General features: G+C 43.2%; 3 long non-coding RNA genes and 1 pseudogene across 6 annotated transcripts; 1 reads left to right on the top strand and 3 right to left on the bottom strand.

Moving 5' to 3' along the window:
• Window positions 1-23,690: 23,690 nt before the first annotated feature.
• On the bottom strand, window positions 23,691-44,658 carry LOC307208114. Of its 2 annotated transcripts, none has more exons than XR_013834991.1 (4): window positions 44,400-44,488; window positions 33,289-33,338; window positions 27,448-27,530; window positions 23,691-23,928 (listed from the first exon to the last, which is right to left on the bottom strand). It is a non-coding gene; the product is annotated as an uncharacterized lncRNA (long non-coding RNA). The 2 variants fall into 2 exon arrangements; XR_013834990.1 differs by lacking the exon at window positions 23,691-23,928 and adding an exon at window positions 44,522-44,658 and having other exon boundaries at window positions 27,233-27,530; window positions 44,400-44,491.
• Window positions 44,233-100,813, top strand: LOC307208110. Of its 2 annotated transcripts, none has more exons than XR_013834985.1 (3): window positions 44,233-44,506; window positions 98,208-98,285; window positions 99,755-100,813. It is a non-coding gene; the product is annotated as an uncharacterized lncRNA (long non-coding RNA). The 2 variants fall into 2 exon arrangements; XR_013834986.1 differs by lacking the exon at window positions 44,233-44,506 and adding an exon at window positions 44,701-44,824.
• LOC307208118 lies at window positions 74,448-88,165 on the bottom strand. The gene is made up of 4 exons (XR_013834994.1): window positions 88,027-88,165; window positions 83,374-83,461; window positions 80,116-80,289; window positions 74,448-74,614 (listed from the first exon to the last, which is right to left on the bottom strand). It is a non-coding gene; the product is annotated as an uncharacterized lncRNA (long non-coding RNA).
• A 15,530-nt stretch (window positions 100,814-116,343) lies between the features above and the next one.
• Window positions 116,344-116,719, bottom strand: LOC307207754 (large ribosomal subunit protein eL43 pseudogene; annotated as a pseudogene). The gene has a single exon. The product of its transcript is annotated as a large ribosomal subunit protein eL43 pseudogene (transcript).
• Window positions 116,720-144,179: the final 27,460 nt, after the last annotated feature.

Here is a 144,179-nt window from a genome sequence, read left to right as displayed (position 1 = left end):
CCTTCCACCTTCACATAAGAAGAAATTCATTGTAATTAAAATAAAAATGAAAGCTTTCCAGTATCTTTTCCACAGAGAGTTTATCAAGGCAATAGTCGACCTAGTTGAAGCCTGGCAATTTGTACCCAATAATATATTTATGCAAATATGTCTATTATTTCCCCAAGCAGGAAGAGGCATGCCTTTTTATTGCATTTCTCCCTCCTCTCTTCTTTTCATAATAAAAATGCATAGGTAATGAATAATCTCTGGATTTGGAGACGAGTGTTTAGCAGTTAAGGTGGTTTAAAGGTTAAGGGTGGTTTGAGCTGGGAATTAAGGCAGTCACTATTTTGCTCTTTTGAGATCTGTTTGGAAGAATGATAGGTTTCCTCCTGGAGATGCATAGAAACATATATGTTTCTACAATATATTACCTCTCCTCACCTGTATTACTCCTCCCCACCCTCTGCACAACAGGGGTAGGGCAGCTGTGCACCCAGCAGGGGGAAAGGTGCAGTCAAGTATCAATGGCCTTGAGCAGTCCAATAAGTCATGCAGGCTTCATGCAGTGTAGCCAATGAGGAGGCAAAAATTGTCTTGTTTAGAGAGCCAGGTGCAACTGATCTGCAAGGAGCCCCATTTGCAGCAGAACAATCAGGAGCTCAATTTGAGCTCCCAGTTATTCCTAAGTAGCCTTGTCCTTACCCTCCTGAAGTCATTTGTGATATCAGGTGCGGGGAGAAATGGCCTGATGGGCCAGATTGACCCATGAGCTAGAGGTTTCCAGCCCCTGATTTAGAACTAAGTAGAAATTTGTTGCCTGCATCCTGCATCAGCCTTTGGTTGTGTGACTTCCTGCCCCATACCTTGCACTGTTGGGTTGATAGAGTGGAAATCCCTTGCTATCGAGACTCTGGAAACAGTGATGTTAATATAGTGAAGAGGCGTGGAACTTTTCCATCCTGAGAGATACATTCCCTACATTCAGGGGCTATATACTAAGTCGGGAAAAAACAGGAATCCAAGGAAACAGAATAATCACAGGAAATGTCAGACTCCAACCCACATAGAACTAAGTCCGGTGCCACCTATTGCAGCCACTATGGCTACCACACTTAACTTACCACACTCAAGCACTGCCTGTTGCAAAAAAAGAGGACAAAAGAGGACACACGGTTGCATACTATAGCTGTGTGCATACACTAAGGTATTAACGGTTGATGAACAATGTCAAGGTCTCTGTTCTCCCTTCTTAAAATTTTGTACTTTAAAACCAGTCTTGAACTGGGCAGATCTTCACACTGAAGGCTCCTTCAGACAGAAGCCCTACAGACAGACAGTTTACCAAAGACTGCCATCTATTTGTAGTGCTAAGACACACAACCATCTTATGTTAAGGTGTAGAATGGCACTATCCAGACTCAATGAGAGGTAGGTCTCTGCCTGCTTTCATAGTCTTGCCCAAGTCACGAGCTAGACCCGCCCCACAAACATCTACATGTTTCAGTCTCACTTAATGAGGGCTTGAAACTCACATTTATTCCAACTCTCTTGTTTTCCATCCCCACTCCCTGGTAAATCACCTGGTCCCATGGAGACTGGTCTATCCAAGCAAATGGGGCACTGTCCCACCAACCTCATTCTTCCCTCAGTTAGCCTCTATTTCCAAATGTCTGTTTCTTACTTAAAAGTTGAAGGTTTGGTTTTGGCCATTAGTTGTCTCTGGCTGTCATTAGCTTTGACTCCATCTTCTGTTTGTCTGCCTGCCTTCTGTCCTACTAGTTCTAATGGGCCATCACTGACTAGGGTAAGGATTAACAAGGGGGTGTTTTTAATGTGTTTATGTATACAGCATTATTCTTTTGGAGAGGAAAACTCTTTGCTGGTCAGCAATATCCTTCTAGGCTACTGCCATCCCTTTTTATTGTTCTTCATTTTTCAACCTAACATGGATTATGTAGCCCTCCAAACAGTAGAGGACCGCCCTCTGTAAAATAGGGCACATGTGCCCTAATAAGGCCACAATGAAATGCATGTTCTGCCATAACAATCAGGGAGTGAAGTGACTTTTGTTGTAAGAATAGGAATTTTGTAAGCAAATAAAAGAATATCCACATGTGAAATATTAAAGGTGATGACCTCCAACACTCTTCATTCCAGTAAGTCCCACCAAAGCAGTGCTGATAAACACATAATTCTCTATTTAATCTCACTGAAGTGGGCCTAACTGGGAATAATTTTTTAGTCGGCCTTGGGAGATCTGCAAGCAAACGCTTCATCCAGATGGAGCAGTTTTATCAGTAGGAATGCAGGAGATGGGATAATTTGACATCCTGCCTAACTTTTATCTGTTCTCCCCTCTTCAGGCCCTAATGGATCATTTCCTGCCAGGGAGGCTGCCAAGAGCACAGAAATATTTTAGTTATCTGAATGAACCTCATGGCAGTTGATCAGAGACTTCTCCATTGATTTGTGGCTACCAAGGACCCATCTTGCTCCATTTCATTCCATGTGGCAATAAAACTGAAATAGATTCAGAGTATCAAAACCCAGAGCAGTTGCCTAACAATACAAGGATTTCTGTCGCAGGAGATTAATTGTAATGAGATTCTTGCATGATAAAGCAAGGTCCTCTTAAAACCACTAAAAGTGGGGGAGGCTCACAAATCTATGCTGGGAAATAGATAAAAAGGTGTACAGAAACTTTTCCTGAAACTTTTTATATACCCAGAATCCACTTTATCCATTGTCAAAAGCCCTTGTCAGGTGTTGAAACCTCATGTGACAAGGAGGAGTGAGGAACACTCTGTTGGTCCCGCTCAGGGCCAACCCTACCACTAGGCAGAGTTGAGGCAGCAGCAACATCCTGGAAGTCAGATCTGTATGTGCCACATTCCCTACCATACATTCCCTTAACCTAGCCTGTTGCCCTCAGGTACAGTGGAATACATTGTTCTGTCACCAGTAACTTTCTTCTTCTTCTTGATTGCGTGTGTATTTTAAAGATGCAAATATATCAACCTTGTGCAAATTACACATTTTAAATGTTGGCATCTCTGAATTATCTCAGTCTTCAGGACAAAAAACATGAGTGACATGGAAAAAAGGCAGAACTTCCAAATGGGAAGAGAAGAACAAGGGAAAGAAGAAAAAGATATACCAGGGTTCAAATTCCGCATTTTACACATTGGCGTTTTGGACTCACCTCAAGTCCAAATGGAGTGAATGGACCATAAAATGGCAAATAGACTGGTTCTCGAAACAGTTTTCTTAATGGTACTCCATTACTGAAGGAAGAATAATAATAAAACCATGCTCTAACCAACTGAGCTAACCAGGAAGGCTATCTGCAAGACCACTTGTTTCCTGACTCCTTGTTATAGTTTTGTCTCCAAGAGCTAAGGCACATGTTCAGGGAAGTTTTTAATATGTAACATTGTACTGTTTTTAACACTTTTTAAAAATATGTAACACTGTACTGTTTTTAACACTTGATTGGGAGCCGCCCAGAGTGGCTGGGGAAACTCAGCCAGATGGGCGGGGTATAAATAATAAATTATTATTATTATTATTATTATTATTATTATTATTATTATGTTATAGTCAGTCACAACATGTGTTACCCATATCTTCCCTGTACATGGCCCACAAAAGCTATCTGTGGACAAACGCCAGCTCCCTCGGCCTAAAAATGGAGATGAGCACACCATAGTCGAATTTTACAAGACATAACCATCCAGGAGTCCTTTACCTTTACTTTTATTTTTTGCTTCCATTTTAATGAGGGAACAGAAATATGTGAAAAGCAATGTTGTCCAATGATATTTGATAATGTTTCATACCAGGCCCATTGGTATGGATCAAATTCAATGCAACATACAAGCAAGGGAAAACATTAAATTTAGGGAAGCTTTTAATGTTTGACGAACTATTGTATTTTAAGATATTGCTGGAAGCTGCCCAGAGTTTTAATGCCCATGTTTTAATGTACTTTTAATATGTTTTAATGTAAAAGGTTCAAGAAAGATCCTTCTTCTGGGGGCCTTCCTTGGGTTTGCCTGTGTGTAGTTCAGATTCGGAAGTCTGATTGCATTTCCTGCCATTTGGGTGCAGAGTGCTCTGTGTCAGAGCTGGCCACACCTCCTTGCAGGCATGCCTTAAACCAGGGGTAGGCAAGGTTACCTCGCCTGGGCCGGTTCAGTCCTGTGGAGGTCCTTCCATGGGCCAGATCACTCATGCATGCGCAGCCACAATTTCCAGCGTCAGCGTCTGCGCAGACGCGATTTTCGGCCCCGTGGAAGCGAGTCCCCATGACGCGCTACTCCGGTTTAGTGCAGCACTTGGGGACTCGCCAAGTGGGCAGCTCAGTTCAGGGTTGGCTCGTGGGCTGGTTAAACGACCCCCATGGGCTGCTTGGAAGCTGGGGAAACCCAGCCAGATGGGCGAGTTACAAAGAATAAATCATACAATGTTTTTAAACAAATAAAAAAACCCCGAGTTTAATCCATGGTAACATTAACACTGTATACAGCAATGGGTTCCTTAAATATCTTTGTGTATTTATTTAAAATATTTTTACTTTTGCTCTCCTTTCCTTTCATTCTGAAAAGATCAAGGCAGTTTTAAAAATAAGAAAATCAAGCCATAATTTAGCAATTTAAAATATTAGTTGGAAAAGCAGCAGCAAGAAAAGCCACTTACCTCAAAAAGCTACGAGAAAGATCCTTCTTGTGAGGGCCTTCCTGGTGTTAGCCCGTGTGTAGTTCAGATTCAGGAGTTTGATTGCATTTCCTGCCATTTGGGTGCAGAGTGCTCTGTCTCAGAGCTGGCCAGACCTCCTTGCAGGCATGCCTTAAATATCATGGTGCTCCAACCATTTGGGCCATCTGACCAAGCAAGGCAACTGTCCAACTGCAGCACCCCCAATTCCTTTGTCAGCAATGGTAGGCTCTGGTCCTCTGGTTCTCTACTGAGTGTATCTGGGAACAATTCTCTTCTGCCTTCTGATAGGCTACACCTGAAAAGAGCCACTTCTGATATTGTGAAAGCTGAGCCCTCTTGAGGTGGTGGGAGGACCCACGCAGCAGGATAAAGCCCACAATAAACACCTAGAGGATCCTCTCCTGAGAGGGCTACAGTAGGAAGGGATGGAGTTCCTTCAGTGGAAGGCCTAAAAACGGAGATGAGCACCCCATAGTTGAATTTTATTAGACTTAACAATCCAGGAGTCCTTTACCTTTAACTATAGTTCTTTGCTTCCATTTTAATGAGGGAACAGAAATATGTGAAAAGGAATGTTGTCCAATGTGATTTGATAATGTTTCACACCAGGACCATTGGTATGGATCAAATTCAGTGGAACATACAAGCAAGGGATAACATTAAATTTAGGGAAGCTTTTAATGTTTGACAAACTATTGTATTTTAAGATTTTGTTGGAAGCCGCCCAGAGTTTTAATGCCCATGTTTTAATGTACTTTTAATATGTTTTAATGTAAAAGGTTCAAGATAGATCCTTCTTCTGGGGGCCTTCCTGGTGTCAGCCTGTGTGTAGTTCAGATTCGGAAGTTTGATTGCATTTCCTGCCGTTTGGGTGCAGAGTGCTCTGTGTCAGAGCTGGCCACACCTCCTTGCAGGCATGCCTTAAACCAGGGGTTGGCAAGGTTACCTCGCCTGGGCCGGTTCAGTCCTGTGGAGGTCCTTCCATGGGCCAGATCACTCATGCATGCGCAGCCACAATTGCCAGCGTCAGCGTCTGCGCAGACGCGATTTTCGGCCCCGTGGAAGCGAGTCCCCATGACGCGCTACTCCGGTTTAGTGCAGCACTTGGGGACTCGCCAAGTGGGCAGCTCAGTTCAGGGTTGGCTCGTGGGCTGGTTAAACGACCCCCATGGGCTGCTTGGAAGCTGGGGAAACCCAGCCAGATGGGCGAGGTACAAAGAATAAATCATACAATGTTTTTAAACAAATAAAAAAACCCCTAGTTTAATCCATGGTAACATTAACACTGTATACAGCAATGGGTTCCTTGCATATCTTTGTGTATTTATTTAAAATATTTTTACTTTTGCTCTCCTTTCCTTTCATTCTGAAAAGATCAAGGCATTTAACAAAAAAATAAGAAAATCAAGTCGCCATTTAGCAATTTAAAATATTTGTTGGAAAAGCAGCAGCAGGAAAAGAAACTCACCTCGTACCTCCCCTAGCAGAGAAGCTACTATGACAGCAAGGATCACTTGTAAACAAAAATGGAGATGAGCACCCCATAGTTGTATTTTATTAGGCTTAACCATCCAGGAGTCCTTTACCTTTACCTATAGTTCTTTACTTCCATTTTAATGAGGGAACAGAAATATGTGAAAAGGAATGTTGTCCAATGTGATTTGATAATGTCTCACACCAGGACCATTGGTATGGATCAAATTCAGTGGAACATGCAAGCAAGGGATAACATTAAATTTAGGGAAGCTTTTAATGTTTGACAAACTATTGTATTTTAAGATTTTGTTGGAAGCTGCCCAGAGTTTTAATGCCCATGTTTTAATGTACTTTTAATATGTTTTAATGTAAAAGGTTCAAGAAAGATCCTTCTTCGGGGGGCCTTCCTTGGGTTTGCCTGTGTGTAGTTCAGATTCAGGAGTTGGATTGCATTCCTGCTATTTGGGTGCAGAGTGCTCTGTGTCAGAGCTGGCCACACCTCCTTGCAGGCATGCCTTAAACCAGGGGTTGGCAAGGTTTACCTCGCCTGGGCTGGTTCAGTCCTGTGGAGGTCCTTCCATGGGCCAGATCACACACGCGCTCATGCATGTGCACCCACAATTTCCGGTGTCAGTGTCTGTGCAGACGCAATTTTTGGCACCGTGGAAGCGAGTCCCCATGCCGTGCTGCATTGGTTTTGTGCAGCACGTGGGGACTCGCAAAGCTGGCAGCTCAGTTCAGGGGCAGCTCGTGGGCCGGTTAAACGACCCCCATGGGCTGCTTGGAAGCTGCCCAGAGTGGCTGGGGAAACCCAGCCAGATGGGTAGGGTACAAAGAATAAATCATACAATGTTTTTAAACAAATAAAAAACCCCTAGTTTAACCCATGGTAACATTAACACTGGATGCAGCAATGGGTTCCTTACATATCCTTATGTATTTATTTAAAATATTTGTACTTTTCCTCTCCTTTCCTTTCCTTCTGAAAAGCTCAAGGCAGTTAACAAAAAATAAGAAAATCAAGCCATAATTTAGCAATTTAAAATATTTGTTGGAAAAGCAGCAGCAGGAAAAGAAACTTACCTGCTACTCTTCTAGCAGAGAAGCTACTATGACAGTAAGGACCCCTTGTAAACAAAATGACACAAGAAATATCCTTCTTCTGGGGCCTTCCTGGTGTTAGCCTGTGTGTAGTTCAGATTCAGAAGTTTGATTGCATTTCCTGCCCTTTGGGTGCAGAGTGCTCTGTGTCAGAGCTGGCCAGACCTCCTTGCAGGCATGCCTTAAATACCATGGTGCTCCAACCATTTGGGCCATCTGACCAAGTGGGCAACTGTCCAACTGCAGCACCCCCAGTTCCTTTGTCAGAAATGGTAGGCTTATGGGAAGGAAATGGATGGAGTATGAAGAGCCTATTTCACTTGTTGCTGCTTTTGAGCAGGGCATGTGGAACCATGCCTTTTCTTTGCAAGATCACATCTACAATGTGGATTTCAAGCAGTTTTTCCAGTGCAACTTAAGGATGCGCTTCTCTCATGATATCACATGCCAACCCATCTGGAACTCATTCTCCTTTACTGCACACTGTTTATGGTTGTTTGCTCCTTCAATGCCTTATCTGCAAAGTTGTGGCTATTGCTATGGTGAAGACAAAACCTCCAAACGGGGTCAATCTGTTTGGAGGAAAATTCCTTCCCAGCTCTGAAAATGGCAACCATTATTGGACCACAACAAAGCCAATGAATGCAGTACCCTAGAAGGAAAATGTTAGCATACATAAACACACAGAATCATTAAATGGGTCGGGGGGGGGAATAAGGAGGGTTTTTCTGCAACCAGCTGTGGAGCCTGGGGTCAGATGAAGACAACCTTTATCGGGTCTAAAGGCCTGTCAACTTGGCCTGTTCACATTGGCCACGATTCAAGTAAAAAGATGGTGGGAAACTTGGCACTCCCCTGTGACTGGTCTAGGACAGGGGTCAGCAAACTTACTGCGCCTCGGGCCAGTGCCTCCAGTGCTGATTGTGCGGCAGGCCAGAGGGCGGGGGAGTACTTGCCCATATGCGTGCGCACATGCTATTTCCGGTGCACTTCCGGGTCAGAGGAGCATTGGAAATAGCTTGTGTAAATGTGCACGGGCCTCTGACCTGGATATGCACCGGAAATAACACTTGCGCATGGTCACAAGCTATTTCCAGTGCTCCTCTGACCCAGAAGTGGGCAGTCACACAGCGCAGCACCGGTAAGAGTGGTTGGCGGCAGCGGGGAGCGGGGACTGGATAAATGAGTCCCTTGGGCCTTATCCAGCCCGTGGGCCTTAGTTTGGGGACCCCTGGTCTAGGAGTTCCTTAACTGCTGACTGCCTAACCCAGGTGTTGCTCCTAGGGGGTAGGCATTTGAAGTAAAGGGTCACAACAGTCGCCCACCAGGTGACCGAGTAAGCAGCCATTTTGGCCTCTGCAGGGTGGATGGTGCTGGGGGAGGGGAGAGATTAAGAATCTATGACAAACAAAACTCTTTTTAATAGGAGAAAATTTGAGAAGCTGAATGCTGAGGTAGAACTGTGTTACCTTTGGAAGGAAATGCTGCAATCGTGCATCACCAATCAAGCTACAGGTTCATTGAGCAAAAAATCAGCCCCTAGATAAAAACTGATAGAGAGCATGGACCTTATTTCCCCCCCCCCCCCTGTTTGAAGCACAGCTTTGAAACTACAGCAGAGAAGATTTTCATAAACCATATTAATAATCTATCATTTGCAAGCATCCAAATGAATTCAGATATTTGAATCCACTCCATCAGAATGATAAACATATCAGGGCAGGAGAAGTCATTTGTTTCTTGCTCAGATGAGCTGGTGGTTATTGGAAAGGTGACAATTTGGATCACTGAAGATGACAGTGTTGCTCAAACCATTTTCTCTCCCCACTGCCCCCACCCCTGAGGAAATGGCTCAATTATTTGGATGTGGCATTAAAGAGCAAATATTTGAAGGCAGACAGAATTAAATACATTGGAAGCACACTTCTAATCTAAAACTTGAATGTGCAAAATTTATAGATGGGTGGATCAGTCTGTTTTTGATCCATGCCAGTTTTGCATGTGCTCATTCATAAGCCAACTCTGTCTTGTTTCTGTTAGGGATGTACACTTGATTCAGACAAATCTTGAACTGAAGTGGGGTGCTTTGGATAGGTTCAGGGCTCGTATAAACCAAAGTTGGATTTTTCAAAAGCACCCCAAACTGAAGCAGGGACATCCAAAGTGAGAGATATTGGGGAAAAAACCCCAATGTAGACAGTCAGTGCTTTTCTTCTAGCAAAAAAGGTGCCAGTACACACCATGAAGTTGTTACAGTAAGTGCCACATTTTAAACCGGCGCTTTCCTTCTAGAAAAAAAGGTGTGAGTACTGGATGCCCTTGAGTACCCACAGAAAAAAAGCTTTAAGGGTCAATACCACCATCTTGAATTGTGCTCAGAAATGTACTGGGAGCCAATGTAGATTCTTTAAAACTAGTGTTATATGGTCTCGGCGACCACTCCCAGTCACCAGTCTAGCTGCCACATTCTGGATTAGTTGTCGTTTCTGAGTCACCTTCCAGCCCCACGTGGAGTGCATTGCAGTAGTCCAAGTGGGAGATAACCAGTGCATGTACCACTCTGGCGAGACAGTGCACAAGCAAGTAGGGTTTCAGCTGTATGGCGTACCAGATGGAAGTTGGTAAACTGCTGCCCTGGACACAGAAGTGACCTGCACCTCCATGGACAAAATGACCCCCCAAATTACTGTGCACCAGGTCCTTTATGGGCACAGTCACCCCATTCATGACCAGGGAATCCCCCACACCTGCCTGCCCACCCCCCAGAAACAGTATTTCTGTCTTGTTGGGATTCAGTCTCAATCCATTAGCCATCATCCACCCATACAAGTAATGTATCACATTGTTCTCATCTCTTTCTAGTTCTACTTGTGGTTGTTTGTAAAATGCTGGATGTTCAAGATGTTCTGCCTCTGGCGTAAGTCCACGTACCCACTCCTGTGAATTCAGCTTTGCATTTAATTTCTGTGACTTTTGGTGCCAATTGAGCAGAGTGCAAGCTGAACAGTGCACCCCCTCCGATTCACCATATCTCCCTAGCTTTTGCACCTATCATCCTGAAATTTAACAGTTGACCCTCCTAAAGGCACCTCTACAACATATGCCATTTTCATACTAAAATAACAGAATAGGGAAGATTAAGTGAATCATTTGCAATCACTCGAAAACTGTTTGTCCTTGCAGTAAACCACTGTAGCCATCCTTCTGAAATTTGGCAGGATCGATAATCTCAGATGGGGCTACCATGCCTACGAGTTTCAGCCATTTCTGCCAAAAAATAAACAAAAATATAGACTGTTGCTTTGTATTATGACAACAACAACAAATTTTAAACCTGTTTGTACTTTTGCAGGTTTTATCCTCTGAGGAGGGGCTACTATGTCATAAAATTTCATCTACTTATGTCAAAAGGAGGGAAAAAAACGCTTTAGCCTTCTTAAAAATAGAAAGCCCACAAGAAGTGGGGGAAGCATAAAGTTTCATCTTTATGAATCAGGATTAAGTTCCAAAATTATTTGGTTACCCTCCAAAATGCTTCAGATCCCGTTGGGCTGTTTTCCAAAGGGCCAAATCTGGGTCCAAAAATACCTTGCAGTCAGAACACACAATAGCAATATGAATTTATTTTCCTGCTTCCTTTTTAAAATTATGTTAAAACAGAAATGTACCGTACATATTTTATCTTAAAATACATTTTATGTTTCTTAACGTAAAATACACATTTATATATTCTTTGTTATCAATTTTGAGCCAAGATTAGTAGGAGAAATTTTAGAGAAGTGTGAAAACTGAAGGATTTATTTGTTACAATATGTGTATCAGTCCAGTAAGTGCAGTTGAGTTTGCTTCACTTAAAAATGTAGATTGTGCAAAAGTCTAGGTCTGTTTGGACCTGTGTGGAGAAGAGACATCCCCCTTAACTTGTAACAATGTATTTATTTTTGGAGAAAGGAAATTGTATACAAATGTTGCTTTCTTACAATGGAAGGAGTGTTCCAGGATGTGGAATACACAGGCATACATTATATTCTAAAATATCAATTTAAACATTTTCCATGTGCCATGGCTCTCAGGTCCGAGTTTTATCTGTCCTCAGTGGGTTTATATATCAATGGTTTTATTACCGGGGGAGTGGGAGAGGGATCCATTGTGCATGATTTCTTCCCAACAAAATTTCACATTCACAAGAAGAGGCTCTCATACTTTAGCCTCTGTAGGGGGACTTGAAATGGAAAAACTGGCGAATATATGACAAGCAAATCTCTTTTTAATCTCAGAAAATTTGACAAGCTGAATGCAGAGGTAACTGTGTTACTGATGGAAGGAAATGCAACGTTCATGTGTCACCTATCTAGCCGGCAGGTTCACTGCATAAAATACTGGCCCCTAGGTAGAAACTGAAAGAGAGCATGGCCCTTATTTATTTCCTTTTTGATGTACAGCTCTGAGACTAAGCCAGGCAAGATGCTCATAAGGCATATTAATAATCTATCATTTGCTGACATTTGAATGAACTCGGATATTTAATTCAATACGAGTGCAGCTGGAAAAGGATGCTTACTGAATCTATACAGATTGTACTTTAAAGGCAGAGAAGCTGATGACAAGAGATTCCAGGTTGAGGCACTCTGGCATAGTCGCCAACAAGAGTTGATCTGTAAGTAACACTCACCAGAGGGATTGGCATTCCCTTGTTGTGTTTCCCACACCCCAGTTGTATCATTTAGGAATCTGAGGTCTGGGAGCAAAAATGCAGTCCTTCAGGCGTATCTGTCTGTCCCCCATAACATTCCTGTGTCCTTCATATATGCTCTATATATCCCTTGAGTATTTTTGCCTGCCTGGAATATATCATTGGACTCTTGACAACATCTCTTGCTGGTCTTGATTGGGGGGAGGCAGGTGGAAGAGTGTGTGAGTGTGTATGTAAAAACTAGTCTACTGTACAAAAGTAAAATCCACATTCATTGCTCTGCCCAGTACTGGCATCTTTTTATTTTATTCATAAAAAAACTTATATTCTGCTTGATTATTTTCTTAAAAAAACCCTCAAAGAGGTTTACAAAGAGATTAAAACAATAAAATTATCAGCAAAATTATCCAACCCCCCCAACAACTCTGTAAAATATTCAAAACATGAAATAAATAGTTAATTAAAGACAGATAAAAAATGCACCAGCATTCTATGCATATTAGGGAGGCTTGCCTGAACAAGAATGTTTAGAGCAGTTGCCGAACAGTGTACAATGAAGGTGCCTGCCTGGTGTCGTCAATAAGCAGGGAGTTCCAAAGTATAGGTGCTGCTACAATAAACCATCTAATTGATCATGATTAAAGGAGGAGGAGGAGTTTGGATTTGATATCCCTCTTTATCCCTACCCGAAGGAGTAGGTGGCTAACATTCTCCTTTCCCTTCCTCCCCCGCAACAAACACTCTGTGAGGTGAGTGAGGCTGAGAGACTTCAGAGAAGTGTGACTGGCCCAAGGTCACCCAGCAGTTGCAGGTGGAGGAACAGAGACGCGAACCCTGTTGAGTTTACCACTCTTAACCACTACACCACACTGGTTTGTTCGTTCATTCTTTCTTTTTATCTTTCTGCTCACAAAGAATCAAGAGTTATGGTATGATTGTGTGGTATGAGATCAGAATTTGGTAATGATTCCTATGTTTAATAGGGGAGAGGGAATCCCATTTGTTCTGTGACTTTTCATGGCATCTTTCTGCTTTGACTAAGGTTCGTATATCTTGTCTGTACTGTAATTCAAAATGTCTGCTGGGGAATTATAAGGTGAACTGGGTTACCTAGTAGACTGAGACCTTTCTTATTGACCTGTCGGTTTGTATCCATCAGCCTGAATGGTTATGTACATTGGGCAAATAGCGAAAGGCACAATCCATTAAGTGGTGAAACACGCCCCCCCCCTTCATTTCACTGGGTTTTGTGCAGGAGTCTCACACAAGACTCATTTCAAATAATAAGAGGTTGTACAGCTGCAGTGCTTAGTGAACTGTGCCCTTGGTGATAAAGCAGATTGCTTGTTTCCCCCAAGGTCTGATTTTATAAGAGGGAAGCCCATTGAATGTAAACCAACCCCTTGGAAATAATGGAAGTTAACGGCTAAGTTTAGTTTGCTGCTAAGTAGCTGGTGGTTAGTAACTGAGGAGTTGATGAAAGTAAGGTGAAGTTCAGCCCTGTGCAGGTATACTCAGAAGCCCGTTATTCTGTGTTTGCTCAGCTAAGTTGCAAGCATATAAGATTTCCATACTTTATAAAATGTGGTGCTAACAGTGGTAATAGAGCTGATCAGCATTGTATATTAGACAACCTTAATGAGTGTGGGGCAACCTTTGGGGGTGAATTTGCCTGGTGGCGTATGACCCACAAAGCAGCAAAATGGAGCAGATTTCCAATCATACCTTGGTTCCCATGGGGCCTCATGGGGGGGGGGGAGAAGCATTTATAAGGTTCCCCCCTCAAGAGTTCAGGGCCTTATAAAGAGCCGATTGTGCCACATTTGGAACTGGGGTGAGGGAAGAACACAGAGATGAGTGGAGGGGGACTCCCTGGCCCTCACTGCACTCGCAGTGGCCCTCCTCCCAACCCACCTGTGGTCCTGGCATCCTATTATCTGAATGGGGTGTTTGCTCCTGACCTCCTAGGGAGATGCTGGCCTGGGACCTTGTATTTCCCCGTTTCCTCTCCCTTGAGTTTGCGATCTGGTGATGGAGCTGGGGTGAGATAGCCTGGCCAATGTGTGTGGCTTGTAGGCCTGTTTTCCGGACTCTGGATCATAGCCTGCCTTGACCAATTGAATGCAGGCTTAGGTGCAGACCATCCCCCAGATGCCCTCCTGTGGGTATCACTTGAGTCCACTTCCAGGGGTTAAACTGAGGTCTGCCTAGTCTTCCTCACCCAGTTTGTTGCCAGATCTTGATTTGTACAGCTCATCATCTTGTGTGTACACTTGTTAAAGATACCTGTGAATAACCAGGTGAGTGTCCAAATCAGCTCTTTGTATACACAGGAACACAGATGGATATAATGTGTTAACACTGCTAGTGATTATAAGTACGGATAGGATTCAAAATGGATATATGTATATTGGATTCTAAGAGATGGCCTCTCTTGCTCTCCAGGTCTCGGTAGCTTTCCTACCGAAATAACCCCACCTCCCAAATGAGTTATTGTTCCCTACAGACAGGGAGTCCCTTTCTTGCTTTGCCCAATCTCTCTCTTTACTGGTGATGATATAGCTTCCATTTATCTCAGCAACCAGACTGTGTCATAGCAAATGTAAAGGCAGTATTATATCCAGCAGGTGACATTCTGATATTGTCTGCTTCTGAAGAACCCTGAACGATTTGAATGTTATCATGATATACAGAACCCCAAGGAGGAACATTGTCTGCTGTGGTATAATGCATTTAAAATAGATGTTTTATAGAGCGAGTTGAATTATTCATTTCAAATAAATTATTGGGCAGATTTAGACCTTCCCATTCTGTTTGTGAATTGCTCATGAATTAGTCTCAAACCTCCTGGTGTATCTGCAGTGTTGATTGGTACTTAAGAAAATTAGATTTCACTTCTGGGTCTGTTAGGAGAATGGTTGATGCTTTGTTACCTGTGGGCATTTTAAGCACACTGACATGGAATGATTTCATTTCTTACTCTCCCCCCCCCCTCCCTCCACATTGGATGAGTGAAACACTAGAGTAAGAATGATGACAACAAAAAGAAGCATAACATGCTCTGGGTAAGACACCCCCTTCCCTCTTCAAATGATCATGGAACTGCCTGGAGTTCATTATGAGCTTATCAGGGGTTCCCCAAAAAAGATTAGTACTGGCAGACAAGACTCCCTGACGGACAACTTGTTTACCATTGAGGGCCACTCTGATCTGCTTGCACAAAGCACACAGAGAAGTAAGGTTATATCCGGTCTTTCTTGAACATTTCTTCTGACTTGTTCTGTGGAGAAAGCTATGCAACAATGAACTGTCATCTTGAGTGCATCTTGATTTGTTTGCAAGGCATTTATACATCTTCTTGTTAGTCATTTGTTCTTCTGACGTGGATCTGATTCTTCTTTTCTTTTTGAGGTGGATTGGCTGGAACCCTTTAATCCACTTCAACTGCACAAACCTGAAGTCCCAGTCTGCACTTGAATCCCTCCTGCAAAATCAGAAGGTCCAGTGACACTGTTCCCACACAATGTGCAATTCCAGGGATATTTGCCCCTAGAAATCAGAGACTACTGTACATTGATGCCAACAGCACAAAGAGCTACAATTTTATCCCTCTACCGAGTGAACTCTAGAAATTGTGGCTCTCAGGGGAATACTGATCTCCTTACAACTCACAGCACCCTTAACAAACTACAACCCCAGAATTCTTTAGGGGAAGCTGTATCTTTTTAAAGTGGTATCATAGTGCTTTAATCACAGGGTGTGCGTGTGGCCTTAGTGTAAGCATTTTTGTACATGTTCTTTGGCTGGAGAAGTGCATTCCAAAATTTGGAGAAGTGTGTGTTTTTTGGGGTGGGGAGGAATGGGCTCTGTTTCAGTTTGCATGTTGTTTTGGAAATTGCAAATGACACAAGTTCACACTGAAATGCTAATCGGATCAAATTTGTCCCCCATCCATGGACATGAGAGTTTTCCCAGACACTCAGAAATGTTCTGTGCCTTCAAGTTCCCTTTGTTTTCAGTGTGAATTGAGATCACACAACCTCTTCCAGTCTTTGCCTTCTAAATCTGCAAATTGCCAGCTTTAATATCACTTTTGACCTTTTTAATATTCTGTGTTTAGACAGTTCCCTCCCCCCTTGCTGCAGTGTTTTACAAACGAGGAAGCTACAGCAGAATCCAAGATGCCTACTCTCTGTGTGTCTGTGTCAGGGGGTGGATTTTAATATAGTTTAGCTTTTTTTTGGGGGGGGGGGTTGTAATTGTTGCAGCAGTACAAGTGTAATCTCTGCTAATTATACCATCTTCATATTGTTAGTGAATCTGTTTCTTACCCAGATTCTGTTGCTGCTGACTTCAAAGCAAGTGTGCAAAGCACACTTCAAAGCAACTGAGCAAAGCTGCCTTACACTGAATCAGATCATTAATCCATTTAGGTTAGTATTGTCTATTCTGACTGGCAGAAGCTCTCCAACATTTCAGGCAGGAAATCTATGTGGTGATGCTAGGGATTGAACCTGGGATCTTCTGTGCAAGACAGATGCTCTACCACTGAGGCACAGTCCTCCCTGCCCACCTCACTTACCATGTTGATTTTTTTTTATTTTTTTTTATTCATGCATTTTACATATCATAGTAAATCAGTTATACAATTGTCACCATTTATCTTGCAGTTTTTGACTTCAACACACATCCCTCTGTGGGGTCTTGTTAAGCTGCATCTCCTTAATTACCACACCTCATAGCTTATTTTCACTGCTGCTCATATATATAACCCCACTTGGAAATTTATCTGATTGTTATATTTCTTTAAATATTTGCCAAAGTATTCCCACTCTTCTTTTCTATCCAACTCATCCTGATTTCTTATCTTTGCAGTCAACACTGCTAACTCCGCGTATTCCATTAGCTTATTTTGCCAGTCTATTTTTGCGGGACTATTTTTGTCCTTCCACCTTTGGGGATAAATTATTCCGGAAGCTGTTATTGCGTAGAGGAAAAGACTAGGTACTTTCTTGGGTAATTCCCCCTCAACTATACTCAATAAGAACATCGCTGGTTTCTTGGTAAATGAGACCCTTAACATCTTTTTTTAGTTCTGAGTATATCATCTCCCAGTACTCTTTGGCTTCCTTACAGTCCCACCATGTATATAAATGTCACTTCAATCTCTTCACTTTTAAAACAAAATTGTTTTCTTTTTCGTTGGGTTTTTTTTTTACATTTTTTTACAAGTTTACTAGGGGTGAGGTACCATCTATATATCATCTTTTGTAGGTTCACGTTTAGGGTATAGCATGCAGAGAAGTTTATCATTGTTTTCCACAATTTTTCCCAAGAGGCCCTATCTATGTTGTGTTCTAGGTCAATTGCCCATTTGTCGTTTCTTCCTTAGTCTCCCACTCTAATAAGATTTTATAATTTTTTGAAACCAGTTTTTCTTCGTTGCTCAATAAGACTTTTCCGAGTTCTGAGCTTTCCTCAGAGAATCCTCTTTCTTTGTCTTTCCTAAATGTCTAATTTAATTGGAAATACTGGAACCAGGTTTTGATCGAGTTTTGTATGTCTTCTCTCTCTTTAAGTTTGGTTTTCCTTCTTTGAATTCTATAATATATTTATAGGTGCCCCAATCTCCTTTCATGTTGGTCTTCTTTTACTGATAGCACTTCTCAAACAAGCTCTGCATGGGCCTGGATGGGCTTCTGCTGACAAGGCAGGGGTAGAAAACTATGGTCATCTACTAGCTGTGGACTTCATCTACTTTCATCCCTGACCATTACCCATGCTGGCTTGAGCTGATGGAGGCCACATCTGTAGAGCCACAGCTCATTCCTGTGGAAAGAGGTGTATCAGAGCTAGGCTGTAAGCATCTGTCAAGTTGGAAATAGAAGGCAAAAGTCAAGTTTGGGGTGAAGCCAGAAGATCAAGCCAGCCCAAGCAATGAAGAAGCCTTTCTATACCTCCTGCTTAGTAAGGGCCAGTCTGTTTGAGTGGGAGAAGCTAGAAATTTTTAATGCTTAGGAAGTTGCTGTAAGCTGCAGTCCTCCTGGTGGTTCGAAGCACAGGGTCAACCCCTGAATACTCATTCTAAGACACAGAGCATTGAGACATACTGTACACCCTCCAGATGCCCTTTCAATTTGCTAACCTTCCTTCCATAGGTATTCCACCCATCATAATGAGTTAAATTTTGTATTAATAGAACATATTCTCTTCAGTTACTTATACAAACTGCATACATCCTATATTCAACAGATGCCTTTCAAATTTGCATTGATAATGCTCACTTCATCTTCTGCAGGGGATAAATATGTCTTTCCTGTTTCCAGTGGGTCAGAACCCTACTGTTGCTGTATTATGGGATGAACATATTCATTTGCCACATCTGACGTCAGCTGGTAGCTGTTCACATATCTCTAACCATGGTATTTATCTGGATTAAGACCTACTTCCATTTAAAAGTCACAGATTTCTGTATAATTCAATAATGACACATTTCCCCCCAGCCCAATGGAAAATCTATGTGACAAAAACTTTTTAAGATTATAATGCTGCCAGATTAATCTATTCATTCAATAATTCCTCTCTGCTATATTGCTAGAAGAGTTACTTGAGGATTTATGGCTTTGGAAGAAGGGTTTAATATTTATCTGAGGGGCTGAATTGGATGGGGTGGTGGAAACAAGGAATAAAGCTGAATTAACTTGTAGACAGGTGCCTTGATCACACTAAGGAGATCTGCAAAAGTTACCAGGATTATGAATGTGTATTACTTTTTGGATAAGGAATCGGAAGCATAAATCTGATATGCATCAAATGTGCAACAGCATGTGTATTCTGGCTACAATCCTGTGCACACTTTCTTAGAAGTAACACCACTGAAATCAATAGGACTTTGGTAAACATGCACTAGATTAGGCTGCCAAGTGTGGATGCTCACTATCTAGTTAGAATGTTTAGTTGCTGCCTTTCATTTTTTAAAGGTATTATTATTTTTGCAAATATAACAGAAAAAAGAAAGAGAGCTGATAATAAAAATACTCAATCAATCCCAACTTTAACCTATAAATGAATTAGGCATTCCATATGTCCAAATAGATATGCAAATGAGATTGATGATTATAAGATATACATTTAAACACAGAAAAGGCAGTGAGATCTTCAGACTACTGAGTAGTAGATGCTGGCTCTATCTTTCACCCTTTCAGTGCAAGTCTCTTTCCAAATAATGGACTCACAGGATCCACTTTTGTTGTCCATCTGTTAGTCCCCACACCACTGAATTATAACTTTAAAATGTGTGAATATCACAGTTATCAAGGATTTTTCCAAAACAGAAAGAAGACACCATGAGCATGCCCATATCATGTGCCTTTCGGTTCTAAAAGTCACACACACACACGGCAACTAACAAAAATCATAGCTAAAAAGAAAGAAAGAACAGAAATCAGAGAAAGTAGCACAAATTATTGTAGAGAGAATTCATTTGGGCTTCTTTTTCTTCTTCTAGTACTTAAGATAGCTTAGTCAGTAGACCCACAATCTCAGCGTTGTATGTTTGAGCCCCACTTTGGGCAAAAGATTCCTCCACTGCAAAGAGTTGGACTAGATGACCCTCATGGTCACTTCCAACTCTACGATTCTCCTCCTTCTCCACTTCTTTTCCTCTAATGAACTCAAGGAAGCATGAATGTTTCTCCCGCTCCTAACTGTCTCTTCACAACAACCCTTTGGGAGAGGTTAAGCTAAAAGATAGTGACTGGCCCAAAGTCACAAAGTGAAGTTCATGGTTGAGTGAAGCTTTGAACCCTGTTTTACCAGGTCCTCACCCAACACTGTAACCACTACAACCACATCAGCTTTCATGGGCATGATGGAATCAGATAGCTTTCACCAAACACTGAAACACCAGAGAATCCTCATAAGGCAAGATGTCCCTTAATTCTTCTCCCACTCTCATAAACTTGGGCCATAAACTTGGGCCATCCATAAATGATGGAAGATTCAGGACAGACAAAAGAAAGTCTTTCTTCAAACAGCACATGGTCAAGCTGTGGAGTTCACTTTCACAAGGTAGTGATGGTCGCTAACTTGAATGGCTATAAAAGAGTGTTAGAAAAGTTCGTGGAGCATAAGGCAAGCAATAGCTGCTAGCCATGATGTCTATGTCCTGTCTCCACTGTCAGAGGCAATATGCCTCTTAATGCCAGTTGTTGTGAATCACAAGAGGGAAGAGTGCTGTTGCACTCAGAACATTTTTGAGGGCTTCCCACAGGCATCTGGTTAGCCACTGTGAGAAGAGGATGCTGGACTAGAGGGGCTGTTGACTGATAGTGCAAGGCTCCTCTTTTGTTCTTCCTTTTGGTGGCCTTAAGTCTACTAGACCATTGGAGAAATAAGGAAACTATTATGACATTTGCTCTTTGGCCATGTGCTCTGCAATGCTGGGTAGTGTTCATATGACATTCTGCCTCTCTTTCTCTTTTCTCTCTGCCCCCTCTCTCTCCTTGACATATCGTATCCCTTACATCAATCATATATATTGGTGTCAGATCCCTTTGGTTTTTCTTGGATAGCTTCAGGCTGATTTGGTATTCATTTTTCGTAGGATTCCTTTTGATTCTCTCTCCCTCCTCCTCCCCACCACCCTTCTCTCTGACTTTAATTAAGCTCTTGAGCTTTGTGGATTTGGACAATCTTTATTAAAAATAATAAATGGGCACTTTTTTTGGAGGCCCTCCAATTCCACTTGAAGTCTCCCATAGGTTCAGAAAGGAAGCAATTGCATCTGATCAGAATAAAAATGAGTTCTAGAAGGTGCATTTGAGATCAAATATTTCAACCTGCCCTTAACATGCAAAAAGATAATTGAAAAGTATTTGGTTTTTTAAAAAAATTCTCAAAATTATTTGGACAATTAGTTATACAACTTGCATTCACAGTTAACAGTGATTTTCAGAACACTACAAGTGTCGTGTAGTACCTAGAGTTTTAACACACACACACACACACACACACACACACACGAAGAGAATATTGACATTTTTGTTTAGCCAGTTCTCATGCATATTTCTGCAGAAGCAAGCCCCATTGAATCTGAAGGAACTTAGTCCCAAGAAAGGATTACATTTGGCTTTGTTCCAGTTGCTCAAAGTTCAAATGTCCTACCGGAGGACTGAAACCAGGTCAGGGTTGTCCCAAGAATTATGTCCCCCTCAAGATGCTGATCTACAGAGGTGACCATCCTAAGATTGCGACTGGGCTTGCTTCTTCTGCCAATGGTGCTGAGGGCATCCAGTGCAGCTGGCTTAAATGCATCACTGTCCAGCCAGGCATGAAAGTGAACAGTGGCCAGCCAACCAGCAAGGCACGAACCAGCCATAAGGGCCTCTGAATGGCCCATTTAAACTTCAGGTCTTGGCAGGCAGTCATACCCAGACCCGCCAGCCAAGTAAATTACCAGCTAGCCAGCTAGCAACATAAGTTCTGACCGCCCAGGGAGGATGGCTAGAAGCAAGGGGGGTTGCAACCATCACCCATCTGGGAAAGGGTGAGTGGCCATTGGTGCACTCCAGCTCCAGTCAGCCCCATTCAACATGGCCAATGGTCAGGGCTGAAGGGAATAGGATTCCAACATCATCTGGAGTGCCACAGGGACAGGGCCTCCATCCCTGGTTTTCATTTTGAATTGAAACAAAGCCAGATGATGTAATCCTGTGCACATTTATTTCTGATTGCCTTTAGAATTAGGGAGATTTTTTTGAAGGCACCAGACTGCATTGAGCCAAAGACTTCACTGAAAATCTGGGTTTTGAGCAAGGATTGGAAGAGAGACTAAGAAAGAGCATGTGGTAGATCCCCACCCCCTCCATAACCTAGAGAACAATTCTGAATGTGTGTGTGTTTGAATGTATAGTGGTACCTCGGTTTAAGAACAGCCCTGTTTACGAATAGTTTGGTTTACGAACTCTGCAAAACTGGAAGTAGTGTCCCAGTTTGCGAACTTTACTTCGGTCTAAGAATGGAACCCGAACGGTGGAAGGGCACCGGTGGTGGGAGGCCTCATTAGGGAAAGCATGCCTCGGTTTAAGAACGGTTTTGATTTAAGAACGGACTTCCAGAACGGATTAAGTTCATAAACTGAGGTACCACTGTATGCATTATTCTTTTAGGATAAAAATAGGCAATGAACCAAAAAAAAATTTAGAGCTTGGAAGCTTTGACATTAGTATCTGGATCACATTTTGCTTGTCCATGAAAAGTGGCTGGGGATTTTGAAGTGTTGCACCCAGGTCAGTGCTCTCCTGAAAATACTGAAATCTTGACCCTTTGTTCTTATTAAATGGCTTTTAAAATAGCATTTGTGGAGTGTAGAGAGCACTCCAAGAATCTTGAGTCATTAATGCATAGTGCAATGCAGCCATGAGTGTTCCCTGAGAACTGATTCATTGCTGCCGAACAAAGGCCTACATCAGAAGGGTCTTCCCCCTTTGTGACACCAATCTCCCTTCAGATGAAAAAGGACCTACAGTGGTACCTCGGGTTACAGACGCTTCAGGTTACAGACTCCACTAACCCAGAAATAGTACTTCAGGTTAAGAACTTTGCTTCACGATGAGAACAGAAATCGTGTGGCGGCGGTACGGCAGCAGCGGCAGCGGAAGGCCCCATTAGCTAAAATGCTACCTCAGGTTAAGAACGGACCTCCAGAACGAATTAAGTTCTTAACCCGAGGTACCACTGTACATGTCTATATACAGTGATGCACAGGTGTTTATTTTGGCACATGAACCCTATATGTCACCCCATAAATTGGCTAATTAGCAAAATAATCTATAGTCTTATGCTCGAACATGGAATTCTGATTATGAGTAGGTGGCAAAGCGGGGAATGCTCACCAACCTGCCCCAACACCCTATTTGCATTGCCCCTATTTTCCACTGCTGGCCTTTCTACATATAATGAGAAGGTCTGAAGGGGAATTGTAAGCATGTTCTGCAGAATGTACTAAAAATCCTTCCCTGATCCCTGGAATGATTGTAAGTGCATTGAGGTCATATCTACACCATACATTTAAAGCACCATTATACCATTTTAACAGCCATGGGGAATCCTAGGAACTGTCCAGGGTTTTCCCTTGACGTGTTATAATGGTATGGCGTGAACATATTATGTGGGTGTGGCCTTAGTTGAACATGTTCACAAACCTGCTCTAGACATTGCCACTCAACATGTGAAGGGTGAGAACATTAGGAGCAGGGCTTTCAAGCACATCTTGCCACTCTTGTCATACAATGTCCACCATCCCTGGCCATCTTTGCTGGGACTGATAGGAGCTGCAACATCTGGAAAGCCAAAGGGTCCCCATACTTGGTCTAAAGTGTCAATGGCTCTCCAGGGTTTCAGACAGGGAACTGCTCCTAACCCTATGTTGAGATGCCAGGGTTTGAGCATGCTGCCTTCTGTATGTAAAGCAAGTGCTGTACCACTAAACTATACTTCTTACACAATTTGGGATCCATATGACCTGACACATGAATCATTCCATGCACGTTGTGTCATAAAATGAATGTGTTTTTTTATATTAAAAAAATGGTTAGAAGAACGTAATTGTTGATACCCCTATCTTCCCCTGCCTCCTCGCCTCAGCATCTGGCATATCTCGTTTGGATGCATAATAAATGCCAGAGAGTCAAGATTTATCTTGGATTTCCTTGGGAGTTTTGTTGCCGCAGACATAATTTATGGAGAAACGGTGCTTTTTCCCTATGCTTTATTCTGCTGTCACTCACACCACATGCATCTTAGCCCATGGTGCAATTGGAAAGAGAAAGCTCCATTGCTCAGGTTTCTTTCTTCCTGCTGTCCCTTCACTATCCATGTGATACCAGATCAATATCTTCTTTCTGCTCGAAACTGCTTTGTAAACTGGGGCAAGGTCCCAACCACAGAGAGTCCTATCAATAAAGGCCAAGACAAGAGTGACGTACTCGAAATTTGGCTCAGTTATGAAACCCAGTCCCTTTAATTTAGTGTCAAAAACTGCAGGTAGCCATGGCAATCTATTACACAAAACCCAAATATTTATCTTTTTCTTTACTTGCTGTATTTATATGTTACCCAGTAAATTAATGGCAGTTAAAATACCCATAATATCACAAAATCTTTATTTGCAACACAGAAGTAGGAGAGGTATTGATAATTCAAGCATATACAGATCATTATTAGTGAATAAAAAGCAGTCAAATCAAATACGTACTTGTTAAAATTGCAAGGTTTTTTGAGAGACTGGGGGATATATATTTTTTAAGTCATTAACTGGCACTAAAAAGACCACAATGATGACACCAGGCAAGCCTTTCTGAAGAGGTATTCCAAAGCTGGGGTGCCAATGCTTCTGCTCAGAAGAACCTCTCCCAAGTAGCCAGCTATCACCAAGGTGAAAGCATTAGTAGCCTAGGGTCTGGTCTGAGGCACAGGACATGGCTTGCTGAAAAAAGGCAGGCCTCTTTATGTATGCGACAACAGCAGCAAGAATACTCATCGCGAAGTATTGGAAGACACAAGATTTACCCACCCGGGAAGAATGGCAGATGAAAGTGATGGACTATATGGAACTGGCGGAAATGACTGGCAGAATCCGAGACCAAGGTGAAGAGTCAGTGGAAGAAGATTGGAAAAAAATTAAAGTTTATTTACAGAAACATTGCAAAATTAAGGAATGTTAGAAGGTTGTTGGAAGGAAGTAATGTGGTTTTAGCAGAAATGATATAAAGGATTAGGTTAAAATTGATTTTTTAATTGGTGAAAGACGATAATTACAGTATATTAAGATAAATTATTAGGATAAAAACAAAGCTGGAAAGGATTTGCTGAAACATCTAATTGAACTAGAATACAAAAAAGGGAGGTGTGAGGAGATCAAGGAAATAAGCAAAGGAAAGAAAGTTATGTAAAGGTTTGATCTGTTTGTTTGTTTTTTGTCAATTGTTTGTATTTTTTCTGTCTTTTTATATTTTTCTTTTTTGTCTTTTTACTTTTTATCTTTGTAATCTTTAAAATTTGAATAAATACTATTTTTTTAAAAAAATGAAAATAGGCAGGCCTGGATCTGGTCAGTACCAGGATGTGGGCATAATGCATTCTGGATGTGGGCATAATGCAGAATTCTCCATTTTTATTTACATATTTTGTACTGCATGTATCCTTCAGTTCCTCCATGCCTTTTCTCTCTCTTTCATTCCTTGCATTGTGGATGCACAGAAGAGATGAAATTCCACAATTATTGTTTTCTTCCTCTTTTTATCATCATAATGGAAGAACCAAACTAGGTGTGATGGCAATTTCCTAGAATACCCTAAGATTTGTATTTTTAATGGTCTGCAAGTAGCAAATAAGGGGAAACCCTGCTCAGACTAAGAGTCAAGAAGAATGGAGAGGAGGACTATTTCTCTCCCTATCACATTCTTGAGAAAGATCTCTCCTGAGCTACTATTTGCAATAAAAACAGCCAATGCGGCCTTTCAAATTACAGCTTTAGAGAAGGGATTTTTGTAAGGATTTTGTTAGGATTCCCTACTTGCAACTCATGGTATCAAGACTGAACAGACTTACCAACAGCTGTGATTTTCATTTAAAACATGCATATAAAAACTGCTGGTATCATATTGTTGTTATGCAAATCTATAGTGTGCTGTGTATAGTATATACCCTACACAAATTTATTAGGAATACTGTGTACGGTTCTAGTTGTCTTGCCTCAAAAAGGATATTGTGGAGCTGGGAAAGGTTCAGGAAAGGGCAATCAAAATGATCAACAGGATGAAACAACCCTCCTACAAGGAAAGGTTACAGCGTTTATGACTTTTTAGTTTAGAAAAAAGTAATAGACAATGGGATAGAAATTTAAATTGTGCATGGAATGGAGAAAGTGGCTAGAGAATGCAATGTTGACCGTTCTCCTTGATCTGTCAAAGACTTTTGACATCATTGATCATGGTGCTCTTCTGGAGCAACTCAGGGAGTTGGGAGTTGGCAGTACTTGACTTCTACCTGCAGTGTCACTACCAGAAAGTAGCACTAGGAGACCGCTGATCAGCTCTGTGGCTTTGGGCTCCCCGAGAGTCTGTTCTGTCTCCTGTGCTATTTAATTTCTATATGAAACCACTGAGAGATGTCATCCAGAGATCTGGAGTATCATCATAGTGCCATAATTGCATATAATGCCAATCCTGGCCTGGCTGCACTGGCGGCAAATTAGTTTCTGTGCCCAATTCAAAGTGTTGGTTTTGACCTATAAATTGGTAAAAGGCTCAGGACTGAAATACCTCAAGGACTGCTGCTCCCTGTATGAAGTGGCCTGGACCCTGCATAATAATTTATGTTAAATTTGTAACTTGTGCAAATTGCCAAAATAATTGCACTAATTGCATTAAACAGCAGACAGTGAGATGAATAACAGTCTTTGTCAGAAGCCTAACAGGAATAGAAACACTGTTGATTGGCCAGGGCAGAGGAGAGTTGTAGTAAAGCAGCTGTACAGATTTTAAGGGGTGCCAATTTCAATAAAATTTACAAAATTACTTTGTATGTGAGCTGGGGTGCCAATATTGGGGGCAGGCAAGCTCCACCCCACATAATCTCAATATATGGAACATGCACACCATTTGAATGGCAATGCCCATCAACTTGGGAGTAGAGCAAATATTCAAATATTTTATTGGGGGGCCTGAAGGGACCTTAGCTCCTATTTATGTGAGTCAGATCTGCTTGACACATGTTCTCTCTCCCAACTGTGCCATTTTGGTAAAGAAGGCTAGATAGTGTACTTTCACTCTGCTTCTTCAAAGGGAGATGAAGTTTTTGTTGTCTGAATCAGGGTCTAAATGCCATAATGCAGTCAAAATTGTGATTAATATGACTTCAGGGGGGAAGCCATTCTGCAAGACCATAATTACAAAATGACAGATATTGTACAAGTGTCCTAAAGATGCATGCATCCCAAGAATATTTATGATAAATAATTACAGGAAAATTCTTTCATTAAAAAATAAACTGGATTAATTAGCAGACAATCATAATTTTTCTCAAATTACTTCTGCACACACTTCATTCATTTTACTTGTAATGGTTTGACATTCAGTTAAAAATTTAAGGGTTGGTCCTCGGGGCTGAGGAAGGGAGAAATCTGACTAAGTTCTCCAGATTCCTGGCCATGGAAAAAGCAGTATCTGGCTATGATGAAGGCCCAGTTCCTTCTAATGCTTAGATAAGGAATGGAAAGATCTGCAGGGGGGGGGGGGGAGAGAGAATTTGCCAGGAAATGGTTATCTTTGATATGCAGGCTCTTAGAACAATGAAGCCCTGTTTCTTCTTATACTCTCATTCTGAGACAACCTGTTAATATGCAGGAGCTGTCGTCCAGACTGAGAGTTATAGCTCTCTTATATTCACAGCCCATATAAGTGTATCCTCACCAGCTGGTTCTGCCAACTTTCCCCAAGATGTCACGCCTCCTGAATGAGTCCAGGGCTGGTTCTAAGGCCAGTTGAGTGGGTACCTGGAAAAGAAATAGGGTGAGAACTGGAAGATCAGTAGAGCCAAACTGGCCAGGAGATGGTGTCAAACACTGGTAGGAATGGTTCTTAATTCCTTGCAACATTTATATTTTACCTTTTGGCCAAAGCACTTGAGTCAGCAATGGCTTAGAATCTGAGAGACACTTTTGGGAAGGGAAAAGCCAAATGGAAAGGCCTCATCTTTGCCTCTGATGCAGCCAAGTGAACTGACCACTGATGAAGTTCTGTGAGGGGGAAAAGCTGGAAGGGCAGTTGATCACAGCCAAGCTAATAAAAAAAGCCTTGGCATTTGACCTAGAATCACTGAATTCTAAACCTGAAATATACTTCAGAGGTCCTCTAGCTCTCTATTTGATGCAAGGCCCCATCTAACCACTGCTTAAATTCTGAGGTTCTTTAGAGGCTGCATATCTAGAACATAGGAAGAGCCATGCTGGATCATGTAATCCAGCATCTTTTTCTCACAGTGGCAAACCAGATGCCTATAAGTAGCCTACACAAAGGACCTGGATGCAACAACATCTTTTCCTCCTGTGGTTTCCAGCAGATGGTATTTGCAGCTAGCACTTGTTGATAGCCTTTCTCCATTAATTTGTCTTATCTTCTGTTAAAGCCATCCACGTTAGTGGCTATCACAACTACTTGGTGGAGCAAACTGCACAGTTTAATTATGCACTGTGTGAAGAAGTACTTTCTTTTGTAAATCTCCCATTAGTCAACTGCACTGGATATCTACAAGATCTAACGTTCATAGAGGGAGATTCCCCCCCACCCCCAGCTATATTTCTGCAGACCATGCATAATTTTATACACCCTTATTAGGTCTCTAAAGATAGTTATGGCCTGTTTAATCCTCCTTTCCATTGCAAGCAATTTCATTCTTGTTGTCCTGTTCAGGCCTTGTGCAGATACAGTAAGTTTCAGAAACAAGAAGGAAAGGGCACCTTTTCCAATTCACCTGTGGCCTTCTCCTGCTATGCTATAGACTTCTAAAGGGTTTCTAGCTTCAAACACTAGATTTTTATAGCTGTATAGTGAGGGATGGCAGAGGATTCTAAGATGGAGTGACAGACTTCTGCTTGTGGGATTGACTTTGCTTTCTTACTAGAATCTAGAGATCTACCAAACATAGCTAGGTGCAAAAGGCATAGAGGGAGAGAAAATTCTGAGCCCAGGAATTTCTTTTGTGTACCAGAACGGAATGTTGACCTGAGAATGGGAAGATCCAATGAAACTCATTGACTCAACAAGGTCAGATGTTCTCTCTCAGCCTGAACTACCAGATGGTTTCAAAGAAAGAAAGAAACATTGGGGGGGGGCAGGGGGGCATGCTGTTTTTATTGTAATGATTGGCATGGTTTAAATAGGTTTAACATATGTATATAGTTTAATTCTATGAATGTTTAATTGTTTTTAAATGATTGCTCTTTCTATGCTTTCATCAGTTGTTGGGGTTTTTTTTTTGCTTTGAGTCCCTTCAGGGGAAAAGGCAGGACACACACACACACACACGAAAAAATAATCCCAGGTCAACCCAGGCATTCTTCATTTTTGCAATAGTATAGGGAAACAGAAGAAGTGGAATAATTTTGTTGCTGCTAGGGTTGGAAGGATCTACCAATTTCAGTTCTCTTACATTCTCATTTTATCAGTTTTAAGTTCAGTACTCCATATTTTGCAAACATTTGTGATAAAAAAAACTTTATGAAAATTCAGCAGCATTTTACTGTGATTTTTTCCTAATATAATTTTATATGCTGTTTTGACTAATACATAAAACGGTTTTGCAAGCCATTTCCCCTAGTATAGTGCATCTTTGTATGTTATTTTCATTAATATATCCATGGTTATGCATGCCTTCCCTTAATACATGCATTTTTGTAAACATTGTTTGGTTGGAGAAATGCATTGCAGTATTCAGATAAGTGTGAATTTCAAAAAATAGCTGTCTTTCTGTTAGCATACCATTTAGGAAAGTGTGAAATTGATAGATCTGGCTTTCAATGCATACTGAATTGAATTTCTCCTCCACCCACAGCTGCTGCTATTGTTAAACATCCTTGCCAATCAACTGCAAACTATCCAATAGATCCAGATGTAACTTCTTCTTACCCCTGTTCTAAGGCACAGAAAAGCAGAAAGCTGACCCTTCCTTTACTTTTAACATATTTCCATATAGTGCTGAGAAGTGGTTAACCTCATGGCATATATCTCCCATCCAGGATACTCACTGGAAGCTGTTAAAATAAGGATGGGGGAATTCTGTTCAGTCTGACAGCTGCATTCCCCTGTGGCAACATTCTGGGGCTACATGCTGATAGTGGATGAACCAAGTGGCAAAAGTAAAAAAAGAAATGGAAGCCTTATAAGGCTTAGAACCCCAATACCTCAAGGACCATTTCTTTTCACAAGATGTCACCTGGTTCCTGTAATAATCCTCTGAGGCCTTTCTTCATATGCCTCCTCCATGTGCCTCCTCCAGGAGGGTGGCACTTTTCAGAGGTGGTCCCCCATCGGTGGAATGCTCTTTCCAGGGTGGTGTTGCAGTTGCTGTCTTTATTTTTAGGTGCAATACAAATATTTCATCTTTACCCAGGCTTTTAGCCCTTAATTTGAAAGGTGGCATTGGGGCCTCTTTTCGGGGTGGTGGGATTTGTAAGCCTTGCCTTTTTACCTGCATACCGTTTTTAGGTTTGCAGGCAATGGGTCCTCCATCCCCTCAGGAGCCAGAGCAAACTCAGCGGATGCCTGCACCTGAGGATCCAGCACAGGTGAGGACCCTTCAGGCTCATGCCCCAGCCCTGGCTCAGCTGGTTCTGGAGGCGGGGAATCCTGTGCAGGCTGGGATCCCTCAGGTTCAGCATCCAAGTCCGAATCCCAGGCCATCACACTGAATCACTTGAGTTTGCTCTTACAAGGAATGATTGCTGATGCAACAACAACAATTTTATTATTTATACCCCACCCATCTGGCTAGGTTTCCCCAACCACTCTGGGCAGCTTACAGAATATATAAAACATAATAAAGCATCAAACATTAAAAACAGAGCACTGTAGCCATGTGAGAGGGGCCTCATAGCTGATTGGGGATTTGAAGCCAGGTCTCTCTCTCTCCGATCCTCTGTCCGCTTCACCACACCATTTCTCCACTGGGTCCAACAGCTCCAGGCACGGAAAGTCCCTTTGCCTGAGGGTTTGAGCCTGATCCCAGGTAACACCTCCAAGAACTTAAGGCTGTCACTGTAACCTCGCTCCAAGCAGAGTTTCCACAGCTTGATCTTGTGCTCCTTCCACACCAGGGCCTCCAGCTTATCCAGATGCAAACCTAAAGGAAACTGACCCAGAGTGCTTTGGAGGAGAGGGATCACATCCACACCACTTTTCCTTGCAGAAGAAGATTCCCTTGGCCACTCATAGGCAGGGTCCAGCTCATCTGAGGTGAAATCTAAGGGATGATAAGCAGCCCTGCGTGAAGGTTTCTTGCACTGGTGTGTGGACAAAGGCGGAGCTGTGGAGCAGGCTGGAGGGGGCACTGTGGGGCAGGTCTTCTCTGGTGGTAGAGAGGCCTCTGACTCGACTGGATAAACTGGCGAATCCATCCGTAGTCTTTTATAAACAGGTTGTTCTTCTTCAGATGCTGGGCGTTTCTGACAAAGGTCTTCTTCTGTGGATCTCACCACAACTTCCAGGAGCGGTTTTTCCATGGTCCTTATCTGGGCCTCAGCTCATAGCATTCTCTCACCCCCCTCCCCAAGCTTGCAAGGCTGGGCCTAATGTGCCTTGCCTAAGGCTATCATGTTTTCTTATGGCAGAGGAGAAATCTGGACTCCTGACTTCTCTGCTTCACATACAGCTTTCTTAGCCATGGATGCTATTTAAAAGATGCTTAATAACTTATCACAAGTAAACTCCTGTCTAAATTAATCCAGATTCCCATCAATTCCAGAAGAGTTTTGATGCCAGATGTGTTTGATGTGCTTTGTATTCAGCTGCATAGAAATACTTTTTTTTTTACATGTCTTCAAAATTTAATGTTAAGCAAGAAGAAGAAACAACAAACAAACAAAACAACAACAGCAACCCAGCAACCCAGCAACAACCCATCACCCTTGGCGTCTGTTGCAGATGGTCACTAACTTGCCAGTGCACTCAGTGAAGCATGCATTTCCAATCCGCTGAAACTCCACTTCCCTTTGTGCTCAGGAGACTTCTAGTGTAACGAGGAGTGACAGTATGCTTGGGTACGCGAGCAAGCACATGATATGCAGAGCATATGTTGGGTCTCACCTTCATCTCATAGCAAAGAGAATCAAAGTGGGTGGAGGAAAGAAATGATGCCTTAAGGGACGTTCCTTCTGGTATAAGCACTGTTTGTAATAGCTCTCAGACAGTTCTAAATTGTAATCTAGATTGTGATACAATCTCTAAAGTTGCAATCTTACACTGACAGCAATCCTCAGAGAAAGAGTGTAGTCACCTTGGGATGTTAAAGGGATGGCTGTACAGAAATTCCCTGGGAAGTTATGCCGGCCTTACCAAAAACTCCAAAGTCTCTACTTGAAACTCCTGAGATATTTCTAAGGCTGGCCCAAGGCCAAATGGCAAATCCCTGTGAGGAACAAGTTTAGTGTAGGGTTATCAGACGTCCTCGGTTCCCGGGCACAGTCACCCGATTTGCAAATCTGTCCCCGGACAAATTCCGTCCCTGGGATGTCCCCAGATTTGCAAATCTGTCCCCAGGAAATGTGACAGCGGCAGTGGCAGCAGCCTAGAGCCAGCCTGGTAGCAGAGGTGGCTCTGGCTGGCTTCAGGAGCTGCACGCTGCCATGGCACCTGCCATTTTTCCTCTCCAGAAGTCCCCATACACAGAAGTCTTGTGCACAACACATCATATGGGGACTTCCGGAGAGGAAAAATGACAGGTGCCATGGCACCGAGCAGCTCCTGAAGCCAGGCAGAGCCAACTGTGCTACTAGGCAGACTCCAGGCTGCTGACTGCCGCCACCACAGCCGAAGGGGAACCGGAGGTGTCTGGCAGTACAGATCTCCTGCCCCCTGCCCCCTTTGTTTTGACTGATCGGGGGAGGCTTGGGAGTCGCGGGTGGGCAGCCATTGCCCAGTTTTTTAAAAACTCTGCGCATAAATGTTTCACATGGTACAAAAGAAGGGCTTTGCACCTTTATACAATATGCATGTGTGCTTGGGCCCAGGGTCTTTTGCCTCACCATCCCCGCTACTGACTCGCTGTTGCTACTCAGCTTCAAAAAAAAAAGAAAAAAAAAAGTGTCCATTGATTCATTGAAAAAAATTTGGTAACTATAGTTTAGTGACCTACTGCTATTTGCTCAGATATGGAATATCAGAATCTTAACCTATTTCACAACTCCAAAGCACAGTCTTCATGTATTTTTTCCTGCCATATATGATAGGGCACATTTAAAGACACTCATGGGCACATCTTTTGTTGAATGGGTATGGATGTTGTAAACCTTACAGCAAAAAGAAAAGAAATCATGCAATGCTGGTCATATGCAGAGCAGTATTGCCAGTATTACAAATAAAGATAAGATGTTTGTATTATTTGTTCCAGCTATTGAGGGGATAGTTGAATAGGTAGCCCATCTACGAATGAGAGTTAAATTTGATTCAGTTAGCATTTAAAGGTGAACCTACCAAATTCACACTTTTGAAAACAATATGCAAATAGAAACACAGCTGTCCTTCAGAATGTCTACTTACTGGAATGTTGTAATGCAGTTCTCCGGTAAAACAAGTGTGTGATAATGCATCTATTAGGGGAAAATAAAATCAACATATTAATGAAAATAACATACATTGAATGCATTGCCTTGGGAAAAATTGCATGCAAAAATTCATTTGATAGCCAAAAGTGCATACAAAAATGTGTTTGTTATGGTAAATTTGCATTGAAATGCTGATGAATTATTACGCCATTCTCCAAAAGCATAGCAAAGTGACTGAGGGACAAAAGGAATTGGGGAGAAAGAACACACTGGTCTTTCTGCTCACAAGTCAGAACCATAGGACCATTTGATCTAGCATGTCTCCTAGCTGTAGTTCTGCCTATAAAAAAAGGAACAGGCTGAATTTCATTTGGTTGAGTGCCAGCATGAAAGTGGGGAGGAAGGAGAGAAAATAGCTGGATAACAGGTGGTTGCTTACCTTGTCTTAAAGTATCAAGTTGTGTTACACACACACACACACACACACACACAGCATATATACTTTTTGTATTACTTGTTTGTACTGTGATAATGTTTATTAGTAGTGCTGTAGTGTCGAAGGTCAGGTGTTCTGTTTCATTCTTACCTGGCTCTGGGTGATAATTAGCTAACTAATAAAGACTTAAAGAAGGTAAAAGTAAATGTAACCCTGACCGTTAGGTCCAGTCGTGGACGACTCTGGGGTTGTGTGCTTATCTCGCTCCATAGGCCGAGGGAGCCTGCATTTGTCTGCAGACAGCTTCTGGGTCATGTTGCCAGCATGACTAAGCCGCTTCTGGCGAACCAGAGCAGCGCACGGAAATGCCGTTTATCTTCCAGCCGGAGCGGTACCTATTTATCTACTTGCACTTTGACGTGCTTTCGAACTGCTAGGTTGGCAGGAGCAGGGACTGAGCAACGGAAGCTCACCCCGTTGCAGGGATTCAAACTGCTGACCTTCCGATTGGCAAACCCTAGGCTCAGTGGTTTAGACCACAGCGTCACCTGCATCCTTAATAAATACTTTACTTTTGATGAATTATCATGTGGTTTAAAAAAAGAAATTGCCATAGAACTGAATTTAAGGTTGGGAAAATGAGAAATTGAGGGAACAAAAATTGATAGGTATTTCCATCACAGCCCTTGTCACATGCCCCCTGAGACCAGTATTACAGGCAGTTAACTGATTTCACCTTACCCTAATTCCAGATCCAACCTAGGAAATTTGTGACAGAGAATTCAATAATAATTTGAGAAAGAGTCAGGCAATGACTTGAGTTGCTGCTACAGAGATCATCAAAGGCTTTGTTTTGCCTGCCAGATGTTTGGTGGTCTGGGAGTTTATAGCACGTCAGTAGCTCAACACATGGCCCAGTTTCATCACCTTGCAGCAGAACAGGCAACATTTCCACTTATGTGGCTTCAATCAAAGCGGGATTTCTCTTTTGGCAAAATCCAATGACAAACTAGCTTTGTGGAGACCCATTCCACTCTCTTGAGAAATGTCAAAATGCCTTTGACATGCTTTGAAATTCAGATGTTTAGCCTGAGGAAGGTCCCACCAATTCATTCCAAATGTTGCTTTTAGGTGAGATTTCAGAGGCAGCTCTAACAAAGATCTCAGGTCTTCTAATGAACGACAAGAGTATTAAGTTGGGAGTTTGGCAAGTTTGCTCAAGTCAGGCCCAGATGCAAACAGTGACGTATTTCAACAGCCCTTGGAAGAACTACATCTTTCATGGTCCTCTGTGATGCAGCATGCTGTCATGGTGATGAGGAAAGGGGCAGAGAGAGAGCAAAGGTGGGGGGGAACCATTTGCCTTTCCTTTCTTTGCTCCTCCTTCACCTCCTATTACTACCCCTACTTGGAGACAAAGCTATCATAGGTGTGTGTGCTCTGAAGTCTGAGGACCTCTGAGGGTAGAGAACTGGTAATGGTGATAGGTAGGGACATTTTTCAGAGCCTCTGGATTGGCTCAAAAAGGAGGAAAAAGTAGTCTGTAAATTTCTGAGTTAATCAAAGGTAAGCTGTGCTGCTTTATAAGTTACGAAGAAATCAGTATCACTCAGCAGCCATTTCACCCTTTCCGCCCTGTTCGAGTGTGTTCCATTCGTAAGCAGGGGTTTTATAAATCGGTCTCTTGGTTCTATATATATAGCGGGCATTGCAATAAATAGTGGTATAGGTCCTCTACACATGTTTGCCCACACAGACAGAGTCTCTCCTTGTACTGTACTTTGCTGTACCGACCATCCACTGCCACCAAGGTCATCGATTGTAATTGTAATTCTGTAAAAGCGATTCTTAGTACGGCAAGTGGGAGCTTTGTTAGATAACTAGCTTGCCTGTGCTCCATTTTGATAAGTGGGAACCATGGTGAACTTTTGGTAGAGACAATCATGGTTAAATCCCTTTATGCATCGGACTGGAAGAGACAATCTCTTAAGTGCCTCTTATCCATCTTCATGACCACCTGAAGATCTTGTAATTGATACTGGGTGAAGAGGCGTTGGATGCCATCCTTCCAACATTTGGTCTGTTCCCATTCTGTGTGGGACATATAGAAGGGAATCTCTCCTCCGAGAGAGACTGAAGTCTTTTCACATAGTTTAGACATAGATAGTCAGTTCTAGCCCGTCTTGTTGTCACGTCTGCTTCCAAGCAGAGAAGAGCAGCTGGGGTCCCACTAGGGAGCGAGAGCACTTTCCTGAGGAATTTGTTCTAAGGCTTTGTTAGCATTTGGATCCATGCCCCATATTGCTACTCCATAGAGGATCTGGGAAATAATTCATACTGTAGGTGTTGCACCTGCACATTCCAACAGCAGTCTGCACATGGCACCAACCTCACACTCAAGAGGGGCCAGTACCCCAGTAACAGAGCACCTACACTCTGCTCCAACCAAAGAGTTTTTTCCAGTGAGTCTGGGTCTTGCTCCAAGGCCAGCTGGAGAAGGCCTTGCAGCAGGGAGCAGTTCCTTCAGCCTTCACTGCAGCAGATCTCCCATTAAGGGTCTCTTGTTAAGTCCTGCTGATTTCATAGCATCATCTCAGCCGTATTGCTCTGAGGAGTAAGTGGTAGGACTGCATAGCTCGAGAAATGACAGAAAGACTGGAAGACAGACTGACTGACTCTCACACCTGCATGCAGCTATATAAGGAGAGCTCAGATAGCCTGGAACCTTCTGGTCAACAATGATTACTAATAAGAAAGGACTGCTGAGTCACTACAGGATGCTGAGTCACTACAGTGGTACCTCAGGTTAAGTACTTAATTGGTTCCGCAAGTCCATACTTAACCTGAAGCGTATTTAACCTGAAGCGGACTTTCCCATTGAAAGTAATGGAAAGTGGATTGATCCGTTCCAGACGATGAAAAACGCCCCCTAAAACATCAATTTAACGTGAATTTTACTGTCTAATTGAACCATAAAATGAAGGCAATAATCAATGTACTGTACTATAAAATAAATAAGACAGTATTTTAGATGAAAAAAATTAACATTTTTTTTTCTTTCGTGCACTGATGATAGTCAGTTTGGATGGGGTGGGGGGCTTTTATCCATCTCTGCAGCCACACAATCAACCAGTAGCTGAACTGGGTTCCACACAGTCACAAAAACAAGTCACAAAAATGAAGTCACAAGCCACAGTCACAAAAGCAAAGTCACAAGTCAGTCCCATAAAATGAAGAACAGGTCACAGTCAAAAAACCAAAAAAGCCACACAAAACCAAAATGCAAAAAAAAAAATAAAAAATAGCAAAAACAAAACCTCCAAAAATAATTTCTGTGTTGCGTGGGTGCTCAGGACTCAACAGCTGGCAGACTCAACAGGAAGCCTCTGATTAGCAGCGAAACACTCAACAGGAACCAGACGGTGAAAAGCGACCCTTAAAACAACAATTTTACATGAATTTTTACTATCTAACAAAGCCATTGATCCATAAAATGAAATCAATAAAACAGTACAAAATGAAAATGTGATTTTTTTTCTTACCTGTGCTGATGATAGTCACTGTTTGGATGGGTGGCTCAGGATCCTCTTCCACAATAACAATCGGTGATTTCTCTCCTGCCATTCCTTCCCTTGCCTTTTTTACACCACTGCCACCTGGTTCAGACTCACTGGATCTTTTCCTTAAAGGTAAAGGTAAAGGTACCCCTGCCCGTACGGGCCAGTCTTGACAGACTCTGGGGTTGTGCGCCCATCTCACTTAAGAGGCCAGGGGCCAGCGCTGTCCGGAGACACTTCCGGGTCACGTGGCCAGCGTGACAAAGCTGCATCTGGCGAGCCAGAGCCACACACGGAAACGCCGTTTACCTTCCCGCTATAAAGCGGTACCTATTTATCTACTTGCACTTAAGGGTGCTTTCGAACTGCTAGGTTGGCAGGCGCTGGGACCGAGCAGCGGGAGCACACCCCGCCGCAGGGATTCGAACCGCCAACCTTTCAATCGGCAAGTCCTAGGCGCTGAGGCTTTAACCCACAGCGCCACCTGGATCTTTTCCTTACCAAATGTTTTTTGATTGAGACTTGCTTTTGTCATTGTTTTAAGATTTGTCTAAAGTGAGAGATTACGTTATCATTGTAGGTATTAGCAGCATAACTTAGAGCAGCTTTATCAGGGTGATATTTTTCAGCAATAGCTTGCACTTCAGCCCATTTTGCAAGCAGTTCTTTGATTGTTGCTGTAGGTGCAGTTTCTCCCCCCCCCCCCAAATATTTTTATTAGTTTTTTTCACAAACATAAATAAAACTTAATCTTTTACAATCATCATTTTATGTCATCTATTTACACTGTGTAAGTTCACGCCCGGACTTCCTTCCTTCCCTGCTTCAGTTTTCTTAGTTTATATGTTCTATTGCCTTCTATACACATCACAGGATTTATGTTAACCCTGCTACAGTTTTTAGACTTCTACAGTTAATTCTTATATATGCAACAAATTTACCCCACTCTTCAAATTTTGTCCCTTTTCGGTCTTGAGTTTTATGTCATTTTATGTCATTTTAGCTAATTCTGTATATTCAAAGAGTTTGGTCTGCCACTCCAACACTGTTGGGGTCTCATGTAATTTCCACTTTTGAGCCACAAGGATCCTAGCTGCAGCCGTAGCGTATTGAAATAGTTTACGATCCTCCTTTTTCACCTCCTCCCCTATTATCCCTAAAAGAAAAGCCTCCGGGTTTTTTTAGGAAATGTATACTTAAAAAGTTTCTTCAGTTCATTGTATATTAGATCCCAAAACTTGTATATTAGATCCCACACGCCCACCACATGTGGTAGCGATCCCCATCCTTTAGTTTACATTTCCAACAGGCTTTGTTACTCAATTTATACATTTTTGCCAATTTAACCGGGGTGATATACCACCGGTACATCATTTTTAGTAAATTTTCTCTTAAGGTGGAGCACACTGTAAACTTCATACCTTCGTTCCATAATGTTACCCATTTATTGTATTCAATATTGTAACCGAAGTCGACCACCCACTTTATCATGACTTCTTTTGTTAACTCATCTGTCGCCTCGTCCGAAACCTACGGAGGCTAGGGCCTAAAGCGCCCCCCCGAGCGGTAACCCCTTGGGGAGCGCCCCAGGGATGTGCATCTCGGGGGCTCCCCCTGTTGGTGCTTAACCCTTCCCGGTTAGACCGGATAGTCTGTTAGGGCCAATGCCTGAAAGCCAATACCGCTCTTACCTGTAATCAATAAAGTTGTGGCCATTTTCGCCCATTAACCTAAATTATGGTGTCTGGTGTCGTTATTTTACTTATTCTGTGGGAGGGGGCGGGTATAGCCACGCAAAAACTTTACACTGATGAACGCAAACTCTTCCAACAACTCATCCTTCAAGCCTGGAGGGTGACCTGGAGCATTATCCACAAGAAGCAGGCACTGCATTGGAAATTTTTTGTCCTGGGGGTCTTTTTTCACACTTGGCCCAAACACTTCATGAACCCAGTCAATGAAAAATTGCCTAGTTACCCAAGCTTTGCTGTTTGCCCTCCACATCACATGCAATTTGCTTTTTATGACATTGTTCTTCTTAAATATCCTGGGGTTCTCAGAATGGTAGACTAGCAAAGGCTTCAACTTAAAATCTCCACTTGCATCTGCACAAAATAAAAGGGCTAGCGTGTCTTTCATGGGCTTGTGTCCTGGCAATGCTTTCTCCTCTTTTGTGATATAGGTCCTTTTTGGCATTTTTTTTTCCAAAAGAGGCCTTGTCAGAATTCAGGCTCGGTCAGAGGTATGTGCCTATCTCTCCAGGCACCGGCTGAATTCTTTCGACCTCCCTCCGGCGACTCCCGGCAGGAAAAACACACGAGGTCCGTTCCGGCGATTTTCCTCAGGCTGTGAGAAAAACACACCAACTGCTCTCCTCCTCCCTGCTCTCCAGCATACCCCCAGGGAGGGGAATCAGACTCAGACAGAAATGTATCTACATTGTTTTTATTCCTGTCTTTCACTTCAGTACAGAGAAAACATGTCTGCTCTCTTCAACAAACAGAGAGAGACTCCAAACTCCACCCATGTACATCCTGTACAAGTCATATGACACACAGACTGAGCTAACATCCGGTGCTCAATACAGAATGGACTGCCCCTTTGTTTCCATGGCAACAGTCACATACATCCTGTCTGGCTTTGCAGCCACAAGCAGCTGACTGAGCTGCTGGCGCCTTTGCTTGCTGCAGCATTGCTGCTTTAGAATAACATACTCCCCCTAAAGCATCAATGCGTGCTGTGAGCAAAGCGTCATCCAGAGAAGAAAACAAACAGTTGTTATATGTATAACACTCCCCTGTTGTTTCAGTTCCACCCTTGGAACTACCCGCCACTGGTTTTACCAATGTACCTCTCTGGTTGTGTGACTTCCAAGGAATGAGTGCTTCTGCATTACCTTGGTTAGCAACTCTCTGTTGTGCCTTTGTCTCTGACTCAGACACAGCTTCAATTTGACCTTGGTCATTTACAACAGCAACACATGCAATAGCTTGGTTAGCAAACTCCTTTGAATACCTCTTGGGTGGTACACCCTTCGTTGCTCTCTCAGACCTACGTAAGAGGTGCTGCTCTTCTCTGCTTTCTGGTTCAGCCTCTGAACTCTCTGAAGAACCAGTACTAAGCTTAATCAGTGGTTCATCCTCCTCTTCTGAGGGTCTAGTCATTACGTGAGATTTCCTCTCAATGACTGTGACAACTGAGCTGTCTGAGCTATCGCTGTCATCATCAGTACTACTGAACTCAATAAGATCAAACTCATCATCATCATCATCAGAATCATCATCATCACCTGTGGGAAATGTGTGAACAATCACTCGCTCCTGTTCAGGAGCACTCTCTAGAAATTTTGTGAGAATCACTTTACCAGATTCAGACAAAATTACTCTGTAGAGACCCTTTTCATAACCCACAAAAATGCCTCTGGCATTCTTTACTCCACCTGGAGCTTCTGTCCTCACATGAGACCCAAAAACCTTGAAATGGGCAACAGAAGGTTTTCTGTGGAACAGTTTCTCAAAAGGAGAACATCCCAAGTCTTTTGAAACCTTTCTCAACCACGTGTAACAATATGACATTAGCGACTCAGCCCAGTACTCATGTGGCAGATGTGAACTAAGCAATTGCGCATGCATTCCCTTTTGCAATTCTTAGTTCACTCTAACACAGCCACATCTGTTCCAAGCTTCTTCGGAACTAGCAATTTTGTGTCTTATCCCTTTCTTCTTCAGGAACCTCTGGAAATCCTGTAAAAGAAAAATTGGCTTCTCATCTGTGCAAAGACAATCTATGTCAGCATCATGCATATTTTTAACCTTGTCACAAAACTCTTTAAACCTTTCTAAGGCTTCTTTCGGTCTCTCCAAAAGATAAATCCAGACAAAACCTGTGAAAGAATCAACACATATTAGGTAATACTTTGCATTGCCTCTAGATGGTGCTAAAGGACCAATCACATCAGCATACACCCGCTGAAAAGCCTTGTGGACCCTCGAGGTGACCTGCTTGGCGTTCTTCTTGGCTACACCTGCAAAAGAAATCATGTTAGAATCACAAGAATTACATTCCATGTAATCACTTTGATCAAAAGTCAACACATACAGTCCATCTTTCTCTTTGGCAGAAAGATACAACTCTCCATCTTTGTAGATCTCGCAGTGTTGATCATCATAGGACAGTTTTAGTCCCTTCTTGGCAATCTGCGAAACGCTGAGCAGATTGTACTTCAACTCTGGAACCAAATAAACATTGTTTATAGTCAAGTTCAGACTTTTAAGATACACAGTCCCAATTCCGGTGGCTTCCAGCTCTTGACCGTTGGCTTGTTGTACAACGAAGCTTTGCTTCTTAAACAACGAAAACAAATCCCTGCGATGGGTCATGTGAACCGTCGCTCCCGTGTCTAAAACGAAGGAATTCCCCACTTGTGGTGTGGCTTTTAGGGACATCAAAGCCTTTGCAGGCTTCGCCTGTGACTTGGCATGACTTCTGCCTGACGCCTCAGACTTCGTGGAGCTTCCCTTGGCTCCTTTGTTCTGACGTGGCTTCCTGCAGTTCCGCTGAAGATGCCCAGTCTGTCCACAATTGTGGCATCGGACAACGTTCAAAGCTACGGCGTCTCCTCCAGTAGCTACAGCAGTGGGGGTGTCTGAACTCCGTTCTTCCCTCCCCCTGTCCTTGACTTCCAGGGCGGCAAGTCTGTCATGTTCGTTCAGAACCACGGCAAAGACCCTCTCCGAAGTCAAATCTTGCGCTGGGAGAGACCCCAGCTGACTGGCAACCGTTTTGTAAGTCCGATTCAGGCTGTTGATCACCATGAAGCAAAACACTTCCTCCTGCAGACGGAAATTGCGTTCCACCATCTGCTGACGCAGAAATTTCATTTCCGTCAGGTGCGCTTGAACATCTCCATCAGGCGCAAGCCTCAGGTTGGTCAGCTTTTCAAAATACAGCAACGCTGAAGAACCTGCATCTCTCTGATGTGTCCTTCTCAGCGTGTCCCAAACATCTTTCGCGTGCTCTAAATCTTGTATATGAATAAGCTGAGAATCTGACACACACAGAATTATTGCCGTTCTGGCCTTCATATCCTGTGACTCCCAAACAGGCGTTGGTGCTGCAGGGATGGGGTTCTCAATCACCCTAAACAGTCTCTGATTCTGCAGCAAGGCCTTCATCTTAATAGACCAAGATGCATAATTGTCACTGGTCAAAAGGGGTGGAGAAGGCAAAACTCCCTTCTTGGCATCCATTTTGAGTCCTTGCATTGACTCTCAAACACAAGCCTCTAAAATCCAATAGCTGGCTTGTTTACACTCTGTGCACCTGGCAGCAATAACACTGGCCGCTTGGAAAGTCCCCTTTCACAGTTCCTTTGTAAGGGCCTAGTCAAAACACGAGCCTCTCTGGGCATAGCCTGACTTCCAGCCCTTATCTTGAAACTGGCCTGCGTTGCTAAGCAACCACATTCCTTTCCTTGGACAGGAAAAACCACAGGAATGTTTGGAATGCAGACTCTTCTCTCTCGGAGCTGTTTTTCCCAAACGTTGCTCCCATGAAGCAGAGAATTAACCCATCTGCATTCACACTCTTAAGCCCGAAAATCTCATACCTGGGCTCCATAGCTTGGCTTTCAGCTTCCTCTGGTCAGCTTCTGGCTGCAGAGAATCAGCCTCCATCTCAGGCTTCCATGGAGAGGGGTGAAAATAGCAGCTCTGCCCCTATTTCTGCAGACTTCCATGGATCGAAGAAACCAGCAGCTCTGCTACCAATGTCAGAATTCAGGCTCGGTCAGAGGTATGTGCCTATCTCTCCAGGCACCGGCTGAATTCTTTCGACCTCCCTCCGGCGACTCCCGGCAGGAAAAACACACGAGGTCCGTTCCGGCGATTTTCCTCAGGCTGTGAGAAAAACACACCAACTGCTCTCCTCCTCCCTGCTCTCCAGCATACCCCCAGGGAGGGGAATCAGACTCAGACAGAAATGTATCTACATTGTTTTTATTCCTGTCTTTCACTTCAGTACAGAGAAAACATGTCTGCTCTCTTCAACAAACAGAGAGAGACTCCAAACTCCACCCATGTACATCCTGTACAAGTCATATGACACACAGACTGAGCTAACATCCGGTGCTCAATACAGAATGGACTGCCCCTTTGTTTCCATGGCAACAGTCACATACATCCTGTCTGGCTTTGCAGCCACAAGCAGCTGACTGAGCTGCTGGCGCCTTTGCTTGCTGCAGCATTGCTGCTTTAGAATAACAGGCCTGTCTCATCACAATTGAAAACTTGCTGGGGAACAAAGCCCTGCGACTCAACATAATCTTTAAATTCCAAAACAAATTGGTCAGCCTCTAATTTGCTGGCACTGGCAGCTTCACCATGTCTCACAACACTGTGGATGCCAGTTCTCTTCTTAAATTTGTCAAACCACCCATGGCTTGCCTTGAAACTCTCAATCTCAGCACTTGGTCCAGGGGCATTTGCATTGAGGTCAGCATGCAACTGTAAAGCTTTTTCACAAATTATGCTTTCAGAAATGCGGTCACCAGCCTCCTGTTTTCCAGTTATCCATATTAAAAGCATTTTTTCCATTTCTTCCATTGTCTATGTTCGCTGCTTGAGTGTTTTAACACCCTTTGCAATGCTGGCCCCCTTAATAGCATCCTTACGATGGTACCAACTGTAGATTTGGGCATCCCAAACTGTGTTACCAGATCACTTATATGGACCCCATTTTCATGTTTAGAAATAATTTCCTTCTTTACCTTAACACTTATCACAGTTCTCTTGCCTTTGCTGCTTTGCTTCATGCCAGCAGTCCCAGGAAGCTGAACTGAGTTCCACAGATCCCCAAAACAATGGCAGAAGGCAGAGTCCCCCAGAAGTCCCCCAAACGAAGGCACAAAACAGAGACAAAGGCACAGGGCACAGGATAAACAAATCCCAAAATTTTCCACTCCCCCCCCCACCACAGGGTAGGTGGGCTTACCTGGCTAGGGGCAACCCATCTTGCTACAGCTACAGCTAGGGGTGGGGCAAAGGGCTGATAAAGGGCTTAAAGAATCCCAAAATTTTCCACTCCCCCCCCCCACAACAGGATAGGTGGGCTTACCTGGCTAGGGGCAACCCATCTTGCTACAGCTAGGGGTGGGGCAAAGGGCTTTTCGGCAGAGGCTCCTTTTGTTTCTCAACGGCTTCATTGCTCTTTATCTTTGCTAGGTAAGTGATCCTTACCTAACTTTGGGGCTGGGATCCTGTGGATGTCTTGGGGTTGTTGCAGAGGCCTTCTGCAGCTGGAGCCCAGTCACAGAGCCTTTGCAGGCTTGCGAATGTTGGGGCTTAGCCCTCCGGCCTCTGCAGGCCCTGTGGATGTCGGGTTTGGCTTTCGGGATCCTCGGAAGTCGGGCTTTGTCTGCCGGCATCAGGGGAGGCCTCGGCCTCCTTGGATTTCCGGCCTTGTCTCCTGGCACTGGCAGAGACCTCGGGGAGCTCTCACAACTTACTTCTGGGTTAAAAACATTCGCAACCCGAAAAAACGTAAGTTGAAGCGTTCATAACCTGAGGTACCACTGTACAATACATTTTGCATCTAGGAAACACTCTAGGCCATTTTTAGGCCGTGGCAGATCTCACTCCCATCTCTCAGTTAAGAAACTCAGTAGATGGTGATTAAATCTAAGAAACACAAGACTTTGGGGGACATTTTCTTGATTTTCATTCTCTCAGTTATGAAATCCATAAATACAAAGATACATTATTCACAATAAAGTTTTTTTTTTAAAGTTACAGAAACAACCTGAAAACATTTCCTCCACATCTCTATCCAGATGGTCTCAATGACACTGTTTCAAGAACCATGCAATGAATTTGGTGCTGCCTTCCCAAATAATTCAAAATGAAGCCCTAAAACAAGAGTTTCAAGATAATATACACTGCTTGTGATTCTTGTGAGCCGTGGTGCTCATCTACTCTATGTTCCCTGTGTTTGCCCATTCTCTTTGTGCTGCTTTTGATTTATTGAGATTCTCTTCTGGTGGCACATATCACAGGCAGAGAAGTTCAGAAGTCACCTATGAATCTCCACAGCTTAAGGGGAAGCTTCCATTAGATTCAGTGTTCTTTATCTGAGGCAGGCCCCAAACACAAGTCATCTTAGAAAAAAGACTAAGCATGCTAATACCCTGGAAAAATACTTTTGTCAATAATGGCAAGTTCTTGATCAGTGCTTTTTACCCCTCCAAGAAACTTGTTTTTCAGCCTATATGTACAAATACAGAAGAAGATTTATTTTATATGTGACAATAGCAAGGAAGCAAACAAGTCTGAAATTAAAAGCAGAGACAACAAAAACAAGGCTATTTTTTTATATATGGTTACAAGCAGTTACCTTGGAAAGGCTAAATTACTTTCTCTCTGTATAGTTTGCTAGCTGGTTTAATTACTAATGAGAGCTAGTGGCTACTTATTACTGAACAGGCTGCCCTTCTTGAGTGTAGGATGAATAGAAACAGATGGATGTTGATTTCAGGGTTTTTCCAGTTTGTCAATTTTCCAGTCTTACATTTAGTTTTACACATTTCAAAATCAATTTGCAGTTTTTAAAAATCCTCAAGAACATTCATCAGCATTTCAGTGCACATTTCTTCATACATACATATGCGATTTTACCTAAGATACACATTTTTGCAAACAAATTATCTTCTACATACAGCATGTTATTTTCACTAATATATTCATTTTTATCCACATCTTGGCCTGATTTACTGTATGCATTTTTGCACACACTATATGGCTGGAGAACTGCTTTTCAAATTTGGGAAAAGTATGAATTTTGAAGGATGGCTTTCGTTTGGTTTATGTATTGTTCCAGAAAGTGTGAAGCTCACTTGTAAATGCAAACTGAATTGAATTTCTGCCTTATCCTCAGGAGAGTTTGGCAATCTGAGTGCCAACATAAAAGGAGATATAAGTAATGAAGGTTACCAAAACTTTTATTTTTTAAAAATCTGAGACTTAGTCTTAGGGTTTTATAATACTTATCTGAAATACAGCGAGAGCCTGGGCCTGGATGGGTGGGATGTAAGCCTGGAAATCAATGTAGCTTGACTATGATATAAGCCAAGCTATTTCCTGATTTTTAAAGAAATCACTCAGCTTCAACCAAGACAATTCAATTTGAGCCAAGATGAGATCCTCCCATCACTGGAAACAAAACATTTTTTTTCCCCAAGCTGACAAAGAAGCAGCTTTAATGGGAGGCAAGGTCTAAAGTTGCTCTTTAGGAGGGCAAGGTTGTTGCTCTCAGGGTGATGGTGTTGCTTTAAAGACAAGTACAGAATGCCTAGCCCAGTTGAATTCAATATAATTTACTCTTGGGTAAAGGTAAAGGGTAAAGGGACCCCTGACCATTAGGTGCAGTCGTGACCGACTCTGGGGTTGCACGCTCATCGCGCTCTATAGGCCGAGGGAGCCGGCATTTGTCCGCAGACAGCTTCCTGGTCATGTGGCCAGCATGACTAAGCCGCTTCTGGCGAACCAGAGCAGCACACGGAAGCGCCGTTTACCTTCCCGCCGGAGCGGTACCTATTTATCTACTTGCACTTTGATGTGCTTTCGAACTGCTAGGTTGGCAGGAGCAGGGACTGAGCAACGGGAACTCAACCCATTGCGGGGATTCGAACTGCCGACCTTCTGATCAGCAAGTCCTAGGCTCTGTGGTTTAACCCACAGCGCCACCCGCGTCCCTTACTCTTGGGTAGATGTGTATAAATGTGCTTCCATGTGGCAGTTCATGGACTCAGTGCTGTTGCTGCCTGTAGTTTTGCACAGGGTCCACAAAACAACAGCCTCAACAAAATGCCATTCTATATCTTTTCCCATTTCACCCAGGATTGACCGCTTTCACAAAAAAACCCAACACATAAAAGAACACCACCGCCAAAAGCTAGTGTAAATCACAAACAGCCTAGGCATAGCTGTCAACCGTCCCTTATTTGGCGGGAAAGTCCTTTATCCCAGCGCTGTGTCCCGCTGCTGTCCCTTATTGATGACGTCCCTTAAATTTCCCGGGTTTCAAAGGAAGCAGCTCCTCTCCCTCCCTCCCTGCCGGCCAGGGAGGAGGGAGGCTCCAATTGTGTTGCTTGGCTGCGTTGCTCACCCAATAAGGAGTCTAAGAACGACTGGGGGGTGGAGCTTGCATGCCTTGTGCCAATCAAATCGGCCACGTTGCCTGGGGACTCGCCTTTGCTCAGTGCTTCCCAGCGGAGAGGTGACGGTGTTTTTCCTTGCTGCATCCCCTTTGCTGGGTTGCTGCTCTTTGAGAACCGCTGCTTGAAGCTTTGTCTGGCTGCTGGCTGGGTTTTCTGCCTTTGGCTCGGAGGGGCTCAGAAGTTGAACATACCTGTGTTCGGAAAATCCCTTATTTTGGCTGCTGATCCCTTATTTTCGAGGCTGCTGGTCCCTTATTTTTAAATCTGAAGGTTGACAGCTATGAGCCTAGGAAGAATGCCAAATGCCAAAAAGTGAGGGCTGAAGGCATTAAGACCCTAGGCCTGAGATCCCCCACATCCGACCTAAGGCTTCTTAGCTTACATGTTATAGGATAATATTGTAAGCCTTTGGGACTTTCCACTGGCCTTTAGCCAATCGGCAGTGTGGCAAGGTTGGGGGTATTTATTTGGCAGTGCGACAATTCTATCCTAATGTTAAGGTGGCTAGATTTTTGTGGGAAGGGTTTTCCTTTGGTTTCTGCATACCTGTTGCATTTTCTCCTTCTTCGCAAAATCTTCCTGTTCAAAAATCCATTAGGGAAAGATCTGAGGTAGCTAGGAAGAAGACTGCGAGGCAAATAGCTTTGGGGTGCATGGCAATGCCATTTGACGTCCCACCTATTAAAAATTTGCATTTGTCACCAATAGGGGTAGTTCCTAGAAAGGCCCCAGGGGAGTTTTGTTTAATTCATAATCTATCTTATCCGAGGGGTAGTTTGGTCAGTGATGCTATTCCTGGAGAGCTTTGCTCTGTCAAATATGCGTCTTTTGACCAAGCGGTCAAGCTTGTTCATAAATTTGGCCTGGTGCCCTTTTAGCAAAATGTGATGTGGGGTCGGCCTTCCCATTAATCCTATGGATTTTCGGTGGTTGGGCTTTCAATTTGGGGAAAAATTTTATGTTGATAAGGCTATGCCTATGGGGTGTTCAGTTGCTTGTGCCACTTTTGAGGCTTTTAGTTTCTTTATCGATTGGGCCTTGCGTTTTAGGACAGGCCTGACAGGGGCACTCATTTGGATGATTTTTTAATGGCCGGACCTGCAAATGACCTTTCCTGTTTTAACCTTTTGGAAGCCTTGGTGGCCCTTATAGAGGAGTTGGGGGTTCTGCTCGCGGCCGAAAAAACTTAGGGCCCGGCTACAAAGTTAACATATTTGGGTATAGAACTAGATACAGTGGCTCTAACATCTAGGTTGCCCCAAGAAAAATTGTATGCTTTTAAATTAGTCAGTTAATTCCTTTCAAAAAAGTAACTTTGAGGCAAATTCAGTCCTTGCTGGGATACTTAAACTTTGCTTGCTGGGTGGTCTCTCCAGGACGTCCTTTCTGTGGTTGACTGGCAAGGCTTTCCTCAGGTTTAAAATTTCCTCATCCTCGTGTGCATCTTTCAAAAGGGGTGAAGTTGGATCTGGAAATTTGGTGGTTGTTTTTGGACAAATTTAATGGTGTTTCTCTTTGGCAGAACACACTAAATCTGCATGCAGACTTTCAGGTGCATTCCGATGTGGCTAGATCCCTGGGCTTTGGGCTGTATTTCAGAGGTCATTGGTGTGCACAGCCATGGCCGAAGGAGTGGCTTGGCAGGTCCATCACGAGGGACCTCATCTTTCTTGAGTTTTTCCCAATTGTAGTGGCCGTGCATATTTTGACGGAGGAGTTTAGAGACCACAGCGTTTGTTTTTGGACAGATAACCAGGCTGTCGTGAACATCCTGGCCCGTCAGTCTTCTCATTCCTCCCCGGTCTCTGGAATCCTTCGATCCTTTGTCCTCCAATGTTTGAAGTTTAACATTACCTTTTCAGCAAAGTTCATTCCTGGTATTACTAATGACATTGCTGATGCATTGTCCCGTTTTCAGGTAGATCGTTTCAGGGAGTTGGCTCCAGAGGCACAGCTGTTGCCAGAATTTTTTCCGGATCACCTCTGGAATCTTGGAAAAGTTTAGTGGTTAAGGGAGTATTCTCTTCTGTTTCCTCTTCCCCTTTTAGATTCTATAGAAAGGCTTGGACATATTTTACAACCTTTCGCTTTAAGTCATTGGCTATAGGCTGTGAACGCTCCTCCTCCATTGACCACGTCTTACAGTATTTAGCAAATCTATATCAGCTGGGACGTACGCCAAAGACGATTAAAATCTATGCAGCTGCTATTTCATTTTTTAGTAAAGTCTTACTTGCTTTAGACCCCTGTGCAGACTTTCTTGTGCGTAAAGCTTTGGAAGGTTGGCACAGAATGCAACCTATTAGGAAGTGCGGCAGAAGGCTAATTATGATATCCTGTGCAGGATTCATGCCAAATTGAGGTTGTTGGTCAAAGTATGAGGCTCGCTTGTTTGCAGCTGCATACTCCATAGCATTCTTCGGTGCTTTGAGGGTGGGCAAAGTTGTTTGTGAAGTGGCCGTGGGAGGGCATACTAGGGGTCTGCTACTGAGTGACATATCGGTGTTGGACACTGACCTGCAGCTTAATATTTCTAGGTCAAAAACAAAGTTAGGGCAGGGTGCCTTGTTAAGGCTGCCAGTGACTCTTCAGGCTGCTCCCTGCCCAGTGAGGGATGTTAGGAGGTTTTTGAGATTGAGATCCCCTGGTGTTGGTCTGCTCCTCATTCATCAAGATGTTCCACATTAACTAGGCAGCAATTTACACGTGTTTTGAGGAATGCCATTGCGGCCTGTGGGTTACCTGCAACAGAGTTTGCTGCCCATTCATTTAGAATAGGGGCAGCCACAACAGCTGTTCATTGGGGACTGTCTGTGCATAGAATAAAGAATTTGGGGAGGTGGAAATCAGAAGCTTATAGAGGACACATCAGGGAACATTGTTAGTTTTTTTTTGTTTGACCCCCTTTTCGTTTACTTTCTTTATTCTTAGGTACCTTGGGTTTAAAGGTTTGGAGTATTGGTCACAGCATCGTCCACTGGGGCAGTTTGCGGGCCATTGAATCAGGACTGGGTTGCCAGCTGGGTTTGCTAGAGAATGTCAGCCTTACCTAGGTCTCTAGACGCGGGATGCGATGGGACGCATCACCGTATTTTTCACTCTATAAGATGCACTTTTCTCCTCCTAAAAAGTAAGGGGAAGTGTGGAGCGAATGCAGGCAGGAGGCTCTGCTCAGCGCTCCCTTTAAAGAGCTGCACACACGCTCCGTGTGCTCTTTAAAGGGATTGTGGCTCTTGGGGGAGCCTTCATCCCGCTGCCTGTGAGAGGCTGCACGCGGCTATCCCATAAGCTAGGACAGCAAGAGGGATCACTGCGCAGCAATCCTGCTTGCTATCCTGGCTTCTGGCTTAGCCGTGCACAGCCTCTTCCGGGCAGGGGGAGCCTTCATTCCGCTGCCCGGGAGAGGCTGCACGTAGCTATCCCATAAACCAGGACAGCAAGAGGGATCGCTGCACAATGATCCCTCTTGCTGTCCTGGCTTTGTCATGCTAATCCTCTTGTGGGCAGGGGAAGCCTTCATCCCGCTGGGCAGGGAGAGCCTTCATCCAAACTAGGTGCGTCTTATGGTCTGGTGCGTCTTATAGAGCAAAAAATACGATACTTCCTTTGGTCAAGGCTAAGGCGGTGGCTTGGGGACTGCCTTCTGCTCTGGTGATCCAGTTGGGGGAGAATGACCTGCCTTATTTAAAAGGCGTGGTCCTGAAGCATTGCATAATCAAAGACATGGACGATCTGTTGGCTAATTTTCCTCAATTGACTGTTATTTGGTCGCAGCTACTCATGCGACGTTGTTGGCTCCCTGGTTGCCACAAATAGGACCAGGAAGTTGGTGGGTCATGCGGTGGCCAAAAAAGTGTTGGTGCTGGGTGGTGGGGTGATACGCCACCCAGGCATTTCTTATCACAGGGATACTTTGTTTCGGGAGGATGGTGTGCATCTCTCTGATATTTGGCTGGCAGAGAATGCGGATGGCTTGAAAGGATGGCTGATGGTATTGGCAGCAAGCAAGGTGCTCATGTGGTGGTTAGGCATTGGTTTAGGGGAATGTGGGGAGGGGAGGTGCGGCCATCACCTTCCCCTACAATTAATAGGGTATTCAGTTAAAGGAATTCGGGAGTCTGGATATCGTCCGAAGCCCAGAGAGAGGCTAGGGCCATGCCAGGACCCCCGGGAACCCCAGGGGTGAGCACCAGTCAATATACACTGATGGAGCTCCCCCTGCTGGTTGTTTATCCTTCCAGGCTTCCTGCAGGGTGGGGCAGGAGCCAGTTATAGTTTTGATATCAAAGCTTAAGTCAATACCAGTCACATTTGTGTATTTAATAAAGTTGTGGCCAAAATTTGCCCATTAACAATTAAACTAAATTCTGTCTCCACTGTGTCTTTATTTCCATGGGGGATGGGTTTTGGGCCTCGGAGCACAAGTAGGCCAACCTCTCTTTTTACTAAATTAAGAAATTAGAAGGGTACAGAAAAGCATGCGAGTTAATTTCCCAAAAAAGAATGAAAAGCCGATCTAGAGATAGCTTTTAAAAAACAACTAGATTATTGCCACTTGTAAGAAAGCAGTCTTTTGAAAGGTCTTTCAACTGCTCATGGTGAGGAGCATGAAACAAAAACAACAATGATAACAATTAGTAGGTTGCTCAGCAAAGATGTTTTCTGGAGCATGTCCTGTTACAACAGCCATCCAGGACTTAAATGGCATACAGAATTGGAGATGACATTATTGCAGCAGAAAGGTGAATGTTACAGCGTCAACACTCTTATCTGAAGGGGCCTCCCTGTGGAACTGGGGCTTTCTGGATCATCTGCTAGGAGGAAGCATTAGAAGAACTGTGCAGCTGTGTCACTCCTTCTCTGGAGGGGAAGAGAGACATTCTCCTGGGAGGGTCACAGCTGGCTTAGCCCCTTTAATAAAATGCACACCCAAATGATTCTGTTTCCAGCTGCCATAACAATGAATTTTGGAAACTACTATCAGATTTGATTCTTGCCATGTTATGGGTGAATTACAGGAGGCAGCTAGGTTTGGGGAGCACGACAAAGGCATGGCAAGCACCAATAGTTAAGAATAATTCATTTCTTCTTTTTTAAAAAAGCAAGGCTGACCTGGAATCTCTTATTGGAGTCAAGGGTACTCCCATGGCCAGCTATGTTAGGAACTGCTTTTAGTTCCTCACTGTGGGCACAACTCAGTGGTGGTGTGCAAGTTAAAACTGGGAAGCCAGTTTATAAAGTCCCCTGGATCCAATTCTAATAAACCTGTTCGTAAACTCCATGTGGACCTTCATAATCCCTGGATAATGAGCATGTACTATGGTGAAGGGGGTGGTACTCAATTTCCTCCTCTCCCATCCTCCATGTATTCATCCAATCTATACAAGCTGTGTGTATGTAGGAACCTTTAAAAAGAAAAAAGCTGGGTCCATAATATCATATAGGACTACATATGCATAGTTTTAAACCTTCAGATTAATGAATGAAGACTAAGGAATTATCCACACTTACCTTTCCCCAGCTTTTTTGCAGCGTGGTCCACACTTTTAAGCTCCATATCCAAGTACACTTCTTTTTGCTCCAGAGCTTTCCCTGCAACGCCCCCCCCCCCCGCCCGCTCTTTAAAACCTGTGGATAAGCCCCAAGAGAGGGGACAAAAGCGGGACCAGCTCTTCCATTAGACAACCTCTCAGACATGCCACACATTTGTGCCTCCATTACCACTGCAAGGCTTCACTCCTCGGAAAGTTCATTCCTCGAGACATGACACTGTGGGACAGGGCAGACCCAGAGCACACCTATGTTGCTGCAAATGTATTTTAACCTTCTAAAAAAATTGCTGCTGATGTGGGGCTCAGGGTAGCTAACACCAGTAAAATTACAATAAAAACATAATGGGGGGGGGGAGAAACCAATTTAAAATACAGGTTAAAATACAATTTAAAATGCAGCCTCATTTTAATAGTACCCCATAGATCAAAACCGTAAGGGGAGGGAAACATAAGGGTCAGACTGAGTCCGAACCAAAGATTAGGCGAAACAGCTCTGTCTTGCAGGCCCTGTGGAAAGATGTCAAGTCCCGCAGAGCCCTAGTCTCTTATGACAGAGCATTCCGCCAAGTTGTGGCCAGTACTGAAAAGGCCCTGGCCCTAATTTAGATCAATCTAAACACCTTGCGTGTGCGGGACGCAGGTGGCGCTGTGGGTTAAAGCCTCAGTGCCTAGGGCTTGCCGATCGAAAGGTTGGCGGTTCGAATCCCTGCGGCGGGGTGCGCTCCCGCTGCTCGGTCCCAGCGCCTGCCAACCTAGCAGTTCGAAAGCACCTCCGGGTGCAAGTAGATAAATAGGGACCGCTTACCAGCGGGAAGGTAAACGGCATTTCCATGTGCGGCTCTGGCTCGCCAGAGCAGCGATGTCACGCTGGCCACATGACCCGGAAGTGTCTCCGGACAGCGCTGGCCCCTGGCCTCTTAAGTGAGATGGGTGCACAACCCCAGAGTCTGTCAAGACTGGCCCGTATGGGCAGGGGTACCTTTACCTTTAAACACCTTGCGACTTGGGACCTCCAAAGTGTCATTTGTGGACCTTAAGGTCCTTCTCTGAAGCATATTGAGGGGGCCTGATGTGACATCCTGATGTGACATCCTGACATCACTCCACACTTGGCTCCCACAATACGGGCCCCTGGCCATATATATATATATATGTGGAAGGGCCCCTCAGTGCCTCGGCCTGCTAGATTCAGTGCCTATGCCATGAATGTACTGCATGGTTATTCCTCAGAATGAAGCACTGTAGAGGAGGGAAGAGGGAAGAGTTTGCAGCTGCTGCAGCCTTTGCAAAAGCCCCAAATCCCAAAGGATGGGAAAAGGTGGCAGTAGTGAGCAGCATTCACTGTTGCCTGAGAGCAGCTAAGTTTCTTTCTTTGGTACATGGCAGAAGGCTCAGTCCCAATTTCTTAACCAATTCACTGGATATCAAAAGAGGGGTATAGCATTTCATGTTGACGTTGATGTTGATGGCCAGACTTGAATAAATTGTGGGGGGAATTGCGGAGGGGAGGACTTTAATGAAATTCATGAGCCCCACCTTCCAAGTCTCCCCAGTTTAAGCCAACTCATAGCCCACTACCTGTAGTCACATGAACCAGTAGCTCAGGCAGCTTTCACAAAATGTTAGAGGGGCAAACTACTTCTGGTCCCCCATCATATTTTGTGTAGTAATTGTGGAGGGAAGGGGTTTTTGTATCTGAATGCTCACCCACTCAAAACAGGCTTATTTTGCCGGGGGGAGGGATGTCACTAGGGAGCATTCAGACGTGAAAAGTGTCACTAGAAGTCTGAATGCAGTTTGAGATGGAGGGGGAGGGGAGGGGAGGGGAGGAAGGAAGCTTTATCACTTAATTTTGATTGCACAGGAAAATTTCTATGGAACCAAATGGTGTCAGCTGCAAACAGCCGTAGCTCAGTGGCTGAGTACACATTTTGCATGCCAAAGCTCCCTGACTCATTCCTTGGCATTGCCTGTAAGGACTGGGTATGTCCCTCGTGTGAAAACTGGGAGAGACCCACTGCAAATTCTTATAGACAATGCTGAACTACCTGGGTCAGTGGTCTGACTTGACATGAAGCATGAACAATAACAAGATCCAAATCACAAAAGTGGCACCATGTTATATTCAAAATGTATATACTGTTGCATGACATCACCCCAATCTCTGAGCAGTGCGAGATTCCAGGGGTTCCAGGAGCTTATCCAGGGTTTGTGTTTGCTTTGGAGTGAGGGAGAGTGGAGACTGTGGTGTCTTTATGATATACTCTTTGGTTTACACATACATACAACCTGAGCCTAAACTGGAAGGGTTCACAGAATTAACACCCCAAGGGTGCCTTGCTTCCCCATAGTTGGTGCCTTGTATTCAAACAGAAATCAAACATTGTTCTGACTCTCTCTGGCTTCCCAGTGTGTATTTTTAGCTCACACCTTTCAATGATCACATTTTGTTCTTTTAACTACCAGTCAGTTGAAGGGTGGCACAAATCTACTTCCTTTGTTCCCTTAATGGCCCATTACCTAGGCTATCACTTCGCCAGGAAGATAGCCTGGCTTATATTTTAACACTTGCTGGATTCAGGGGTTAGAAGGGTCTGGGCATACTGCCTACTACCCACCCCAGAGAAAAACCTAATAAAATATGTTGTAAAATATATACATCATGTATATGTTTGGTTTCCAGGGACCCTCAATATTATTTGTTCTGTATCCCCAAAAGGCATGTTCCTGTGCTCCTAAAGAACCAAATGGGTTGTATTCACCAATCTGCTGCTCTCCAGATGTTGTTGGAAACCAACTCTCATCAGTCAGCATGGTCCAGGGTTATGAATGACTGAAACTAGTTCAGCAACTTCTAAGATCATTCTGGCCTTTTCCCAGCTATTGTAACCCTGTGCTAAAGGCCCCCAACTATCCCTGTGACATCACACCCAGTTACCCTGGTAACCTTCCAAATCCCCATCTGTCCACACTCGGGGCAAGTGGGAAGGGCAGTTCTCTTGCATTGCCAATGACCCTCAGTGGCCCTGTCATGTTTTTAATGGCCCAAGCTCCGCCAGGTCGATTTGCATTGGTATCCCAGGAATTTCTCTGCAGCTTGTATTTTCCCCTCATATCCCAAATAATCAAAATCCATTTATTAAGTTCTAGGGTTTGGGAGGGTGGTCCCCCCAAAAAAACCCCCTATAACAATATTATAATAATCTGTGGAACATGAGAGCTCCATCTTGGCTAGTGCAGAGCTAGGCACTGGAAGGCAATGATAAAAATATTCAGATAAACTTCCAGTCCACCCCCTACCTCATACCAATCTTCACTTTGTTCTTTATGAGTTCCAGTCTGTACATTGCATCTCTGTGAAGTGTCTGTGGGGGTTTTAACATCACTTTAACTTAGTTCACTGTGAGTCAAAGTTCTGTTTCTCTGAGGGAACCTGAGGGCCTGGAAGCAGCATTAAATTTTCTAAATAAGAGGCATTAGATTTGTGTAGTAAAAAGGCCCCTGGGATCAAATATGCTCTGTTCCCCCATCAGTAGTCTCTCATTTCAGAATGGACCTCTGGACCTCTGAGTCAGACGAAAGATCTTTACAATCATTAAATCAGATTGACAGGCACTGCCTTGAGACAATGGAAGGGCTTTCTTTCCTATAGTGCACCTTTGCCTTTTGATCCCAGAAGAGCTGTTATTCTCTTACAAGTATATCATTACCCAAAACTTGATGTATTATTTGCATAGCAGGCGAATCCAGCTAATTAAGAAAAAGAGCAGAAGGCAAAACTGGATGGCGAAGGACCTTTAAAACTCCTCGAGCCGCATTGTGGTGAAAGGGTTGTGTCTTCTTGCCAAGCAGTCTAGTCAGGGCCAGATTGACAAAGGGGGAACAAGCGTTTCAGGATGCATTCTTGAACTCTGCAGCTAACAGTGACCAACTAAAAGTTTCTGTGAAACCCAGATATAACCCCAGCCTGACAAGGAAGCTTCCTTTGCAGACCCTCTCTAGTGTGAAGATCACCAGAGGGGACCCTCTTGGTAGTTTCATCACTCTGAGAAGTTATCGAGTGGCTGCGGCTCCTAAACAGTGAAATTCCCTCTCCATCTAGGTCATTTAGCACCCTCATTATCTTGTTTTCATCCTATCCTAAAGATGCCCCTCTTTACCCTAGTCTTTGACACCTGAATATATCCATATCTATATCTTTGTGTGGGCTGGGCTATCCTTTGAAACTGTTAACTAAGCAAATACATTAAAATGACTATTTGAAGAATAGTTGCCAACTTCACCTAGAACTGTTTTGGAGATATATGTGAAATGACATCCTTTAGCCCCAGATACCCCTTCTCTAGGCATGACCTCTTCCACAACAGACGTAAGCATATTGGTAGGGAAATGCTGAGCCCTGCTGATTTATCTATTCTGGGGGATAAACAGGAAATGCTGCAGTCCAGATCTGTCAATCTGTCAACTTTCTATAAGCAGCAAATCCACATTAAAATGCTTTTTAATATAGGTGAATAAGATTCATACTGACGGTTATGGATGCTTCTGGGGTTCTTTGGATTACTGCCTGCATCTAGAATGGGTGTGTTTGCAGGCTATTAAAGAGGGAGTTGCTGTTGTTGTTGTTTTGCCTTTCTATGTGCACACCTCTTCTCCTACCATCAAAAACATAGTTGTCACTCTCTAAGCACATGTTCGCCTCCCAAACAAAGCTGGTGATCATCATCTAAAACATAACTAAAGACCAGAAGATGTGCTAACAGCCATTAACTTATGGCTCCAGGGCAAAAGGGATTACAGTATTTTTCGCCCTATAGGACGCACCGGCCCATAGGACGCACCTAGATTTTTTTTTGGGGGGGGGGGGAATAAAGGGAAAAAAATTATTTCCCCCCAGGCGCGGGGCTGGGGCGGGGGAAGCCCGAGCTTCCCCCTCCCCCAGCCCCCAGAACGGGACCCAGAGCGATGCTGAAGCTGCGTGCAGCTTCGGCATCGCTCTGGGAGCTTGCGGGGCTAGAGGAGGGGGAAGCCCTCCGCCAGCCTTCTAACCAAGTCGGAGGACAGCGGGAAAGGCGCGCTGCACCTCTCCCGCTGTCCCCCATGTATGTGGGGCTGGCGACGGCGAGGAGCAGGCTTCTCCCCCCCCCCGCCAGGCTTCTAACCAAGTCGGGGGACAGCGGGAAAGGCGTGCTGCGCTTCTTGCTGTCCCCCAAGTTTGTGGGGCTGGTGGTGGGGCTCTCCTGAAGCCTGGAGAGTGAGAGGGGTCGGTGCGCACCGACCCCTCTCGCTCCAGGCTTCAGCGAAAGCCTGCATTCGCCCCATAGGACGCACACACATTTCCCCTTCATTTTTGGAGGGGAAAAAGTGCGTCCTATAGGGCGAAAAATATGGTAGATAAATCTATTTTAAGATTTTTAGGCTGGCCTTGAGCAAACCAGTCAGGTCAGCACACAACCAGCATAAATGAAATATTGATTTAAAATGGATAAATTCACACACTGACAAACGACAGACGGGAACAAGATTTCCCAACTAGGGACCCTCTAGATGTTTTGTACCAGCATCAAAGCTGGACAGGGCAGGGCAGGGCATCTGCTGAGGTTCCACATCTCTTCACGGGACTCACTGCCAAGAGTACCCAGGACCTGCTCCTCCTCTTCATTGTTGCAACTTGCTTGTTCACTGCCTCTTCCTCTGACGCAGACAATAGTAGTAGTGAGAAGGAGGAACAGCAGATGCCACTGCTTGCTTGCTCAGTGTTGTTGGCATCCATCTGTCTTGAGAGATAATGGAATGTGCCTCCGGGGGTGAAGTCAAACTGCTTCTTTAGCAACACTGAAGTGACCTTTCTGGGGTGCAAACCTTGGCAGTGTGTATGGAGATCCTGGGTTGCCCAGACAAGACATTCCTCTCAGCCTCACTGATGTGGTCCAAAGGAAAACATTTGGCACCAAATTAGCTGCAGGAGAGGCTGGAAGGAGGTGTACAAGGGACTATCCAACCATATTAGGGACTCCACTCTGGATTTGTGTAGGGTTCACTCCTTAGCCTTTTCTTCTCCTGATGAGGACAGCAAAGGTTTAGGATCAAAGTTTTCCTTCTCCTAGATGTGCTACATTCCCAGGTTGATAAGCCCCATCTGCCCCTCACTTCCCTCTATAAGAAGTGCAGAAACTGCCTTTTTGACGATTAGACCCACTATTGGTCTCATCTGCTGAATCTGCCAAAGTCTATCTTTGCATGGAGGGGAAGTCCCTAAATCACCTTGTTGGCTACCCTCATCTGGATTAATTGGACAATCAAAGCCACTTCGTGGGGTGGGGCTGCTGTTGCATGTAGACTGCTTTTAGGAGTCACAGATGAGAGCTGGGTACAGAATGGGGACCAAAAGTGGACAAACTGTACCAGAAGGAGCATGACATGTCCCCCACCAAAGGTACTACCCCTTCCCTAACATCCCATACACCTCCTTGCTCAATGATTCTCTGCCTAACAAGGAAGCTGGTGTTAGCAATATTGAGGAAGAGCAACTTATGGGGAGTGAAGATGTAGTGGAGGCATGGTTCATGGAAGGTGCCCTGCCCAAGGGCCCTCCAAAACTTGGAGTCAACACATTTTCCTCAGAAATACAATAGGAGGAATAATTTGGGTTGTAAGTTAAGGGTTAATTTTGTAATCAGTAAGCCAGCTATTCAAGAGGGGGTGGCAGAGGTGCTACTTTGCACAATAAACCTATGGGTTTGACACATGTGCTTATTTCTGCATATTCTGATTTTCTTATTCCCAGGGTTTAATTATAACATGGAAGTGTAAACATTTAGATAACATATTTCTAGAGATGGCTTTCTATTACAATATCTCAATTATATTATTCTATGTGCTATCAGGGAATCCATGGCTGATAGCTTCTTTGTCTTAGAAATAATATCCAAGAGTACAACACACAAGAGAAAACTCAAAATTGTTCCTGTAATGTCTTACTCTGGAGCATGTTCAGGTCCTTAAAAGTAAATAAAGATGGTTCGAGTTATGAAAACTCCATATTCTAGGCATGCATATCCACCCTTGGTTGGATCAAACAATGTAGGAAGGTGATGGAGTGATTGCACGCCAACCTTCAAGCATTCAAATTTACAGTGTGCATGTAGAAATAGGTATGCACACTCTAATCCTGTAGCAGCCAATATGGTACCCTCCAGACGTTTTGTATGGCCAGTGGTCAGGAATATGGGAGCATCAACCAGCAACATCTGAAGGACCGTAGGTTCCCAGTCCTTGTATAACAGGGGTAGGCAACCTAAGGCCCAGGGGCTGGATGTGGCCCAATCGCCTTCTCAATCCAGCCCACAGAAGGTCCAGGAATCAGCATGTTTTTACATGAATAAAATGTGTCCTTTTATTTAAAATGCATCTTTGGGTTATTTGCTGGGCACAGGAATTCGTTCATTTTATTTTTCCAAAATATAGGCCAACCCACCACATGATCTGAGGGATGGTGGACTGTCCCATGGCTGAAAAAAGTTGCTGAACCCTGTTGTATAACTATGGAACCCATGGCCTTTTGCATGCAGAATATGTGCTCTAGTACTGAGCTACAGCAAGACTTGCACCAGCCCCAATGTTTCTAATGCTAAACGTTTACCCCAGGTATGGGCAACTTCCAGATTTTGCTGGACACCAACTCCCATAATCTATTACTATTGTCAACACAGGCTAAGGCTGATGGGAATCAGGTGGGGAACTCCTAGCTGTCCAACTGTTGCTCCAACTCCCATCATCTCTTGCCAGCATGGCCAGTCATCTGGGAGGATGAGATCTGGAGTCTAGCAACTTCCTTGGGTACCATGTTGGCTATTCCTGTGTTTTAGGAAGCTCATTCTTTTTGAGTTTGCTATTACTCTGCTGTGCAGAAACTTCCACAATCCAAATCAAATTCTCTCTCAACTTTCTCTTAATGGAATTTAAAACCAATGAAATGTTCAGTAGAAAACAAGAGTCTCTAGAAACCCATGTCACAATTAATTTTTGTAATAAAATGTTTATATAAATGCATTGATCGACTTTTGGTTTTGGTCAACTTAAGATGCATTGTCCCTTCAGGTAAGGATTGGTCTTGGCCTCAATCAATATCAACCTCGCAGTTCAATGCATGGTGATGCTGGCTTTCACAAAAGTCAATATTTGCTTAATGTGTTGTATTCTTGTTCCAGATACAGAATTTTCTATATATTTTCTTCCCACAGCTGTCATTGAGCATATAGCTCAGTGGTTACCACATTCATCAGACTGTGTTTCTTCATTCCTTCTCTTCAGTATTAGTTTCAAACTCAATAAAACTATGATACTCTTCCACACTGACTGCTCAGTCCTTTTCACTTTAATCAAGGTACTAGTCTCATTGATTATCGTGGAACTTCTTGCCTGAGTAAATCAAGCATTATCTTGTCCTTTACAAGTTGCCTCTGCAGTCCTGTTTGGAAGACATTGAATTTAAAAAGTAAATATGTTCTGCTTAGGCTTATGTTGGCAGTGAACAAATGCAAATCTGCTGCTTGGTTGCATGTTGGACACTAAGCCATAGCATTCCTATACTATTATCACCAAAATGTTGTGCATGTAACATATTGAATGAGCACAGATGGGCAAGCATGCCATGCACTCTTCATTCTTCTCATTTGAACTTCCCCATCACATGAACATTCATGTCAAAGTTATACTTCTCTACTACTCACCTTCTTGCGACAAATATCCCTCTACCAGATTTTCAACAGACATGTATGCCATGCTCATCAAATTTATCCTGGGACTAGTGGTCCTTTCCACTATGTGGTGTTGTGAAGAAGGAGAATGGCATCTCAGATCTACTCTCAAAGCTTGCATCTCCCTCTGTATCTTTCCCAACAACCTCTTGCTGATTGCTTCCATCATTTCCTTCTAGTCTAGTCTCATCTCATCTTCCTTTCCATCTTTGCAGGGTTATGTATCACTGGACTTTTTTGCGGCAAGGTGCCGTTAGTTTTACTCCTGACTGCTTTTAAGGAAATGGCTTTTAAATAGCCATTTTTACCACCTGCATTTTAATATATTTGTTTTTATATCATTTTAATTCTATTATATAGGGGACGCAGGTGGCGCTGTGGGTTAAAGCCTCAGCGCCTAGGGCTTGCCAATCGAAAGGTCGGCGGTTCGAATCCCTGCGGCGGGGTGCGCTCCCGCTGCTCGGTCCCAGCGCCTGCCAACCTAGCAGTTTGAAAGCACCTCCGGGTGCAAGTAGATAAATAGGGACCGCTTACCAGCGGGAAGGTAAACGGCGTTTCCGTGTGCGGCTCTGGCTCTGGCTCTGGCCAGAGCAGCGATGTCACGCTGGCCACATGACCCGGAAGTGTCTCCGGACAGCGCTGGCCCCTGGCCTCTTAAGTGAGATGGGCGCACAACCCCAGAGTCTGTCAAGACTGGCCCGTACGGGCAGGGGTACCTTTACCTTTACCTTAATTCTATTATAGCTTAATTATGTTTTAATTATTTTCTTTATATGCTTTTAGTTTTCTGTGTTTTATTCATGTTTATTTCATTTTTTTGTGTTTGAGCTGCCTTAAGTCCTGGTTCTAGGAGAAAGGTGGAATATAAATAATAAAATAAAATAAAATAATAACATCACCACATTACTTCTAAATGCTCCTTTTCTTCCTCCAAAGCCTGCTATCTAACAGACACTGTGGAGTTTTAACCCCACCCCTATCCATCCTCTTCCTGAAACTCAGCAGGGCCTTGTTGGGAGGCATGCAATACTCTTTCTAAGTATAGGTGAGGAAGTAGAGGTTTGGGCAAGTCAAACTACGTGTCTGGTGCTTGGTTTTGACATTGGCCCACCATCTTCTTGCTTGTTAGGCTCTGGGTCATGCAGTAACAAAGGATCCTGCGAAAAGTTACCATATGATGGTTTCATGATGTCATTTAGTGGGTGTTAATTCCCATTGGTCACAGTCTGAGGTTGCAGCCAGGATAAGGCCCTACTCTTTGTCTCTGAAGATCTCATTGAGTTAGGAGGTTGAACCAATCACAGTTGTTGGAAATAGAACTTCAGGGAACATTCACTCGGTAACCTAATGGATTAATTCTGCAATTATTGTGGGTTACAGAAGATTGGATTGGATGGAGCTTCTAGTCAGCTGGGACTAAGAAATACTGGTGAGATTTGCCAGCTGTAGAGATAAGTGGTTTTGAAGGACTTTTCCCCCCTATGGAGGCCTGTAAATAACTCAAAATCCCTGTTTATTTCTCCTCATATACACTGTTTTTGTTTAGTTCATCTCAGTAAAGTTTTATCAGTTTCTTTTCTCTCTGGACTTCATCTGCTAAATTCAGCTCCCTCAGCAGTGTCCAAATATACAAGGAGAAATGTCAGGGCAAACCCTATTAGGGTGGCTACTTAGGCATTGCTAAAACCAAGAAAGTGCATCACCTGAAAAGAAGATAGATAGATAGATAATACTTTATTCGGCTATAAGCCCACAAGGTAAAACAAATCAATAGATAAAAATAGCATTTTACAATCTAAAATATCATACAGCAATTTGGATTTGCATACAATATGTGTATGCTAACTTATACGTACAGATGCAAATTTAGAAATATCTACTTTTTTAAAAAAGAAGAAAAAGAAATACAATGCATCTCACTATGGTGAGGAAGACTGTGACCTGGTGACTTGTGGTCCTGCTACATCTGCTCCTCAGGTGCTAACTGTTAACAGACAACTACAAGGCCCCTGTTGTTCTCCCATCTTATGGTCTTGATCTTTAAACTGGACTCCAACTGGACAATGCTTCAAACAAAGGACCACTATCTGAAAAATAGGATACTGTCAGGGAACTGCCATTGGCTCAGGGGCGAAAGGGGAAAAGCCGGATGGATTACAGAGAGCCCCCAAAGATTGTGGGAAGCAGCACCTCCTCAGCGGAGGAGACTAACCACGCCTCCAGTGGAGAGGAGCTTCAAGGCTCGGAGGAGGCGAGGCGGTGCCAGGACACCTTGCCTGGGCAAAGCGGGGAGGAGAGAGGTCCTCCGTTACCCACACCCTCCCTGCACAGTAGGCTTCTGCGCCAAGAGGGGAGGCGCAGATTGGGCGTCAAGAAACTACTCTGCTGGGGAAGGTTTAAGGACTGCCCACTCACAGATTCTGCCAGTGAATGAGCCAGCCACGGGAGAGTGGCGCTCTGTACAGAGAAAGTTTATTTTGGCATCAAAAGCAAGGCTTCACAGCCGAGCAGGGAGACATTTGCCTACTTGCTCTCGAGCAACCCCTTGCTACCCTAACAGATACCATGCTAATTTATTCTCCGTGCTGATTTTGGGGGATGTATACAGCACACCACTCTAAGGAACTTGGCCATCCCATTTGCCAGAACTGGAAGTTCCTGTGCAGGTTTGGTAGATACTGTAAAGTTCTTTGCAAAGTAACATTCATAGCACTTACAACTGCAAAAAGGGGGGGGGGGTATTCATCCAACGTTTTAGAATTCCAGCTGCATTCTGTATCCACATGAAACATTTATTGAAATGGGATATCATTGGGTAAAGCACTGAAAAGTACATTTGTCATTTCCCTCCTATCAGCAAGAACCGTATATCAAAATAGATGCGGCTGTTTTCCACATTATTTTCATAAATAAATATACAGGTTATTGATAATACGTATATACATCTTTGAGCTTTGTCACATCAAATGCAGTGAATACATTGTCCAATATATTTACTCCTGGGGAGGAGAAAATATATATTATAATCAATTAATCAATTGTTGAATGAGTTGTGGTGGATTTTGCAGAAATGCTGTCAGGATGATGACATCTATCAGCAAATCTCTTTTTTATGGATGAGATGAATATGTTACATTAAAAACCATCTAGTTTCAGCCCTTGTTCCCATCTTTTATTTTATTTTTTTGTAGTCATATGCTGTACTTGTTTTCTTAGCGGTATTGGCAAAGAAAATATTACTACTTGGGACCTGAGCTTGCTTGCAATGAAATCAGTATCCACAAGGTCAATCATTAGCTTCAGTGGCTTTCATATTTTCAACTTTTTAGGGGCCCCACTTCCATATTAACTTGTCTGCTCAGGATTCTTTGTGCCTCTCTCATGTAACTCCTGTTTCTTTCAAATGGTTCAGGGATGTGTTCTAGAATGCCAATTTAATTCATGTGTGGCACTCACTAGATTCCACAGTGCTAGCCAAAAACCACCCAAATGCAATATATGTATCCTTGAACTAGGTCAAAAGCCAACATTTTATGATAAGTGCAGCCAGGGGACAGGGAATGAGAATAGCATTTGGGAAATGGTGGTAGTTCAGTGGTAGAGTATTTGCCTTGCAGGCAAAAGATTACAGGTTCAATCTCCAGCTATGGCTAGGAATGTCCCCTGCCTGAAACCCTGGAAAACCTCTGCTAGTCAGTGCAAGCAAAACTGAAGTAGATAGACCAATCGTCTGTCTCAGTACAAGCTAACTTCCTAATGTTCCTAAAACATAAATACAGTGGTGCCCCGCAAGACGAATGCCTCGCAAGACGAAAAACCCGCTAGACAAAAGGGTTTTCCGTTTTTGAGGCGCTTCGCAAGACGAATTTCCCTATGGGCTTGCTTCGCAAGACGAAAACGTCTTGTGATTTTCCCCCGCTCCCCCCCCCTTTTCTAAGCCGCTAAGCCGCTAATAGCTGCTTAGCCGCTAATAGCGCTAATCCGCTAAGCCGCTAATAGGGTTGCTTCGCAAGACGAAAAAACCGCTAGACGAAGAGACTCGCGGAACGGATTCTTTTCGTCTTGCGAGGCACCACTGTACAAATGTTCTAACACATTAAACATTAATTGCATTACTTCCTTTGGTGAGCAATACTGTAGAATACCGCCTGCCTGCTTTCCCCCCTTCTATCTCCATGAGAATGGCATCCTTAAAAAAGAAAAAGAAAATGTGAGAGACGTACTTTGTAAATTAAAAGCTGAACATTTGTTTTACAGAGGACCTGAAACATCACGGGAGGGCATCCCAATCCTGTGTACATAGGAACCTGCAATGTGCCTGGTCATATTTGTTCATCCAGCTCAGTACTGATTAGCAGCAGTTTTCCAGGGTCTCATAATGAGTGCATCTTGTGCTGCCTGTACTTTAATCTCAGGATACTAGGGACTGAAGCTGGGACCTTCTCCATGCAAAATGTTGCTCAACCATTGAGCTACAGTATCCCTCCATGTCCTTGCCCCTGCCCCAAGTTGTAATGTACCAAACACCATTTTATGTAATGTTGGAGAAGAAGGTTGTTTGGGGGGGAATGACTTCTGGGAAAGCTCGCCATTCAGTATTGATGCTTCTCATTGAGGAAATATGAAAAAAACATCTAAGGAAACTTACCACTTGAAACTCAGGACACAGATAGCCAAGGGTTGGGAGTAGGAGGTGCTGTTTAACACTGGTTCAGCTCCTGCCTGTGTGGTCAGTATTCAGTGCATACAGATGAGATATGGTGAACAATTATTTATTGATTAAAACAGGTGGCTAGCCAGTATTAACAGATCTTGCCAAAGCTACAGTGAAACTCACCTACCAGACACTAGCCATGTGTCAGGGAACTGCCATCGGAGCCAGAGGGAGAGAGAGGGCTCCAGAGGGATTCCGGAGAGCGTCCCGGGATGAGGAGAAGCTGCCCATTTTCTGGGGAAGGAAATCAGCGTAGCACCAGTGGAGAAGGGGGGCAGAAGGGGGAATCGGCGAGGCGGTCCCATGACGAGTGGTGAGTGGCTGTCCAGACAGAAAAGGTTCACTCAGGCAACCCAGCCAGGTGTGGCGCCGGTTTACGCACGAGCAACCCCTAGAACCATCACACCATGTTACCCATATTCTCTGGCTAGAGATCCTTTGCGTTAAAGCAATGGTCACATCTACAACAGCTGATCTCAGAGAATAGCATCAGGGGATTCTGTGTCTAAAACCTGGCATACTAGCTGCAGCATGCCACTATTTTGTCTCCAGTGCTATATAACATCTGGGACGCTGGTGGCGCTGGGGTCTAAACCACCAAGCCTCTTGGGCTTGCTGACTGGAAGATTGGTTCAAATTCCTGTGATGGAGTGAGCTCCCATTGCTCTGTCCCAACTCCTGGGACAACCTAGCAGTTCGAAAGCACAGCAGTGCAAGTAGATAAATAGGTACTGCTGTGACAGGAAGGTAAACAGCATTTCCTTGTGCTCTGGCTTTTGTCACGGTGTCCCGTTGTGCCAGAAGCGGTTTAGTTATGCTGGCCACATGACCCGGAAAACTATCTGTAGACAAACGCCAGCTCTCTCAGCCTGAAGCGAGATGAGCGCTGCACCCCATAGTTGCCTCTGACTGGACGTAACCATTCAGGGGTCCTTTACCCTTTACCTTATAACATCTATATGAAGTCACTGGGAGCAATCTTCAGGAGCTTTGGGCCACTGGATTAGCAGTACAGTGGTACCTTGGGATGCGAACGGGATCCGTTCCAGGGGCCCGTTCGCATCCTGAATGGAACGTAAGATGCGATGGTGCATCTGCGTGTGCGCGGGTCGCGTTTTGCCACTTATGCGTATGCGTGTGACATCATTTTGAGCATCTGCGCATGCGCGAGCGGCGAACCCTGGAAATAACGCGCTCCGTTACTTCCAGGTTGCCGCAGAGCGCAACCCAAACACACTCAACCTGAAGCACATTCAACCGAAGGTATGACTGTATTCTGATGTTGCCTAACTCTCTTTCACTACTAATCAAGAGAGGTCATGCATAAGCTGAACCAGTGCCTGGATGCAGTGGTGGCGTGGATGGAGGTCAATAGAAGCTGGATCCTGCTAAGACAGAGACACTGCAGATGAGTGGTTTCCTTGTTTGACCTTTGGAAAATTTGCCCGTTCTAGACAGGGTTGCATTCCCTTTGAAGGAACAGGTACTCCATTTATGGGTGCTCTTGGAACCATCTTTGTCCATAGAGGCCTAGGTGGTTTCTGTAGCGAATCACAGCTAACACCAGCTTCAGCTGGTGCAGCAACTACATCTTATCCTGGAAATAAATAACTTGGCCACTGTGATACATGCACTGGTAAACTCACTTTATTTTGCTTTTGGCTTTTATGTGTTTGTTAACTGCCTTGGTATTCTCAAAATGAAAGGCGATACATATAAATCCTGTTCATAATAACTAAACATAATCCACAGATCTAATGGCTGCTACATGTGTTATAATGGTGGAAGGATTACCAATCAGATTTTAATGGTTATAAAGAATCTGGAATATATATAAAAAAATAAAGAAGTGGGAGACACCCCCCCAAAGTTATCCCATATCTATTATATGGAAAGTAACTCTGCTTTGTATCACCTTTATGAAATGCTTCTATATATGAATTTTCATGAGGACCTTTTAAAAAACAAGTAAATCACAAGCTGATGTGAAAATGTGGAGAACTGTATTTAAGACTGCAAAGAAGTGAACCCAATAGGATCCAAAATTGACATTTGCCCATCTCTAGAACAAATATTTCTGCAGACCAGAACACTTGAGAGAGTTTGATACTAGCCAATGAAAGTCACACCATTTGCTTGAACATGGAATGAATTATTCAGGGGGGGGGGGGAGATAACCAAACATAAGCTTTCAAAAAATACGTATGCATGAATGCCAGATACACAAAGGACTGGTCACAGGAAGAAGAGAAATCATGCGACAGGAAGCTGAGGAAACAAAAAGATCACATTAAAAAGTCGCATGATTTCTTTACTTATTTGTCGTAGGAGCAACAGTGATGGGTGGGGAAGGGGAAACTGAAATCAATTAACCAAAGTTAAGAAAGAGATTATTATATCTGTTGTAAGTCTAGGGCAATTTATATTGGCTAGATCTAAAAACAATTTAGAACAGACTCCAGCACAAGCAAAATCAACTCTAAATGAAACTTAAAAGTTGTTTTATTGAAATAGATTCCAAGAGCTAGCACCTGAATTATCTGCTTAGCCTAGCATAACATTCTGGTTGCAAGATGTCTGATGGCATTGCTGTTTGTGTTGGGGTTATTATCATCTTTGGGTTGTTGTGGCTTTTTTAGATGACCTAAGTTTACAAAAATTGTGTCTAGGAGCAAGCAGAGTTACGGCCTATATATCTGAGTGTTGAACCAATCATTTAGTTGACCTCCTTGAACTGCTCTCTACCCAGGTGTAAAATTAAGGGGAGCCATATAATCCCAAACAATGAGAATTCACTATCAAAAACAAAAGCCCAATACATTTCTTCCATCATCCCAAGAATGCGCATTAGGGGGGAAAAAACATCTGAGCTATAAAATAAGGGAGAAATATGTGTTTTTTAAAACAAGGATATGAGGAAGTTTTGAAACAAAGCTTAACCCCTTTCTCCTGCTAGCAGTTCATATTTACCATTTAATATTATCAATACTTCATATGTATACATGTGTATATGCAATTTTCCCCAATATACACATTTTTGCAGAATATTTTTGTCTGCTGCTTTCACAAATAAATGCATATTTTGCACACATCCCCCAGTAAATGCATTTTTGTATCCATTGCTTGGCTGGAGGATTTGAAGAAGTGCAGATTCTGAAGGATGACTTTCTCAGTTCATGCATATCTTTGGAAAGTGCAAATTTAGTAGATTCGCCTTTAAATGCAAAGGGAACCATATTTATCCCCTATTCCTAGCTTGTGCACACATTACATTGAACATAGGCACTTGCCATCCCTACACATGCACATGAGCTTTGTGAAACAATTGTTTGTGTGTTTGTGAGTGTACACTTGTTGACTTATACAAGTCAGCTACTGTGTACATAGAACACTCATTGAATGTGAATACTCCTATATTTATAAACAAAAGCCACAGGTGTCCCCCAGAAAGCCAGGTAAATTGGCTGCAGAAATGTAGCTATATGCTGAATGGGTAAACTCACCCTGATACTACATGGAACCAACACCATAGCTGAATCTAATTTCTTACCGTTCCTTCCTATCCTTTGTATAAATTTGCTTTCCCTTTTGTTTGGCACTGTTTCTCCTTTAGTATTCAGTTTGATCTATTAAAACAGCAAGCATATTTTAAAACCTGCTTCATTTTTACATCCTTATTCCCTTTGACCGAAAGTAACTTCCACTCCAAAGCTATGTCTTTCTAATTTGTTGTTTGCTTTCCATTTCCCTCCCAATACTACACAGTGCACTTCAATATATTTTCCTCCTATTGGTTAGATTACGACAGAGAAATTGCAAAGTGTCTCCGTTATGCGTTGATGGACTGCACTGTTCCTTTATTGCATCTGAGAGAGTAATTTTTTAATAGGATTTTTTATTTTTATTTTTTATTTATTTTATTTTATTTTTATTTGTTTTTTATTTTCTCCCTATCCTACCCCACCTCTGCCACTCAAAAGTCTGATGATCACACCATATAGGCAGACAGTAGAGGTTTATTGTCAGCAAGAGTTTAAAGGCTCATTGGGGGAGAGGGGAGAATCCAATTAGAGAAAGAAGTCCTGCTATACCTATTGGTTCCAGGAAGTGAGGAACATAAGGTTTCAGAGTCACAAGCAAGGGAAACCTAATTGCTACTTATCTTTCCATCACTTGCTCATTGCTATTTCATAATTGTGTTCTGTTGTGCAGAGAGAAAGTGGTTATATTGGTATGATACATCTTTCTCTTTTAAATCTTTCAAAGCCTTCATATCACTGATCTGGATCACAGTTAACTCACAAAGCTAACTTTGCAAATGCATACAGAAAGGTATTTCTTTCTTTTGAACTTTGCAAATGCTACATATGCTGCTCTCCGACCCCTTTCCTGTTATACAAATGCTAGTGCACTGACTGTCAATATGTAGATGACAAATGTCATAACAAGTCATATTTTTATATATTTTTTATTTCATTTACTACTTTTATACACTACCTTTTTCCTCCAAGGTGCTCACCATTACAAACCATTCTCTCCTCCTCCTTTTATGCCCGCAGAAACCCTGTGAGGCAGGTTATGCTGAGAGTGACTTGACTGGCTCAAGGTTACCCAGTGAGATTCATGACTTTTTTTAAAAAAATAATTTTTATTAAGTTTCATATTGCCAAATTAAACACATCAAACCAATTATTCCAAATTATATCAATACATATCACAGTGGCATAGCGTGGGGGGTGCAGGGGGGGCCGGCCGCACCGGGCGCAACATTTGGGGGTTAGGGAAATCCACGGGTTAGGGGGCGCAAATCCACGGGTTAGGGGGCGCAAATCCATGGGTTAGGGGGCGCAAATTACTTGCCTTGCCCCAGGTGCTGATAACCCACGCTACGCCACTGACATATCATGTAATCCAATTGTTTTCCAAATTATAAATTTTTGTGGAGGGTGAGATTCATGACTGAGTGGGGATTCGAATGCTTAACTGAGCAGTTGCTATTTTGTGGTTCTGAGGAATGTTCTTATTTATTTATAAAAGTGTGGGACTGTTCAGGGTGGCAGGAGAGGATATATTGTTTATTAATATCCTTCCTAACTTGCACTAGCAAGTTCCTTTACTTAGCAGAGTGCATTCCCCTTCATACAGCAGAAAACTTGTTGCAGGCTCATTAGAATCTCTTACTATTATGCAGTTCAGTCTCCCTCAGACTGAATTGTATGTTCCTGGTAAGATCCCCTTTTAAATCCCGCCTAAAAGAATACAGACACCACAGTCTTGTTCATAAGCAAGGGAGGATGGTCCAGGCCAGGAGGAACAGGAAGTTTCAACTGGCTGAACTAAACATTCCCTTGCATCCCACTCTAGCAAAAAAGAAATGTTGTATTTGACTGTTCCCAGTGGATTACATCCCACAAAAAGCACTTAACATTGCATAGGTGTTGAACAAAGATTAAGGCCCCATCTGCACTATACACTTAAAACAGCATCGTATTAGCCAGGGCTTTCCCCAAAGGTTCCAGGGGGTTGTGGTTTGTTAAGGGTTCTAGGAACTGTCAGGAGACCCCCTATTCCCCTCACAGCGCAATCAATCTCTCTTCACAGGAAACTCTGAGAATTGTCCTTCTATGTGAGGAATAGGGGCCTCCTAAGAGTCCTTACGTGGCACTGTGGTCTAAACCACAGAGCCTAGGGCTTGCCAATCAGAAGGTCGGTGGTTTAAATCCCCGCAATGACGGGGTGAGTTCCCATTGTTTGGTCCCAGCTCTTGCCGACCTAGCAGTTCGAAAGCATGTCAAAGTGCAAGTAGATAAACAGCAGGAAGGTAAACGGCATTTCCGTGCACTGCTCTGGTTCGCCAGAAGCGGCTTAGTCATGCTGGCCATATGACATGGAAACTGCCTGTGGACAAACGCCAGCTCCCTTGGCCAGTAAAGCTAGATTAGCACTGCAACCCCAGAGTTGTCCGTAAATGGACTTAATGGTCAGGGGTCCCTTTACCTTTAAGAATACTTAACAAACTATAGCTCTCAGGATTCTTCGTGGGAATCCCTGTACTTAGCCTGAAAGCCTGATAATAGCTCTGTGGCAGGGCTGTCTTTATCCATATTACAGTGATACCTCGGGTTAAGTACTTAATTCGTTCCGGAGGTCCGTTCTTACCTGAAACTGTTTTTAACCTGAAGCACCACTTTAGTTAATGGGGCCTCCCGCTGCTGCTGCGCCGCCGGAGCACAATTTCTGTTCTCATCCTGAAGCAAAGTTCTTAACCCGAGGTAATATTTCTGGGTTAGCGGAGTCTGTAACCTGAAGAGTATGTAACCCGAGGTACCACTATATAGCACTTTAAATGTATGGTGCAGAGGGGGAGTGGTGGTGGTCTTTGTTTCTCTTTCCCCCCAATCATGTTCACTTCTCTGTATTTCCACATAAGTCTCCCTGCTATGCTACCTTCACCTCCTTAATGGATGGCTGAGGAGACCTTGACCCAGCAGTTTAGCAACCTGCTGGCCAAAGTGCTTGTCCCTCCCTAGCCATGAAACTCACCTGGCAAGGGGTGGGGAGAATCTTTGTCCAGTGGATTGGGAAGATCTTTCACCCAGCCTGCAGCGGGGGAGGAGTGCCTCCCCCAGCTCCATTCAGGCACGGTTGGTTTGCTGATGAGCATCCAGTTCCCCCAATCCAACCTGCAGTGAAGTTTGAAAGCTCTTTGTAAACATCTCCTTGGGAGGGTTTGTAAACATCTCCTTGGGAGGGTGTTTACAAAGCACAGTTTAAAAGCCCCATGTCTCACTTTGAAGTCCCAGCAATTGGGGCTTCAAAGGGAAGCATCGCCTGATGTTACTGTGATGTCAGGTGAGGGACAAATGGGCACCATGGGGGTGACTGGTTCTGTGGCAGGTTGCTGGTCATGAATGGTGCTGCCAGTTTTTTGTTCGAGATGTAAAGGGTGGAGAGTTTGCAGAGGGGGTTGGTGAGTAGAGAGAGCAGGGGCAGAGCCCTGTGGCACCTAATATAATGCATTTTTGTATGTTCTTTTCATTAATACATACATTTATATGCACACTTTACCCTAGTATATCATTTACTTGGCTGGAGAACTGCATTGCAAAATTTGTAGCTATGTAAATTTCATTGGCTGACTATGCTTTGGCTCATTTACTGTTTTGGAAAATGTTAATTAGCTAGGGTCGCCTTTAAATGTGAACTGAATTTTGTCACCACCCCATCAGCATTCTTCCTAGAGCTCCTTTATAAAACAGCTGAATGTGGCAATCTCATGTGTACTTTCAAACAGTGAGCGGATTGTCTGCCCCCCTCCCCAATTAAAAGTTTGATTAACTGTTCAGGGGAGGTTGACAACATCGTATCAAGAAGCTGAGCGTTCTCAATCATTTTTCTATCACTGGGTCATGGGAAAACCTTTTTTTTTTTTTGGCCAGTTAGTGGCAATATTTCACTTAGGTTCTATAAAACCAGACAGAATAAAGTTGGGCTGAATTTAAGCCTCTCGTGTTGTCTGGTCAGATTGACTTCCCAGGGTAACATGCATCACAAATGTAATCTGTGAAATCTGTAAACGATAGATGCAATCTGTGAGGGACACCAGCTGAAGGGCAGCTGTTTCATATCCTGTAAAGTATATTTTCTCTGTCTCGCTCTCTGTCTCCAAAACACTTTAACAGCCACCCAGAATTTTAATGCTGATCGCAAGTATCCAGTTTGTCACTTTTCTCCTGCACACAGGACATGGTCCAAGTTAATAATACCCTCGGCAAAGATTCATAGCTGCAATACAGAGAGGTGTGCATATACCCACATTTTAGGGGGTTAATTTCTCTCTTTTCAGCAGAACATGTGCAGCAACCATTCCCAGAGGTCCCCCCTTATTGCACTAAGTACCCCCTCATATATATTTTTTAACTCAGTGCCTTCTGTAAAGTTTATGTCCTCTATGGGTTGCCATCTGTCCTCTTTTTCCAGGATGCATCCTCTTTTTCTTGGGTATGTAAAATGAGAGTCGTCACAGCAATCCATAGCTAAAAGCAGAAGTCGGCAAATGTGTCCTCTTTTTTGCTCTTTGAAATATGGCAACCCTTGAAAGGGAAAAAATAACATTTACTGACTCAGAATACTTGTTGAAGAGTAACAGGTAACAGCAGCGTTGTTCAGGCAGGCTTAAAATGGTAATCCAGTTACAAAGACATACTTTGGTCTAGTTTAAAATGGAGTCAGAGCTGTGGCTTAGACTTAGCATATGTTCTACATGAGGTGAAAGAGCAAAGAGGAAGTGCCCAGACGTGAGCTTTTATATGGCTACACTCTCCCCCATCAGGGCACAATGGGAGTGTCTCTCAGAGTTCTCTCTAGCAATCTTACAGGGAAGCTATATGAGATTCAGCTCCTACCATGTGCCTACCTAGAAAAAAGAATAATAGTAGTAGTAGTAGTAATAATAATAATAATAATAATAATAATAGTAATATTTATTTATCCACTGCCCATCGGGTTTGGTTGCCCCAGCCTCTCCGGGCAGCTTCCAGCACACATAAAAACACAATAAAACATCAAACATTAATAGTAACAATCTGATCCAATATAAAAAGGTCACAATAACTTTAAAATAAACTTATATCAAATAAAGCAATATTCAATAATCTATTAAAATCTATTGGTAAACAGTAAAGTTAAGGTAAAGGTAAAGGTAAAGGTACCCCTGCCCGTACGGGCCAGTCTTGACAGACTCTGGGGTTGTGCGCCCATCTCACTTAAGAGGCCAGGGGCCAGCGCTGTCCGGAGACACTTCCGGGTCACGTGGCCAGCGTAACATCGCTGCTCTGGCAAGCCAGAGCCGCACACGGAAACGCCGTTTACCTTCCCGCTGGTAAGCGGTCCCTATTTATCTACTTGCACCCGGAGGTGCTTTCGAACTGCTAGGTTGGCAGGCGCTGGGACCGAGCAGCGGGAGCGCACCCCGCCGCAGGGATTCGAACCGCCGACCTTTCGATCGGCAAGTCCTAGGCGCTGAGGCTTTAACCCACAGCGCCACCTGCGTCCCGTAACAGTAAAGTAAAGTTAAACAGTAAAGTTAAACATCAGCAAATGATAATTAAACAGTTTACACTTACCAGTTACAATGAAGAATAACTAATCTATAATCAAGAAAAATAACAGCAAATCACAATACATAAAATTCCACAAAACATGGATTCCACAAAACCATGTAAAAGGATCAAATTGAGAAACAAGGACACACAACTTATAAAATATCGCTGCATTGTTGGTTTGACTGCATTGTAAATACCTCTCTTGTGGAGGGAAGTTACATGAAGAAGGGCCTCAGATGATCACAAGGGTCCAGGATGGTTCATAAGGGGCAGAGGCAGTCCTTGAGGTACTACAGTCAAGAGTAGAGGGAAGTTGCTGCCTCAGGAAGCAGGTTTGTGGATGTATGAAGTAGCAGGAGTTCACTTCCTTCCCTAGCCTAAGTCATTCACCTGTGTTGGAAGGCAGAGCTATGTAGGCTGTTCAGCTTGCCAAACACCACCTAAGCTAGGCAGCTGCTTGGGCATTGCCTGATAACCAGAATTAAAGTAAGATTCAGCTGCCAGTCCAATAAGCTTCAGCATTATGGAATGGGAAGGAAAAATGCCATCTTGCCTTTTGCCTCAAGCTCCAAAATTTATTGGCTCAGCCCTAGTTCTTGGAGCACTCAGTCAAAGGTTCTATTTTTTAAATGGTCCAGGCACTTCTCAATCTCCCAGCACCAAAATGCCCCAGCTGGAGAAAGGAAGGGTTAACGCCCCCCCCCCGGTGATATACTGGTAGTTCCATTGAAAGTTGCACCCACCTCTTGTGCCTACTAAAAGCATCTCTTGATATAGTTGCTGTGGCGATGTGGTCTAAACCACTGAGCCTTTTGGGCTTGCTGACTGGAAGGTTAGCAGTTTGAATCCGTATGATGGGGTGAGCTCCCGTTCCTCTGTCCCTACTTCTGCCAACCCAGCAGTTCGAAAGCACACCAGTGCAAGTAGATAAATAGATACTGCTGTGGCAGAAACAATGTTTTGGTGCACTCTGGCTTCTGTCATGCTGTCCGGTTGTGCCAAAAGTGTTCTAGTTATGCTGGCCACATGACCTGGAAAGCTGTCTGTGGACAAACACCATTTCTCTCAACCTGAAAAATGAGATGAGTGCCACACCCCAGAGTCGCCTTTAACTGGACTTCACCGTCCAGGGGTCCTTCACCTTTACCTAATCACACTATGAAAGTAACATCTATTTTAGCACTGAGGACACATAGAGGTTTCTAAACTCCTCAGTTGGAAATATTTTGTTGATAAACAGATATGCATTTCTAAAATCCCCCTTAGTGCAGAGATCAGAATGAAATTACAGTGGTACCTTGGGTTAAGAACTTAATTTGTTCTGGAGGTCTGTTCTTAACCTGAAACTGTTCTTAACCTCAAGCACCATTTAGCTATTGGGGCCTCCTGCTACTGCTGCGCCGCCGCTGCACGATTTCTGTTCTCATCCTGAAGCAAAGTTCTTAACCCGAGGTAATATTTCTGGGTTAGCGGAGTCTGTAACCTGAAGCGTATTGTCAGGGAACTGCCATCGGAAGAACAGGTGGTGGGAGGGCTCCAGGAGGATAGAAGAGATTCAGCAGCCGAAGAGGGAACCAGTAGGGGGGGAGCAGGAGCTTCCAGGGACAGGAAGTCGGAGGGGAGGCTCTGGGACACTTCCAGCGAGAACAGTGAGGAGGTATCAAGGCTCCCTTTAGCGACCCCCACCCCTCGCCGGAAGCTGTCACGCAGGGAATCTAGGAGACGCGTTTCCGTCAAGCAGCTTTTATGCTGGAAACGTTTCCGCAAGCGCCCACTGTCGGATTCTACCAGTGACTAACGGAGCCATGTCCAAGGGCTCCGCTCAAGGCAGAGCTTTGCTAGGTTAAGCAAACTCCGAGGGACCAATCCTTTTACGCACAAGTAGCTCATTGTCCCATCACACGTATGTAACCCGAGGTACCACTGTATATTCAGGATGAAGTCTATCCAATTAGCGCCATGTGCTTGAATGTGTGATGTGCCGATTCTGATATAAGGAGCCAGAGAACTCAGATCAGGAGCCCTGTAAGGTAGGGACAATTTTCCCATTCCCTGTGCTAGTGGGAGCCTCCTACCAGAAGTGGGAAGATTCCCCACCTCTATACTTTATCTTTTTTCTCTATATACCTATTGCTTTAGGATAAATAAAGAAATAAATATCTGTGTTGAGTCGGAATGAAAAAGAATAACTGGGAAATAATGTCTCCATTCTGAGCTCTCCCAAACAATGTATTTAGGTTGTGAAGCAGTATTTAATGTCTCTTCTAGGCTAAAATTAATTACAGAAAGGAAATAATAATTCAAGTTCCAGAATTGGCTTTTTAGTATAACCAGTTTTTTGTGGAGTTGGGGTTTTTATTTTTTTGCTTATTTCTCTCCCTCCCCTGTTCTTCTCAAAAGGAGTGTTTAAATACTCATTACAAGCATTGTGGGTCAAATGCATCCATGATTAATTTTGTCCATTTTGCTCCTTCTCTCTTTCTTTTTGTACTAAGTAGTGCTGTAATTGGCTCAATAATTTTTTTAATGCCTGGCATCTCTGTGTAATTTCTTTCCTTCTTTTGCAAAGAAATGGCTTTCCCCACCCACATCCAACCTCCAATACAAACCAATCCACTCCTGGGCCTTCTAAGGGGTTAAGAGTGCGATCAGGGAGCATAAGGAAGACGAGCTGCCTTCATACAACAGGCAGTGCTCTTATTTCAGATATTATTTTGGCCCTTATTTTGTGTTGGAGAAAAAAACCTGCTGTAAACATTCCCTTGTATCTGTATTTTCACACCACTTTCTTCCTCTCATTGCTGCTTCTACAGCTAACATCACAGACAGTGAATGCTATAAACATCACAGCTCCTTTTCAGATTTTTTTCCTCTTTTGACAGCCAGATAGAAGCATTCAGGTAAACTTGCCATTTCTTCTATTTCTTCTGTGTCATTACTGTTCATACTAGACTCACTACTGCTTTATTGAGCAACAATTGTGTGTTAGCAACCAGGTGTTACTCTATGCAGTCTCCACTCATAAGTAGTTCGGGAGACTGTGTCAAAAGATATTGTAGCCATATATCCTTGGCTGCAGAACAACCATTTGTTCTGGTGTGATGTCATATATCCTGGATTCTCACGGATGGATCTCATGAGGCTTTAAATATGAGCTCTGTTTATCACCTTTCTATCTGTTTCTGATGTCTAGGCTGTGAGTGCCATTCCTTATGTAGAATGGCATCACCCATAAACAAGAGGGAGGTATCAGCCATCTTAGGGCAACCTCAAGGTTTTCAAAAGTACAAAAATCTTTAGCAGGGTGGGGGACTTAATGGGGAAATATCAAGAACAGCCCAATGAAGACAGAGTGTCCTACATGCCGTGGAATGCTGACTTGCTGTTGAGAGATAATCCATTTAGCATCCAGTGAAGTTCACAAACATAAGGGCACCGGCCCTCTCCAATTCCCCCTCTCCAACTAAAGTTCCTTTTTACCTGTTGTTGCTAACAGTCCTTCAGAGAGCTATCATCCAAGTTGTCCAGTTCTTTGATTGGTTTTCCTGGTATTTTGGTTGACTGCAGAGGCATAGCGTGGTGAGGCAGTAGGGGACATCACCCCAGGCAGAAATTCTGAAGGGCACAACTGGACCGCAGTGGTCCCAAAGGTGCTGTGAGGTTGGGAGGGAGGTGGCTCCCTTTTCTGGCAGCAACATGCAGCACATGCATCTCTTGGGGGCCCTTCCCTGCCAATACAGAGCTCCCTCTCTCTGCCTGCCCCCTTTGGCGTCTCAGGATGGCGAGCCACATGCTTCTCGCACCATGGCTGACCCTGTCACCATACACATTGGTCCACTGCTGCACTGGTTGCCCCCTTGGCTGCTCCTGCCCTGGGGCTGCTCCTGATTCACCTGCCAAGGCCCCCGTTTGGGAGCAGGCAGCTGCACACGCAGCAGGGTGTCTGCTGTCAGAGTGCCTGGTATGGACAAAGAGGCAGCTGCATAGAAGAGAATGGCACATTTTTTTATCTATAGGGTGCTATAGAAGAGAATGGCACATTCTTTGATCTATAGGGTCCTCAGAACATTTCCAATGTAAATATATACATGGTATTATCTAAATCTGGGATCAGGTACCTGTGGCCCTCCAGATGTTGTGAGACTGCAAGTACTATAAGTCCCAGCAAGCATGGCCAATGGTCAGGGATAATGGGTGGGTGTCTCTCAGCCATGCTGTAGTTCAGGTGTGGGAGATGGTTGGTAAGGATGGGAGTTGTAGTTCAGCAGCATCTAGAGTGCCAAAGGTTTCCCAAACCGGCTGTAGTTTCATCCCATTTGCAGATCCTGCATTTAGCAGGGGGTTGGACTACATGACCTCCATGATCCCTTCCAGTTCATGATCAAATATTTCATCCATTTGACCTACTTCCTACACCTGTGTGTATCCTTCAATCCCTTCAAGGTCCATCCCATATCTAGAAAGCAAGGGGCTTATGGTTTTAATGCTACCTGAGTCTATCCTTGGGGAATACATGAGCCTTACTCCACCGACAGAGATCTGAAGGGAAGTTTGTTCTCCGTATTCCCACTTTAGAAAAAGGAGTCATCAGTGGGGGATAAAAATCTGACAGTGCAGTCATCTTATCCTCAAAAGACTGGACAATGGCACGAGCCATTTCGCATCTATTAGCAGAGAAAAGAGGAGAAAACGAGATCTAACTTGGCTGCCAAAAGCATTTGCCCTCCTCCGTCCTGTGTACATATCACAAAGACAATTCATCATTTTTCTACGCAGTTTTACAATAAAAAAATCTTCCGCTTTTGCCAGCAACTTCCCTCTATCCCCCACCCCCACCCCAATGCCCTCCCAGTTCTGTTGGCTGACAACATCTGTAGCAGCAGAGCCAGCATTTGTAAGACTGATATATTCAGTTTTTGAAAGCTGGACCAAAACATGTCCAAAAATATTGAATAGAACGAGTGTTGCACTCATTAATAAGCAACAGATCTTTTAACATTCATGGATAATTCTGTGTTAGGCTTACAAATACATTCAATGCAGATGCCAAACAACATTCTCTTGTAATTAGTGTTACCTGCAGTTGGATTTGAAATATGGAATTGTTATGCTAAGTGGGTACAGTGTTGTGCAGCAACTGCAGTACATAGGCAATAAACAGGGTGGTGTTAGGCGAGATAGGCTCTTGGAGTGAGAGATTTACACTTTATGCTCATGGATTTATCAGTCGGCATGCTTAGCTGAAATTTGTTCAAGGAAATTTGGTGCCAAGACTGGACAATGACATATGCTGTATGAGTTTCTTGCATTAATTTTTGTTCTTCGCTGCTGCTGTTAAAGTGGGTCTTTTCTTATCCTGCAGAAACTTGTTTACTGTGCTTATTCTCCTCTGACAAAGGAAGATGGTAGCAAAATTGATGGGAGTACTTCATTTACTAGAGAGCCACACCACTGAGACTGAACTTATCAAGGTGTCTGTCTAATCACCGTCAGTGTTGGGGCTGAAAGACTCAGATTCGCTATCTACAGCTGAGGCCAGTAGATTGCTGAGACGGCACAGGAACTGTCCAGCCAAGCATCCAGAAAGATGCGTCACCAGTGATATCCATTCAGTGTGAAAGGCACTGCTATTCCATCCTAGCTTAGATCTAGAGATTCATGCTTTCTCCTCCAGGACAGAATTCAGGCTATGAGTCAAGTGCTGCATCTTTTGGTTTGGGCTTCACTTCAGGCTTTCTGTTACCACTGCTGCTTTAGAAAACCAGGTTTGACTGTGGAGAGTCTGGAGCAAGAGGGTGTCTGTTCAGGACTCTGGAGGGCAGAGCATTAAAACAGGCTATATCCTAGGGCCAGTACCTTAAGAGACTCCCCAACAAGCTACTGGGATCTGTGATGGGATTCTCCTCCATGGCTGCGGGGTACATACTGTGATGCAAGAGGGGCTCTGTACGACTGAGTCTCCTCTTCTGATGATGTTATTTTTAATAATAATACTAATAATACTAATAATAATAATAATAATAATAATAATTTATTATTTGTACCCCGCCAATCTAGCTGGGTTTCCCCAGCCACTCTGAGCGGCTTCCAACAAAGATTTAAAATACATTAAAATTTCACACATTAAAAACTTCCCTATACAGGGCTGCCTTCAGATGTCTTCTAAATGTCAGGTAGTAGTTTATCTCTTTGACATCTGATAGGAGGGCGTTCCACAGGGCGGGCGCCACTACCGAGAAGGCCCTGTGCCTGGTTCCCTGTAGCTTTGCTTCTTGCAGAGAGGGAACCTCAGTGTCCGGGCAGAAAGATTGGGGTGGAGACGCTCCTTTAGCTATACTGGGCTAAGGCCGTTTAGGGCTTTAAAGTTCAACACCAACACTTTGAACTGTGCCCGGAAATGTACTGGGAGCCAATGTAGGTCTTTCAGGACCGGTGTTATATGGTCTCGGCGGCCGCTCCCAGTCACCAGTCTAGCTGCCGCATTCTGGATTAGTTGCAGTTTCCAGGTCACCTTCAAAGGTAGCCCCACATAGAGCACATTGTTGTAGTCCAAGTGGGAGATAACCAGAGCATGCACCACTCTGGTGAGACAGTCCACGGGCAGGTAGGGTCTCAGCCTGCACACCAGGTGGAGCTGGTAGACAGCTGCCCTGGACACTGAATTGACCTGCACCTCCATGGACAGCTGTGAGTCCAAAATGACTCCCAGGCTGTGCACCTGGTCCTTGAGGGGCACAGTTACCCCATTCAGGACCAGGGAGTCCCCCACACCCGCCCGCCCCCTGTCCCCCAGTGTGACACAGTACTGCCTTTTAGTAGCCTTGTGCAGAGATTCGGTGAATTTGTGAGCAGGAATTGGGACTGGTTCCTCCGTCACCACTTTGATTGCCATCTTGCTGAACTGAATAATGTACCATTGGGGACCCTATCCTTTGCAGATTTTACAGAGAGAACCTATGTGTATATAATGTGCATATTGACCATGTGGAAATCAGGGACACTGGCCACAATTCTGTCCTCACCCTCCACAGAAACATTCACTGGATGTCTGCATGGGACTACCAAGTACTATTGGTCTGTTTACTTCATGATTTTGGCAGGTCGCCAGATTCCATTGGTGTTTGGTATCCATTGGGACTGGTAGGGTGGAAGGCAGGAACCCCAAACAGTAGGTGGAGCTAGGGACAGTGCCAAGCAGAAGCAATTAAGTCTTGTTTTCCCCTCACTATCCTCCTGTCTATTGAGTTCTCAGGAAGTTCTCAGGAAGAGGAAACTCCCACAGTTAGTCTTATCTTGACTAGTTGCAAGGTCACCCACTTTGGGAAACACTGAACTATATGGAGATGATGAAATTGATGGCAAAAATAAGAGACCAAAAAATTGAAAGGTTTGTGGAAGAGTGGAGACCCTTTTTGGATTACCTAAGAAAATATTACAGTATAACTAAACCAAATTGCAGGCAGGACTGGAAATGAGAATGATAAAAAAAAATGTAATGGAGAATATATGTTACAGAAATAAGTATTCTATTTAAGGCAGTAGATAAAATGATTTGAACAGAAACATCATGGAAGTGAGGATGGGAAGTCAAAATGCTAAGGAACTATAGTATGGAAACTGAATTGAATTTGTTAAATTGTATGAAAATCAATAAAAATGTATGATAGAAAAATCCTACACTGCCAGGACTTTTTCGGCCCTGTCTACAAGGCATCCTTTTAACCAATGATTCCATAGATTAGACAAACCTTATGCATGCAAAGCAGGTTCTCAGTTGCTGAGCTCCGGGCCCTCCCCAGTACTATAGTCTCTCCTTAATGAACCGTGTGAGCACTTCTGCAAAGAAAGCCATGCAAAACTCAGTATGTGGCTCAGAAAATGGCAGGGTTTTCCTCCCCCCCTCCCCTTCTGTTTCCCCCAGAATAAAATGAACTGCTTCTGTGGGGAATGACAAACACACTTACAGCATGATTTGGATTGCAATCTATAAGATGAAAGGCCTTGATCTGTAGTAAGTTATGCATAGTGTTTGCTAAGTTATAGCATTTCATAATGGCACCGGTATGAGTGCAGCCGTGGAAATCCAGTTTTCTCTCTAAATTAAAGAATGCTGCATGCAATACAAGTAACCACAGCAGAATGTAAATTCTCTTTCCCCACCCCGATACATACCAAGAAAAGGGCCGATGGTTGAGTTATAAGAGATATTTGTGTGTGTGTGTGTGTGAACATATATCCACTAACCTGGGAATAAGCCCCATATAACAACAATGGAACTAGATTCTGAGTAAACATACACTGCTAATCCATTTATTTATTAATTCCTAAGCAAATCTGCCAAGAGGGACCAGGGTCACAAAATAACAATCTAAGGGTGAAACTTGTTGTTTCTGTTGAATGTGCAGGGTAGTGTTTTCTTTTGGTCAGAGCATAATCCATTGATAATTATTGAAAAATAATAATTTAACCACATAAATTAAAATTATGGAACAAAAAAGTTGGAGCGCTCTGTTTCAATATTTTAAATTAATTTTGAAATAATATACTTTATCTTAAGGATTTCTGCGCCTAATCCCTCTTCAATAAAGTTTGGAGCAGCCCCGAAAAGAGAAAAGTGTTTAATTTAGGCTGAATATGGGGTGGGGATTCAATCAATATGCTGGCTTCTGAAAAAAAGAGAGAGTTATAGCTCTTTCCCTCTCTGGCAAGATTGGCTGTGAAGTCTCATCTTGTAGCATTGGCTTTAAATAGCATCCCCATCTTGTCAAGAGAATTCCTAAGAAAAGCACTGCTGGATCTAACAGCCAAAGGCCAACTAATCAAACATCCTTTGTACACAATGGCTGAGCAGATTCATAAGGATGATCATGCCTACAAACTGCACCTAATTCTGGCAGAAAATGAAGAAATTATAGACTTTCCCTCTGTTTTAAAACAATTGTAAAAGTGATCTGCATGGAAACCTTTGGATGTTATCTGCATGCAATTTTTCTGGCTTAATCCACTGTGGAAGGGCTCCTCCTCCTGCAAATTTCATCCACTTGAACCCAAAGGGGGAAAGTGGTTAAAGCTATTTTTAGATTCTGCACTGTAGTGAATAGAAAGCGTTGTTCTATACAGAGCGACTTGGAAATGGGAACCCAGATTGAAGTGGAGAGAGCACAGAATGACTCAGTAATAGATACAAATTCTAGGCAAATCTTGAGGTCCATGCACAAACCTTTCATATAGCCATCATGACCAGTACTTTTTGCTATAAATGTTATGATTGTTATATACAGTAATATTGTTGTGATTTTGAATATGGTTGTAAGCTGCTTTGTAGAGAAGTTTTCTCAAAAAGTGGGGCATAATTTCTTAAATATCATGAAAGGGAATTTAAGCAAATGAGTTGTGTAGGTTTTTTGTGGGGGGGGGTTGTTTGTGCATGTCATGGAAACAAAGGCAAGAGGAACTGCAATAACAGTGACAGATTGGAACGGTGTCTAATCTGGATCAAGTAAAAAACAAAAACAAAACTTTAGCAACATCTACATGAGAGATGGGGAATCTTTGGCCCTCCAGATGTTGGTGGACCCCCATTTCCATCAACCACAGCTATCATGGTCAATAGTCAGGAATAATGGAAGCTGTAGCGACACCTGTAGGATTATATTCTCCATCCTTAGCTAACAAGAATGTCTCATGACAATCCCATCATCATACAGCCATGTTGGCTAGGGCATAATAATAATAATGATAATAATAATAATAATAATAATAATAATAATAATACCCTGCCCATCTGGTTGGGTTTCCCCAGCTACTCTAGGTGGCTTAGAGAATATATAAAACATCATAAAACATCAAACATTAAAACTTTCTGATACAAGGCTGTCTTCAGATGTCTTCTAAAAGTTGTATAGTTCTTTGTCTCCTTGACATCTGAAAGGAGGGTGTTCCACAGGGAGGGCACTTCTGTTGAGAAGGCCTTCTACCTGGTTCCCTGTAACTTCGCTTCTCACAATGAGGGAACCAGCAGAAGACCCTCAGAGGAGGACCTCAGTGTCCAGGCAAACGATGGGGGTAGGGATGCTTCTTCAGGGCTGAGGCCATTTAGGGCTTTAAAGGTCAGCACCAACACTTTGAACTGTGCCTGGAAATGTACTGGGACCCAATGTAGGTCTTTCAGGACCGGTGTTATATGGTCTCGGCAGCCGCTCCCAGTCACCACTCTAGCTGCCGCATTCTGGATTAGTTGCAGTTTCCAGGTCACCTTCAAAGGTAGCCCCACATAGAGCACATTGTTGTAGTCCAAGTGGGAGATAACCAGAGCATACACCACTCTGGCGAGACAGTCCGTGGGCAGGTAGGGTCTCAGTCTGCATACCAGGTGGAGCTGGTAGACAGCTGCCCTGGACACTGAATTGACCTGCACCTCCATGGACAGCTGTGAGTCCAAAATGACTCCCAGGCTGTGCACCTGGTCCTTCAGGGGCACAGTTACCCCTTTCAGGATCAGGGAGTCCCCCACACCCGCCCGCCCCCTGTCCCCCCAAAACAGTACTTCTGTCTTGTCAGGATTCTACCTCAATCTGTTAGCCACCATCCATCCTCCAATTGCCTCCAGAAACTCACACAGGACCTTCATCACTTTCACTGGTTCTGATTTAAAAGAGAGGTAGAGCTGGGTATCATCTGCATACTGATGAACACCCAGCCCAAACCCCCTGATGATCTCTCCCAGCGGCTTCATATAGATGTTAAAAAGCATGGGGGAGAGGATGGAACCCTGAGGCACCCCGCAAGTGAGAGCCCAGGGGTCTGAACACTCATCCCCCAACACCACTTTTTATGGGAAGTGTAGTCCAAAGCATCTGGTTGGCAAAGGCTGTTCTATACTGCAAGATGGAGTGGGAAATCTTTTTCAATCCAACAGCCCCATAACTTCACAGGCAAACTTCTGGATGTCTCATGCCAGCACTGGGTGGAGCCAGAGGCAAAAGTAAGTCAAGCAACAGATGTGACTCTTACCTTTGTACAATAGACTACATTCCAGCCACACAAAAGCCAGAGGAACCTATATATCTGCATAATCTCAATTCAGGCAAGCAAGAGGTATTAGCACATTACAAGACACATTACAACATCCTTCTTGTTCCCTGTATCAGCAAACAGCTCATCACTCCAAACTACCTTTTGTGCAGCAGAAAACCCAAATTGCTGTTTGTTCTGATTTAGCATTAAAGAGAGGGTTTGGTGCGGAAAGCACGGTGTGTGTGTGTGTGTGTTCAGACACAGAGCTTTAAAAGCATAAAGTAAAAAGCATAGAGTAAATGTTAAGTGTGGAAGGAACCTTAGACCTGCTAAGGCCCTCAGCACAAGCTGTTAGCTCTGCCGAAGAGGACAACAAAGCACAATGTGGACTTGCACTCCCCCCCATCAGCCCAGTCTTACTAATACTCTGCTATTTCTTCCTTCATTTAAAACATGGCCTGCTAGATGTTTAAATGTTATCATGTTGTTCCTCTAGGCTAAATATATGTAACTCCTTTAATCTCAGTGGTAAATTCCTAGTTAAATGTTTTAAATAGATGCATTTAAATAAACAACTTGACACAAGTAACATTCATTTAGCATGTCAGGTCTCTGCTAATTCTAAAGACTTCTCTTTTTCCTCTTTTGAGTTTCATCATTTTGCCTTGTTTAAATGGCCTCTTTCCTAGAAATTGGATCTATTAATCTATGGTGTAATGTGAGGGTTACAATAATTATAGAGAGTGTCAATAGGGGATCTGTACAGGCGGAAATTCTATGGCCCAATATATTTGGTGAGGAGGTTGGGCAGAATTGTCATAGTGTAGATAAGCTCAGCTGCTCTGCAGTGTGGGCCTAAAGTCTGTATTGAAGATCTCTCAGGTGAGAGGTTATAAGATTCAGCAGAAGGTCCTTCAGTGCTGGTGGAAATGAAGATATGCCACTGCCATAACAGAGACACCACCAGAACACTCTAGATCCACTGGCACAGTGCCCTACCAGGGGAGAAATTCCACCAGTGAGGCTATAGCAACATAATGGCAGAAGTAGGATGGAGTCATGGATGGGATGCTGTCTGTGTAGGTCTGTAGCTGCCCTCCTTTCCCGTTTTTTGGCGGCTTATAAAAAGAGTATTTCCCTTCCTAGCTGGATCTTGAGTCCTTTGCTCAGACGGACTATGTATGCTCTCTGCAGGTGTTGTTCCTAGGGAGCTTTGTGGGTGCAATGTTTTTTTTGGGCTCCCTTCCTCCTCCGTGTGTGTACTGGTCTCCTAAAACAGTTTTTGAGAGCAGCACGAGAGAATTCAAACTTGTTTCAGGGGTTGGTCTCTTAGGGGGAAGAGTACCCTGCCCCACTGCTCTCAGCTTGTGTGCCCCCTGTCTTACTTCCTTTTTAGAACTCCAGTGGGTTGAACTGTATGCCAGCTCCCTACTCCTTATTCTCAGTGCTGCCTCTGCAGGGTAGAAGGCATGGATAAAATAGTTGTTTCTTCCTATCATGGATCTGGTTCCACCTACTGTTGAGTTCCCTGCTTTCCTCACTAACAGTCCCAGTAAGCACCACCCACCCCTGTACTGTGGCATTGTTGTGAACATTGTGATGCAAGGGTGTGTCTCCATCATGACTTCACTGGCTCCCTCTGTGTATCGGTGGCATGTGGGCATCACTGCTGACCCAGCCCCTAATTGAGGGAGGAGGCGTGTCTGTCATTTTAACATCTTTTTTATTTATTTATCTGCTTCTGTGCTTTCTCCCTCCCTTCTGGAGCCGAGCACACATTGGATAGGGCATGATGTGGCTGTGTGTCTACTCCTGCATAACTAGAGTAGTTTATGATTGCTCTGCCCTTCTTTTTGCATGAGCCTTTATTTTGGTGTTTGGGGAAGAGATAATATTGTTGCACGCCACCCAAATTCTCCAAGCTGTGCAAGGTTCCAGGGGTTCCAGGTGGTTACCCAGGGTTTGTGCTAATTAGATATAACATTTGCTAGGCCCAGGGATTATAGGTGTCTGGCACCCCATTTAACATCCCAATAAGAACACTTATTGGTCCAGGAATTCACAGTGGTCTGACACCCACAAACTCATAACACTATCTTTCTCCCTTTGTAGGGGAGGAACATGAAACAAGAGAGAAGTAGAATGTGCAAAACACATGCTTAAAGGCATGTTGTTAAAAGTGGCTCTCCCCAGGGAGGTTTGTTGCTTTCATTATACATCCTCTTCAAATAGGCCTTGGGCTGATAAACCGTCTATGTCCTTTTAAATGTGGGTATTTTTCTGGGAGGGGGGATTATTGTTTTGTTTGTATTCTTATTATGTTCTTTGTGGTTTTATTCTGTATTTTTATGCTGTGAACTTCCCTGAGATCTTCAGATGAAGGGCGGCATATCAATCAATCAATCAATCAATCAATCAATCAATCAGAGTGATATATAGTAATTAGGGTTCAAGAGTTGTCACCCCAGAAGCTTACTTGAAGAGCTGTGTGGCAATGAGGCTATCTAACATTCTGACGTCAATGTCCATAGTTAGGGATGGGGGAAGAAATTCTGTTTCCCCTTTCTGAAACAATAGGCTAATGAAAATGCAGATGTCCTTGAAAAGCTGCTCTTCTCCAGTCAAATGAATGGCATGCAAGAATGCATTATTAGGTAAGATTGCTTTAAAAAATATGCACACTAGTCAAAGTTGCATACAAAGATGTGTACATTAGGAGGAATGTTTACTAAAATACTGGTGAATAAAAGGACTGTTTATTTTTTTTGGGGGGGGCAGGTCAAAGTTGTTGAGCTTTTTTAGAGGGGCACATCAAACTTGTTGAGCTTTACACAGACTAGTAACCCTTTGATACTATGAATGCAGTCATAGGCCAGTGATCTTCCCCCGCCCTTCAGATGTATATTTAATAGTTTTGGCTAAACAAATAAATAATAATATCTGTAGTAGTGTGCATTTGCTGGAAAACCTGTAATTGTAAACTGCAATGACTGCAAGGAAAGAAACAGAATATGGCAGTTAATGTATCCTAATATATATCAAGCACAAGGTTGTGCTGTTGTGCAGATGTTCCTTCCTGTTGCTGAAGAATAGTGTTAATCCAGCCACAGATTCATTTATGTACATTCTAACTGCTCTGGTGAAGCTGTCCGCTATAGAATATTGACTAACAGTGTGGTTTGGGTAAGGGAAATGAAAAGTCATTTTGGCTGGCAAAGTCAAATCTGTGGAGATAGGAAAGGCTGTGCAGTGGAAATGAAGAGAGGACAGTTGTGCTGAACAGGGAAGATGAAGGCTAGTGGGAAGAGATCTGAGGGGCTAGAAAGAGATCTGAAGGCTAGAAAAGTCAGGATCTGAGGGACAGATGGGTGGAGCAGGCACTGACGAACGAAAGAGAGATGAAATTGAAACCTGGAGGAAAGATGCTCACATAGGGCCTATTATAGGGATAGGGAACCTGTGGTCTTTCAGATGTTGTTGGGCTGTAGCTGCTGTCAGCCCCAGTCAGCAGGCCAATGGTCATGATGGGAGTTGCATCAACATGTGGAAGGTCATAGGTTCCTCATCTCTGGTCTAACAGAATAATATTTTACACTGGAGAACCAAAGAATCAGGAACATCCAAGAGGTTGTGCTGAATGAATTTCATCTGAGGTTGTGTACCTCTTTTTTCCTACCTTGGTTTACAAATGATGCTTATTCTTTGAATTTTTTTTAAAAAAACACACATCTAGGATATAATCACAGACAAATAGTGTCAGGGAGTGTTAGACGAAGCTGATGGGATTGCATCTGAGTTCTGGGAAAGGTTGAGGACAGGAAGGTTAACATCTTTCATAAATGTTGAATGATATCTCTGTTCCAAAGGACATTTGAAGAGTGAAAACAGCAGGGTTTTATATTGGAGGAGGAGAGAATTAGCTTGAGGCACTGGAAGGACAACAGAGAATGGATTTTCAATCTGTCGTAGAAGGAGACTTATTAAAGAATAATCTGCAGAATACAGAATGAGATTTATTTCTGTTGATATGGAAACCATTTATGGATTATGTTCATGAAGGGGAAAATATTATATATAATATATAGCAGAAATGATATATGGGCATTGAGTACCCGGGCTTGCCATTTTTCCTTGCAAAAGGAACCATAACCTTCAAGATGTTTTCCCATTTATTTACTGGAACACTTTAGTAGCCACTCTAAATGAGAATTTGGGTTTTGTTGTACAATAGGATCTTTGAAATGGACTTTGGTGGGCTTGCCCTGATTGTGGAAATAGGCTAAAGTGAGCATGAGATGCAAAAGCTATGATATGTTACTAATGGCTGTTAACTATATTTACAGGGATGGTTATTGGGAACTGGGAATGCATCTTGAGTGCATCCTACCTGTTTGCCCTTGATGTTCCTTATCAGATATGGTTTTCTGACAGTTGAGGAGCTCTGCCTTTTCAAACAGCTGTGCATCGGAGTTTGGTGGAGGTGAAATTTGTCCAGCGTGGAGGGGTTGGGGTGGGCAGAAGTGGGTGAGAGAGTGGGTGAAAGATGGAGGGAGGGAGTGAGAGAGAACATACATCAGCATACAGGCAGGAATCAAGTCACAAGTGCATCCCTCTAGTAATACAATAAGGCTCAGTGGGTCCATAAGGCAAGACAGGACCAAAACAATGTGGGGCATCTTTGCTAGTCTCAGGTACTTCATCCTCCCCATCTGGATTTGGATCTGAAAGCCCCAGGGAATGTGTCAGTGTGTTTGAGAGTAAGTTGTAAGCAAGCATAACATCATTGCTGGCTGCAAGCATGTCTGTTGAGGCAGCAGCCTTAGATTCTAATTTGCCAGCTTTGTGGAGCTTCAGCCAACATAAGATAGCCTTAACCAATGTTGAGAATGCTTTGATTGATGGAATTGGTGCTACTATAGGTGGTGGTGCATAATACCCATTCCACATTTGATCATTTAGTGTAGCGGCACCTGCACATTGGAACTCCCTGCCTATTGAGATCAAGCAGCTGGCTTCACTCTGCTCTTGTCAGCTAGAGACATTCTTGTATAGACAAGCCTATCCAGATGCTTAGGACATTTTGAAATAAATAAATGTGTGCTTTCTTTAACAAGCCTGAAAACAGTTTAGCAATAGTTTTCATAAAAATGTTCTGATGACTTCTTCTTTTTTTATCAGATTGGGTTAAATTTGGCATGTCCATAAACATCATCAGGTAGAATATGTATACAAAATTCCAGGTTATTAGCTCAACAGGTGACATTTTTTATACGCTATCCTTGAGATTTAGAGTGGTGGAATGCCCTCTCCTTTTCTGCTACCCTTCTTAACTAAAGACGAAATTCCATGTCCCTTTAATGTTAAACTGTTGGTAGCAAGGAACATAGAGCCAAGTTAAGCTATTAGTCCACCTGCCTCAATATGGAATGGCAGTATTTCTCTAGAATTTCAAACAGGGTATCCTTCCAAACCTCACATGGAAATGCCAAGAACTGAAACTGGGACCTTTTGCATGTAAATCAGATGCTCTATGACCCTGACCTATGATGCTTCGTCAACTATAGCTTTTCCTCTATATGATATTGTAGTACAATTATATTTCCTCGGTATATTTGACCATGATATCCTGGCCTGTAAATCAGAGAAGGGAAGGTTATTGTAGAAACACTAAATAATGAATGCAGCCTATAGAAGGCCAAGTATTCAGGGGGAGATGATTGTTGTTATCAGGTAATGATCTTTGTTGTGAAAACAGGGATCTGGCAAGCATGGCTCTCCTTCCCTTTGTGCAATGTTGGAGGCAAATCTGTTTTTAGGGGCTGGCCTAGGGTTGGTGAGATCCTGGCATCCATCATTTCAGTTTGCTCAGAAGCATAAGCAATGGTTTGATGAGGTGGGGGGAAAGGGTCTCTCTCTCTCTCTCTCTCACACACACACACACACACAGAGAGAGAGAGAGAGAGAGAGAGAGAGAGAACGATAGCAAGATCATGTTAGATGTTAGACAAGGCCTGTTTTAGTACATAAATAAACATCAGTTCTTGTCAATAGATTGCTGCTGTGGCAAAGGGTTCAATTCATATACAGTTAACAACACATTTCTCACGGTAAGCCCAGATAAGGAGAACCAGAGTTTGTCCCCCCCCCCCCCCCGCTGAAAGCTGGCTTAACTTTGCATTAATGCATATTACATGTAAATATTAGTGGTGCCACCCTGACTGCAGCTAGGTTTGCACTGACATGTGGCAAGAGCTTCTCGGAGATGGTTCTGCATTTGTGGAATGCCCTTTCTGGTGAGGTGTGCTTGTCTCCTTCATTACTGACCTTCAGGATAAATTTAAAAGTCTTCCTGTTGGTGTTCATGCACTTAAAAAGAAGAAGAGCTTGCATTTGAAAAGGTACCTAATGGCCAGAAAGAATCCTACACATCTGTTTTTTTAAGAACCCAACCTCTGACTTTCCCATAACTCTCTCTGTTCCTGCATTCTCACTCTCTCATGCTCTGGTGTGAAAGGCTTCTCTCAGCCTCAAACTTTTCTCCCTTAAAAAAAAAGGGGGGGGGGAGATGTGGTTTCCTTTTAGGAAGTCAGATATAAATTAAAGACATTTAGATGGAAACTTTGGATAAGACACTGCTTCTTCTCTCATGCACTTTAATTAAGATTTTATTCCTCCATCTCTTTTCAAACTAGTAATTTTTTTAAAAAAAAGTATCACCATTTCCTACCCTGAGAATCGTTTATTCATTATCTGAGCCAGAACCCATGGTGTGGAACCAAAAATTTATGAAAATCTATATAGCCCATGTCATCTCTGCATTTTCATTATATCATTTTTTCAAAAAAATCAAAATAGGATGTAACACACTCAAATCCCATACGGTTCTGCCCTGTTACTTCATTACAATATATGCAGTTAACTTAGGTACTTCTGACACTGGCTGCTATTTGTGCCATCAAATTTATTGCTTGCTTTAGAATGGGCAGCTCAATGGTCTTCTCCAGTGATTTGTAACGTTGCAGCAAAAAAATAAAATAGAAGAATGGGTTTTTGCATGGAAGTTGATGCCTAGACTCTTAAGTCATATTTTCAAAATCTGAGATGCAAGCAACTTTACTACTGTATATTCCCATTTCCCACAATGCAAAGATGTTGGAGTCAGTCATCTTCCAGCAGATATATATGTACCCATTTTTGTGAGCGGGTTCAACCCATTTTCTGCTGCCCTCCTACTCGTCAGGCCTGGTGTAAAAAAACAAAAACCCCTAGGTCTTATTGTAGGGCTTGGGAAACTTTTCCAGTCCAAGGGCCACAATCCCTTCTGGATAATCTTCTGAGGGCCACTGGGTGTGGCCAAAGGTAAAAGTGGGCAGTGCAACTAAGATAGCTTTTACCTTTGTAAAGTAGGCTAGTTTCTGCACACACTCACACAGCCCTCCATCTGGACAAGCTAGAGGCATCATAAATGTTCAAGGACACATTCCAGCCAGGCAAAATAATTTCTGGGGTGCAGAACAGGGCCCTTGAGGTGTGTGGCCTGTAGGTTGTTCTGAGGGCCATAGAGAGAGGCCTTTGGGGGTTGAGATTTCCCATCCATGTTTAAGAGGCAAGTAGCAAGTTGTGGGGTTCTTTACTCAACCCATTGTTGTCAGAAAATCCCCCCTGCCACTTATACCCAGGTTCATAGCTGTCAACTTTCAGTTTTGAAAATAAGGGATCAGCAGCCTCACCTGTCCCGGGGACAGTCTACGGGATATCTAACAATCCAGGATAGCAGCAGGAAGCAGCGGGAAACAGCGCTGGAATAAGGGAATTTCCCGCAAAAAAATGGAAGGTTGACAGCTATGTCCAGGTTTAGTACTGTGTGAGATACCCTTCCAGGTTTTTTCTGACCCTCGCTGCTTGTTTTTACATCCAAGCAATGCATTCACAGCACAGTCTTATGCCTATTCACTCAGTAGTCAGTCTCATTGTATTCAGTGTTTCTTGCACCCAAGTAAAAGTGCACAGCCCTTATATGTCTTCTTGTTTTGGAGGAAGAAAAAACAACTTCTAAACTACTTTCCCCAGATAGATCCTCCTCCTTGCCTTTTACTACCATCTTCTCCTGAATTTGTCTTTACTTTTATTTATTTATTGTAAACACTTTAAATATATCTCCCTTCAATCATATATCCAGGGAGATTTACAACAGGAATGAAACAATTAAAAGGTAAATATGAAAAACATGGCAAGCTTGTGATGTAATCCCCCAACCAGGCATCAACATTTTTTAAAAAAGAAAGAGAAAATACATGAACAGCATTTGGAAATTTTATTACAGTTTTGTCAGCTGCTTTGTACTCTCTTTGCTTTAGTATCCACAAACTGGCATTACTAATTTAATATCACCACTTGTTGTCTTGGAACCTTCAGGGTTACCGATTAATTCCAGCTCAAATTGTCACTGGACTTGCTTTGTTTTTAATTAGTGCTGTGCTGAAATCTGTCCTCTGGTTTCTTGTACATTTTCTTCCCCTGTGAAAGAGGCGTTGATTTTGCTGCCTCATTCTCAGGACACTTTACAATTTCTTCAGAATTTTAGTTGGGTGTGAGGTTTTGAGATTAGATCAAGGGTGGTAAACCTGAGGCCCAGGGGCCAAATGTGGCCCTTGAACTCTCCCCAGGCCACACCCTTCACTGGCCCCTGAATGTTTTTGCCTGGTTGGAATGTGTCCTTGAACTCTGGTAAGGGTACTGTGTGTGAATGTGTGTGGAAACTAGCCTATTGCACAAAGGTAAAACTGCATCAGTTGCTCTGTCCACTTTTACCTCTGGCCCCACCTACCACTGACATGTGCCCCCACCCCCAAAGGTCACCCAGATGGGAAAGAAGCCCTCAATATAAAAGAGGTGACCCACATCTGGCTTACATTTTCATCATTGCAAGGTGGCCAAGGGAACTGCATTTTTTCTTTCTGCCCAATGAACATTTCTCCAACAAGCTGCCCACACTTCTTGATTACAAATACAAACAAAATGCATCAGGAGTTACCTCATTACATCTTCCCCAGGCTTTGACTGAAGTGCAGCCACCTGGGAAGACTGCAGAGCACAGACCGCTGGTGAGATAAATTGCAGAATGAAAGAAAGGGCTAGGGCCAGTCTACCCATGAGGGAATGTTGAGGCAACTGCCATGGGTGGCAGAATCCACAGGGACAGCAGATCTGGTCTCCAAAGAATGCACTGTCTGCCACTGCCGTTGCCACAGGGGCAACAACAACTGCAGCACACTCCTTAGAGGCCAGATCTGCTGCCTCCTTAGCAGCCTCCTCCAATGCTGCCTCTACAACAGCCTTTCAGCAAATTGAAGTCCTTGCTGGTCTCCCAACACCCACTGGCTGTCCTCTGGGTCTCCTGGGCTTTGAACCCACCTGACATGATTCAGAGTGGGCCCCTTTCCAGTTCAACCATGGGGTAAGGTTGATTCGCCCCTCCCCCTGTTCCTGATGTGTAGCTTCACTCAACCCTTCTTCTCTGGCAGTAGGGGGCACCATTTTGTGGTTTGCCTTAGGTGCCAAAATGTCTTGGGCAAGCCCTGGAAAGGGCATTTACAAATATACTGCATTCACATCAAAAGTAATGATAATTTTAATAATTCCTTTGATAATTTTCTGAGACAGTTTGTTTTCTCATTTACGGGTGGAAAAACTTGACAGATTTGCCCATCCTCAGCATCACCTCCATAGCAGGATTGCTGACATCAGTCTCATAGTTTATATTTTTAAAGTCCCATAATTTAAGCATTGAGTTCCCCAATAAATGAATAAAAATCATACATCAGAGCAGAATGAAAAGCCATCATTCAGACACCCCTCTCTTCATTACAAACTGTTCTAATCTCAGCTAGAGATGCATAAATCTGTCAGTTTTGGTTTCTCTCAGTTTCTTATTTTTATGTTCTGAAGTTCAGTTCTCCCCATTTCTGCATCAATTTGTTATTTTCTTTTTCAAATGTCTTCATGAAAATCCATGCCAAATATCTCCCCCATTGCTAATATTACCTACAATATGTGGGATGAGGACAGATATTTCCAAACACTGAGACAAGAGACTAGAGCTGAATGGGTCATTTTGAAGAAAGCCTGCGTGTCAATATAGGTCAATAGGATGCACTTGTCACAGAAGGAATCAGTGCTATTGACATCAGTTGACAAGAAATCCTTCTTCAGCTAAAAACTGCAATGAGTAATAGCAAATTCTGGCCCCTACCAGTATAAGTGGGCTCAACAACCCCCCTCTCCAAATTACTTACAACTGCATAAATTACTCTGCTTCTCAGTCATGTTTTCTGTGCACTTGCTCCCACAGGAGACAGTGATCAACCTGCGTGGCTTTAGAAGAAGATTAACCAAATGCATAGAAGATAAGGCTATCAAAGGCTGCTAGCCATGATGGTTATGCTCTTCCTCCATAGCCAGAGGCAGTAATGTGTCTGAATACTAGTTGCTAGAAACCACAGAAGGGAGAGAGTGCTGTGCTCAGGTCCTGTTTGTGGGTTTCCCAGAAGAGGCATCTTGTTGACCTACATGGGAACAGGATTCTGGGCAAGATGAGCCATTGGCCTGATCCAGCAGGCTCGTATATTCTTACGTGTGAGTGCTCATACACTCATGTACAGATGATTCTGAGAAGGACAATACATCAGTAGGAGAGTACATTCTTTCCACTTAGAAGATCACAGGTTCAATCCCCAGTGTCTTCAGGCAGGGTTGCAGATATCCCTTGCCCAAAACTCTGGTTAACTGCCACCAGTCAGTGTTAACAATGCTGAGCTAGACAGACCAAAGGTTTGACTCAGTATACAGTGGCTTCTTTTGCCCCCAGTGAAGGCATGAGTGCATGCTGACAGTGCAGTCTCATGCACTGCAGCCAATGGAGGTATGATACACTGGCACTGTTTAAGGCAGTCATGCCTCTCCTAATGCCTCATTTTCCAGCTCTATAGTGGTTTGCAGTTTCACTTGGCAACCGGAGAGGGTTATTAGGTTGCCTAATAGATCCCTCCCCAACACACATTCTTGAAAGCCAGGACTGGGCAACTTGTGGCCTGCCAGATATTGTTGGACTTTGACTCACATAAGCTGCATCCAGAGCAGTAAATGGTCAGGGGTCAGGGGTAATGTGCAGGTAGAGCATCTGCCTTATATGCAGAATATCTCAAGTTAATTTCCTGGCATCTCCAGCTAGGACTGGGAATGTTCCCTATCTAAAACATTGAACAGCCACTGATAGTACTGTGTGGACAATACTGAGGTAGATGGACCAATGGTCTTCAGCTTCCTGTGCTCCTATGTTGTCCAGCAATTCCTGAAGGGACACAGGTTCCTTCTTGTAAATAAATCTCATTGTGGCCTTTAGTTAACCCCAATTACTATGCCCTGTGTATGTTCATTCCAGACATATGCTTCATTTCATACAAGCACTGGTGTGGTCCTCTGGTGGAATTATGTAGCAGGAAAGGGACTCATGACTGCCTTGGCCTGGCAGTGGCATCTTAAAAAAAAAATCATCTTCCTTTCGCAGCAACATAAAGGATGACACCAGCTGTGCGGAAATTGAGAGTTGGGTCCCTAGCCTGTCATGTTTTGCAGTTCATCCCAAGTAAGTGCTAATAAAAGCTTTATCTCTTCCCACACCGTGACATATTTTGTTTATGTCACTCATTTTACAGAGAAGCTCATCTTCAGAGTTCTAAAAAAATGTTATTTGGTACTGTTTTATATTATACTGTTTTCACTATAAATCCAGACCATGTAAAGCTAGCGTGCTTCCCATAGCAACCACAGGAATATACACTCAGACTGCCTTTACTTACAAGGAACACCCCCCCTTCCCTGGTCCCTGTCCCTAGTAAATCAATGACCCTGTTTTTGCCTTATTAATATTGTTGCACGCCAGCCCAAGATTCAAGGCATACCAAGTGCTTACCCAGGGTTTGTATTTCCTTTTGTAATAAGGCACCACAAAGATTGTGGTGTTTTTACAATATATGGTTTATTTACACATACACATATATAACCTGAGCCTATGATGGAGGGATTCACAGTTACCCCCCAAAAGGGTCTTGTTTCTCCCATAGCTGCAAAAAGAAATCAAACATTGCTCTCCCTCTCTCTCAGTTCCCAGTTTGCTTCTTTGCTTCTAGCTCACATCACTCCAAACTCTCTGACCTCAACTCTGCCTTTGTCCTTCTAAATAACTGCAAGCTGTCTTACATAGAGCCCCTTTCCTTTGTTCCCCTTGATGGCCCATCACCCAGGCAATCACCACAAAAGGAAGCTAGCTTGGCTTATATTTTAACACTTGCCGGATACAGGGGTTAGGAGGGTCTCTGCATATAGTCCACACCCCACCCCACCCCAAACTCATAACAATATGTTACTCATTCTGAAGAGTAGTGGATGGCATGGTGGGGCCATGATGTTCTGACCTCCTGCCAGCTGAGTCACTGCAACTCATTGGGAAGTAGAGGGGGAGGTGGTGTGTTTTGTAAAAGCACGGGGAGGAGAACTCAACTTGGGTGTTTGCAACCTCCTCACCACAGTCCCTCTCCTTCCTGGTAAACAGCAGTGACTTAGTTGTGAGGTGAGGATCACTGACTCACTTGCCAGAGTTGCTAGGGTTGTCATTCCCCAACAGCTCTCTTCCCAGGGTGGATGAGTTAACATTCAAATTTATTTATTTATTTTAAAAAATTACGTACTCCTTCATATTTTGTGCTGTACGTTTTTGCTTAACAGAGAAGCCTTGAGGGATATAAAGATGAGTAATTTCCCCTTGCTATCCAACAAAGAACATGTGAGAGAATTCTAGCATTAGAACTACCATTCCAAATTGCTAGACCCCTCCCATCCTCAGGTCAAGCAACCTAGCCAATTTAAATGGGTGAGATGAAAGAGAGAAAGACAAAGCCTGGTTTGAAACAAGGGGCTCTTTTATTTCTTTTTAATAACAGAGACAGCTTTCTAAAGCTAACATTTTAGGGTATATAAATTCAGGAACAATATACTGTTATGAACAAAGTGCTAAATGGATCCATCATTATTCTGTGCCTCTCTCTTTCATACCAGCAGCGCTTAAAGGTGTTTCCATGCCTGGCAAACCAGCATCATTCAGAATGAGTCTTTTGTAAACTCGTTTCTGGGACAAAGTAGAGGATGAGCTCCAAATAAGATGAGGGGACAGAAACAAGGAAGGGAGAGGAGGAGGAGGGAAGAGATAGTTCACGAAGGTAAAAAAAAAGGGGGCGGATTGATGGATTCCAGGTGCCTACTGTCATCTATCCCAGCAGCCAAATATTACTATGGAGCAGTAGTTGTATCTTACACAACTCTCAAGTGATTTGTACATCCATGAGAACTGATCCAGGAGCAACATACTGTGCATGCAAGCAACAGAAATACAGTAATAAATCATTAAAAAGGCCTGCTGGATTACAGCAAAAGTCTTAGCCCAGGGGTCATCAGTCCTTGAGTGCTCCCTTCTGCCTCCTTGATAATGAGGTGGTGTGGGAAGTTACCTTTTTCTTCCTTTGAAAGAACTTAAGAGATGAAAGAGGAACAAGGAAAACTGACTTCCTCTTTCAACTCTTTGTTCTTTTGAAGGCTGAGATTAATTCTACTAAATCTGACTTTTATCCAGAACCCTTGGAAAAATGAAATATGTGCGTACGTGGTTTCTCTCTCTCTCTTGTATCTGTGTCCAGAAACAAGTCGGATGCAAAAGACAAGTTTATACAGTATAAGTGTTTTGTGGCTATATTGAACCTGTCTAAGGGCCAAACTAGATGTGACATTATTTTGGCCTTTACTAAATAAATAAATAGCTGGTAGAGTCTTTGAGTCCAAATGGAGGGATAATTGTCACCACCATCATGGGCTTAATCTGAATCAGTGTGGCCCAGGCACTAGCTATTAGCATAGTAAATACCCACCATGATAAAGAGAAAAGGTTGAAAGATAGTGTCGTGGACCCCTCCATCAAGATCTTGCATGACTTGGCATACCCTGACCCAAGGAACGGAGGAGGAATGAGCAGGAACAGGAACAGAAGTGAGGCTTGAATATGAGTACTGAAAGGTGGAGGAGAAAGGTTGTTTACTGATGTCTCTAGATGCCAGAGAGGAGGAAGTAGACTTAGAATCATAGAATCATAGAGTTGGAAAAGACCACAAGGGCCATCGGGTCCAACCCCCTGCCAAGCAGGAAACTTACCAGCTCTCTTCCTGCAGAGTCCCAACAGGGAGGTGAGAAGGACTTCAACCAGCCAGAGGGAGCTGCTATACAGGAGGAGAAGGTGGCGGAGCTGGAAGCAGAGGAGCAGGACACAGTTTTGTCACTGAGAACCAAACACTGCCTTTGTAGGTGGGATCAGATGTACCCACTAAGATGGAGCCTGCTTGGGCATGCACAGCTGTAGCCTTATTAGGCTCACCCCATCACATCTTCATTCATTTATTCATCATTTTATTTATATGTTTCCTTTCCATAGCTAAAACCATGCTCAAGGCATCCCTCCCCAATACTTACAAACATAAGAAAAGCAGTCATAAACAATAAATAAACCACTTCAGAAAGTACAAAACGAAATTCCACATAAATCATAAGATCTAACAATAAATATACAAAAAAATACTATCAATAACAACTCTCCCCCCCCAAAAAAAAACACCACACCCCATGCAAGATTCTGTTCAGCAGCCTCAGCTTTTGTATCTGGAGAGTCAGGGCCCGGCCCTCCCATGCTAGATGGGAAAGGCAGGGAACAGGTGTGCCAGAACTCGCAACCAAGCTTGGTGAGAGGGGCGTGTAAACTGTCAGGCCATCTTTGTAGCTTCTGTTTGGTTAGGAACCTCTTGCCATGGTCATCTCCCTTGGAATCTTGACTTCTGGATCTTGTAGTTGCTTCTGAGCCAATCCTGCTGTAAGCCAGAATACAGTGGTGCCTCGCAAGATGAAATTAATCCGTTCTGTGAGGCTCTTCGTATAGCAGTTTTTTCGTCTTGCGAAGCAAGCCCATTGACAGCTTAGCGGATTAGCGCTATTAGCGGTTTAGCGGCTTTTAGCGATCAGCTGTTAAGCGGCTTATCAGCAGATCAGCTGATAAGTGGCTTAGCGCCTTAGGAAAGGGGGGGAAAAGGGGGGGGAACCCGCAGGAACTCGCAAGACATTTTCCTCTTGCGAAGCAAGCCCATAGGGAAATTCGTTTTGCGAAGCGCCTCCAAAACGGAAAACCCTTTTGTCTAGCGGGTTTTCCGTCTTGCGAGGCGTTCGTCTTGCGGGGCACCACTGTAAATATCTCTTCATTACTTTCAAGTAACGATGGGACGCAGGTGGTGCTGTGAGTTAAAGCCTCAGCGCCTAGGGCTTGCCGATCGAAAGGTCGGCGGTTCGAATCCCTGCGGCGGGGTGCGCTCCCGCTGCTCGGTCCCAGCGCCTGCCAACCTAGCAGTTCGAAAGCACCTCCGGGTGCAAGTAGATAAATAGGGACCGCTTACCAGCGGGAAGGTAAACGGCGTTTCCGTGTGCGGCTCTGGCTCTGGCTCTGGCTCTGGCTCTGGCTCTGGCTCTGGCTCTGGCCAGAGCAGCGATGTCACGCTGGCCACGTGACCCGGAAGTGTCTCCGGACAGCGCTGGCCCCTGGCCTCTTAAGTGAGATGGGTGCACAACCCCAGAGTCTGTCAAGACTGGCCCGTACGGGCAGGGGTACCTTTACCTTTACCTTACTTTCAAGTAAAAGTCACTGTGATGTTTTGGAACAGGACCCTGACAGAGAGAAAGAGGCTTAAATGCTAAATGGTACATCCAGAAAACAAGTTATGAGTGTGTGTGTGTGTGTGTGTGCAAAGAGGAGAAATGGGCAGAGCCAAAGAAAACAAAGTGATGCAGGGCTGGGGAGGAAACTTTCTGCAAGTGTTGAGTTCAAACCTATGTTAATGGAGGGGTGGTGGCTGTGCAGAGGAAGCAGCACCAAAAGAGAGAGCAGAGAAAAAGAGATGGAAGGCACATGGCTCATGACACAGAAAGAAAGAAAGAAAGAAAGAAAGAAAGAAAGAAAGCATGTGCTATGCAATCCTGAAACCCTATAAACTCACTTCTGTCTCTGGCAATGCTTAGTAGCAGTGGCCACCAGCCCCTTACATATTACCCTTAAGGGAATGTGGGCCTATTATTATTATTATTATTATTATTATTATTATTATTATTATTCCCACTTCCACTGTTTTCAATTCAATGGGATTTGTTTCTGAGCAGAAATGTATTGTAAACCTCATTGTAGATTTTCCAGGCACTTTATAACAATAAAACAGTCCTAGTTAAGTACTGGAGGGTCTCAGGTTGTTTTGCTGCAACACAATAGATTCAGATGTGTGAAAATCACTATTTTTCCACTGGCTTTTTTATGGGGTGGGGTAGACTGCATTAAAAAGAGCTGCCAATATTGATACTGATGGCATTCATTAAATATTGTTTCCATTCTCCCAAGAGACTTAGTGGGTCAATTTGTTTCCTTACCTTGCCTTCACGTTGTCAATCTTGCCTTTGCGTGCTCCTCAGCAGGAAAACTGTATATACAGTATATGTGTTTGTTTTCTTACCAGAGATCTGATTATCTTTTAATTTCCCTGCATCACTCCCTTTTGGGGACCAATTTAGTTTTAAATTACTTCCCATTTCTATCGTTTTATAAATGGCTCATTTCTACGAGAACACATGATTTGGATCATCACTGTGCTGCATGCTTTGCAAAGCAACTCTTTTTTGGTGGTTTACTTCTTCAGTCCTTATTTTATTTGCAATGTCTCCTCTCACCCAGCTCACATCTTTAGATTCTGTGTGGCTTTGCTTTATAGCTGTGCTGGCGTATGCAACCCAAAGTTGTCGCTGGTCTTTTCTTTTTCTTTTTTTAAGGTGTGGGGTTTGGTGACCCATAAAGATTTTTGTGATCTTTGGGCATTTGGAGACCTTTTTTTTCATATTTGGTGGACTGGTGGGTGTGAGGTATCATAAGACTGTGGTCAGTCTTTCTTTTGTCTGCCTTCCCCCCTGGGGAGGATGACTATTTAATTCATTGTTTTTTGCGGTCAATCCTAAACCTGAGTGGTGGTAGGAATTTCCAGGTGTGGTCCAATGGCCTAATCTCATACCCTGCTGGATTCATGCTGAAGGACAGAAGTTACGGGGGAGCAACACCAGGCATTCCTCTGTTCTTCTTTTAAAAACAAGAATTACTGATTTCTCTCTCATTTGAAACAATAGAAGAGAAATAAACTATGCCAGAACCAGGACTGGCACAGTAACCTCCCCAGTTTTGGGGAACTGGGAAGGCTATGTATCCTTTGGATTAGTGCCTTCTCTATTCCACCACAACACACAGCCAGTTTGTTCCCAGAATTCTCCAAAGGTTTCTGCAGTGGCTGGAAAGGACCATTTACCCTCAGATAAGACCACCATTCTCCTCCCAAGGTGGCGAACACAAGTCTTTAAAAATATAACAAGAAGAAGAAGAAGAAGAAGAAGAAGAAGAAGAAGAATGGGGATGGTGACCTCAATAATTACTACTAATAAAATAAAAACTAGAATAATCTTACTGAGTAACAAAAGAAAGTCAGTGAAATAAGAAAATGTAAATTTCTGTTTAAAAATGCTTATAGCAAGTGGCATGTTAATAACTAAATATTGGAAGACAGGCAAAGTTCCGCCTATAGAGGAATGGTAACAGAATGTTTGGTTGTTTTGATAATAAGATTTCAGCAATCATTTATTTCTGTTGCAGTCATTTAAATGCAGTTCAACCATATGTTTAAGAGCAGAATCTACTGAAAAGCCAGACCCCCTTACAATTGTGCAAATTGTACAATTGTACAAATGATTGATGCTTGGCTTGATTTTAATTGCTTTATATCGTTCTTTTGATATATCTGGGAAACGCTTGTAAGTAGGAAGTTACAAGGCTAGCAATAAAATACTATAGATGCCTATCAGAAATATGTCCCACTGAATTTATAAGAACATGAAAATAACCCTGCTGGATCATACCAAAGGCCCATCTTGTCAAGTATCTTGTTCTCTCAGCGGCCAAGTAGATGCCTCTGGAAGTCAACAAGCAGAACCTGAGTAAAACAGAACTGCTCCCACTTGATTCCCAGTAACTAGTATTCCACAGCATGCTGGCTCTGATACTGGAGGTTGTACATAGCCACTGTGGCTAGTAGCCTCATCCTCCATGAATTTGCCTAATCCCCTTTTAAATCCATCCAGCTTGGTGACCATCCGCTACATATTGCAGAAGGAATTTCCTTGGATTATGTGCTGCGTAAATAAATTTTTGTCTTCCTTGAGTCTTCCAAAATTCAGCTTCATTGGCTGGTCCTGACCACACATAATTTTATACACATCTATCATGTCCCCCTTAATTCATAGCTTTTCCTAAACTAAAGAAGAAGAAGAAGAAAGCCCCTAGTAGATGATTTTCTCCAGCCTTTCCTAAATTCCTTTTACTCCAACAACAACTCCTTAAGATGAGGTGACCAGAAATATACATGATATTTCAAGTGTGCTTGCACCATAGATTTATATAATGACATGAGATATTCACAGCTTTATGGTGAACCCTATTCGTAATTATCCTTAATATGGGATTTGCCTTTTATTCCACAGCTGCCACATGCTGGGTCAACATCATCATCTTGATACTAGCTATGACTCCAAGGTTTTATTATTTGACAGTCATTGCCAGCTCAGATCTCAGACTTTGCTGAAATGCATGCTTAAACATTGATATTGCCTCTTACTTGCCTAAATAGAAGACAAATATATGGGTTGGTATGTAGAAACCTCTGACTCTTGTGTGACTGAACTGTAGCTTACTGTAAATAGATTAGAGCCAAATCTCTGGCCCTCCCCATTTCCCTCTTTTTAATACCCACTAATAGCATTTTGCCCCTAGTGGGCTGTTCATGAGATATTTTGGTCCCTGTACTGAAAATGATCCCCACCGGGGGGTGCATTTTATATTAGTCCTTGTGAGTTGCTGCTTTGTGGTTGTGTGTCTTTAAAGAATAAAAGCAGTGCTTTTTTCTTAAAAAAATGTTTAGGGGTACCCTCATTTTCCTACTCGTATTGAAATACTGCCCCTCAATGAGGCCAAACTTAGATTCACAAAATATTTAGGGGTATGCATACCCCTGCGTCCCCCCAGAAAAAAACACCCCTGAATAAAAGTGTACAAATGAATTAATAATTAGTTGAGTTCAAAACTGAGGCTAATCTTCTTGGAAGAGGTGGGGTTTGGAGGAGTGGCCTGAAAGGAGCTTGCATTGCAGGAAGATTGCATTGAATATATTGCAAACTTCAGCACTGTAGAGCTATTGAATGAGTCTATTACGATGACATAAAATATTTAAGTCTAATGTTGTAATTTCGGTTGCTATTACTTGGTTCCATATGCTGGAACATACATTGTTATTTTATTTTCCAGTTTTAGTGTTTCCCTTTTCAAATTCTTTCTCTTTCTTAATAGACTGGAAATGAAACTGATTAGTTGCCTCAGTGAATCTATTATTTCCTTTGGCATGCTTCTTTTAAATGTTAGCTCATCATATTGTGTGTGTGTGTGTGTGTGTTCTCTCTCTCTCTCTCTCTCTCTCACACACACACACACACACACACACACACTTTACATAATGTGCTTCCAGCAGTAAAGGCTAAATCCTGTAAAAATAAAAAGGTGCAGAGAAATATAGCACACCTGGGCAGCAGAATAGGGGACTATACTACAAAGTTCTTTTGCAGGTTTTATTTAGGAAAAAAACAAACAGGAAAGAAACTTAGGAAAGAAAGGAAAAACAGAGCAATTGAAATTTTCCAGTCACTTAAATTCTGTAATGGATCCTTATCTAGTATATATTACATATGCCATTGCCTGCTAATTCACTCATCATTTCTACAAGGGGATATATATATAAATAAAATGATGTTGTTATTTAGTTATATTATTTAATTAGAGGCAGCATTACTCCAACAGGCAGTAGCAGTTTATTACTAGCATGACATAACCAAATACAAAATAATAAATTTCTGGAGGGGAAAATATATATGCACCAGGAAAATCTAATGGGATGAAGAAGGGAGGGGCTGACTTATGGGGGATTCTTCAAAAGTGCCTATCTCGCCCTTTTGAGCTGTGAAAACTCTGGAGGCAGATGAATTATAAAATCACAGCAGAAAGTTCCCAGGGAGACCACAGCAGGGGGTATATTCTTCTCTGGGGAGAACTTTGATTCTGAATGTTAATATATTTAAACTAGTTGTGAACTAAATTGTTTCAGATAATGCCACTGGTAATGACACATTTTCCATATTAACATGTGTGCCTTTTGTTTATAAATTTAACAACAGGCAGACATACCAGGCCCTAGGTGCTCTTCCAATACAGTTTAAGGTTGTAACAAAACATCCAGTGTTAACAGCATGCTTATCTGCGTAAGAAATGAACAGATGCTAATAAATAAAATTTACTCCAGCCACGTTAACAGATTCTTGATTTGCCAATTAAGGGAAGCTCTGCATTTTGAACCGCCTATGATTACGCCTCAGGTGTTACAATAGGTTATAGCAAACTATGTTCTACTCAGAGTAGACCCATTGAAATTAATGGACCATAGTTGGGTCTCATCTCTACCATGCATTTAAAGCAGTTTTAATAGCACTTAAAAATAATAATTATGCTTTCCTCTAAAGAATCCTGGGAACTCCAGTTTGTTAAGAGGATTTTGGAGATCCCCATTCTGCTCACAGAGCTACAATTCCCACAGTGGTTTAACTACGAATCCCTCTTTCCAGGGAACTCTGACAACTGTAGCTCTAGGTGGGGGGGGGGCAAAGGGTCTCATAACAACCCTCAGCACCCTTAACAAGCTACATTTCCCAGGATTATTGTGAGGAAGCCATGACTTTTTAAAGTGATTTGACCATAAATGTATGGTACAGATGGGCATGTAGTGATGCCCTTTAATTTCAGTGGGTCTGCTATGAGTTGAACAAACACTGGATTCAACCCTGTATCTCTGGCCAATTTTTGCCTCTGTAAAAGGTAAAGGTAAAGGTACCCCTGCCCGTACGGGCCAGTCTTGACAGACTCTGGGGTTGTGCGCCCATCTCACTTAAGAGGCCAGGGGCCAGGGCTGTCCGGAGACACTTCCGGGTCACGTGGCCAGCGTGACAAAGCTGCATCTGGCAAGCCAGCGCAGCACACGGAAATGCCGTTTACCTTCCCACCAGTAAGTGGTCCCTATTTATCTACTTGCACCCGGAGGTGCAGGCGCTGGGACCGAGCAGCGGGAGCGCACCCCGCCGCAGGGATTCGAACCGCCGACCTTTCGATCGGCAAGCCCTAGGCGCTGAGGCTTTTACCCACTGTAGCAGGCCTCTTAAAATATGTTGGGCAATATCCTGCTAAGTCATACTTAGTGTAGACCAATTGAAATAAATAGGTTGACTGCATCTCCTGCCTTCAGTGGGTCTGCCCTGATTATGATTAACATTGGATGTCACCCAATGTTTTGTTATGGATGTTGAATATATGCAAGGCGAGGCCTTGAAATGTTGCTGCAAATATTTTCCTTTTCCAGCCCCCACCCCGAAACCTGAAAAGATGTATCTTGTCTGAATTGCGCACACTCGAAAGCTTGGTGTGTGTGTGGTGGACCTGCAGCGATGACTGATGTCCATTGGGAATGGACAGGATGTACACAGGATGTCCAAACAGCAGGGAGAGCCAGAGCCAATGACAGGTTCAGCTAAAGCCAATGACAGGTGAGCCAACGACTTCCCATTTTGTCCCCATCCTCTTTCTGCTTGGTGAGTGCTACAGCAGCTGAGACTACAGAAGCAGAAGCTGCCAAACGCAGTGCCACACCCTCAACTTGTTATATGAGAGAAGTCATGAAGGGTCTGGCTGCGACCAGATTGAGGGTTGGTTGGACAGTGCCTCATTTGCTGCAATGAACCAACCTCCACTGATGTGTGGGGAGAATTTGACTTAGCTCAGAAAGTGGATCTGGTTTGCCTTCCCCTCTGCCAGACCTAAGGGGCTGCTGAATTTAAATGGGCAGACTGTGTCAACCTCCCAAGTGCTCTCCATCATCTCTGTCCAACTTTCCATCCCTCATGAGTTCCCTACTTATTAGGCTGTTCTAACTTTATTGCACTATTCAAAGTGCCATAAGTCTGGCAGATCATCTGCTTTCTATGCAGGGGGTACTAGGCTTAACCTCTGGCAGCTCCAGGGATGGCTGGGAGAGACATAAGAAGAGACATATGCACAGGAAGCTGTCTTACATGGAGTAAGGTAATTGATGGATCTAGCTCAGTATTGTCTATATTGATTAGTAGCAGCTCTTTAGAGTTTCAAACAGGATATAAAAGGGAATTGAACTTGGGATCTTCTGCCTGCAAAGCAAATGCTCTATCACTGAGCTACAGCTTGTCCCCTGTTGGAAACCCTGGAGAGTCATTGCCGCTCATTGTGGATAATTCTAAGCTAGATTACCCAATGGTCTGGTTTGATGTAAAGCAGCTACCTATGCAACCTCCTAATGTTTCTGGATGCTGCTTACAGTATCACTTTCTACCTGAGCTGTAGTTTTGCAAGGTTGTGGGGTTTCTGTGTATGGTTCATTTTAGCAATTACTGTGATTAAGAAAGGAGTTGGCTAGAGTTGGTGTTCAGGTACTCTGGGAAATTTCTCTCTCTCTCTGATCTGTCCAATTCTCTGCTACGTGCTGTGTTGCTATTATGAACTCAAGGCCAAAGCACAGTTATCCACAGCACCATAAAAGCACTATCCCCATCCCCATCATTCCCTCTCTTCCCACACCCTGCACCCTTCATTCCCTGAGCCAGGCTATCTACTTTTCACTTCTCATCAGTGCTATTTTTCTAGGAAAAAATGGTGCTGGAACTCACAATGAACACCTCCCTTGTTCTCTTATAATGGCACTGGCACCCATCTGAGAGGTGCAGGAACTGAGTTCTGGCAAGTTCTGGCTGAAAAAAAAAACCCTGCTTCTCATCGCAATGTGCACCTAATGGACCCTAGAAAGGTTCAGGCATAACTAGGAATGGGTGACTGTCAATTTCAGTTTTTCACATACCACTCCCAGTCTTAAATTCCGCTTTCCACATTTCCACATTAGTTGGTTGTTGTTTTTAAAAAGAGCCTCATGAAAATTCATCACTGGCTTTCTCCTAATATATACTTTGTATGCCATCACATTTCGTGCAAAGCACTTTCCACACATTTACAACACATTTCTGTACGTTATTTTCACTAATATATGCCTATTATGCACACTTTGAATTTTTATATGGAACTAAAACTGAACTAAATTTCTTCCACTTTCTTAGCAAATTGTCATCTAACATAAGGACCTCTTATTGCTCACACAAGTAATGTTAAAGTGACCACCAATGGTTCCAATGGTTCAGGCAGCATGAGCAAAATTACCTTTAAACTTTTAAAATGAAGGCTTTTTAAAAACCATTTGCTCAGAGCCATCTTTTTGATGATAGTATAAATAACACATTCCCTTTAGATGTCCTCTCCACTCCATAACTTCCATCAAGCTTGTCCATTGGCTGTGCTGTCTGGGGATGATGGAGTTGAAGTCTAAAACATCTGGAAAGCTAAGGAAGACTGTATAAAGATGCTTGGTTTCTTCTTTGCCACCTCTGACTTGGTTGTTTTCATTTGTCTGTAATTTTAATTTGCAGGAAAAAATACAGGATGATGGGGGGGGGCGCGGAAGAACCAAAACTTTTGCAGAAAAGAAAAGAAACCTAGCAAAAATGAGACATGAAGGCAACACAGGGGAAAAAATGGATTTTAAATGGCACAGTACATGCTGATTTGTACTTGTGTACCGCCATGTGGACAGCAGGCCTTGATGTATGCTAATGTAATCAACAGCAAGGAAATGCTCACTTCTGCATCAACGGGCCATGTGGCAGAATTCATAAATCTGAAACAGGGCAAAATGATGCTTGCTTAGGTGCCTATTTACTGGACTTGATGATGCTTAATATTCAAGGAAAGTCCAGATTTCGCTCTGAAAACACACTGTGTGGAACCTCATGTTTCAAGGGAAGTTACTGACTTTTACATTCAGTCTTTAGAAAGTTTCACTTTCTTCAAAGGGGGCACCAAGACCTGTGAATACTCCTGTGGAACTAGAAAGGCTATAGCTCAGTAGTAGAGCATCTGTGTCGTATGCAGAAGGCACCATGTCATATTTTAGGCATCTCTAGGTAGGGCTTGGAAAGACCCCATATGAAATCCTGGAGAGCCTCCAGCCAGAAATGAGATTACCAAACTTGATGCAGCCGTGGTCTGGTTCCATATAAAGCAGATTCCTATGTTGGAGCACTCATTTTACCTTCAGGCATTCTACTCATGAGTAAAAGTGGCATAAAAGTGAGAAAGAGTGCACTAAGCTCTGCTCCCTTCTATCCCCTTCTGTGGGTTTGAGATGTAACTTCTGAAGTGGGAAGACTCCCTTGCTCACAAAAGCTCCCTGCAAATACAAAATTGTGACCTGATGTTGAATATCATTGAGGGAAGGTGTTGATGATGTATTGTCTGCCTGAATGAAGCTAAGGGAATGATGAGTTTCTGAGAAATTTAAGGGCATATGGAGAACTCCAATCAGGTTACCATTCTTTGTTGCCAGAGGTCCAAACTATACTTGATGTGAATCACATCAGTAACAACTGAGTGAAGAATTTTCCTGTAGAAAGAAGCCAGCACAGGAATCCGAGCTGGATTAGGGACCTGGTGTGGTGTTTGAGGGGCTTTAGCCCTTTGCTGGCCACTGTGATCTAAATTGAATTTGCCCTTGTCCATCCCTGCAATTTGCTTGGAAAACAGAAAGCTCCCATTAAATCGAGTGGGACCTTTTCTTCATGCCAACTGTCTACTCCAGGCCAGGACTTCAGCTGGGGGAGAAAAGGAGAAAATGCCCTTGGGGAACTGAATTTATTTTCAGGACCCCCATAATCAGATTAATTTGCACTCTTTGATTCTGAATTCACAAGTGCTGGTGCCAATTTGAAGCTTTGTTGAATCCAGAGTTGAGCATAGGAAGCTGTCTAAGGCAAACTGTTGATCCATCTAGATGACCTCAGAGTTTCAGACTGGGGACATTCCCAGCCCTACCTGGAGATGCTGGGAATTGAACCTGAGACCTTCTGCATGCAAAGCAGGTGCTCTACCACTGAGCCATAGCCCTTCCTTCTACTATAAAGACTGGTCTCTGACTGTAATCCATTTATATTTTAACATATTTTATATCTGTCTTTTTTATATTCATTGTTATTGTTAGAGAAACCCATTCTTTTACTTTTCTAAGGCTGCAGTCACACAGCTGTTTATTCAATTCCCCCAATATTTCCATAACCATTCATTTTCTGCATTGTATTTGAGTTTTCACATCATGGAAAAAAGTCGCTTCCAGGAAACAATGGAAGATTCACCACAGAGAAAAGAAAATACTGTACTTACTCGATGCAGTTTGCTCCCAGAAGAGCAATGGCCACCAACATGTGTGGTTTAGAAAGAGGATTAAATAAATTCATGGAAGATAAGGCTATCAATGGCTCTATTCTACATCCATGGTTGGAGACAGTATGCCTTTAGGTGCTTCCCAAAAGAGGCATCTGATTGGTCTCTGTGATGACAGGATGCTGGACTAGATGGGCCTTCAGCCTGGTCCAGCAGAGCTCTTCTTATGTCCTTAAGCATGTAAGTAGGACAAATTGGATAAAGGGCATTAACCTGAACTATACTATCTGCCTCTTTGTTCCCAAAATGAAGACAAGAAAGCTGAAGAACTTCCAATGTTTTGAATCTTGCTTAAACTGTTTTCTGTGTCAAATGAAGTCTCATTCTCTAGGGACTGTCCTCAAGGGAAAATCTATTTCTTTTTTTTTGTAAATACTTAAGGATATAGGGGCATGTTGATAGGTTGAATAATTATGTATATATGGATTCCCATAGTGAAGAGTCCCAAAGCATTTAATTTTGTTTACACTAAGTTCTTGCTGAAGGACTCTAGGGGAAAACTCTCAGAAAATGAAATTTCAGTGCGGGTTTCTGCAATTCAGATTTTAGAACAAGCATAAAAAGAACTGGTTTTGTGTTCATAGGTTTTTTTTGTTATTCCCTTCTCTTTCCTTCTCAATGATTTTTATTTTATTTTAATAGGAGCTTATCAGATGAATGGTCTCAATGGTCTCATCAGATCAATGGTCATGTGCTCTCACTGCCTGTCACTATTTGGGGACTTGGTATTGTATATTGTATGTAGGGCTGTATATTGCTGCAGTGCTATTTTTCTAGAAAAAGAGGTGCTGAAACTCACCATGAACACCTTCTTCATTAATGGTGTACACCTGAGAGGTGCTCGACCTGAGTTCCTGTGAGTTCCCCCTTTTAAAAAGCCCTAATTGTATGTGGTGGCTGGTTAGACAATGATAACCAGAGCAACTATTGCAGCAGCAGGAGCAGCAGCAGCAAGTAGGCAGGTAAGCAGGCATTGAGATGACAGTTGGCAGTTCTGCATGTGGAAAGATGCTATAGGCAGTGCCAAGTGAGTCAAAGGGGCTCTTTTCCATCCCTCTCAAGGTCCAATAGCAGTGCATCCTATTTCGCCACTTGAGGCAAAATGGGAAGTGCCACCCTGCCCTTCTGTTGCCACCACCACCACACCTGCTCCTGCCACCTGCACCACTAGTTCTGCGACTGCCACCACCTGCACTGCCTGCCCTGCAGTGGCAATATCCGCAAGATCTCCCATTATTTGGGATTAAATCATGGCAGAAGTCACTGAGATCTTGCCTGAAATTGGTGCTGCTTTTCCACCACTGGTGGAGGTGGTGGGGCAGGCGGGGGGCAGGGAGGCTGGGGAAGGAGGTGTCCACAGAAGTGTTACCTCAAGGGCTTTCACACTTGAGGTGGTGGCCTCCAGTGGCTACAGTGGCCCTGCTAAGAATCATGACCTTAGGGGTTCATATTAGTTAATGTGTGAACTAGCCTTGCACAAAACCTTCTCTAGGCAAAATACAAGGTTCTGTTATGAGTGATTATGGACAAATTGGGTATTATCGCAGCAAAAAATATGCATTTAAATATACGCTCTAAGAGAATATGCACATTGAAATACAGCCTCAAGAGAATATATATATATCCATCCATGCACCTCAATTCATAAGAACTGTGTATGCACAAAGTTTGGAAATGAAAAAAATAGAACAATAAAGAATTACTAAAATATCAATTCCACTTCAGAATGTGGAATGCCAAAATCCAGGTCAAAATTCTGATGTGGAGAATTGTGGAAGCACCCTTAACCATACGACTGACCATTGCTAAGACTTTCTTGGCTGATGTAAATTTTTTCCTTCACTTGTGTCCTTTGCGAGGAGATAGCCAAGTTTTTAGTACAGTGGCTTGACTGGCTGTTGCCTTGGTAACACAGCACCAGCAAAATATGTCCCCTGTCCACAGAGAGAAAATGTGGAACAGATATAGATACAGATATAGATATAGAAACAAATTAGTCCTTAAAGGTATCCTCAACTTGAAACCCTTCAGGTTGCCTTTTAATAGCTGGGCTTGAGGAACAATAGAATGTGAGACATGTTTTACATATGCTGCTTTATAAGGATATTCTTGAAGGTTTGATACAGAAACTTTAGTTCAATAGTAAACATTATTTGCTATGTGCTCTTGTTTCTCATTTTAGAACAAAACACTTCTCCATTGGCTGTTGCTGTTTCTGGATGCTATTGACCTATTCCATCCTTCCATTTCCTTATACATTTCCATTTTTGCTAGATAGAAGGCCAGATTTTAATGCCTCTTCTAGTCTGTGACTATTTTACCAAAGGAATTCAACTGCGTAATTAAAGTGGATTTGTCACTCTTGTGCAACTACAAGGGGAGGCAATCGGGAATGGGACCACAACGACACATGGGCAGTGAGGCTTACCGTAACTCTTCCCCATCAGTGCCACAGTCCCAATGTCCATTTATGAACTTAGCTTAGGGATTTTTAAGAACATAATAAGAGCCCCCTGGGTCATGCCACTGGCCCATCGAGTCCAGCGCTTTCCCCCCACAGTGATTAACCAGATGCCCATGGGAAACCTGCAGACAGAATCTGGGAGCAGCATTACTCTCCCTATTTATGTTCCTAGCAACTGGTATTCAGAGGCATTCTGCCTCTGCCTGGCAGAACATAGCTATCATGGCTAGCAGCCACTTATAGCCTCATCCTCCATGAAGGATTCCAAGTTGGCACCCATCACTACCTCTTAGGGGACCAAATTCCATATTTTATGTGTTGTGTGAAGAAGTACTTTATTTTGCCTTTCTTGAATCTGCCAAAATTTAGCTTTCTTAGATGGCCTTGAGTTCTTGTATTATGAGAGAGGGACAGTTAGCTCAGTTGGTTTGAGTGTAGATAATGCCAGGATGAAGAATTGATCCCTATATGGGTCACCTTCTGTCAGGGAACTGACATCGGAGCCAGAGGTGAAGGCAAGGCTCTCAAGCGATGCTGGAGAGGGGCCCAGCAGGGAGAGAGGGAGCTCATCGGCTGGGGAAGGAAATCAGCGTAACACCAGGGATAAAGGGGGGCAGATGGGAGAATCGGCGAGGGGGCTCCAGGACTCTACCCACACCCACACCCACCGCTACCCACACCTACTCCTGCGCAGAAGACTTCCGCGCAGGGAAAGTAGGCGTAGACTTGGCGTCAAAGAACTTCTTTGCTGGAAGAAGTTCAAGAAACGCCCACTGACGGATTCTGCTAGCGACTGAACAGCCACGAAGTGAAGGGCTGTCCAGCCAGAACAGGTTTAACCAGGCTACCTAGCCAGGAGTGGTGGCAACTTATGCACGAGCAACCCCTTATAACCATTACACCTTCATATTCCTACATTGCAGGAGGCTGGACTAGAAGACCCTCGGGGTTCCTTCCAATGCTACAATTCTATGATTCCAGGGAGGAATTCTTTTCTCCTTTTAGTTTCTTCAGACCATTCTGAATTGTGTGTGCCTCTGTCTGTTCTCACTCATCTTTTCTCTAAACTGAAATGCCCCAGATATTATTCTAGATAACTTTTGCTCTAGAAAACTTTTATCAGGATCAAGTGGAGGTGGAAGATGGAAGAAAAGGTTAAGCTTGCTTTTAACATGTTATGGTCCAATCCACTTTGCAGCTGCTGTTTTAATTTAAATACACATTGCATACAACCACACACTTAACTCTAGTTTGGCCCTGACACTCCTAGCTAAGATACAGGGGAAGCGCTTGAATGCTTCCCTGATTTTTTATATTTTTTTAAAAACTGAAAAGCAGCCAGGGAAGGCTGCCAGTTTCTGCACAGGAACAGCTGTGGTAAGGGGTTTCCAAACCATTTCCGTCTTACTGTTGTCTGCTCAAAATCAGCCACCTACATAGATTTGACACTTATGGGGGCAGAGGGAGAGGAGATATGGGTCAGCAGCGCTGCAATCAGGCAACTTTAGACTCTTGCAGCACAATCCAAACTCAAGAGCCAGGAGGAAGAGGTAGCTTTGGTGGCTCTTTTTTCCCCACAACCACCTTTAATTGACAATAAGGATATGAACTGTGGAGGAAGAGTAACAGTGGAACAAAAATATGTTTCTACTGGTCTTTTAACTCCTTCAGTCTTCTGATGGCAGATTTCACAGTCACCACTGAAGTGGTGTTGTATGTCCAGGCGCCACCAGCTACTGTTTTCATACAAGAGCCACAGTGCCAGAAACCCACAGCTTTCCTCTTCATTTTGGTCTTGCCACAGAAGGAGCAAGTATATTTAGCATGCTGGCTAATTTCAATCTTCTTCACCATTTTTCTCAGGGAAGCTCCCTATCGGGTACCATATTTACCCACAATCCCAACCTTCTTGGTTCGTTTGGTCATCTTGTTACTGCCGCAGGCTGCAGGGAGAGAGCTCTTCGGTGGCTCTTGAGTTTTCCTGGTAGAGCCAGGGCTCAGATGGGGGTAAAGGTAAAGGGACTCCAGTTGTGACCAACTCTGGGGTTGCAGTGCTCATCTCACTTTATTGACTGAGGGAGCCAGCATACAGCTTCTGGGTCATGTGGCCAGCATGACTAATCCGCTTCTGGCGAACAAGAGCAGTGCATGGAAACGCCATTTACCTTCCCGCTGGAGTGGTACCTATTTATCTACTTGCACTTTGATGTGCTTTTGAATTGCTAGGTTGGCAGGAGCAGGGACCGAGCAACAGGAGCTCACCCCGTCACGGGGATTCAAACCGCCGACCTTCTGATCAGCAAGTCCTAGGCTCTGTGGTTTAACCCACAGTGCCAACCGTGTCCACGGATGTCTGTAGCCCTGCTTAATGGGTCAATTGTCTTGATTTGGTATACAGCAGATTCCTAAGTTAGCTCCTGTGTATCATTTGACTTAGTCCTTAATTTGCTACCATTATATTTATTAAAAATATTTATATACCCTTTTTACATGTTTTTCTTTTTTCAATGCACACACAATAATAATAAATCTAGCATTAACACTGTTAATGTCATTTTACATAATCTTAGGGCACTAATGGTCAATGTAGACTCTCCGCAGACGTGTTTGTGAAATTGGTGTGAGAAATTTGCTATCGACTTCCTTTATGTAGGAAAATAAAGGAGACCAGGTTTCATCAAAGGTGTCTTTCTTTTTAACACCTTTTGCTATGCTTCTAAGCCCAGTTAGTCGCTCGAAAATAGTCATGCCCCAGATATTGTTGAACCATACCTCAAGGAGTAGCTTAGCCTGGGATTTCCAAAAATACTCTAACACTAAATGTGCAGCCATCAGTTAAAAAAAAAAAATCTATTATGCAACATCAAATTATAAAGTAGAAGAAAATACAATAAATCAGTACAATGCCATAAAGCAGTACCACATGTACAATCCAATCTGACAGTTCTGTGTATAGTCAACATTGATCTGAATTGGCATTACTAATGCATGGGTAGTTTAAAGAGAGGATTCAGGGTTAGGCTCCCATTACTACTCATAGAAGCATTGGAAGGGGGAAAGCTCAGTGGCAGAGCTCTTGCTTTGCACGCAGGAGATCCCAGGTTCAACCCCAGACATCTCCAGGTAGGGCTGATAATGTTCCCTGCCTGAAACCCTGGAGAGCTGCTGCCAAGAATGTAGACATTACTGAGCTGGATGGACCAGCTGACTTATAAGGCAGCTTCCTAGGTTTCCACATGCACAGCAAATGTGCCTTTCACACACCTGTCTTTCCTCTGCTTTGCCAACTAGGGTTGGGTAAGAGCAATGTTATTTCTCAGGGCTGCCATTTGATCTCTGCTTTACCATATACTCAGTTTGCAGGGCAATCCTCATCATGCCTGCTCAGAAGCCAAGTCCTCTTGCATTCAATAAGGTTTACTCGCAGGTAAATAGGGTTGGATTTCAGCCACAGCCAGATAATTACAGAGTGCAATTCAGCTACATCAAAAACCAGCAGGAGGGAAATGTAGCGTATTTCATATTTTAGCTGGTATTTCTGAGCCCCATTTATTTCATTTCTCTTTTTTAAAAGAATTGTTTACCGAGTGAAGTCTGTCATTCTCATTTAGTTCTAGTCTAAAGTGGGGGTGGATTCATCAAAACTGGGGAAAAAACATTTTGGTGAATAGAGCCAGGTGTTGTAATGAAATGAGCAGTTCAACGAAAATTGCTGGTTTGAGACTATGTTATGAATTCTTTTTAAAAAACATATCTTCACAGTGGCTCTATTCAGGCATTTAGAGCCTTAGTTAAACAAACACACAGCGGGTGGGGAGTGGGCACCAGCATGCTAGCTTTGCAACCTCCCACCTCAGCCTTGCCACCCTCCATGAATTCAAGGGGACTTATTTGCAGTGAGTAGACAGTCACTACAGATGGAAACCTGGCAGTTTTGGTATCTCTCTGTTTCTTGTTTTTCTAATCTTAAAAGTTCAGTTTTCCACATTTCTGCATCAGGGGCTTTTTTTAAAAAAAAAATCCTCATGAAAACTTGCCAGTGTTCCAGTGTGAATTTCTCCTAGTGCTCTTATTTTTGCCTTTTCTACCCGAATCACATATTTGCCTTAATATAACATGCAGTTTTGTTATTTTTTCAGTTTTATGCACACTTACCTATAATATGCATTTTTGTACACATGGCTTTGCTGGAGAACTGCACTTCAAAATTCACTAGACTGCAAATCTCACAGAAGAGCACGCCATTCCTCATCCACTGATCTGCTCACTCCATACATTTGTCTTCATGCATTTGGAAATTTAATGCATTTCTCCTTAGTGCAAAGTGAGAACTTGGGGAGGGTCTCTGGTCCCCCATGGCTCAGATGCACACCACCTTGAGTTGTGCATTCAATTCTGTGATCACAACTCTGTCTCAAAATCGGCAGGTCCCCATCTTGTTTAACTTTAGATGTTTAATGAAGACCTTTTTAAATTTAGCAGGCATTTTAAGTAAGTTGTACATTTTTTTGTTACCTGCTTTGTTGTTGTTGTTGTTTAGTCGTGTCCGACTCTTTGTGACCCCCTGGACCAAAGCACGCCAGACACTCCTGTCTTCCACTGCCTCCCGCAGTTTGGTCAAACTCATGTTCAAGGCCGTCTTTAGCATATGTGCCACCAAGGTGCAAAGATCCGCCCAGCGCCAAATTTGGTTTAGCCCCCAAAGTTGTTGACCTTTTTTTTGAAAAAAGTTGCCAGAGTTGTTTACCTTTAAGAAGAGGACAGTTGCGGGATGAAGGGGCAGCACTGACAACAGCAACAAAACCCAATACTCAGAGTGCGAGCTGCCAGAGGCTAAGTCTGCAAAGAAACCTGCTGCTCGCCATGCCAAAACCACAACGGTCATGCAGTGCTCAGGGCGCAGTGTGCACAGGCCAAAACAAGCTGGCAGGGGAGGCAGCACGGAGCCTGTGCCGCCTGCCATTTTGTCACACCCCCTAGCTGTCATCCCATCCACCAAAAGGTTAAAAGGGTAACCTGGTTTGGCTAAGCTGCTAAAACTACTAAGGTGCTGGGATGGGAAGATATGGGGCAGGGTGGGAGAGAGATAACACTCTCTCCAGCTATTAGTTCCGCCCGAGTTTTCTTTGTTGCAGGATCCTTTGTTGAAGGATCTGTCTGGTTGGATTTTGCAACATTACAAAGCAAGGCCCCTCTCCACCTCTCTCCACCCCACCCTGCTTGCTCCTCACCATTCAATTCACCCTCACCCTGATCTTTCTCCTCTTGCTTTTTCTATATTTCCCCTCTCCTTCTCTCACTCTAACCCGCCACCACCCCACCCTTCTGTCTCTTGCCCCCATCAGCCCCGACCCCCGGGACGCGAGACACTCCCTTGCAATCCACTGAATAACTTACCCAGAGAGAGAGAGAGGAGTCAGTTTATTTATTTATATGTCTTTCCCATTCCCCCGACCCGGCGCCTGTTTCGCCTGCCTTGTGCTCTCTCTGGATTTTTAAAGTGTGGGGAGGGAGGGAGAGAGGGGACTCCCTGTCCAAAAAACACAGTTAGGTGGAAAGAGGTGTATGTATACACAAAATTTGGGGCGGGGAGTATCAGTCTTGTTTCGGATAAGGCTCCGCCCCATTTTTTGGTGATGGAATAGGGAAGCTGTGGAGGGGCGGGGTGGGCTTGCTGAAGCTGAGCTTTAGCTAGAGGGAGGAGAGAAAGTCAAAAGTTGTGCGAGCCGCACACGCTGACACCCAGAGAGAATGCAGGAATCCTGTGAATCGCTCCCTTGCCCACCTCTGCCTTGCCAAGCCCAGCAAAGCAAGGTGGCGAGGCTGGGGGGGGGGTGGAGGAGAGAGGGATGGGAGGGGCAGCACAGGTGGAAAAAGGTGGAGGTTGGGAGGAGAGAACGGCGGCTTCCCTGCCTGGGGAGGTAGGGACAGAGACTTAGGTGGCTTCAGTTGTGGGTGCCTGGCGCCCCCCAGAATTCGGCACCTGGGTGCCCCGCACCCCTTGCACCCCCAGGTAAAGACGGCCCTGCTCATGTTGTTAACTTCGAGAACGCTGTCCAACCATCTCGTCCTCTGTCGTCCCCTTCTTCTTGCGCCCTCAATCTTTCCCAACATCAGGGTCTTTTCCAGGGAATCTTCTCATGAAGTATAAACATAAATATTTGGTATATATACAAAGTATAAATATTGTAAATAACTAAATAAAATAAACAGTTCTAATAGACATTGGCAGCCAGTGAGAGGAGCTGCAGTAAATGTGGGATCGCAGTTTTGGGTGGTAGCCACATATTTAGTGCAATGTCTATTTGGCTCTGGTTTTGGCTTGGCCTACACACAAAGCACGGTGAGATGGTAGACCCATGAAATGGTAGGATGGATTGTACCACTTCAGTCTGGTGCTCCAAGTTCCCTGAAAATGGAAAGCTAGCACAATAAAGAGTAGGATAGGCTAGAAGTTATACCCTTGATGGGCTAGTTCATTCATCCTGGTTTTGGCTCCTGGAAAACTTGCTATCTTCATTACAGGCCTTTTCCACCTGACCTGGGAGGGCAGGGCCCTGACTGACTCCAGCTACAAAAGCAGAAGCTGCTGAGCAAACTCTTAGGCTAGGATGTTGGGGCGGGGTGTTGTTTGTTGTAGGGGGTTGTTGCTGTTGGTTTTCTGTATCTTTATCTTAGATTTTGTGATTTATGTGAAAATTATTCAGTTTGGTTCTGTTTTTTATGTTTAGGACTGCTTTTGTTATGTTGCAGTTGCATATTGTTTTCATGTTGTAAGCCACCTTGAGCATGATTAGAACTGTGGAAAGGGGTCATACAAGTAAAATTATGTATGTATGCATGCATGCATCACTCACAGGGAAGTATTTCCTTTTCTAAAAGCATGTTAAAAACTTCAGCCCCATACACCTGGAGTCCAAAATGGTACAGTCATTTTGCTACCTTAGTACTCTACCTCTTCATACTACTGCATGTGTAGAGACCAGACCGTTCTTGTAAGCAATGGGCTGGTTCGGGGCTTCAGAACCTTTGGCCCGTCCAGATGTTGCAGGACTGTGGCTCCCATGAACCCTGGCCAGCATGGCTAATGAATTCTGGATTCTGGGAGTTGTAGTCCGGCAACATCTGGAGGGCCAAAGGCTCCCAATCCCTGACTGGTTGAAATAACTAAATTTCCTGAATGGAGGGGAGTGCCCAATGTATTCACACTGGGAACATGAAAGAACAAAGTGGCAGTCAGCATGCATTCCTTAAGTTTGCAAAGCTGCAAGGCTCTTGTGTTGAATAAGCAAAATGCATTTTTTAAGGTAACATCTAAGAAAAGTGTTGTCTTTTCTAATTGCTGTTATTCCCGTTCTATACCCTTTTGTCTAGCTTCACCATCAGGATTCTTAGGGGGCTTTTTACTTTTTATTTTCTGTATGCTCTCATCCATGAATGCTAAGATTCAGCACAATACCTTTCTCTAGATCCTACACAAAACCCAGGGAAACCTTTACATTTTATCCCTGCTTTATGGAGGTTTTTTGAAAGCCACTGCCACCAAAAGTGTCTTTATTTAATTGAATCTACCCACAGAAACAGAGATTTTCAGACAGAGAAAGAAAAAAACCAACCAAGCCTTCATTTTCAAAATTAGAAAGTGTCTGAATTGCCGCATTTCACACACACAAAACCCGTTTATTGAGCATCACAGCTGCTCACTGTATGATCCTTTGTATTTGGGTGCTGGTAGATATTTATATCTAATTAGCTATCTTACACGCCATCAGGCAATCTGCATTTAGGGGAAAAGAAAGCTAAACCGTATGGAGTCAAAAGCTGCCAAAACCCCGTAGTAGAGTGGCTCCAGTTCAGGCATGCAGTGCAGAGCAGCCATTATCACACCATAGAAATATTTGTGGACATTCCCATGATTAAATTGAGAGGCTCAGGACAGAAAGATCTCAATCTGTTGCGTATTGTCCCATACTGGGTTCATTTTGCTTTGCTTCTCTGTAACTGAACCTGAGGAACTGGGACTACGTTCAAATAAATACATTCAAATTAGTGCTATATTTCTAGAAAAGGGGGTGCTGGAACTCACCATGAACACTCCCTTGTTCTCTTATAATGGCAATGGTGCCTGTCTGTGAGGTGCCAGAACTGAGTTCCAGTGAGTTCCAGCTGAATAAAGCCCTGGTTCAAATTAATATGAAGCCACATTTCCCTTTGCTGTTGACCACTCATATGTTCACATTAGGTAAAGGCAAAGGATCCCTGACAGTTAAGTCCAGTCGCCGACGACTCTGGGGTTGTGGTGCTCATCTCATTTTACAGGCCGAGGGAGCCGGTGTTTGTCCGCAGACAGTTTTTCCGGGTCATGTGGCCAGCATGACTAAGCCGCTTCTGGCGAACCAGAGCAGTGCACGGAAACACCATTTACCTTGCCGCTGGAGCGGTACCTATTTATCTACTTGCACTTTTTGGTGTGTTTTCAAACTGCTAGATTAGCAGGAGCTGGGACTGAGCAATGGGAGCTCACCCCGTTGCGGGGATTTGAACCGCCAATCTTCTGATTGGCAAGCCCAAGAGGCTCAGTGGTTTAGACTACAGCGCCACCCACATCCCATGTTCACATTAGCTTATGTTGAAAACTCTTTCTGTGCTCTGCTGCCTACAGTGGAAAAGTCTGTTCAGCAGCCTCAGTTTTTGTAGCTGGAGTCAGTCAGGGCCCTGCACTCCAAAGTCAAGTGGGAAAAGGCCTGCAAGGCAGGGAGCAGGTCTTCCAGGACTCACAGGCAATATGATTGCATGCTTCACATACAATTCTAATAGTTCTGAAACTATGTAGAGAGAAAACAACTTTTTGAAATCAGGAAAAATAAGGAGGAAGTGAATAGGAAGGAAGGAACTCTGATGGAGTGACATAATGGGGCATTTGAAGGAGGTTGGGGCTGCAGTAAAAATGAGCAGCCTCTCGTCTGCAGTTTGCCCATATGTGTACTCTGACCTGGTTCAAATAAACAATGATTGCATGTGGTTGATTCCCCCACCCTACTCCCCAGCAAATATCATTTATGACTCTTTGTTAAGGTCATGCTCTAACCATGTAATTCCATATCTCAGGTTGTGACACCGCATAATTGATTCACCTCTCTGAGCTGGGAGGACTGTTTGTCTGACCCAGATTTTCCATAAGATCAGGCTGAAGCTGTGATCTCCAATGCATCGGCCGACGGAGCTGCTGTTGTATGCAATGGGACTATTGTCACCAGCCTAAGAAAGGTCACTTGTGTTATCATCCTCACTGCCCTGATGTGCTGCTCACCTGCCCTTGTTTGCAGCAAATGCACCAGCTTTATCCCTCTGAATCCGCGAGGATTGTCCCCGCCTGCCCTTGAAGGCAAATATTCATCACATAAAATTCCTCTGCTCTCAGCTCACTGATCTGCTCTCATGAATATCTGGGAAGGGATGATAAATGCAGCCCCAGTAGTGTTTAACATGGCAGCTGACCACTTTTCCCATATCTGTTTGTAAGATCAATCCAACTTGCCTTTCCCAAGAGCAAGGACCTGTTAGAAAAAGGAAAGCAACTGTCACTGCAATTTTTCTTTGGCTGTCGCCTTGCCCCTTTCAATGTTTTCCCTCAGTCATTTGCAATGTCACTAAAATTAGTGTTGTGCCAGAACCTGTCCTCTAATTTCCTGATTTTTTTTCTCCTCTCCTGCAAAGGAGGCTTCTGTTTTTCTGCTTCAACCACACGGTGCTTCAAAATCTCTTCAAAATTTTTGGTGGATACAGATTATATCTGACCCTATAATTGCAATGTGGCTCTCTGATGGGCAAATCTGTCAGTTTCAGTTTCTCTCAGATTGTATCCCCCCCCCCCCCATCTTAACTTCAGAATGTATGCAAAGGAGAACAACTAAGATGGTCAAGGGTCTGGAAAACAAGCCTTATGAGGAACGGTTGCAGGAGTTGGGTATGTTTATCCTGGATAACAGGTGGCTGAGAGGAGATGATAGCCATCTTCAAGTATCTTAAGGGAGGAAGATATCACCTGGAGGATGAAGCAAACTTGTTTCCTCCTGCTCCAGAGGGCAGGAGCCAAGCCATTGGCTTCAAGTTACAGCAAAGTAGAGTTAAGAGCTGTTCAACAGTGGAACAGACTCCCTTGGAAGGTGGTAGACTCTTCTTCATTGGAAGTTCTTAAGCAGTGGTTGGATGGCCACCTGCCATGACTGCTTTAATTGAGATTCCTGCTTTTCAGGGGGTTGGACTAGATGACCCTCAGTGTCCATATCAACTACAATTCTATGAGTCCATGATTCTCTGCATTTCCACATCAGTTTGAGATTTTATTTTTATGAAAATGAGTTCTCGTGAAAACTCACCAGCATTTTACTATGATCCTCTACACATGTTTGTATGTAATTTTGCCTAATACCCCCTTTTTTCAATTTTGATGAATAGATGCATTTTTTATGCCAACAGCAAATTTAGATTATGCAATTTTGGACACATTGCTTGACTGGAGTGCAGCATTGTAAAATTCGGACATCAGTTTTGAAGGATTGTTGTGTTTCAGATGGTGTGCTGGGTAACCTGGCTAGTAAGTGCCCGAAGAATGTGTACTCACTGATTTCATTTTTAAGGATGTCCTTTTACATTTTAAAAAAGAGGGGGATAACCTCACCACATTTTGAAGAAGAAGCAAATCTCACCACCATCAACAATTAACAATTATGAGGCAGATGGTAGACAGCCTCTCTGTCCTTTTAGGAAAACCTAGCTGAGGATGTCATTGGTCTTTCAGGAACTGTGTGAGCACTTGAGAAGACTGAATAATCAAGAGTGCAGGAAAGCCACAATCACCTTTTGGTCACCTTGAAAGTCAGGTAAACACAACAAAATCCCCGCATTCCGAAGGGATGCATAAGTGAAACAAAAACCCTGCCCCCCAAGCTATGATAATTTCCTCAAATACTTCCCTCTAATAATTTTCGAATGCAATTTCTTTTCTTATTAGATGACAGGGAATGGTTTTTTAAAATGTGGGCGCCATGCTAATTAAAATCCTCAACATTGTTGAATGCTTGCAGTAATCTTGCCCAAACAGAAAAGCAATATCATCTTGTTTGGAGCATTAAGTAGCACCAGGGTCTGTCACACACTGACCCCCATTGTTAGCAAGTGTGAAGAGTGGGATGGGAAAACTGCCGAACAGTGCAAACTCTGTATCGACACAGAGGTCACAAACAGCATGCAGCTATATGCTGTTACAAAAATGGATAAAGCTCACCAAAAAAATTCTATGCCCATTACTGATGCGAAAAAAGAGCAGTGCCATGAAGAAATATAATTGCTATGTAAAAAATAAATAAATGAAAGTAGTTATCAGGCTTTCTGCAAAAGATTTCAATAGCCATCTACATGGTTCATTGACAATCTGAATGTGGGTTAGGGCAGCAGTCCAAATGTTAAACTTAAAGGAACATGCTCCAGAAAGGCACAGGGAACATGCCACAATATAAAACCATCCATACCCACACTCTGAATACCCTGAATGCAATCTTTATTCTAGCAAAAGGGATTTGAAATAATTGGGAGGGGGGATGTAAAGGGCAACAGCAAAGGTCAGAGAATAAGCTTACTTCCATCAGAGAAGAGGCTTAGAAGATTTGGCTTTGTCACCCTGAGGAAGATGATATTTATTCAAGATTGATTATGACTTTTACAAGACCAGCTCCAGTTTATCGGGTTGTCAGAAAAAAGAAAGAAAACAAGATCTCTGCTGGAACTAAGGCCTATCTAGTTCAGCATCTAGTGGCCAACCAGATGCCTCTGGGAAACCCTCAACAGGACCTGAGTGCAGCAACACTCCCACTTTCCCAGCAGCAGAGATTCAGAACCATAGTACCTCTGACAGTGGACACAGAGCATAGCCTTTGTGGCTGGTAGCCACGGATAGCCTTATCCTCTATAAATTTTGCCAGTCCACTCCATCCAAATACAGCCCCATGAGCCTTCAATGGTTCCTCAAGATTCAGTTTTATCCCCTATGCAATCTACTTGAAACTGCTGAGTGGGGTCATCTGGAGTTTTGGAGTACATTGTATGCATCATACGTGGGGATGCCTCTGAAGATAGCTTGGAAACTTCAGCTGGTGCAGAATTCGGCGGCCTGGTTGCTCACCAGGGCAAGACAGTTTGAGCAATTACAACAATCCTAGCCCAATTGCACTGCCAATTTGTTTCCAAATCCCACCTCCCTCAGGATCAGTTTTATCTTGATCAGGAAGGGATTTCAGCAGATATGTACAGATAAATGCAAAAGGCATTCTGCACTTTCGTAAATGTTCCTTAAGTACCACAACACAGTTTTATAATACAGTGGTACCTCATGCTAAGTACTTAATTCGCTCCGGAGGTCTGTTCTTAACCTGAAACTGTTCTTAACCTGAAGCACCACTTTAGCTAAAGGGGCCTCCTGCTGCTGCCGAGCCGCCGGAGCATGATTTCTGTTCTCATCCTGAAGCAAAGTTCTTAACCCGAGGTAATATTTCTGGGTTAGCGGAGTCTGTAACCTGAAGCGTCTGTAACCTGAAGCGTCTGTAACCCGAGGTACCACTGTACGTATTTTGTTCCATGCAGAATGATTATATATATATGTGCATGTTGCTTAGGAACCTGTCTGGTCTTGCTGGCCTCTTGCGACTCAATAAGATGAATTCATATTTAGAAAACACAACGGGTAAATTTACACAGTGCTTTTTTTAAGGAAGTACTCAAGGGCACGCAGTACCGGCACTGAAGCTACATTATCAGTTTTTACATTTTACATCAGTTTTGGATCTACATTTGATTAATGGTGCCATCAGGTCAGGTTTTTCGGGTAGAATTCCAAGAGCACCGGGGGGCCACTAGGGGTGCATCGGAAGATGGCTGACAATAACATCTCTCTGACCCACAGGGGGTAATTAGGAGGCTGTGATGGGAGTAAATAGCCTCCCTACCCCCCCAGGATTGGGGGGGCTGCCCTTGCCTGCTGTGCCCTATACCACCCCCGAATTTGAGGGGATGGGGGCACTAAGCAGAATGCCCTCCTGTGGATTTCGGCACTCCTGGACGCTGTCTCTGATCCGCGCCGCTAGCTGCAAGAACTTCAAAAGGAACAATTAGGAAGAAGCGAATGCACATATTTCAAGGAAGGAGGGGGAATAAAGACTGCTAACTGAAGAGTTCTCTGATAAACAAGACGAGTCGGAAGAACAAGAATCAATCTTGAGAAGACAGCCAAGACTCGGTATAGCAAAGGGACTGGATTGGGGAGGGAAAAAAACTTTTCTTTCTTTCCTCTATGTGATTAAACAAGAACCCACCCCCCCCCAAGTCAGAAATGCCGCTTTAATGACTTAAGCTGTGGATTTACGACTGTGTGGAGATAAAGTTTCTAACCAAAGCATGTTTTAAGAAAAGCGTGGAAAGTTTAAGAGCTCTGGAATGACGCAGTTAAAAATACCGTCGCCATATTGGTAAGCTCTGTCGGAGGACTTGAGTCTGTTTTTATACTGTGGGTGAGACTCCTCAGTGGGACTTAAGAACGACAGACCCTGAGATTAATGATGGAAAAAGCGATGTTATTTATGAAAGTGATGATATATGGAAAGCATCACGATACGAGGATTGGTCGAACGGAAAAATCCACACAGGATATAATTGGTGTTTATCTGCTTAAGGAGATTATTAGAAGAGAGCATAAAGGAAAAAGGAAAAATGTACGAACAAGATGAGATGTGGAAACAGCAGGATAAGACTGGATAGAATTAAGAACTTTATCTAGACTGATTTGGATATGAACGCAGTAGCAAGAAGATGATCGGAATCCCCCTTTGAAACTTGAAAGATGGGTCCCCTCAACAAAAATTTAAAATTCGGCTTTGTAATTCGGAATTTATGTGATGTGATTTGATTTGATTTCATTGGTCAGTTAATAAAAATTATATTTTTTTTAAAAAAAGAAGCCCAAGAGACCACTTAGCAGAATGAGCAAGAGGGCCACCAAATCTAGCACTGTTGGCTTACCACTAGGGGTGGGTGGAGGTGCCAGTTCTGGTTTCTCTCCATTTCATATTTTTCCACTCTTAACAGAACTCAGGATAACTCAGTTGGTAGAGCATAAGACTTAATATCAGGGTCTTGGGTTTGAGTCCCACATTGGGCAAAGGATTCATGCATTGCAGGGAGTGGTCCCTTCCAACTCTATGATTCTATTTTCCACATTTCTACATCTGTTTGCATTTATTTTATTTTTTTTAAAGTCCTTATGAAAATGTATCAGCATTTTGGTACAATTTCCCTTAATATACTCATATTCACAAATTGGCTTTTCTTTATAGAGTGTATTCTTTGTACTCCATTTTCAACAACATTCAACAGCATTTTTGTATATATGTTTTTGATTGGCTGGAGATCTACATTGAAAAATTCAGAAAACTGACATGGAAGAATTTTGGCAATTGAAATACAACATCAAGGAGAAAAGATTCTGATATTAGGAATTTATGCACCAAATGAAGGGAAATCAGAATTTTTTAAGAAGCTGCATGAGACCATGCTGGATTATCTGGACTATGACAACATCATTATGATGGGAGATATGAACGGGGTCGTATCAACTAATATGGATAAGTCACAAAGTTAAAATGTTACAAAAGACGGCAGACTACCAAAGACTTTCTTTGAACTGACAGACAATATGGAATGGATTGACATTTGGAGAACGAAGAACCCCTTGGGAAAAGAAGGAACATTTTTCTCTGAAGCCCAGCTGACCTGGACAAGAATCGACCAAATATGGATAACTAGAGGTCTGGCACCCAAGGTCAGAAAGGTGGAAATCTGCCCAAAAACCTGCTCCGACCATAACGCACTGAAAATGGACATGATACTATTACCAACCGGCTCCTTTAGATGGAGGATGAATGACAACTTGTTCAGAGATCAGGAGACTATTAAGAAGGCCCAGAAAGCTTTGAAGGATTACTTTGAGATAAATATGAACACTACGGTGGAAAAAAGAATTATTTGGGACGCAAGTAAAGCTGTGATGAGGGGGTTCTTGATACAACAGAATGCTGTAAGGAAGAGGATACAAAACGACAGAAAAGATAAGATTTTGGAGAAAATAAAAGAACTAGAGAAGAAGTTAAGATCAAACCCGAAGTCACAGCCGATTTTGAGAGAATTCAAACTTCATCAAGCACAATATTCCAAACTGATAAATCAGGAAATAGAGTGGAAGATTAAATTAATGAAACAAAAAACTTTTGAATCGGCAAATAAATGTGGGAAACTGCTAGCTTGGCAGTTGAAGAAGAGACAAAAATTAAATACAGTTACAAATTTGGAGATTGAAGGAAGAAACATTCAGAACCCCATGGAGATCAGAAAGTGTTTCCAGAAATACTTCAAAAAATTATATACTCAAGGGCCGCAGGACGAGGTTGAGATTAAACAATTTTTGGAGAAAAATGGACTTTAAAAATTGTCACAAGAAAATAGATCTCTCCTGAACAGTAAAATAACACGCCAAGAGATTGAACAAGCCATTCAAAACATGAAATTGGGCAAATCTCCAGGGCCAGATGGGCTAACCTCCAAGTATTATAAGACATTAAAAGACTACTTGATACAACCACTGATGGAGGTTAGCAATGAAATTATGGAGCGGAGGAGGGCGCCGGAATCGTGGAAGGAAGCATTTATCACATTGATACCTAAATCGGATTCTGAAAAGACACAACTCAAGAACTACCGTCCCATCTCCCTTTTAAATGTGGATTACAAAATATTTGCAGATGTCCTGGCAAGTAGACTTAAAAAAGTTTTAAATGAAGCAATTCACAAAGATCAGGCAGGCTTTCTCCCAGGTAGACACATGTTTGCTAATACAAGGAACATTATTGACATCTTGGAACTTTTGCAAACAGGCATAAATACAAAAGCAGTGCTAATTTTCATAGATGCGGAGAAGGCCTTTGATAATATCTCTTGGAAATTTATGAAGGGAAATTTAAAAGAAATGGGAGTGGGTCGGGGTTTTGAGAACGGGATTGATGCAATATATTCAGAACAAAAGGCTAAATTGATAGTAAACAATGTGGTTACAGAAGAGTTTAAAATTGAAAAAGGAACACGACAAGGCTGCCCGATTTCCCCTTTGTTATTTATATCAGTTCTGGAGGTGCTCTTGAATATGATTAGAGGGGACTGGTTGGTGGAAGGGATTCAGGTCGGAGCGAAACAATATAAACTTAAAGCTTTTGCAGATGACCTAGTTCTGACCCTGCAGGAGCCAGAATCTAGTACAAAAAGAGTACTACAACTGATTCAAGATTTTGGTCGGGTGGCGGGATGTAAACTAAATAAACAGAAAACTAAGGTGCTGGGGGAAAATCTGACAGATACAGAGTCAGAACGGTTTCAGAGAGAAACAGAACTAACTGTGGTTAAAAAAGTAAAGTACCTAGGGGTAAATATAACAGCAAAGAATCTGAGTCTATTTAAGGATAACTATGAAAAATGTTGGTCTGAAATTAAGAGAGACTTGGATAGTTGGACAAAATTGAAGCTTTCTTTGTTAGGCCGAATTGCTGCTGTTAAGATGAATGTATTGCCAAAGATGTTGTTTTTGTTTCAAACATTGCAGATTGTGGACAAGACAGAGTGCTTCCGGAAGTGGCAGAGAGATATATCTAAATTTGTCTGGCAGGGCAAAAAGCCCAGAATTAAGTTTAAGATACTAACTGATGCGAAAGAAAGAGGGGGCTTTGCCCTGCCGGACTTAAAGCTGTACTATGAAGCCGCAGCTTTCTGCTGGCTAAAAGACTGGCTACTTCTCGAAGACACTGACGTACTGGACCTGGAAGGTTTTAACAACGCTTTTGGTTGGCATGCATACTTATGGTATGATAAGGTTAAGATCAATAAGGTCTTTAAGAACCATATTGTCAGGAAAGCAGTATTTAATGTCTGGACAAAATACAAAGACTTATTGGAAAACAAAACTCCAAGGTGGCTTTCACCTCTGGAAGCTAAGGCCCGAAAAAGACCCAATATGGAGGCCAAATTGCCAAAATATTGGGAAATATTAGAAAAAGATGGAGACAATTGGAAATGCAGAGTTTGGAGAAAATGAAGGATAAAGTGCGAGACTGGTTACATTACGCTCAGATTAAAGAAGTTTTCAAAAATGATAAAAAGGTAGGGTTCCAGGTGGAGAAATCGAAGTTGGAAACAGAATTGTTAGAACCAAAGACTAAGGTATTATCAAGAATGTATAACTTGCTGTTAAAATGGAATACACAAGACGAAATGGTTAAATCGGTTATGATAAAGTGGGCTCAGGATATTGGGCATAATATTATGTTTGAGGACTGGGAAAGGTTGTGGACCACTGGGCTGAACTTCACTGCATGTAATGCTCTGAAGGAAAATGTAATGAAAATGATATATAGATGGTACATGACCCCAGTTAAACTTGCCAAAATATACCATTTGTCTGATAATAAATGTTGGAAATGTAAAGAACATGAAGGAACATTCTTTCACCTCTGGTGGACCTGCCCTAAAGTGAAGGCCTTCTGGGAAATGATATATAATGAGTTGAAAAAGGTATTTAAGTATACCTTCACTAAGAAACCAGAGGCCTTCCTTCTGGGTATTGTCGGCCAGAAGGTGTTAAAGAAGGACCGAACATTTTTTATGTATGCAACAATGGCAGCAAGGATACTCATCGCTAAGAGCTGGAAAACTCAAGATCTACCCACACTGGAAGAGTGGCAGATGCAGCTGATGGACTATATGCAACTGGCCGAGATGACTGGTAGAATTCGAGACCTGGGAGAAGAGAGGGTTGAAGAAGACTGGAAGAAATTCAAGATTTATTTACAAAAATATTGTAATTTGGTTGAATGTTAAGAAGGATGCTAGATCATAAATAACTGCCTACCACTGAATTAGATTTGAACCTGACGATAAGTGAGATTAAGGAAAATATAAATTTTTTTGGAGAACTGTTAGATTTTATTTAAATGAGCGGAGATAAGATTGCAAATAAGTGGGTAATTTGCTTGGAAATTTTTTTTGTAAAGATGTAAGTGGGAGCGGGAGACGTGAGGGAGTCCAAAGAAGTGACGAAATTATGTTATGAAATATGTAATGTTGTGTATTAATTATGCATTTGTATTCAAAAAACTTTAATAAATATGTATTAAAAAAAAAAAATTCAGAAAACTGTGAGTTCCCAAAGGACGGCTTTGTTTCAGTTTCTGCTTTGTTTCAGAAAGCATGAATTAGGTATGCTCACCTTTAAATGCGAGCTGAATCAAATTTCTTCACTATCTCTACTTACAACATTTCAAGTAAAATGACACACACAGCTGTCTAAGAGGGGGCTCCTCCCTACAACCATTAAGTCCATAGTTCAGAATGGGAATACATTTCCCTGTCATGAGCAGTCAGTCTTCCCTGAAAATCTAGTCATGTTTTTGTTCATTGCTGTCTTCCTTCTATCAGCCCTTTCCCATGTGCAATGTGATGAAATTTAGGGAGGGACTACAGTTCAGAAGTAAAACAATTATGAATTATTAGTAATAGTGCATGCATATTATTTTTTAATTAATCAATAGGTACCCTACCTGTTGAGATATTTTCTCCCAATGGTGGTTTCCACTGTATTTAAAATTGGTTTGCAAATGTTGCAGCAGATACAACAAATGGGGTGGGGTGGAGAGAATGGGGGGAATAGTTCCATAATTTCATCTAATAAAGAAAGTTAATCAAATTAAAATTCAAGGACCCACAGCACAACATCTCCAATATACACAACTCACAAAAAGCCAGTGAAAAGAAGTAGGTCTACAAAACCCTATTAAGCATTGCAGAGACACAAAGGTCCACAACTGCAGGGGGCACTGCTGCAAAGGCTCTTATTATCAGTGGCCATCAACTGGTGAGCATCTGAGGAAGCCTTCTAATGTTGGTCTCAGGGTATGGGCAGGTTGATATGGGTGCTGGCAGTTCTTCAGGTAACCAGGGCCCAAACCATGTAGGGAAATAGGCCTGGGAACTCACTTTCTGCCAGTGAAACAGGTACAATCTAGGATTAAGTGGAATATCTGCAGTCACCCAACCGCAGACAGTAGCTGGATAGCCACATTTTGAGCCAGATATTCTTAGGTTCAACCCCCAGTATCTCTGGTTATGAAGAAAGACCTTTGATTGACTCTTGTGTAGAGCTACTGCTAGACATTGTAGAAGAAAGATGGCCAATATTTTATGCTCCATGGACACTTTTGTATACTGGAAAAAACTGTTGTGTGCACCACAGTACACTGAGCATAGCCTGCATGCTATTTTACTGGCTGTAAGAGAATGCTTATTTCGGTGGCGACAGACTTACAGGCAAGTCCTTTTGGGTTCAGGTGCAGGAGCCAGTGCTGGTGACCCTGGTCTAAACAATAACAGGGTAGATTAAAAAATTGCCAGACCTGCTGTAAGGCAGGCTTTTGTGAACTTTTTTTTCTGGCAAGTGTGCAGTTTTTCTTTTGTAAGAAAGAATAAGGTTCCTCTATCCCTAGATCAGAGATGGAAAACCTGTGGTCCTCCAGTTGTTGTTGGACATCAACATATAAATGCCCCAGCCAGCATGGGGAACAGCCAGGGATAACGGGTTGTATTTCAGCAGCATCTGAAAAGCCAGATATTCCCTATCCCCCTACCAGTATTTATTATTGGTCTCTTTGGGGTGCTATTAAATATTAAACTCCAGATTGCTTTTTTCTGGCCCAAAACCGCAAAGCAAAAAAACAACAACAAGCTATGCATATATTTCCCTGTTTGTAGGGCATGCACTTTTAAATCAAAATCCACAGTTGTCTTTTCCAGAACACAGGTGACAAAGAACAAGGAGATAACTGCACACATCTTGATTGTGTATAAACTCACCCTAATGCTGCTTCCCAGGAGATGCTCCCTTATCAGCAGGCTCCTCGATTGCCACATTCTCCGCTCTTCAGGATTGTTCTGTTCTCAAGATTTTATCCGAAGCACAAAGAGAAAGCTGGCAACAATCAACATAAAACCAATTTCTTGGAAGAACAGAATCATGTTTGCAGTCATGTTTTTTCTCTCTGCCCCCTCTCAATTCAGCAAGCGAATTTTAAAATATTCCTTAAACACGCTATTGATGTTTGTTATTTATATCCTTCCTCTCTCTCTCTCCCTCCCTCCCTCCCTGCCCCCCTTTTGTATTTTCAAAAGGCTGGGAAGGAAGTAAATGTTTCTTTCCTCGAGGTGTAACAGCAAGAGGTGGGTGTTAATTTAGATAGAGTTCACAAGCGAGTGATATAATGCTGCGAGCGTTCCAGTAAATAGAAAACTGCTGTACATCTTGGGTAATGCAGTGGCGGCATTAAATAGATTGAACAGTTTTGCTGAAAAGAGATCCAAACCACTTTGAAGAGGTTTGTTGCTCAATTGGCAATCATTGTATAGGCAGTTTCCACTGATTTAGCATCTGGTAGTCAGTCAGAATTCATAATTCTGAATAACTGTGAAATGCCGCTCAGACACTAGCTTGTTCCAGTTGATTGTATTTTATTTATTTTTTTGTTACTTGGGAAAAGAAGAAGAGAGGATCAAAAATGTTGAAAGAAATCAGAAAATCTCATTAGGGGAAAAATGCATTGCATTTGTGTTGCTCCTCTAAACTACAGCCTTGAAATGCTCATTGGTGCTTGTTCATTGCAGGAGAGGAGCTATTCATGAGGCTCGTACTTTGGCTGGCTTAGCCCAAATTAGATAAAAAATGAATACAGCCTCAATTCCTTGGATGTGCAGAGCTGCAAGAGATACTAAACAAAGGGACTTGAACTTACGTAATTGTAGCTTTATCAAGTGCAAATCCAGGAGATCAGCACTGTATGCAAAGAGCCTCTGGTTCAATCTCCAGCATGTCCAAATAGGGTTGGGGGGATATTCTGTCTGAAACCTTGGAGAGTGTCTGCCAGTCAGACATGAAGGAACTATACTCAATACAAGGCAGCTTTTTATGTACAGACATACATAGTGTGCCCCCCAGACTCATTATTTTGAGGATAGATGCATGCACGCACCCAGAATTTAGGTTTGTGCAATTAAAAATGAATTAAAGTGTTGGATTGCCCTAATGCAACAAGTCCACTTTTTACAAACAAGCAAACAAAGAACAATGACTTTTTGCAATTAGGAAAACAATGGGGAAATAAACGTAAAAGTATGGAATGAGCAAATGATGAATGGGAATATATAGAAATATCCCACAAGCAAATTAGAAGGAATGCTCAATAAAGACGACACCTAGTCTAATCTCTACATGAACCTTGTGTAAGCAAATTAGGACGAATGATGAACACAGTTGATCTGGAGGAGCCCACATGCGTACAAAGCCAACCCCAGGCACTTTGCTGCCTGAGGCAGAGCAGCAAATGACAGCCCTTCTCCTACCAAATCAGGGTACAAAATATTCAAGGCTAATCAGGGTATTTTGCCATCCCTCAGAGAAAACCCCCCAAAAGCACCTCCTCCCTGACAACAAATAATTAACATTCAACTGGAGGCAGCTTGCTTAGTTTGCCTAATGGCAAGATAAACCTTGTATATGCATATTTTTCACTTTACAGTGGAATAGTCAATGGATTTTTCAGATGTTTGAATGGAGCAAACTATAGTTGCTCCCAATCAAGAAGGCACATGAGAATGTGGAAGCCTGAGATTAGGGACGGGTGAATGTTTCGGTTTCTCATTTTTCTGATCTTCTGATCTTCTGCACTTCCCCATCAATTTGTAGATTTCTTTTTAAAAGTCTTCATCATGAGGATTCACCTGCATATTTGTGCAAATTTCTCCTACTAGACATATTTTTATATGCAATCTTTTTTTTTTTTGGCAAAAAACAGTTCCCCGTAATTTATTGCATATTTTATTATATGTTCAGTAATATATGCAGTTATATGCACATTTTAGTCTGGCATATACATCTTTATACACATTACTGGAGCACAGCATTGCAAAATCAACAGCAGTGCAAATTGTGAAGGAAGGTTGTGTTTTGGCTAATATATTGCTTTAAAAAGGGCAAATTAGGCAAATTCACCTTAGATATAGCATTTTGTCTGTACCGTGTCACATCTATCTATCTTTCTATCAAAGACTGCATTTAAATTTATTCCAGCTCTTGATCAGGTTGAAATGCAGGGGATGGGGGGGGCATGTTCATAATGAGGGGAGCACATCTGAGGTGTATATACATGCAGACACATACACAGGCCTCATTTCTTCTTCTTTCTTCTTTGTGGTTTTGTGTTAAAAGTAGAAACAAAGACCAAAAGGCTGTAGTTACATTTCATTTTAATGGTGAGATTAAAAAAAATATACCCATAAAGAGATTATGTTTAATCTGTTGTTCGGAAAGTTCACAGAACAGATTTGTTTGCTGCCTTATGTTCACTCATCATATATCAGGATTGCTGAATGTAGACTCTTCAAAAGGGCTCTGATGTGCGTTTTTTCCCTCAAGGAGGTGGCTTGAGCAGTATCTGCAGTTGATGAAGTATTTTACAAGTTCCCCTTCACTTTTGTGAACCCAAAGCATTTTGTACATTTACTAGATCCTTAACTTCAAAACCTCAGAAGCAAAGGAACAACGATTATGATTTTAAAAAAACAAAAAACCTCAAAGGGCTTTCTCCTCACTCTCCCTGACCCACAGTGGGAGGAAATCGCCAGTGACTATTTCAAAAGATGTCACAAACCTTTGTACACCCGTCTACAGATGAATGGGTTATGGTTTCAGGGGATGTGATTTGCAAAGACAGATATTTAGAGCACATATTTAGAGCACATATTATGGGAAAGTGCCATGAGTGTCGCAAAATGGATAGCACAAAATGCCTTCCGCATCTAAAACCACCAGGAAAAGAGACACAATAAAAAAAACACTATGCAGATGTTTCCCCATCAACCACTCCTCAATCAAGGGGTAAAAGACACCTGCATCAGCCGCTCAGAGATAAGCTATTTGCACCTCCTCTCTGTTCAAAATGGAAGGGCGGGTGGGTGTCCAATGAAATGTGAGCATGTTCAGGATAGGAGAGACTGAGCTAGTGCAAACAGGAACTGAGAAGGGAGAGCTATCAATCTCTTGCATGTTGTAGATTTTAAGGGGATATTTTACTGTGACCACATACCAGTACCACAGGAGGTACTGGCAGGAGGTACTCAGTTGCCACATTGGCATAGCTGTTAACGTTTCCCTTTCTAAAAGGGAAATTCCCTTATTCCAAATAGGATTCCTTGCAAGAAAAGGGAAAAGTTGACAGCTTTGCACATTGGTGACCTCCAATCTAGCAAAAAAACCCAACAAACTGAAACATGTAAGACACAGCATTTTAATTGTCCTAACCCACACTGGGATCTTGGGATGAATGGCAGATAATAAAATAATAAAATGTGATAATAATGATAATGACCATAACTAGAAGAAGGAGAAGAAACTGTTCTTTAGTTTCCCTGAAATATTTTTACTGCACAGTGTGCTATTTATATGTAGTTGAAAGGATCACTCTATCCTAACTTTCATCAACTTTAGCTAGACTTATTCATCTGGGATAGATACTGATTTCCATCTCCAACGCCTCGAAAAATCCCATCAATGGTGTCTCCGAAAAATTTTTGCACATCACTTTGGAAGACAGGGGAACTAATGTCAGTGTATTGGAAGAAGCAAAGATCACCAGTGTCGGAGCAATGATTGTTCAACATCATCTTTTTTGGACTGGTCATGTGGTTTGGATGCCTGATTATTGTCTTCCAAAGCAACTACTCTATTCCCAACTTAATAATGGAAAATGAAATACTGGTGGACAACAAAAGAGGTTTAAAGATGCTCTCAAGGCAAATCTTTAAAAATGCAGTATAAGCATGGATAATTAGGAAACAGTGGCCTGCTAGCACTCCAATTGGATAATAGCCTCTACCTCAAACTCAGGACAAAAGGGAGAAACGAGCTAAGAGGAAGGCACATTTGGTAAATCCTCACCATGATTAACTCCCACCTGGAATCCTATGTCCCCACTGTGGAAGGACGTGTGGATCCAGAATTGGCCTCCACAGTCACTTATTGACACACCATTAAGACCGTGTTTTTGGAAGACAATCTTACTCAGCTGCCAAAGATCGCCAAAGACAGAAGACTGATTTCCCATCAGAACTAGGTGGATTTCTGCCAAGCTTATAGGCTTACATTGCTGATGCACTACCATATCTCGTTTCCAGATGGAGCGTTTCTGCGAGCTGGCACCAGAGGCAGTCCAGACCCCGGCCGCCTTTCCAGACAATCTGTGGGAGATTGGAAGCAAGAAGTAAACCAGGGAGTATTGTCAGCATTAGCACCCTCCACTAGACATTCCTATTCCAGGGCCTGGGATGCCTTCGGGCGTTTTTGTGGCTCCATAGCATGGCGCGCTTCCGAGGAGGAGGTGCTTCAATTCCTGGTTCTCCTAAAGCGCAAGGGCCTTGCCATTAAAACTATAATGCTTTACAGGGCAGCTATCTCATTCTTTTGTAAATTCCTTCATTGGCAGGACCCCTGCGACAGCTTCCATGTCAAGAAGCTGCTGGCTGGGTGGCGTCGCATCATTCCCCCACATCAGGATGGCAGGAAGCCCATACTATTGACACACTCAAACTAATTTGGAAAAAATTACCAGAGATCTGCTGATCAAATTTTGAAACACATCTCTTTCATGCAGCATTCTCCCTAGCCTTCTTTGGTGCCATGCGCATTGGGGAGTGTTTGGTGGCTGGGGCCCCTCATTCAGGGTTGGTGGATATGGACATTAAGTTCTCTGGGGATACTGTGAATGTCAGGATTTGGTGCTCAAAAACTGATCAATTGCAAAAAGGGGTCATGCTGGCACTGGCCCCGACAGGAACAGGAGGGCCCCTGCCCATATCTGGACACATGCCCCTTCTTCAGGGTCCGGCCCAAGTGCAAAGGCCCTTTCTTCATACACGCAAACACGTGTCTTTTGATGCGATCCCAATTCACGACACTCTTGCACAAAGTCATAGCAGCCTATGGAGTTGATCCCCAAGAATATTCCGGGCGCTCCTTCCATATTGGGGCTGCCACTTCAGCGGCAGTCCAGGGTTGGGACCCCGCCCGCATCAAGACATTGGGGCGCTGGTGCTCGGCAGCTTACAAAAGCTACATTCATCCCAGCTCCTCCTCCTTAATGCTTGCAATTTAATTTTCTTACAGGTTTGCCCACCACGAATATCTGGGTTGTGGGGCACAGCATTGTCCATTGGGCAGTGGAGCAATGGGGGTCGTAACCTTAACATTCAACCCAAGGTACACATTTATTGGATGGGCCACCAGGGCATGCGTTGGCTGGGCTTTGGCAGCGCATGGCCTTCCAAGAGTCTTGATTTTGCACCTGGGGGAAAATGATCTAGTTGAACAAAAAGGCATTGCCCTGACCCTTGCTGCAAGGGCAGATATAGAAAACTTGCATGCCTTGTACCCAGCAATGGGCATCGGCTGGTCCAATCTCCTCTTCCGCCTGCGCTGGAGAGGGGTTTCCAATCCCTCTCGCATCAATTATGCGGTGAAAAAAATCAACAGGGCCATGCGCAATATCATGCAGTAGATCGGCGGATTCTCTATCCCACATCCCACCATCAGGGCAGATACGGCTGGCATATTCAGGGCGGATAGACGTGCGACAAATCCTCAACGACTGGGTAGACAGCAGGGTTTGATGGCAGAGCATGGATGATTGTTCCTCGGTTGTGGGACTCTTTTTTTTTTTTAATAATTTTTATTAACTGGCCAATCAAATCAAATTAAATCACATCACATCAATTCCGAATTACAAAGCCGAATTTTAAATTTTGTTGGGGGGACCCATATTTCAAGATCCGAAGGGGGATTCTGATCATCTTCTTGCTACTGCGTTAATGTCCAAATCAATCCAAATCAGTCCAAACAGAGTTCATAATTCTATCCAGTCTTATCTTGCTGTTTCCACATCACATCTTGTTCATATATTTTCTCTTATTTCTTTATGATCTCTTCTGATAGTCTCCTTAAGCTGATAAACACCAATAATAATCCTGTGTGAATTTTCCGTTCTTCCAATCCTCAAATCGAGATGGTTTCCATATATCAACACCTTCATAGATAACAGCGCTCTTTCCATTATTAATTACAGAACTGTCATTCTTTAAGTCCCACTGAGGAGTTTCACCCACAGATCTATTTCTCTATTTCTCCTCTCAGACTTAAGTCCTCCGACAGAACTTCCCAATATGGTGACGGCATTTTTAACTGCGTCATTCCAAAGCTCTTATACATTCCACGCTCTTCTTAAAACATGCTTTGGTTCGAAAGTTTATCTCCACACAGCCTTAAATCCACAGCTTAAGTCCTTAAAACGACAATTCTGACTCGTGAGGGGAGGGGATTCTTATTTAAAGTTTTTCCCCCTCCCCCATCAATCATTTGCCATACCGTATCTTGGCGTATCTTCTCATGTTTTATTCTTGTCTTGTTTTATCAGAGATCTCTTCTGTTAGCAGTCTTTACTCCCCCTCCTTCCTTGAGATATGTGCATTCCTTCATCCAAATTGTTTCTTTTGAATTTCTTGCAGCTAGTGGCACGGATCAGGGATGGCGTCCAGGAGTGCCAGAATCCCACAGGAGGGCTTTGTGCCTAGTGCCCCCATCTCCACAAATTTGGGGGTGGTATAGGGCACAGCAGGCAAGGGCAGTCCCCCCCACCATCCGGGGGGGGTAGGGAGGCTAATTACTCCCATCATAGCCTCCAAATTACCTTGTGTGGGTCGGAGAGATGTTATTGTCAGCAATCTTCCAATGCGCCCCCTAGTGGCCCCCCTCAGTTGTAGGACTCTTGACGGCGAGGCCCTTAGGGACCTCGGGTAGCAGTTTTAGGCCTTGGCAAGGTATCCTTTAGTCTATCATCAAGTTTGGGGGGGGGGTGCATTCATGCTCCCTTCCCATGCAGCGGTACTTGCAGGGCCCGTTAAAGGGCAAAACCGGGAGTCCTTGGCCCTAGAGTGGTGGCATGTAGGTCAGACTTCCGGGACGAGGTCGGTGGAAGGGCATGCTGTGTAAGTTTGTGCTTTGCAGTCCCCTCTCCCTGGATCTCATCAGCCTGCATATTCTCAGCTAGACAGGCTGAGAGGGTTACCTGCCAAGGCCTATGCCAAGTTTCCCACTTCTGAGGCTTAATAAAGTTGTGGCCAATTTGAACCCATGCTCTGGTCTCTTATCTCATTCTTTGGGAAAAAGGGTAGGCACCACAGACAGGCTTGTGCCTGCAATTACTACCTTTCCCCTGGTTTGAAGTTGGCTCTCCCACTGGGTTCTTTTATAGACATTGTTCAAGTAAAGAGAACTACCAGTTTCATTTTGCCGCTTCAACTGCTTTTTGTTTCTCTTGTTAATAGGTATGGTGATGCTTATTATAGCTCCTCAGATGTTTTAATAGCCTGTAAAAATACCTTTCCTTTGAGGGGTGGGAAGTCATCCTAGAGGACAATTAACAAGTGTTTATCTGCATCAGGATACACAGTGTTGCTTTTTGCTGAGCTCAAAGACCTGATCACCACTGCTTCTCCAAACAGGAAATAGTTGCAGCTGCAAAGTGGTAATGCTTTTCAAAAGGAAATTTTGAATCCTTTCCCAAATCCCCACTGGATTTCTCATGGATAAATGCTTTCCAGCAGCTGGAATCCCTCGCAAATCTCATAATAGAGATCTAGCTGGAATATGTCAGTGTTCTTCATTTTTTAAAGTTCCCCTGTTGCTCTGTAACTCTCCCTCCTGTTTTAATTAATCAATGCATTTTCATCTCTGCCTGCTATAATCCAATCGATGGTCTATTCAAGACTTCCATCTTTATTGTATCCCAACAATCAAAGGGGTGTTCATTCAAGCCCATATCTGCCTACAAACTAAGCTAGCAAGGGGTGAGTGAGATCATACCGGCTTGTCTCCAACAATGTCCTCAAAGGATGTATGAATCTGTCAGTTTCATGCATGGTGGGGGTGAGAAGAATGGACATCAGAAGAAAAAGAAATGCCAACAGGGGATAATGTCTTTTGTTCTTACCACCAACATTGCTTTGCTAATGACCTCTGTAACTATTTTGCTTTTATAAAATTGCTTTTGATGCAATTGTTCACATGTAACTCTGAACACAGATACTAACTGTTTACTAACTGTAAACACTTATTGATTTGTACAGATGTGCAACTGTTACATTGTGCAACTGTTATGTTAACAGGTACACATACGGTACACTCATTGAATATAATGTGTGAACACCCCTGCTTTTGTATTTTATTATCCTCTGACCTCACTCTTCTCTATCTCCCACCCCAACCATATGAATATCTGCCTGCCAATGTGGGGTTGCACTTTATGAATCTCATGAAATGGACTGCACTCCAGGAAAGCATATGCTTTCGTAAATGTTTTCCAAGGATCTTGTTTTTGCTGCAAAAAAACTAACCTGGCTACTCCTGGACAAGTTAATGCAGCTGCTGTTAAAAGCACAACTACAAGTACAGTGTGAAAGGCATCAATCCTTCATGAAAGCTGTCACTGTGTTTTGTGTGCGTATACACAGAGGGAGAGAGAAGGAGAGAAATACCAATGACTTTTCCATGGTTTGACTGCTTTTAACACAGAGTGAGAAGCAGGATGGCTCTTTGAAACTCTAACTAAAAGAGTTATGGCAGGCCAAATACACCCTCAAGAAAAATCAGCAATTCCAAGTGCTGCTTACACTTTCCTGATTATACGTCTCTTTAAAAAAAAAAAAAAACCAAGGAGGGAAAAAAATGATTAGATAAATTGTAAATGCCCCAGAGGAGCAGTAAATTGGCTTAGCATTTTATTCAAGTGATAGTCGCTTTCACTTCTTGCACCACTGAAACATAAGTGTGAAAACCCAGAGACTGAGAAGAATCAGGTCAAAAACTACCGCCCTATATCTTTACTCAATGTGGATTACAAAATTTTTGCAGACATTTTGGCAAAAAGATTGAAAAGAGTGTTGATAGAAGAGATTCATAAGGACCAAACAGGCTTTCTCCCAGGTAGACATATGTCAGACAATGTGAGGAACATTATAGACATTTTGGAGTTGTTAGATGTTGACATTAACAGGAAAGCAGTTCTGATTTTTGTGGATGCGGAGAAAGCCTTTGACAATATCTGTTGGACTTTTATGAAAAAGAATCTCCAAGGGATGGGGGTAGGTCAAGGTTTTGAAAACGGTATAGGTGC

Source organism: Podarcis cretensis (assembly GCF_951804945.1).
Source record: "Podarcis cretensis genome assembly, chromosome: Z".
NCBI classification, from domain to species: domain Eukaryota; kingdom Metazoa; phylum Chordata; class Lepidosauria; order Squamata; family Lacertidae; genus Podarcis; species Podarcis cretensis.
Note: the sequence above shows the minus strand (reverse complement) of the source record. Positions and strands in the feature narration are given on the sequence as shown.